Source organism: Indicator indicator, chromosome 17 (assembly GCF_027791375.1).
Source record: "Indicator indicator isolate 239-I01 chromosome 17, UM_Iind_1.1, whole genome shotgun sequence".
Lineage (NCBI taxonomy): Eukaryota > Metazoa > Chordata > Aves > Piciformes > Indicatoridae > Indicator > Indicator indicator.
Genome location: NC_072026.1, coordinates 5,100,071 through 5,221,966, shown reverse-complemented (window position 1 = coordinate 5,221,966; position 121,896 = coordinate 5,100,071). Strand labels below are relative to the sequence as shown.

General features: G+C 54.1%; 2 protein-coding genes across 2 annotated transcripts; one reads left to right on the top strand and one right to left on the bottom strand.

Moving 5' to 3' along the window:
• Positions 1-16,017: 16,017 nt before the first annotated feature.
• STARD8 (StAR related lipid transfer domain containing 8) lies at positions 16,018-61,148 on the top strand. The gene is made up of 14 exons (XM_054388678.1): positions 16,018-16,098; positions 45,262-45,333; positions 46,551-46,632; positions 49,507-49,570; positions 50,443-51,839; positions 53,608-53,781; positions 54,241-54,400; positions 54,914-55,112; positions 56,611-56,821; positions 57,064-57,178; positions 57,529-57,744; positions 58,145-58,362; positions 58,533-58,709; positions 59,274-61,148. Exons 4-14 carry the CDS (start codon positions 49,514-49,516, stop codon positions 59,389-59,391), a joined length of 3,042 nt encoding a protein of 1,013 aa, XP_054244653.1. The 5' UTR covers positions 16,018-16,098; positions 45,262-45,333; positions 46,551-46,632; positions 49,507-49,513; the 3' UTR covers positions 59,392-61,148.
• Positions 61,149-61,310: 162 nt separating this feature from the next.
• Positions 61,311-78,326, bottom strand: LOC128972729 (relaxin receptor 1-like). Its single transcript, XM_054388836.1, has 19 exons — positions 78,278-78,326; positions 77,297-77,317; positions 75,037-75,159; positions 73,799-73,888; positions 73,584-73,689; positions 73,014-73,085; positions 72,184-72,255; positions 71,787-71,858; positions 70,681-70,752; positions 68,893-68,967; positions 68,608-68,679; positions 66,583-66,654; positions 66,338-66,409; positions 65,998-66,069; positions 65,824-65,895; positions 64,046-64,275; positions 63,345-63,755; positions 62,291-62,506; positions 61,311-61,498 (listed from the first exon to the last, which is right to left on the bottom strand). Exons 1-19 carry the CDS (start codon positions 78,324-78,326, stop codon positions 61,311-61,313), a joined length of 2,157 nt encoding a protein of 718 aa, XP_054244811.1.
• Between the last annotated feature and the right edge of the window lie 43,570 nt (positions 78,327-121,896).

Here is a 121,896-nt window from a genome sequence, read left to right as displayed (position 1 = left end):
GATAGTTGGGCTTTGTGCTCAAACCCCATGGACTCTGCCTGAGAACAAGGCTGTGAGACCCTTGGCTCACCACCTGCAACTGCCTACCGTGGGGAGAAGGAAAATCTGTCTCAGAAGGTGTGAATGGCTCTCAGAGTGGGGAAGGGTGGGGACTGCCTGGATAGGAGCTTCTCCAGAGCTCAGAGCTGAGGACCAAAGCGATGTTTCTGCATTTTGTGCTTCCTCATTAGCTCAGCCCATGAGGCTCAGGTTGAATTTGGCATCAAAAAAAACCCTGAATGACGAGAAAGGGCTCCCTGCTAGGTGTTAGAGCTGCCTTCTTCCCAGCTCCAGGGGTGGTTGTGCTCTTTGCATAGTTCCCTAGCTTCCGGTTGCTCAACTTGTAGCAACACAAGGTTGTGGTGGATGCTTTGTTTCTCTTTTCTTTCACTGGCAGGCTGCCATTCCCCTATTTCCACAGCAGTCAGCCCCCACCAGCCAGCAAGACCTGGCTGATCCCCACCTGGATCTTGCACGTGCCAGACAAATCCCTGAGGAGCATGAGGCTTTGGGAGAGGGGCACTTGAGGAGCAGCTCTGCCTGGCTGAGGCCATATGGCTGGGTGGGCTTTGGGGGAAACCCAAGGAACAGAGGACATCACCCTCCTGGTTTCCCTGGGTGAGGTCTGGTAGCCTCACCTGGGACTGAGGCTTCTGCTTCAGCCTGGTTCCCCGTCTTCCTGCCTGTGCTGGTGTTGCTCAGTTACTCAGCATGAGCAGCAGAGGAGTTTGTTGAAGAGGGAGAATCGTGCAGGGATTAAAGCTGTCAAGGTTAAACAAGGTGAAGCTATGGCTGGTGGAAGGTTTCATGGGAAAAACAAGGTGTTAGGGACAGGACAGGATGGCAGGGGAGAAGAGGCTCCCCAGAGCTGCCTTAGCACACAAACCAACTTCCTCTGCCTTGCCTTGGAGAGCAGCCCCAGCTCAGCATCCACCAGACCTTGCCCCACTCTGAGGGCACCTACCAGGCGTGCTGGCTGCAGGGCTGGTGTGTGCAGAGCCTGTGATAACAGGCTGATAACAGGGGTCCCACTGATCACCCCCCTGTCCAAACACGTTTGACTCTGATGCTCTCCAGTTGCCCACACACTGCCTGAGGCATCTGTGCAGGCTCTCCCCCGGGAGGACAGAGCTGAGCATGCAGCAGGACCTGCAGCTCCCTGCCCTTCTCGCCGGTGGGAATGGATTCCACACTGGCAAGCGAGCAGGAGGAGCCTGGTGACCCCCCTGCTGCAATCGAGGGCTCACTGTGGGTCCCAGTGGTAACCCTGGCCCCGCTGCTGTGCAGCTCTCAGGGGAGAAGCCCGGCAGCAGGGAGATGGCTCAGCCCATCTCTGCAGGGTCATCCCCAGCCTCCCGGCCCGGCAGGAAGAGGGGTCCCTGGCGGCCCGTGGGAAAGGCCGGCTCAGCAGCATGCTGCATTCCTGCAGCCATCCCAGCGGCACCTCTGGCCCCTCTCAGAGAGCCTGCAGCTGCCCTGGAGCACCCAGAGCCTGTGGAGGGTCCTGGGTCCTATGCTCACCACAGCTCTTGGACAGTGCTAGGACCCTCCTGTTCCTCCACCCCCATGCAAACTGTCATTGTCTCCAGTGTCGTGGCAAGGCTTTGCCATCTGTAAACCCCATGTTGCCTGGCTTTGCTCTGCAGAAGCCCAGCCCCACCAAGGGGCAGCCTCTGTGCATGGTGCTGATGGTCCCTTCCCCACCCTGGGAGCTGTGCCCATGGAGAAGCTCAGGGAGAAGCTCATAGAATCACAGAGTTGTCAGGGTTGGAAGGGACCTCAAGGCTCATCCAGTTCCAACCCCCCTGCCATGGGCAGGGACACCTCACACTAGATCAGGCTGCCCAGAGCCACATCCAGCCTGGCCTTAAAAACCTCCAAGATGAGGCTTCCACCACCTCCCTGGACAACCTGTTCCAGTGTCTCCCCACCCTCATGGAGCAAGAGCCCAGCCTGCTTTTAGCTCTGCTTTGTTTTTTTCCTTTCTTTATTGTTGGCTTTCCGTGCATGCAGAGGCCATTGTACGCTCTGCTTCCAGAGCTGCCAGTGGCATGGAAATGTGGACATCTCCACAGCTATCTGGGCAGGTACTGAGGGACATGTCTGGGAGGACTCCAGCCTGCTGCAAGGGGCTACCCCATAGAGGTTTCCCCCAGAGCAAACCCCAGCCCCAGTTCCAGCTCCATCACGGTGTAGACCTGGGTGTGAGGGCAGTGTGTGAGTAGCTTGGATGTCACCTTGGAGGAAGGGACTGTGTCTTCCCAACCTCTATTCTGATCCCTTGATGTAGGTCTGACAGCCCTCATCTGCCTCCTGCCCCCTCTCTGAGTGTTTTGTGTCCTTTCCAAGCTGTCAGCAGAAAGGTCTCTTTCTCCAGCCTTCCCTCCCCATGGCTCCCTTGCCCACACACAGATGCAGAGCCCCTGGTCCTGACTGCTGCTTCTCTGATGGCTTCCATCAGGCAAGCAGCTATGGTTGTGGGCACACCAGGCACATTGTGTTTGCTCAGTGCTCTGGGCCCTACTTGTCACTGATGTCCTAAATCCAGTGGGGCTGATAGCCTTGGCACAAGCCTTTGCTCAAGCTCTGCTTATCCTCAGAGCTGGAGTACTGCTGGTCCCAGCTCTTCTCCTGGCAGGGAGGAGGCTTGGAGCTGGGTCTGAGCTCAAACATGAGTGGTAGGAGTCCACAAATGTGAAAACTAAAAAGCTAATTTAGTTATTTCTCTTCTTTTTTTTCCTCTTTCTTTTCACAGAGTTTCACATTGCTAGAAGATAAAAAAGATGCAGGTAAGCTGTGGCAATGCTTTTTGGGGCTGGAATGCTCCCACTGTGGGGTGGGCAGGAGCTGTGGGAGAAGAGGACCATCCCCTCTAGGTTCTTCTTCCACAGCATGATTTCCCCCAGCACTGTTGTTTTTCAAAGGGAGTAGCAAAGGCAGTGCAGGAGGGACCCCTGAGATGTCCTCAGCCCCTCCTTCACCCCATCCCTTCCCAACCCTGCCTGCACACTCAGCGTGGCTGCACATGCCAGAAATCATCAGTTAGCAGTGGGAAATCCCAGCTGCTGTGTGGAGCAGCCCCGTGGAGGGGCACGAGTCCCCTCGTGCTGTGCCAACACTGTGAGCTGGCCCAGCAGCAGCTCTGCTCCTCTCTGGCTCCTTTTCAGTTCCTCTCTCATTGTGATGAACAATGTCATGCCCTCCAGATAAGCTCATTAGGAGCTCCAGAGCTTGCAAGCACCGTGCTGGAGGAAGGAGGGTCTCCCCAGCTTGGACCCCCACCCCCCCAGCTGTGTGTGATTGAGATGTCTCACCAGTGACAGCCTGGCAGCAGGACATTGTGGAGCAGCTCTGGGCTGTTCTGTGGTTGTTGTACACCTCTCCATGAGGTGCTTCTGTCCAAACCAGCTCTCTGCAAAGGCTGGGGGGCAGGACTGCCTTCCTCTGGGGGGCTTGTGGGTGCTGGGGAGGCTGGAGGCTCACAGGTGATCTGCAGGAGGAGGAGTGGAGAAGGTTTGTGCCCATGGGGCTGGGGATGGAGAAAGGGCTTGTGGGCTGCTGGATTGGGCACAGACAGATGCTGGAGCCAAACTTGTCTGAAACAGCATTGTCAGTCCTGGCTGCTGCCCAGCTGAGTGTACAGAAATGCTCTGGATCTCAGAAGCCCAGCCTGGTGGGAATGGAAGGGACCTCTGGGAATTATCCAGTCCAACCTCTCTGCTAAAACAGGGTCACACACAGCAGGTTGCCCAGGATTGTGACCTGGTGGGTTTGGAATCTCTCCAGAGAATGAGACTTCTCAACCTCTCTGGGCAGCCCTCAGTCTGTCTTTGGCCTCCTGTTCCACCCCAGAGCAACAGCTCTGCTGCCCAGCTCATGGGCAAGATGGGTAGAGGTGCTGCATTTGGTAATTTCACAGGTTGCTCTTTACTCTGTGACATCTGTATACCTGGCCTGGTCCCACAGTCAGCTGGTAGCTTTCAGCAGCTCTGGGAGTGCAGAGACCCTGGAGCACTGTCTGCTTGGTGTCAGCTCCTTTGCTTTTAGCACAGAGCTTAGAACAGGTCCCTCAGATGAAAGCTTTCAGCCTCCAGCACTGGGAAATGGGAATTGCCACCTTGCCAGGAGCCCAAGGCATGTGCCTGTGGATCTCTGAGCAGCCCCTCTGACTGGAGGACAATGATCTGGCTTCTTGATTTTCACCCATGTATGGGTTGGGTGAGCTCTGAGCCCAGCTGGCACAAGAGCCAGGGAGCACAGGAAAGCCCTGGGTGACAAAAGTGCTTTGTGAATGGAGCTTCAGAGGTGGTCTCTGAAGAGAGACCTGGGTGGTCTCTCCTGTCCTTTTAGGGGAGAGGTTAACAACCTGAGTATCAAGAGCTTGTTAAAAAGGGTTAGAGCCTTGTGCAAGAGGAGAGGGGCAGGGAAGACTCCTACATCCCAGACCAATGGCTGGGATTTTTGGGGGAAGGATGTTTACAGGGTTCCCCCCCTTGTTTTAAAACTGCCTGTAAAATCCCAGTTATCCTGGGAAAGGCTCAGACACATTCACAACAATCCCAGCTCACATCTTCCTGGCCTCACATCCATGTCCCATCCTGGTGGGCTTCCCACTGCTGGAGGGATGCTTGGCCACTTTGGCATCACACCTGCGTGGGCTCTGCAAGCAGGAGGAGCAGGAGCCCTTGCTTAGGTGAACAGCTGCAGAGCTTTGCACCAAAGGGTTTGTCACCTGCCATCCAATGCATTGACTGCTCAAGCTTCTTGGTGTCACTGCAGTCTGCAGCAGCATGGTGCCAGTGGAGCAAGGTTGAAGATCTCTCTGTCATGTGAATTACTCTGGCCTTGGAATTGGAGCAAGCCCAAGGCCAGTCCAAACTCTCCACTGGGGTTTTTAAAGCTCTGAATAGAATTATAGGATCATAATTTCTTTGGCAGAGACCTTTAAGATCATCAAGTCCAGCTGTTAGCCCACACTGCCAGGTCACCACTAAACCATGTCCCTCAGCACCACATCTACACAGATTTGAACGCCCTCCAGGGGTGGTGACTCCACCACTGCCCTTGGAAGCCTGTTCCAGGGATTTACAACCCTTCTGGGGAAGAAATTGTCCCTTGTGTTCAACCTAAACCTTCTTTGGTGCAGCTTGAGGATATTCCCTCTTGTCCTATCTCTTTTTTCTTGGTAGAAGAGACAACACCCACTGGGCTCCAGCCTCCTTTCAGGGAGTTGTAGAGACCCAGGGCAGTCACTTGTTGTCCTCATAGCTGACTGTCCTCAGAAGATGCTCTGACAAACAGAGGTCACTTAAGGAAGCATTCACAGTGGTCTCAGGAGACACCATTCTGTCCCTGATGCTGTCTTTGGGCTCCAAGAGGACCTCAGCTCTCAAGACAGTGGTAGAAGGCAGGGTTGAGTTTGTTCTCTTTACCCCAGTAACTGTTGGGAATGTGTCTCTCCTGGGTCTCCCATCACTTCCCAGATCCTGCCCCTGATCCTCCCCTGCAGCAGTGCTGTTCACCCTGCATGTCCATCAAACTCCCTGAGCTGCTTCCTGAGGGGAACCAGACCTGTTCCCGACTCCCAGACCCCATCCCTGCCTGGGAGGATCTGGAATGGGGCTGCCACAGCCCCTTCCCTCCACAACAGCTGTGTGAAGACTCTGCTGATTCCCACCATGATTAAAACAGCTCAGCCCTGCTCAGCCCCTCAGCACTGATGGTGGAAAACACTTGGATCTCATCTGCCTTCCCAGAGCTCACATTTCAGCAGGAGCAGAGGGGACTCAGTCTCCCCTGCACACCCAGGCACCCCCAGGCCGTGTGGGACCCCTTGCCTGTTGACTGGCCCCGAGCCATCTTGCTGGAGCAGCCCCAGCTGGGTTTCCATGGATTTTCTAACCCTCTGCTTCCTCTTGGACCTTCATTTCCCATGCATTGTTCTGGACAAAGCAGAAAGGAAAAGGCTCCCACAGCAGCTGGGCACGCGAGAACTGTGTCCTGCCAGCAAACCCTGCCCACAGCAGCAGCAGGGGCAGGATGGGGAACATGCTCTGCAAATGTTGTCAAGCAGTGGCCTCCTCTGACTGCAGTGGGACAAGGAGAGGGCTGGTGGCTTCCTTCAGTGCAAGCAGGCAGTGGTGACAGCCCAGTGTTTCAGAAGTGGGTATCTGCGCCTGGGCGTGGGGAAACAACAGAGAGAAGCAGCACGAGGGACTCTGCTGAACTTTTGCCCCTGCACAAAATAATAAGGCTGCATTTACCCAGCATCTGGATCTCTGAGAATAACCTGCTAAATTTAGCTGTTGTTGATATGTTGTCACAGCTGAGCTATTCTTCTTCTCTCCTTACATGAAAATCCCTTCTGCTGGCTCGCTTGGGTTGGAGCTCAAGCCCAAGCCCTTCGTTCCTTGCCTGGCCTGTGCCCACATGTTCAATGCCCTGTTTTGGCAGGGGTGGGGGAAGAAGAAGGTGGGGATTTGGGTCTGCTTTTCTGTCATTGAATGGGCTGAAAGGGAGAAGGAGCCCAGGGGCTGGCAGGGTGGGTGTCTGCACTGAGATGGGTGTGCAGGGACTGTGCGTGCTCCAGCTGCAGCATCCATGCAAGGGAGGAGACCAGAGGACATCCCTGGCTTGAAAGCATGAAGTGGGGTGCTGGTTATGGTTGCAGGGACCTGCTTCTGCCCTCCTGGGCAATGGCTGGCTGCTGTCTGGTGGAAAATGTGGCCAGGGGTCTGGACCCGAGGGAAGGGGCAGGAAGGCAGAAGTGAATGTGATTAGCAGTGGTTGTGGTGTGACATGTATGGCTCCTTCCCCTGCAGGGCCACCTCTGGAGTCAGTCTCAGGCTTGGCTGGTTTAATCACACTGAAACACCAACCTTGGTGCCAAATTATTCCAGGTCCCTCTTGGGAGCCTGGGTGGGTGGGTGGCAGCCCCCAAGCTCCAGCCCTGTGGGTGCTGGCCAGGGAGCAGCAGCTGACCCACGCTCTGAGCAGCCCTGATGCTCTTCTGGTTATTTTCCATGAAGGGTGAGGATTGTTTCTCAAATACTTCTCAATTTTCCTCCTGTCACAGCCTCTGTGGCATTCTCCTGTCACTGGGAACTGATCCCCTGCCTGGCCTAGTGCAAAGCCCTCAGTGATTAGCTCTAAATAATCTAAATAGTGAAATAGCTCTAAATAATCTAAATAGTGAAATAGCTTTAAAAAACAAAGCAAAAAGGTAATTCCCAAACAAGAATTTGTACACTAAAAATCCCCCTGCCAGGGCAGCTCCTGAGCAAACAGCCAGTTTAGGTTTCTTTCCACCAGATGTTTTCTCAGGAGCTGGGGACAGCATCTCCTGAGGCTTGAGACACCATCTCCAGCATTTCCTTTGCAGCCTCCTCAGTCAAGCCCTGAGGTTATTTCTGACCCACTGAGCTCTCTGATACCTGTTTACCCATATTGATTTAATTTCCCCTAGAAGCTGAGCTGGTGCTAAAGCCTCTGGGCAGAGCCAAGGCTGCAAGCTCTGATGTTCCCTGCCTGTCTCCCATGGGATATTTATTGGCATTTAGAGGCTTTCTGGGCTGCTTCAATAAAACACAGGTCTGGATGCTGAGCTGGGCACTGCCTGTCCTGGTTGGTGCCTCCCCAGCACCCAGCCACCTTCTGGGAGCTGCTTTGTGCTGCTGCTCTTTGCAGCTCCATGGAGATGGATGGTGGCTCCCATATGAATCCATGGAGCAGTGTGTGTGTGTAATTACATCCTTGGTTAATTAACCCAGGCAGTGGTTAATCACTGTGGCAGTGCAAAGGACTCCTGTTAGTCTCTTGGCTGACAGCAGTTTTAAATGCTTTTGGGCTCTCTCCTGTCACCTCTTTCAGGCCAAACACAGCTCTCCTTCCCCACTGCTTCCTCCCCTCAGGGTGGGCTGCTCAGCTCCCCTGAGGAATGAGCTGAAAATGGGAAAGTAGAAACAACCCTTTAGAAGAAAACCAAAACCAGAGTGGCCACACTTCAGTTTTTCCAATAAATGATGGTGGGGAAAAGATTTGGCAGAAGGCAGAGGCTCCTCCACTCCTGAAATGAGGTCCTTCCTTGTCCTTTTTTTGTCTTCTGCCCATAAAAATTCTATGACTTTGAACCCAGAGATGGCTGCAGGAATTGATCCCCATCCCCCAGCTCATCCTCCATCCTTCTAGGGCTTTAATTTCAGGCTCTGGGAGTTTTTCTGTTTCCTGCAGCTAACAAAATGCAGATTCTGAACAGCAGGAGCCTGTCACGACTTGGGGGATTTTCTTTGAAGGCCAGAAAGGAAGAGCCTGGGTTAGGGGGGGGGGGAGGAGGGGGTTTGCCTCGTGTGGGCTGGGGAAGGGCAAAGAAGGAGCTGGGAAAAGCCTCCTGTGACCACTTTGTGCCCAGGATGTTGCCAGGTTTTGCCAGTGCCAACAAGGAGGGATTGAGGCAGCCTGGGAAGAAACTGCAGGCAAGAAAGTACATTTATATCCATGTCCTCTGGGTGGTTTGCATGGGACAAAAGGGTCAGGAGGGAAGTTTCAAGTGTGGTTACTTCCTTGAAACGAGAAAACACACTGAAAGGTCTGGCTGTGCAAGGGCTTTGCTTTGGGAAGGGCTCTGACGTGTGAGCTGCATTAAAATGCAAAGGAAGATGATGTTCCTGGGTCTGAAACTACCTCCCTGTGCTTTGGAGAGAGCAGCCTGGTGTAAGAGGAGGTGGATGGGGCTGAACACAGCCTTTGTGGGTGCCCTGCAGCGCTCCAGTGGTTTTGTCTTCAGGGCAGGTGGGGAAAAAAGGTGTGAGGTGTTCACAGTCTGGTCATGGTAATTCCTTCTCCTCTTAATGAAGAATTTCTGAATCCTGCCTGAAGCATCCACAGTGCTTTGAACACCAACCCACCCCCAGGAGGGTTCCCAGGTATGATGATGCTGTGTGGGACCAGACTGCTGATGTTTGAGGTGGATGCAGAAAGAATGTGAATAATCATCACACTGACTTTGGCACCTAGTGCTGGGCAGCCTTTGGTTCCTGATCCAAGCAGGAGCTGTGTTGGTTCATATCTGCTGGGAGCCAAGGATTCCTGGGGGATGAAAGCAGCTCCAGTGGCACCACAATCCTCTGTCTCTACTTCCTTGCTCTGAGCAGGAGGTACCAGCCTGGCAGTTTACTGGGAGGGTCAGCCTGGACTGGGGAGGGGAGCTGAGGAAATATCAGTGAATGCAGATAGTGATGGGAAGAATCAAAAGAGGCTGCCAGTGGAAGGGGGGCTTCTTGAGGGTCAGTGCAGCAGAGGTGCAGGAGGCAGAATACAGCCCCAAAACATGGGCTAGAGGGGTCCAGAGTTTGGCTTTCCTTTTGAAGTAAACCAGTGTGGATTTGGTGGTGTTTTGGCTCTGTGTCTTTGCTGCCTGCTGTGTCAGAGCAGGATGATGGAGGTGTTCTGGTATGGGCAGGTTGTGTCTGTGGGTGCCCCTGAGGAAAATTGCTGAGGTTTAATTTGGTTTATGATGGCTTGCAACAATCTGTGTAAGGCTGAGCTGTGAGCTTTGTTGCTTTAACCATGGCAGGTCCTCTGCTGGGCTGCTCTTCTGCCTGCCTGCTATGGCAGAGTCCAGGTGTGGTCTGGGAGACCTGGTTCTTCACTATCCCCTTGGTGGAACTGTTGGCACAGGGGGGGAGGATCAGCAGCAGCGACACCCTGGATGTAATGGGAGGAGGCTCTAGCATGGGTGGCTGAAGCAGAAGCAGTTGGGGTAACTGAGCTGGTTGCTGCTCCTCATTGCTCACCGTGTTTGCCTTCCAGAGCTGGAGGCCTTTTGCTCTGGTGCAGCAGTGGCCACATAATCCAGATTCCTCAGATAAATTCCTGCTGTTTCTCCAAGATCTGTGGCTGCTGTATTAATTGCTGAGCACTCTGGGAACACAGGACCCTTGTTGCACCAAGTCAGCTCCCATGAATGATGCTGTTGTGCCTGTGTCCCTGCCTTTCGCCTCTCCTCCCTCCTGCCCTCCTCCTGTGGAAGCTGGGGAATTTGGTGTCGGTGGGATCCTGCCCACTGTGCTCGTGCAGCTGACGGCGCCAGCTCCATCTGCCATTTTGTGGCTGCCAGTCACCTTCTTCCCCTGATTTTCCTCTTGTAAACAAGGATATTGAAACCATCCTCCTCCTCTTGCTGCAGCCATGCTCACTCTGTGCTGGCACTGACCCAGTGCCAAGGCTGGTGCTGGAGCACCCCCATGGCTCCAGAAGCCATCCTGTGAGCGGCCAGGGCTGGCACTGGGATGTTCCTCCTCCTCCTCTGGTTTGGTGTGCTGTGGTTGATGGGGTGCAGAGAGGGTGTAGGCAAGCTGGCATCAAGGTGGACATGGTGAAGATGGTTTCTAGGTTATCTGTCCTGCAGAGAGGTGGGCAGAAGCAGGCAGCTCCCCTCCCACTTGCTGTTATTAGAGCTGTGAGTAGGATGTCCAATACCAAATCAGATTTTTGTCCATTTAGGAATAGCTCCAAGATGGCTCTCACATAGAATCATAGAACCAGTCAGGGTTGGAAGGGACCACAAGGATCATCTAGTTCCAATCCCCCTGCCGTGGGCAGGGACACCTTGCACTAGAAGGGACACCTCACACATGCATCCATGTGCTCTGCATGGGGATGAAGTAAAACTCTGGCAGCACCCATGGCTCATGGGTGAGCCAGGGATGCTTTGTGGGGGCAGTACAGCAGGGGCTGCTCTCAGGAAGAGCAAACAAGCATCCTGCATTGGGTGGATGGATGGGGTGCACATCAGGAACCTTCAGATGGGAGAGTGTGACAAGATCAGGGTGACTAAGACAGGTTGGGCCCAGCTCTGCCACCGAGTTAGACCCAGGTGAAGCCTGTTCCTGTGACCATGTTGTGAGTTTCTCCTGCCCTCCACCTATGGCAGTGGGAAAATATGGACCATGGCTAATGCTTGAATAAACAGAACAGGAACCCCTGAGTGTGTGTGTGACTTTACCCCAGGACACCCATGCCTGGTGTGGGTAGATTCGATTTATACACCTGAAAGAAAATTGTAACTTTGCTTTTTTTTTCTGTTGATTTTGGTTGTAGGCTAACAAGAAGCAGGTCACAGCCACCCTAAGGTGTTCAGGCCGTGTGTGTGTGTGGGTTTGTCTGTTGTGATGAGTGGTCGGCTGGAGCAAAGCTGCCTTTCCCGGGGATTCGCTTTATTTTCCTTCTTTTGCTTGGTTTTGACTTTTTCGGGTCTTTTTCTCTCGGTGGGGATGAGCCCGAGGGGGGAAGGACCTGTGGCGGGTTGCGGCCAGCAGAGGGCGCACTTCGCGCCCCCTACGTGTCAGGCTGGACGAGGGGACCCGTCCCAAGCTGGGGGGGGGACACACAGCAGGGAATGCGTCACAGCGGTGGTCACTCGAGGGGAAGGGGCTCACGGGTCTGTGTGAGGTGACACTGGAGGGGATCACTCGTGGGCAGTGGTCACACACGTGTGTTTAAGGTGTCACCTATGGGGACAGGGGTGTCACGCGTGTGTCACGCGTGCGGGACATCACACGTGGAGATGCACTGCCCATGAAAATGGCTTACAAGCAGTGCTGGACCCACCTGTGCCCCCGACCCCTGGGCTGAGCCCCACAGGATCTGCAGGTCTGTGTGTGACCTGGCAGAACAGAGTGGAGCTCTGAGACCTTAGCCAGCCCATTTCAGCTGCCCTTGGATTCCTGATGGAGCCTGGGGAAGCCTCCTCTTGCTCCCCCCACAGCTGGATGGGATAAGCCATGTGTGTCCTGTACCCCTGTGCTCCTCACATCTGGAGGTGCTCTCTTCTCTGGCACTGGGGAGTGTGTGATCAGGGATCTGTGGAGCCAGACCAAATTAGAATCAAAGAATCGTGGAACGGTTTGGGTTGGAAGGAACTTTGAGGGTCACCCCCGTGCAGCAAGCATGGACATCATCAGCATTTTAGAGAAGCAGCTAAGGGCACTGGGCTGGGGTTATAATGGGTTGTTTCCAGCACTGGCATTGTCTGAGCACCCCAGCCTCAGCAGAGGTGACCAGTGTGCACCTCCCAGTGGGATCTGCTCCTTGGAACAAGCCTTCACCGGTAGCTGGCCCATGGTCCAGCCAGTATGCCTGCTGGACCTGGCCCAGAGCAGGGAAGGCTTTGAGAGGGCAGCACCAACAGCTCACCCAAAAATGTCCTGACCTCAGATCTCTGTCTCAGGCTGGGCTGTATCTTCATCTATAGACAGCTGTATCCGTGTTTCTCATTACAGCAGGATCAGGATTCAGCCTGGCTTTCCCTGGGTGCATGTGGCTGTGCTCTCTCAGCCCTGGCCATGTGCCAAGCTTGGGCTGTGGTGAGGTGAGTTCAGCTCCTCCAAGGTCCCATTTATGGTCCTCTCTAAGCACCAGGCCAAGGTTATTCTTTGGAGCCTGTTACTGGAGTTTCCCCAGGTTAAGGTCTGGGTGTCCTAACCAACAAGGTGGTCCCCACCCTCCCTGCTGGCATGAGGAGGAGGAGGAAGGTCCCCATCCTGTTCACCTTTCCTGACATTTTTTCCTGGTATCTAGCCAGCCTTAAAGAGCCTTTGTGGATTTTTTTCTACCTCTCCTCAGCGATGCCCTTCGCACCACTCCAACCAACCTCTCTCCCCTTGCTGGGGCTGGTTATTGAGGGGCCAGGCAGAGGTTCTCCAGCCCCCCAGCCATGCTCTGGCCGCAGCCTCAGGGTGCTTCAGGCTGTTCCCAATGGTGAGCTCCACCATTCCTCAGCAATTCGCTGGCAACTATTAATATCTGCGGGTGTGAATGCGGCCCATTGATGGGGGCAGTGTGTGGTATGCACGGTCCTGCTCCTCCCAGCATCCGCCCCGGCACTGGCGTGGCCTCAGCTTCTCCGGAGCGAGTGGGACGAGAGGGGAGGGTCCACGTGGAACCGGCTGCTTTGCTCCTGCCCTCTGTGTAGCTGAGCGTCTCCGGGACATTTCCTGCCTCTCTGCCCCCACGCCCTCTCCGTTCCTGCTTTGTGTGAGGAAATGAGTGGAAAATGCTTGAAATCCTCCTCTGAGCTTTTTCCACTGGCTGACACCCTGCTGCTGGCACCGGGCTCTGACCCACCGCAGTGCCAGGCAGAGTAAAGCATCGGGAGCTCTGCCCTTACCCACCATGCCCCCTGTGCTGGGCACAGTGCTGCATTTTTCTGCCCCTTTCCCACTTATGTGGCCAGAGGTAAATGTCCATCCATGTGCACTCCGAGCCCAGAACCACCTGTGTCCTGGACTGCATGCCCAGCAGTGTGGGCAGCAGGTCAAGGGAGGGGATTCTGCCCCTCTGCTGTGCTCTACTGAGACCCCAACTGCAGAGTTGGGTCCAGTTCTGGAGTCCTCAGCACAGGAGAGACATGGACCTGTTTGAACAGGGCCAGAGGAGGCCACAGAAATGATGTGAGGTCTGAAACCCCTCTGCTGTGAGGACACACTGAGAAAATTGGAGTTATTCAGCCTGGAGAAGGGTCCAGGGACACCTTGTGGCCTTTCAATACTTTAAGGGGCCTGTAAGAAAGCTGGGGACAGACTTTTTAGCAGGGCCTGTTGTGATAGGACAAGGGGTGATTGGTTTAGTCTAAAGGAAGGAGATTTAGACTAGGTAGAAGGAAGCAATTTTTTACACTGAGGGTGTTGAGACACTGGCCCAGAAAGGTAGTAGGTGCCCCAGCCCTGGAAACATTCTAGATCAGGTTGTTTGGGGCTCTGAGCAACCTGCTGGAGCTGCAGATATCCCTGCTGACTGTGGGGTAGTTGGACTAGATGACCTTTAAAGGTCCCTGCCAGCCCAAAATGTTCTCTGTTTCTTGCCTGAACTTCCACTGATCTCCACCACTGCAAGTCAGTAGCTGCTTCCTTTCCATGGCTGTCTGTGGGGGGGTGGCAATGGCCACTTGCCCTCCAGCAGCTTTAGCCCCTCCCTGCCCATCCCCTGGCCCCTGCCTGGTGAGAAGCTCCCAAATACAAAACTGTATGAAGATTTTCAAGTCAACAACAGCCTCATTGAGAAGCTGGTTGCTGGGAGCCACTTCCCTCTCGAGCTGAGGGCTGCAGAGGCAGAGGCAGTTGGGAGGGTGGTGGGAGGAGGGTCAAGAGCTTGGGGCTCGGGAAGGAAGGAAGGAGATGTGCATGAAAAGCCTCTCAGACTGTGAAAACAATGGAAAAAACTTCTGATTTTTTTCCTTGATCCTCCCATGTTAGGGTACTTTGGCAAGCCAGTAATTTCAAGAGAAGAGCTGGTTATAGCTTCCCTGCAATGTAGCTGGTCTCTCTCTTGCCTTTCTGGTCATCTCACACCAAACTGTTGCCTTTCTCCCCTAGCATTGCATCTGTGCTTTGTGTATTTGCTCCTCAAGCCTCTTGCCCATCACCTCCATCTGACACTGTCCTTCCTCTCTGCTGCTCCTTACACACTGAGTCTGGTGCTTGCTGACCTCCAGCCCTTTAATCTCCCCTTCCCCACTAACAAATGCCTCCATCAAGTCCACCTAAAATCTGCTTCCCCCCCCCCCACCTTAGCCCCTCTATCCCACACCTCCTCCCATATTTTCTGTTTCACCCTCTTGCATGTAGTCTGCAGCTGGTCCCATCACCCATGACATGGGTCTAGAATCCCTAAGCCAGGTTGTGAGGTGTGTGTGTGCTGTGGGGAGGATTTTTCTCAGCCTGTGCCGTTGGAGGACAAGGAAATCCCCTGCAGCATGAGGGGGATTTTAGGCAGACACATCCTGCAGGAGCAGCCTCTCTGCTCCTCTTGGTGCCTGGCTGTGGCTTGCATCCCTGTTTTCCCACCCGCGTGGCTTGATGGGCAGGGAGAGACAGGGACAGATGGGTGTCTGTGCAGAAAATTCCCTGGGACTTGTCTTTGTGGGGGAAGAGCCTGAGGGACCCTCATGGGTGTTCAGCCCAGTGAAGAGGTTGCAGCTGTTCAGTGTCCTTGTCCTAGGGCCCCCAGCCCACATGAAGCCAGGCCAGGCCCCACAGTTGCTGCTGCTGGTCTGGAAGTGGAGGGAGGGAGATGGCTGAATGTGGGGGGACAGGGGACTGAGAGGCTGAGGGCAGCACAGAGCAGCCTTGTGGGACTGGGACAGGGGCAGGGTCTGGGATCACACTGGGTTTCACACGTGTTGTGGCAGCCCCTTCCCAGGGCTGCATCTGATGTGGCTGCATGCTTTGACTTGTATATGTGTGCACAGAATCAGAGAATAATAGAATCATGGAATTATGGAATTCTTTTGGTTGGAAGAGACCCTTAGGATCACCAAATGCAATATTAGCCCAGAATAGCCAGGTCATCACTAAACTGTGTCCCTCAACACCACATCTCCACGGCTTTGAAATCCCTGCAGGGACAGGGACTCCACCGCTGCCCCAGGCAACCTGTTTCAGGACTTGACAGCTCTTCTGGGGAAGAAATTGTTCCTCAAGTCCAACCTAAACATCCCCTAGCACAACTTGAGGCCATTTCCTCTTGTTCTATCACTTGTTCCTTGGGAGAAGAGAATGACCTGCACCTGTCTCCAGCCTCCTTTGAGGGAGTTGTAGACGGTGAGAAGCTCTCCCCTCAGCCTCCTTTTCTCCAGGCTGAGCAACCCCAGCTCCTGCAGTTGCTACATGGAGCAGCCTCGGGACCTTCGGCCTCACACCCTGCGCTGGGCACCAGCACTCGGGTTTCTCCGGGCTCTGGAAGGTGCCCGGGGGATCCCGGCGGCGGTGGGGCAGGAATGGGGCAGGAATGGGGCGGGCACGGGGCGGGCACGTCCCGGGGGTTGGAGGCGGAGCCACCGGCCCCGCCCCGGCCCCGCCCCGCAGCCCCGCACCTGCCGCGGCCCCGCTCACACCGACAACGGCCGGAGCCGTGGCTGGTCCCGGCCCGAGCCCGCCCCCGCCCGCGGCGGGGCCGAGGGTCCTCCAGCCCCCTTCGCACCCCTCTTCCTCCTCCTTCTCTCCGGGTCCCAAGAGATCACCCCCGGGAAGCGACGTTTTGACGGGGGCACGGCACGGCCCGAAGGTAAAGCAGAGACCGGGGGTTCTCCGGAGTGTGCGTGGGGGTGTGGAGGGCTGTTCGTGGGGTCAGGACGGTGTTTGGGGAGCGCTGTTTGTGTGTAGGGAGGTGTGTGAAGGTGTTTGGGAGTTGGGTCTTGGGGGGTGTTTGTGTGCTGGGGGATGGTGTTTGAGAGCGTATGTGTGTGTTAGGGGACCCCCGTGTTTGTGTGTCCGTGGGGATGTGTTGGGGGTCTGATGGCAGAGGCAGGGCTGGAATTTGGGTGACGGCAGCCAGCACTGTGCTGTGCAGCTCCGGAGGACGCTGCTCCCGCCACGCTCCCCGCTGTGACCGCTGTCAGGTTCACGCCCGTTATCGGTGTTATCTGTATGTGCCGGCGGGCACGCTGCCGGGACAAGGTGGCTGTGGTTTAGCCGGGGAGGAGGAGAAGCCCGGAGGTCGTTTCCCGACATAGCCGAGCTGTTAGCAGGTCCCGGTCATCCCCGGGCTGAGTCACAGCAGGGCGTGGGGTGAGGATCCGCAGGCTGCGTCCATCCGAGTTGGTGGTTCGGTGTGGGAGGCTGCTGGGCTCCTTCCATGGCTGACCAGGTCACTGCTGCGGCCCCATCGCTCGGCACACAGGGGGATGCAGAAGGGCTGGATGTGAGTCCGGGGCTGCCCAGGTTTCCTCAGGGCTTCTCCTCATTCCACCTCTACCTGGGATTACCATGATTAAAACAGTGCCTGGAAAAGCACAGATTTGCCTTCTGATCCAGAGTTCATGGAAAAGCTGTGCTGACGTCCAGAGGCTTTGGATCAAGCCCTTCTGCTGTGCAGGGGGACTTGATGCTAAGGCTTTTGGCACGTGGGCACGTGCTTGCAGTTGGTCATCTCGTTTGGAGCCCTTTATCTTTGGTGGAAACAGATGGGTTCGCCACGCGTGCCTGACGTGTCACGTTATGAACAGGCAGTAGTGCTGCCAAGGTAGGGCAAGATGTCTTCTCAGGGGCTGTTGGATCATGGCAAGCTTAAACACCAGCTTGTGGGATTGGTGGGTTGTGTTTTGGAGTAGCCTCTTCTTTTGGAGACCCTTGCACGGTCCCAGGACATCAAAGCATGTGTCGTGATGTTGTTGGCAGAGCTCTGCATTCTTTTCCATGTGCATACTTGAATTCTTATCAATGAATGTGCTTTTTTTTTTTTTTTTTCTGTTTACACTTTAACTGAAATCTGGTTAAGAGAGGCAGCAGGCTGCTGAAGCAGGAACACCAGCCCCTCAGTGCTCTGCACCCTTGTGCAGGGCACTGCTCCTCACTAGTGCTGGGCAGGGGCACGGTTCAGCTCAAACCCCCTTCTTGCAGGGAAAAATCAGCTCCCACCTTTGTCCCAAAAACTTGCCTGGAAGTCCCTTCTGTGACTCAACATTGAGCCCCAGTGCAGAGTGGGTATCAAACATGAGGTGCTCACATTCACACCGTGTTCCTGTGCTTCCTCTGAGAAATATTTTTCTAATAAAAGCCCTGCTGAATGAACCCAGCCGTGCTCCTGCTGAGCATTCCTCCTCTGTATTGCCTCAGTGTCCCAACCCCAGCCTGTGCTTGGGACAGGTTGCCAGCCATTTAGTTTCGTAAGAGAACGACATATGGCGATGCCTGAGGGCACTGCAGTACTTCCCTTGGGTTTTTGTACTCATTTCAAATAGATTTGGAAGTTCTTAAAGCCAGTCACAGTTGAGCAGGGGAAGGGAAGGTTGTCCTTTCCCTGAGGGCTTAGCAGGGGTTGCTGTGTGACTTTGCAGTGGAGGAACAACCTGACACGCTGGCTGGCCCCGAGCCCTGCCAGCTTCCCTGGCCCGGCTCTGCTGTGGCAAGCAAGCATTGCAAAGCTTCTGGAGGCCAGGTGCTGCCTTGGCTTCGCTCTCCTGGGAACAGGGTAAATCGTTGCCAGCAGAGAGGAGAATCGAGGAGCCCAGGACAGCTGGCCCGTTGCAGGGCTTTGCAGACTGATGTTTCCACTCTCCATGCTTTTGGAAGGGCTTTTGCATTCAGATGTGATGGGGCTTGAATCCTCCAAAGCACAGGCAGCGTGTTGATGATGAGGCTGCAGGGCAGGAGATGTCTCCTAGCATAATGACGGTATGGGGAGCTAGGAATGGTCCTGAGGGACAGCAGGACCTCAACCCTGCTTCAGAGCTTATTGCATAGCATTGGTATCTCTTTCCATCTCCAACAGCCTGACGACAGAGACACTGCCCACCTCTGCCCACCAGGTTTGGTGAAACACGTTGCCAAGGCCCAGTGGTGACAGCTGAGCTGGTTTTGGGGTGAAGTCCTTCAGAGGCAGTGGATAGCCTTCATGCTGGGATGCTGCTGCTCATACCTGTCCCATGCTGTGATGGTGTCAGTCCTGAGCTGAGAGGACCTGCCAGGAGCAGCAGCACCTCAGATTTGGAGTGCTGCTGAGGTGGGAACTGAGGCAGGAACTGAGGCATGTGTGGTGGTGGTGGGGACGTCTGCATGCAACCTGGCTCTTGTTTCTCAGCTTCCCTTCATCCACACACTGTTTCAGCCCCACAGGGAAGTGTGAAGGAGGTGTTTGGTTGGATTTAGTGCTGGAAAGGGGGCCACGAAGGGAAGTGGCCAGAAGTTTGTTGGTGGCCAGGCCAGAGGAGCTGCCTGTGAAGCTTTGTGCCGAGCTCCCGCACGCTCCGCAGCAGACTGGCAGTGCATGGCTGCATTCCAGCAAGGCCGGGGGTCTCCCGCCCGGTTAATGATTGAGCCACAATAACCCTTCGTGTGGAGCCTTCCTGAAAGTCACCTCCGGATAATTGTATCAAGCTTCTCCAGGCAGCTGGGCTGGGTGCAGAAATTTAAAGGGATAGGGGCTGCTCCTACATTTCCAGCAAGAAATTCCCTTCTAGGTGCAGGAAGTGCTGGCTTGTGGGTTTTCACTGTCTGACTTCTGATTAATTTGGTGTCCAGCTCTGGAGCCCTCAACTCAGGAAGGACATGGACCTGATGGAGTGGGTCCAGAGGAGGGCCATGAAAATGATCAGGGGGCTGGAACACCTCTGCTATGAGGACAGGCTGAGGGAGCTGTGGTGGTTCAGCCGGCAGACGAGAAAGCTCCAGGGAGACCTCATAGCAGCCTGCCAGTACCTGGAGGGGGCTACAAGAAGGCTGCAGAGGGACTGTTTGCAAAGGCCTGCAGGGATAGGACAGGGGGCTATGGTTTGACATTAGAGGAGATTTAAATTGGATGTTAGAAATAAGTTCTGCACCATGAGGGTGGTGGAACACTGCAACAGGTTGCTGAGGGAGGTGGTTGAGGTCTCATCCCTGGAGCTGTTCAAGGCTCAACAAGGCTCTGAGCAACTTGCTCTAAAGGAGGGTGTCCCTGCTGAGTACAGGAGGGTGGGACTGGATGAGCTTCAGAGGTCCCTTCCAACCCAAACCATTCTATGATTATCTGCAGGGTTCCTCACAGGCACTGTTGGTGGTGTGGAGATGGCCTTACTCTGCCCTGCTCCATGCTCATCCCAGTGCCCCCTGGGGGGTGACCCTGGATGCTAACCCTGGCTACTGTGGGCTCTGAGAGCATCCAGCCCCCACCTCTGGTTGCTGAGCTGTGACACCCATGGGTGGCTGTCTCCTGCTCTTCTCTCTGCTGCACAGTTAATGATCAGCAGTGTCCCCATGCCACGTGAGCACGCTTGCCCAGTGCCCAGCAGCAGAGCTGTTTGTCAAGCTGCTTGCAGGATCCCTTATCAGAAAAGAGCATTTGTCAGCCAGTGCCAGTTACAGGCAGAGTAAACGTTAACGGCTGGGCTGGGAAGGGGCATGGACAAGTGCAGCAGCTTAGCCTTCCCCAGTCAGCTCAACCTTTCACATCCTGCTGCAAGGAGGTTCATGTCCAGCTTGAGTTCCTCATGCTGTCCTATGGCTGAGCTCAGCTCTATCCTGCTGTGGCTTCCCCAGTGTCCACCTCACAGGTCCCACTGAGATGCCAGGGGTTGTTGCAGCTGATCAGGGTGAGCTCAGGATTACCAAAACCTGCTGGCCAAGCAGGTTTGGTGTCACACCTCATGCAGGTGAGATGGCAGCTGCTGAGGAGCACACTGGCCATGAATTCAGCATGGTGGGAGTTTGAAGGGACCTCTGGATATGATCTAGTTCAACCCCCATGTTGCGCCAGGGTGAGGAAGAGGGGCTGCAGGGCTTTCCATCCTCTCACCTTCAGCCCCAGGGACCTGTGTCTGCAGAGTGGGGTGGCTGGCAGCTGGCAGCTCAGCTTGGGGCATGGGCAGAGAGGGCAAGCAAAAGAACATTTAGAGGGAAAAGGAATTTAAAAAGGACAGGGCTGAAGAGGAAAAGGCTGGACTTGGGGCTGCAGGTCGGTGTGGGGAGGGAGGTGGAGCAGTTTGTGGGGCTTCAGGGAAGGTTTGCTCGCAGGGAGCTGGGGGGGTGTGCTGGTGAGTGGCAGCTGGTAGCTCCTGGTGAAACTGGAAATGGCCACAGGCAGGGGTGTCACAAGGCTGTGGGCCAGTGACATTCAGTGGTGACTCAGAGTGCACTTGACCTCCTGTCATTAGTGTCATTGGGTAAGAGCAGGAGATCTGGGCAGGCAGGGCTGGTGTCTCAGCTTCATTTTCCCAGGCAGGTAATTGCCTCATGGACACTGTACCCTTTCCTGAGCAAACCCCCTTGGGTGGTTGTCCCCTGGCACAGCCACCAGCATGAGCCTCCAGGCATGGTCAGGCACCAGCTTCAATGTCCAGGGCTGGACCTGAGCTCTAGCTGTCTGATTTCTCCTGGAATGAAGTCCTGGGAGCTGTGGTGCTCTCAGGAGCAGCAAAAATTAGGAAGCAGTGCTTCTCCCTCAGCTAGAAATAATGGGCTGAAGGGAAAATACAGATTTGAAGCACTTGAGCACACTTGAGACTGTGTGTATGAGAGGATAGGTCATCAGGACCTGCTGGGTGCCCCATTGCCTTACCTGGGTTCCTCTGGCCCCCTCTCATCCCCTCCAGCCCTGCTGAGGGAAAACTGAACATTGATGTGATGGTCTCTGGGCTTCATTCAGCAACCTTGTGCCCATCTCCAAATCTTTTTTCGTCTACTGCAAATGTCTCTGAGTCTGACCTTCTGTTGTTACTTTGGAGCAGAGAATGTTTCCTTCATTGGTTTATGCCATGCATAAATGCCCTGCCTCCAGGCCAGCTCAACAGCAGCTGCTGGGAACCACAGAGGAAAGTACCTGTTTCCTCTTGGGGCCTCATCCTGCCAGCAGGATGGGTAAGGGCTTTGCTGTGAAGACTGTTAAAGCTTAGAGGTGTATTTAACGTCCCAGTAAAATACATAATGGGCACAGTGTAGTGGTGGGAGTGCTGGGGAGCTCCACTGGGTTGTCCAGCAGACTTCAGCTGCTGGAGATGTCCATCTCCAATGCCTGCTGTGTGATTTGCTCCTCATTAACACCTTCCATGTGGGCATCTCCAAAGGTTCTAGGTGTGAAAATGTTTCCTGGATCTCTGGGTTCCCTTGCACAGCTTGTCTCAGCAGAGCCAGAAGGCTCTCCTGGACCCATTGCAGAAGCATCCTTCTGCCGTGGAGCTCTCCAGAGCTCTTGCTACAGCTCTGCAGGATAGCTGCCAGCTCAGGCACCTCCAGGCCGTTCTCACTGGGCACTTCAATACAGGAGGCAAAAACCCCACGGACTGAGCAGAAATCATCTCCCTGCCCAGAGGCAGGTGTGATCTCCTGCTGAACCCCTGCCGTGTGCTTTCCAGCCCAGAGGCAGCTGACCCTGCTGCTTCCCTTTCCCACGCCCGGGGCCGGCACACACGCCCCTGCAGCACAGCTTTTCCAGCACTGCTGCCGTCTAAAAAAACCCCAAAGCAAGAAGTCTTTGGGGCCTTTTGCAGCAGCAGCTGACTCGTATCAAGCTGCTTGGTGCATCTGGGACTCAAAGCCCTGCGTGTACAGTTCTGAAGGGGCACGTTTAGGGAGGCGACGCGGGCTGGGGACAAGGGAAGTGTGTGTGTTGCTGCAGGGAGCTGGGCTCTGCTCTTGGCCTTGGCTCTGCCTCAGGAGAAGCTTTGCCTCAGTTTTCTCCTGTGCAGAAGAGAGATGATAAAATTTCTTCCTCTGGAGGCTGTGACCTGTGAATGCACAGTGGTGCTCACCTTCCCTCCCTCCCTCCCTCCCTCCCTCCTTCCCTCCTTCCCTCCTTCCCTCCCTCCCTCCCTCCCTCCTTCCCTCCTTCCCTCCTTCCCTCCTTCCCTCCCTCCTTCCTTCCCTCCCTCCTTCCTTCCCTCCCTCCTTCCCTCCCTCCCTCCTTCCCTCCCTCCCTCCTTCCCTCCCTCCCTCCTTCCCTCCCTCCCTCCTTCCCTCCCTCCCTCCTTCCTTCCCTCCCTCCTTCCTTCCCTCCCTCCTTCCTTCCCTCCCTCCTTCCCTCCCTCCCTCCTTCCCTCCCTCCCTCCTTCCCTCCCTCTCTGTTTTCTGGGTTTCTTTTCTTTTTCTTGTGTTCAGTGTAGGGACGTTGGGCCAAACCCATTGCTTGTACTTCCTATAGCTCCCTACCTTGCTCTGCTTCCTGCTCGGCTGGAGATACTGGGGCTGGGAGGTGGTGTTGCTGGGGGTCTGGATGACCTGGGATTAAAGCATCCCACAAAAGGGCTCTGGGAAGGGGAGGGGGTGCAGCCCACTCATCCCTGTCCTCCCCAGCAGTGTGGGGTGATGCAGGACCTCCAGCAATGCCAACAGCTGTGTGAGCTCCTCCTGTGCCTGGTGGCTCTGGGAATGGAGCCTGTGTTTATGCAAAGTTAAGAGTGGGTCTCAGACTGAGCCTGTTCTGAGGGTCTGGTGCTTTCTTTATCAGATATTTTGCCATTGGATTACGAATTTTGGACTATTTTGCTCAAGACTCAGTCATGGTACAAGGATCCAGGGACCTCTGGCAGGAGGCTCTTCTTGCCTCTCCAGTCTGGAGCACAGACCACTTGAAAGAGCCCCAGGGTTTTGAGGTGTGTGGGTGGCTGAGTTTGCAGCAGGGACTGAAAGGGTTAAAGCTGCTTTGCAGTCTGATTTAAGGGGGGGGGGGGAAAGCCATTTCCTTCGTGTCCAGAGACAGTTTATTTTCTGGGCATTCTTCAGGACTCAGGGAGGTGCCTTTTCTTTAAGGCATTTCCTGTAAGCAAGTTTATATTTGGACTGGGGAGGGTGGGGAGGAGGAGGTGGGTGCTGAGGAAGGGTCCAGTGGCCCGAGCTGAGTGACCTCAGCTTTTGGCTTCTTGTCCCAAATTGTTGGAGGTGGCAGCTGGGAGCAGTGTTTGCAGGACCAGCTGTTGTAGTCAGACAAGCAGCAGGGTCCTGAGCCCCAGCAGTGGGGCTGAGCCAGCATGTGTGGGGTGTTGGGACCCCAAACAGCCCTTTCAGAGCATCCAGCTCTGATTGACATCCAGCTGTTCAGAAACAGGGACAAAATTCCCACTGCCAAGCCCTGCCTTTGCAAACCCCCCTTGTTCTCGGGGCTGCTTGCCCCTTTGGTGTGTCTGGGGGCTGAGGGGTGCTCTGTGTCCTCTGCAATAAGGAGTTACAGTGTAGAGCCTGATGCCCTTGGCTGTCCTTGTGGGTGCTGTGCCATGCTGTGCTGTGCTGTGGTGGAACCATGGAGTGATTACCCAGCCCAGGTCTGCAAAAACCACCAGAGAGGAACCATAGGCTCTGGAAAATGGAGCTGCCCCTGGCCAGGGAGCTTGGTTTGGTGTGAGGATTTGAGTTGGCCTTGCTGCTGGTTATGCTGGCTCAGAGCCTGGAGCTGTTTGTCTTCCCTCTTGTTGCTTCTCCCTGCTAGATAGTGACCAGTAAGGCAGCATTAGGTCCTTCTCTGGGTCTGTTTTGAGGGGGTTTAGGTTAATATGAGGAATTTACGTCTTCAGCATAATTCAACATGGCTAGCAGCAGAAAACAGCTGGCTGGCTGTGCCCTGAAAGTGCTCAATGCCAAGAAAAGATGTCCTGTCGTCCCCTTCCACCCTTTAGGACCATCCCTTCCATCACTTTTAAGACAAGTCCTGCCGGACACGAAATTCCAAAGTTTATTGTTGACCACCTCTTAATTCTCTTCCCTCCTCCAGGACGCCTTTGATTCCCATTAACAACAAAGAAATCAAGGGAGCAAGCACAGTACCAGATGAGCTCATCAAAGCCTCCTCTGCTCTTGATGTGTCTGTGGTGCAGATTTAACTCTTCTCCCCTTGATGCTTGATCAGATTTATTCCTGTGCAGAGCGCTGGGAGCTCGCAGCTGGGTGAGCCCCGGTGGGCTGGGCTCGCCTGGGAGGCAGCAGTGGGGTCCCAGCAGCTCTCCCATTGTTCCCTGTGCCAAGTTCCTTCTCCCCCATTCTGTTTTCTTTTTATTACTGTGATTTCCTAACGTCGGAAGAGGCGAGTTATGAAACTGGAGTTATCCAAACAGGTCTTGTTTGAAGATAGCGTTTCATCCAGCAGATGCAGCTTCCTGCTCTCTAAATGCTTGCCATTGTTCCACCTTGGCTCCTGGCCCCAACCCTGCTGGGGCCACTGGTAGTGCTGCTTGGCTTTGGCAAGCTGAGGAGTGGTGGTCCCAGCCATGGGAATCACAGAATCAGTCAGCCAGGTTGGAAGAGACCTCTGAGATCACCAAGCCCAACTGATCACCCAGCCCTAACTAATCAGCCAGGCTATGGCACTAGTGCCTCATCCAGGCTTTTCTTAAACACCTCCAGGGACGTCGACCTCACCACCCCCCTGGGCAGCACATTCCAAGGGGCAATCTCTCTGTCTGTGAAGAACTTCTTTCTAAGATCAAGCCTAAAATGCTGCTGGCCATCAGGCCTCAGGAGAGCTTTGGGGGAAGGAGAGCTGCAAGCCCTGGTCTGGTTCACCTCCCTGGCTGCTGCCTGTGGCCTCAGGTGCAACTGAATCTTACAGAATCATAGAATGGTCTGGGTAGGAAGGGACCTATGAAGGTCATTCAGTCCAACCCTCTCTGCAGTCAGCAGGGACATCCTCAACTAGGTCAGGTTGTCCAGAGCCCTGTCAAGCCTCACCTCAAATACCTCCAAGGATGGGGCCCCAACCACCAGGGCAACCTGGTCTTGTTCTGCTGCTGCTCTCCTCTGGGTGCCTCACCACCATGTGTGACATGGAGCTCAAGCTGGGTGGTTACTAGAATGGCTTTGTGTCCACTGGGAAGCATGCTCCTGCTCTGGCATGGAGCTTCAAAGAGATGGGTGAGGTGCCCATGTCATTCACCATCCTCTCCTCTCTGGACAGTCCCCAGGCAGTAGGAGGAGTGCTTGTGGTGATGGCAGGACACACAGTGTGGGATTGAAGAACTGGTAAAGGAAGAGGAAGGACAGAGCTTGCTGGAGCCAAAGCTTTTGTGCCTCGTGCTCCATTTTGTGGGCACAGGGATTCTGTTAGCCATGACCTTGGACTTGAAAGAAGGTGATCCACAGCCTGCAGCTTGAACAGGCTGAAGGATTTTGGGCAGCAGGAAAGTCTGGGGCTGGGCTGGAGGTGCATTAGGGGTGGATTTGCCTATTTTGGGAGGAGCTGGGTGTGCCCCAGACCTCTTCCTCTGGCTTAGGAAGCCGTTTTGGGGGTGTGTGTTGGGGGGTCACACTGTCCCTGGAGCACCACATCAGGTGATGCCTACCTCTGCCTCTCCTGCTCCTGTTCCCCACAGCTTTCCTACCTGCCCGAGAAGCAGTGGGGTTTTTGCATGAATGGAGCCTGGGTTTGTGAATGTGGAGCTGCAGATGTTTGCTCATCAGTGAAGTTCTGCAGAACTGTTGGCGGAAGCAGCACCAAGCCCTTGGCAGAGCTCTGTGGTTTGACGTGGTTCCTTCCTGCCCCTGCTCAGCTCTGCAAGCCCTCAGCAAGGTCCTACCTCTGACCCTGTCTTTACCAGGGCTCTGTTTCGGGGTGGCACATCTCATTTTGAGGTGCAGCCTGAGGTCCCTCAGGGAGGTCCCGTGAAAGGTCGTGGGTTTCTCGCACAGGAGCTCCCTGAGTGACCTCAGGCTCTACCTCAAAACCAGAGGTTTCTTGGGCAGCAGCCATCAGAGGAAGCAGAAGATAATGAGGTTGGAAGTCTGTGATTGGTGCTTGATAAGGTTCACTGGCATTTTGTCTCCATGGCAAGGAGGAAAACATGGTCAGTTATGAACATGTGTCTTGGCAGGGCCAATCCTCCCGGGGTGCCTGGGATGGGTACATCCTTCTGGTACATGAAGCCTCTGAGATTCCTGCAAATGGAGATCTCTGGCATCCTCAGGCTTCACCTGGGGGGAAGGTCCTTGGTCTCTGGTGGTACATACTACCCCTTGAACAGGACCTGTGCTCCTAAACAGCTCCTGGCAGCATGAAGAGAGCAGCACAAGTCTGTCAGGTAGATTTTCCAGGCACTCTTGTTTCTTGGCCAGGTGCCTGAGCTCTTTGGGCTATTGGGTGATGCACTGGTGGCTTTGACACTGATTCCTCATTTTTCTGATGCCCATCTCCAGCTTTGCCTGGGACTGGCCATGGGGAGGGTTGTGCTAGCCACAGGCAGGAGGAGCCATGGGCTTCCAGTGAGCTCCTGGTTGCATGGCTACCACAGCTGCTCCCCTACCCAGCCAGGATGCTGGGTCACTGCCCTGGAGGACCTGTCATGGTGCAGAGCTGCCAGCAGCTGGTGAGAAATGTTTTGCCTGCCTTGGGGTGGCTGTGAAAGCCTCCTGGTCACTGCAGTGTTCTCTCTGGCCCAGCTGGTGGGCATGAGGAACATATCCAGAAATGGCTCCTTGTCTGGAGAGGAAAAGGTGAAACACTGGGACAGTGAGACACTGACTCAGGTTGCCCAGGGAGGTGGTAGATGCCCCAGCCCTGGAAACATTCCAGGTCAGGTCGGATGGGGCTTTGAACAGCCTGGTCTAGTTGAAGGTGTCCTTGCTAGTGTAGGAAAGTTGAACTAGATGACCTTTAAAGGTCACCTTCCAACCCTTTAAACCATTCTGTAACAGCAGACAGGGCTTGGAAAGAAGGACAGCAAATGTGCTGGTCCTCCCTCCTTGCTTTGGAATGGCAACTCCTGGCAGTGTGCTGGTGGCTACACTGGGAACTGGAGCAACTCCTTCTTCAGCAGAGCTGGAGGGTTGGCCAGTCTGAACCAGCACTTGGTACAGCTCAAGCCTTTCTCAGGGCAAAAATAGCAAGAAGGAAAAAGCTGCAGGTTGTGTGGAGGAAAGTGAAGGGACCACAAAGAGTTCTGCTCAGCTCCAGCCCTCTCCACCTCAGTGGGCACAGGAAGGAGGAATGCTGTGTGTTGCTTCCCAGGTGGGGACTGCAGAGGAAGCCCCATCCAGCCCTGCATCCCCCTCCAGTGCCAGCCTGCAAGTCCTGACATGGGGATGGACCCTGGGGTGTTTGCAGTGGAGGTGGAATATGGAGGTGGAAGGAGGTGTCACATCCCTCAGCTCTCCCTGGGAACACTCTGGAGCTCTGGGCAGAGCAAAGATCAGCTCCTCTGGTGCAGATGGGTGATCTGAGCCAGCAGGCACCTCGTGACCCTGGCTCGTTCTGCAGGCAGGAACGAAACGCTCTGTGAGCAGCTGGCAGGCAAGAGCAGCAAGTCCTCTGGCGTGGCCATCCCAGGCCAATGTCACCATGCACACCTGTGTCTGTGCAAGCCTGCCTGTGAGGCAGGGCTGGGAGGGTGCCCATTCGTGTGGCTGGAGCTCCCACAGCACGTCAGCAGCTGGCCACCCATGCACCCAGGCTCTGGAGTCACAGAATCATAGAATGTTAAGAGCTGGAAGGGACCTTGAAAGATCATCCAGTCCTGCCAGAGTAGGATCACTTCTTCCAGGTCACACAGGAATGCATCCAGGTGGGTTTTGAATATCTCCAGAGAGGGAGACTCAACAACCCCTCCCTGGGCAGCCTGTTCCAGTGCTCCATCACCCTCACAGTGAAAAAATTTTTCCTCATGTTTCCATGGAACTTGGATTGGTTCCTAAGGCTCATTTCATGTTTAAACCATGGAGGTGCTGTATTTTCAAAGACAGATTTTTGAGGCATTTGGGGCCTTAGCAGGTGAGGGTGTTCAAACAGAGAAGTTTTCCCCTTGCTTTGCTTTTCAGTGGCCTTTTTCCCAGTGAGCAGAGACACACTGGAACCCCAGGGAGGTTGTGGCTGTGCAGGTTGTGTTCAAGACCAGGTTGGATGAGGCCTTGAGCAGTGTGGTCTAGTGGGAGATGTCCTTGCATACGGCAGGGGGGTTGGAACTAGTTGATCTTTGAGGTCCCTTCCAACCCAAACCATTTTGTGATTCTGTGGTTTGGACAAAAGCAAAATCCAGACAGACTCAGACAGGACTGAGCAGCCTTGGGGCTGGTGGAGTGGTGATTCTCTCCCTCTGAAGATGCTGAGGGACTGCTGGCATGCTGGGCCAGCCCCTTCACAATGGGATAGAGAGAGAATCTTTCAAAGCAGCTGAGGACTCCATTCTTCTAAGCACTTGTAAAAGGCACTTGTTAATGAAGAGCTTTGAGTCCCTTCAGAGGGCACACAGGTGTGAGCCAAAAGCCAGTGACTCATAAGGATAGCCAGGATGGGATTTGGAAGGATGTGAGCTGATTGATTTACCACAAACGAGGCTGGGCTGCAGCCCGGGGGCAGAAGTTTTCTGAGGCAAAGGTTTCCTCAGAAACAGCCCCAGGAGAACTGCTGCATTCTAGTGAGATGGAAAAGTAAATTTTGCTTGAGGAGACACTCAAAGCATTGTTCTGAAGGAGGCTGGAGAAGTTTACTCGTGTAGAATGCTGCCACGGAAAGCACTCAAGTGGGGCACTGAGGTGGCCCCTCCAAGGGTGAGCGGTCCCACTGAGGTGTGGGGAGCAGGGATGGTGGCTGCTGAGGTGTCTTACCCTGCACCATGCCATGGTGCAAGCTTTCAGCCTTGCTGAGGGCTCTTCCTGGCAAGGAGACCTGAGTGAAGAGGGTGATACCCTTTGCTTTGGTCCTCCTGCCCTGCAGTGGGGGGGAGGCTTCCCTGCCCTGCGTGTTGCTGTGGCAGAGGTGTCACTGGAGAGGCTCCTCTGTGTGTGATGGCAGGTGGAGAGTCCAGTGTAACTGTCTTCAGGTCAGAGCTTTCACAGCCCCCAGAAAGCATGAGAGGAGGGCTGGAGCATCAGCCCTGTGCCTGAGCCTGTCCTCAGGAGGGGAACTTGCCTGCTTTTAGCAGCAGGCTCCTCCTGCCCCGCTCCGGCTGCCAGCACAAGCGAGGCCATTGTGCAGCCAGGCAAGAAAACCCCCAGCAGGTCTTGCAGTGACAAATCTCCTTCTGCTCACAGAGGGGCTTTCACAAGGGAGGCAAGCTGGGAGAAAACATGCCCATTCCTGCCAAAAGGCATTGCCTTGCCAGGAACTGCCCTCTGTTTTCTACTGTTGCTCCTGCAAATGGGCTGTGGGTTGGTTTAGGGCTTCCTGCTGCCTTCTAACACATGGCCTTCTCCTTGGCTTGACCCTGAGGAGCTCTTCCTCTGCTTCTGACCTTGCTGTCTGCAGCCACAGCACCAGCTCCGATGCCTTCGGCGTCACAACTTCCCTTGAGCAGCAGAAGCTATGCAGGGGTGTGAGCTCCTGTGCCTGTAAATCCCTTGGAAGGCTGGGAAGTACCTGGTTAATTAACACAGCTGAAGAAGAGTCATTTAACCATCTCTGGAAGCATTTCCTATTGCATACAGCAATGCTCTGGCATTTGGGACTGTCCTTCAACCATGGACCCACTCCAGTTCCCTCCATGCACCCTCAGCTCCTCCACTGCTGTTTCGTGGACAGGCTCTATGGCTGCTTCTGCCCCTCAGCAGATGTCATGTTCTACACTGAGGGCCATGGTTTAGGCTGTGCCTGGGCTGAGGAGAGGGTGCAGGACTGGATGGCAGAGGTGGCTGTGCCAGTTCTCTGAATTTGCCATTCCCATGGCTCTTGACTGTCAGGCCTGCATATGAGTCTATAATATTGCTTGGGGCCAGCTTCTGCATCCTGTTTTGTAATATTCCCTGACATTCCCCAAATTCCTGGCAAGGACACTTCTGTAGTTTCTTGAAATGTTCCTTTGTCTCTTTGCAAAACTGTGACAACCTTTAAAACTGCTCCTCAAAGTGTCTCTTGGCCCTCTCATAAGGAGGAGGAAGCTTGAGCTTTGACTCCAGCCCCAAAACCATCTTCTTCCAGTGGGGATAAAAAAAAAAAAAAAGAGATAAGGGCTGTGGACTCCTGTTTGACTCAGGTGACCTTTGTAAACCACAAGTCCGTGCTGTCTGGTTCCATCCACCCTTGTTGTAAGTTTTCACTCTGACCTCCATGTTTTTGTGATGATCTTGGGCTCAAGAAGCCATCAGATGAATCCGAAGTCCAACTGGGCAAGAACCAGGAGTTGACAAGGCAGGCTGCAGGTCCTCATGTCAGGTATTTTCCTGGTGCTGGGACACCCTTCCCTCACTTCTTTAGGTAGCAGCTCCCCGGGACATGAAGGGAACTTCTTGATGGGTGGGCTGTGCCAGCTCCTCCTTTCTCCCATGGGTGACAGGAACAGTGTCATTGGCACCTTCTCTGTGCCCCCAAAGGAGGTGTAGGTTCAGACACCATCTCAGCCTCCTCTCCTGGGCAGCATTTCAATGTGCTCTAGACAAGGGGGCACCTATCTGCCTGTCCTGTGGTGTTGGAGCCAGCAAAGGCTGTGTCCTGCCTTCTCCCCCACCTCCAGATGTTGGCTGACTGGAGGCAACTACAGCTCTTGCTGCAGCTGGAAATGACGGACTGGTTTCCTTCTGTGGCCCCACAGTAATGTTAATGACAGGAAGGTCTGGCCAGGAGAGCGGTGGAAGAGGATTTTCCTGAGGAGAACTGGACACAAATCCCGTTGGGGGGTGGGGGTGGGGGGTGTTGGGGGGAGGGTGTTGCAAGGGGCAGGATGTGTGCATGGCACCTGGTCTCAGTGCTGGTGTGAGGGTGGGTGGTGTGTCCCCTGTGGAGATTGGCCACCAGCTTCCTGCACCTCCAGTGCCAGCTGGGTTTGGTGTCTGTGTGCACAGAAAGGTCTTTCTCCCAGTGAAATAGCAGCAGCAGCAGCATTTGTTATCACTTGGCCCAGTCCTCTGCTGGCTTTCAGCAGCGCTCTCTTTGCAAGGGGAGGTCTTGCTTTCCATCCCAGGAGGACCAAGACCTCTGGGTTCAAGGATTTCATTAATGGGCTGTGTCAAAACATCTCTGGGGGGTCCTGGAGCAGCTTTGGTGGAGCACGTGTTGTGAGCTGGAGCAGGCAGCGGCCAAGGCACCCTCTGTTGCAGCAATGCCAAAGGGCAGCAGCGTGGTTGTCCTGGGGCCTGGTGCTTTCCAGCATTTCTGGGGTGTGAGATCATATTTGGAAGTGGCTTTTGACTCCCAGACTTGGTGGAAATTTTACACATGATCACTGGTGGCTTGGATGCTGCTGTGACACCTCCCCATCTGCGCAGGGGTTGCTGCTGTCAGCTGGACACCCTGGCTGTCATGTGTGCTGGGCTTTTCATCCCATTCCTTTCCAAGGTCTGCTCACAGATGGATTTACCAGCCTGCTGTGCTTTGGATCTGGGATCTCCCCTGCCAGGTCCTGCTCAACTCAGGGCATCACGTAGCTCATACTCTAAATTATTGATGGCCAAAGCTCTGACCTGGGGAAGTGCAGTTGCAGAGAACATGCTTTTCATGATGGAGACTGATTCCATTGTCACCCAGAGCTTCTTGCTTGGACAATAGTGCTTCCCTCAGCTTCACTCTGCCTGGAATGCTGGCAAGTCCTTCATAGAGGAAAGGAGCAGTCCCAGGGCAAGGTGAAGTACCAAGGGGTTGGGCACAGACCAGGAACATATAGGAACTTAGTCAGTTAAGTCTAGATATCTTGGATGGCAGGTCAGACCTTATTGTGGCCTTCCAGTATCTTAAGGGGTCCTACAAGAAAGCTGGTGAGGGACTTTTTAGGGTGTCAGGTAGTGATAGGGCTAGGGGGAATGGAAAAAAAAAAATCAAATGGGTAGATTCAGATTGGATGTTAGGAAGAAGTTTTTCAGTGGTGAGGCACTGGAACAGGTTGCCCAGGAAGGTGGTGGAAGCCTCATCCCTGGAGGTTTTTAAGGCCAGGCTGGATGTGGCTCTGAGCAATCTAGTGTGAGGTGTCCCTGCCCAGGGCAGGGGGTTGGAACTGGATGATCCTTGAGGTCCCTTCCAACCTTGACAATTCTATGATTCTCCTGTTCTCATCCATGAACCATCTTCTTCCAAAACTTTCAGTTCTCTTTGGTATCTTGAGGGAGTGGGAAGTGTATGACAGATCAGTCTTTGCTTTTAGTTTTTCCATCTGCACACAAGAAGGGTTGTGTTTGCACATTGCCCTGAAGCTGGCAGCTTCTGTGCTCTGCAGTTAACCCCAAGGAGCCCTTAGTCAGGGGTTGGATGAGTCAACATTTGATGGAATGGGAAATGAGGTTCTAGTGGTCTCCACTGCTCTCTTTCCTCCTGGCTCACTGAAGGGCAGTGCCACATGCTCCTGGTTGATCCCAGTTCCAGAGCCTGGTGTCTGCAAATTGCAGCTCCATGGGATGTTTCACACCTGAGCACCACTGGAGCATCTCTCTGAGGAACCTGGGGCTGTTTAGCCTGTGGAATAGCAGACTGAGAGGGGATATGATCAAAGCTGTCCAACAGCTAAAAGGCAGGGGGCAAGAGGATGGGGCTAGAATCTTTTCAGTGGTGCCCAGTGACAGGACAAGGGGCAACAGGCATGAACTGGAACCCAAGAGGTTCCATCTGAACAGGAGGAAAAACTTCTTTGTTGTGAGGGTGCGACAGCCCAGAGAGGTTGTGGAGTCTCCTTCTCTGGAGAGATTCCAAACCCACCTGGACACTGCAGTCCTGCTGAGAGTGACCCTGCTTTAGCAGGGGGGGTTGGACTGGATGATATCAAGAAGTCCCTTCCAACTTCCACTATGGAATTCTGGGATCATCTTGATCCCTAATTTTTCCAGTTGCAGCTGAAAGCTGTATGCTGCCCAGCTGAGATGGGCCAGCACAGGCCACCTCGATGTCCCTGCTCTGGGATGTTTAGGTGTTTAAGCAGCCTGTGGACCTGGCACTTAGGGACATGGTTTAGTGTTGACCCTTCAGCGCTGTGTCAAAGGTTGGACTGGATGATCTTGCAGGTCTCTTCCAACCGGATGTTTTCTGTGATGCTGTGATTCTGATGCTCGGAGGAACAGCCACAGGAATGACTGCTGTGGGGGCAGTGAGCCCGTCACACCGCTCGGGCAGGGCTCGGAGAGCTGGAAGCAGTCAAGCAGCGTGCGGCGAGCATGTGCGCTCCGCTAGGCGCCCGGGCGCGCTCCCGCTGCTCCCACCCCCGCGTTCCCGGCGGCTGAGCCTCGGCACGGCCGGGGATGTCCTCTTTGCTTCCAACCGGGAATGAGACGCTGCCCGGGCAGCAGGGTCCATGAGGGCACATCTGGTTAGCTCGGCGCGCATGGAAAAATTGGAATTCCCCAGCTGACCGCCAGCGAGAAGGGCTTGGCTGAGAGCGAGTTCTTGCCTCCGGCGGCTGATCCTGGGGTGGCTGAGGTGGGGGCTTGAGGAGGCTGGTGGTCATGCTGATATTCTTCTCTGCATTTCATCCACGGGTTCCAATGAACAAAGCCAGGATTAACAGCTTCTGCCATGGTGAGTCTGCTCGTGTCCCAGCTTTGTGTTGCCGTTGGGTGGTTTCAGCCAGCAAACGCACTTGCGGGGGGAGAGGGGAGAGTGTAAAACGGCTTTTTCTTGTCAGGGATTTCTTTGCTTTGGCTTTCGAGTGGCAGGGTGCGGGAAGGGTCAGAAGCTGTCGTTTGGCGTGGTTTTTTTTGTGGGTTTTTTTTTGTTTTGTTTTGTTTTTTTTTTTTTTCTTGTAGAACAAGGCAGATTTTCCTTTATTTATTTGGTTTTGCCTTGAAAGGATCCATAGGTTTTGCCCAACAGAAGAGGGGCTGCTCTTGAAGCACCTTGGGAGCCCCCTGAAATAAGGCAGAAGTGAGGGTGCGGCTGTGTGGGGTAGGAAGGAGGGGAAGTGGAAGCGACAGAGCAGGCAGATTCGAGTCGAGGCTGCGTGTGGCTGTGCTGCCAAACCCTCCGCTCCCTCCTTAAGCTGCTGCAGGCGGAACAGCTCTGCAGCCTTACAGCATTTGGGCTCTCGCGGAGTCGGCCAAGCTGGTGCCAGCGTGGTGGTCGCAGGGCATGCCAGCTCCTCTAACCTCGGGTTGTTTCCTGAGCCCAAGCCAAGATGCCTTTCCATGAGCCCGACCCCCTGCCCGGCAGCCGGCACTGTTGCTGGTGCCAGCTGTGCCGCGGGACGTGGCATCGCCTGCCGACGCCAGTTTGCTTGCAAGCAGTTCAAAGCAAGAGGAAAGGAAGGCGTTGGAGGGGCGGGGGGGGAGGGGAGAAGGGGAGAGGGCTTCAGGGCTGTGAGCTGTGGGGTGAGGAGGGAAATGCTACAGTGAGTAATACTGGGCCATGCTGTCGGACATTGGGTGCAGGCTCTCACTGAGCCCTGAACTCGGCAGATCAGAGAGGTCCCATGGGCAGCGTGAAGGTCCTGCCCCGGAGAACACAGACCTGCTCTTACATGAGAAGTGGTCTTTGGCTGCTTTGTGAAACTTGGATTTTGTTGGGGGTTTCTATGCTGGTTTTATGCTTTGATTTGTCATTTGTCCCAGAGGGGCTGCATGGAGATGGCCCCGTTGGGGAGGAGGCTGTGAGGGCCATGCTGCGGCTGGGAGGGCCACCTGCATTGTGCTGTTTGCAGGGCAAGGGCTGGTGTGTGGGCAGCTGCACATGCAGGACCTTGTGGGGTTCAAAGCCTGAGTTATGCAGAGGTCTCTCTGACGTGGGGTAGGATTTTCTCAGGTTGAACAATCAGTACATGCAGGCATCTGTGCTGAAGCACTGAGCACCTTCGCTTGCCAATCTCCAGTCCATGTTACCTGGTGGATGCAGGGATCAGGTGATAGAGCCTGGCCACAGCAAATCCCATGGGCTGCTGGCTGAGGGCATGTGGCAGGCAGGAGCAGGAATGGCTTTGGAGTAACTGTCAGAGTCAGCAGGAGGGGGTTGGTGAGGCTGATTATTGCACAGAGATGGGGAAATGTGTGATTCTGCCTTATCTTTGTGTTGCAGCCTTTAAGAAGGGAAGAAAATTGCATCAAGTTATGCCAGAGGAGGTTAGCTTAGACATTAGGAAAAACTTCTATCCCAAAAGGGTTCCCAAAGACTGGAATAGGCTGCCTGAAGAAGTGGTTGAATTACCACCAGTGGATGGATTTGGAAGCCATCTCGACATGGTGCTCAAGGCTGTGGTGTAGTAGTGGCCTTGACAGAGTTAGATAATGGTTGGACTTCACAGGATGTTAAGGGTTGGAAGGGACCTTTGGAGATCTTTGAGTCCAACCCCCTTGCCAGAGCAGGACCATAGAATACAGCACAGGTCACACAGGAATACATCCAGATGGGTCTTGAAGTCTCCAGAGAAGGAGACTCCACAACCTCTCTGGAGAGCTTGTTCCAGTGCTCTGTGACCCTCACAGAGAAGTTCTTCCTCATGTTGAGGTGGAACCTCCTGTGCTGTAGTTTCTATCCATTGCCCCTTGTCCAATCTCAGGGTGCTTGAAGGCCTTTTCCAACCACAGTGATTCTGTGAATCAGTGAAAAGAGCTCTAAAGCAACCTGTGTGCCTCTGGAGAGGACATGGTGCACATTTCTCCCTTGTGAAGCCTTGTTTCTGTACCAGGGCATGTGTGACAGCTCTGGCTTTATGCTTACTATCCCCAGGGGGTTTCAGGACTCCCACCACACTCTAGAAGAGCCTGTGTGCTCCTCAGCTGGGAACTGGGTGGGTTCATGATGCTGTGTGGCATGGAAAAAGCTGCAGAGCTCACAAGGGAGTGCTGCTGCGTGGGGTTCCTCTGGTAACGCATGCTGCTGTTTAGTCTAAATAGATGCATACAAGAAGGAGGAAATTCCCTCCTCTGTGAAATGAGGGATTGTTTTTTAATATGTGGATTTAGCAGAAGGAGCTGAGGGTGGCTCCTGAGCTTGTCATGCAGGAGAGAAACCTCAGCAGGTTGCACTGGCTGCAGGTGGGAATGCACATCAGTGCAGATGCTGTGCTGTGGAGTTGAGAGCTCTCTGCAGAGGTGAGAGCAGCTGATGGTTCTGGGTTGTTAGTCAAACTAGTCTTGTTTTCCTTTGCCTTGACCTTCCTTGCCTTTGGTGATGCTTGTGTTGGGTCTCAAACTGCACGTGGCAAAATCAGCACCAGGATGCAGCTCACTGGTCTTGAACCTTGGAGCATGCCAGAGGTGAGAATCAGCTACAAGTGCATCATTTTGCTGGTGCTGGGTCCAACACTCTTCCAAGCACCAGAAAAAACTGACCTCTGTTGTTGTCCATGTCAAGCCATGCATGATGCCACCCACCTTCATGAGGGAAGTGTGATCTTAGCCAGCATCCAACGGATACGGTGCCCTATGCTGTTGAAGCAGAGCTCTGGCACCACTGGCTGCCCTCGAAAGGCAAGGTTTTGCTTCTCCAAACAAAGTGTGTGTGAATCCCATGGGATGACCAACAGGAAGAGAGCAGTGCAGTTTTAGAAGGGGTAGGAGACAGGATGGGCAAGGCAGATTGATTTTCCTCAGCCTCTGAGTAGCTATTTTCATTCTGCTTCTCCTCTGGGTTTCCAGCAGCAGGAATGAGAGGGCCCAGCCACCATAGGCACCTGATCAGTCTATAGGTGTGTGCCAATGTACATCCCATGCTTCTTGTGTGCACAGGAACTGTGTTTGGACAGAGATGGCTGCCTGGTTGCAGGCACAGGGCTGTTGGAGCACGAGTGTGTGGAAGGGGGCGTGCAGATGGACTTGTGAAGCTCTGCCTCTTCATTCCACAGCTGGTACCACCTTTTCCATTCAGCTCTTTGGGGTTGTACTGGGGTGTCTTGGTGGCTTCACTCAGTAAAGGGCAGTAACCCCCAGACAGATCCCACTGCTGCAGTGTGGTCATCCCCACCAGCAACACTAGTTCCTGCTGGGAGCTCCAGCCACCCAGGCACCTTCTTTCTGACTCTTGAATTCACTGGGAGGCTTCTACCTGTCCCATGCACATAGAGGTACAGGCAGCTCAGCTGAGCCTGAAACCTGGGAAGGGTGTAATGTGTCTGGTGCCCATGAGAAGACAGGAACTTGACTCCAGAGATGAACCATTGACTGTGCTGGTGCTGATGGACATTCTCAGGGTGGTGCACATGGTGAGCTGGAGGCTCTCTCTCCCCTGAGCTTGCTTTGCCTTTGCTTTCTTCAGTCCTGGAAACTGAGGCTTCTGCTGGGGCCCCTGCTCCTGCCGAGGGGGACTTGCTGCTGTGGTCCCTGGGGTGCAGAGTGGGGATGGTTCCTGCCGTGCCTGTTGTTCCTCTGGAGTCAGAGCAGCTGTGAAAATGCAGGTGGGGGAGGCAAGGAGAATGGATCAGGGTCTTCACCTTCCTGGCCTTTGTTTCGGTGCCCTTTCCATCCCCTGGTTCTGACCAAACATCTGCTCTGCAGCTGCAGCACTCCAGCACAGGACTTTTAACCCCTGAGTGACTGCAGGACTCCTGCTCCAGTAAGCAGGCTGAAGCTGAGGGCCAGAAGAAGGTGCCCTGAGATGACCAAAGACTCTGAGGAGTGGAGATGCCCGTGGGGAGCATCTGTCCTGTGGGACACCTCTGTATCTGGCTTACACACAGGTCTGCCTTTGTTCTGTCTGCCATGTGGTGTGTGACCTAAAACCATGGAGAGGAGCAGCCACCAGCTCCAAGGGACTGGCCACATCCTCCTTCCTCTGACTTGCTTCGCAAGAGGCAGGACTAGTGCTAGGTTTCTCCCCTCCAGCAGCTGGTGCACCCCATGTCTCTTGAGCATGGGTGCTGGGTGTTCAACTGTTTGCTCTAAAATATCACCCCAGGGCAGGAAGCTTGCTTGTCAGAGAGGAGAGGAGGCCACAGCAAAGGCTGTAAGCATGAATTTAAATTGCTTGAACTGGTGGTGGTCCCTGTGGATGTGGTGGTGTTTCCTGAGCAGGCCAAATGCAGCTCCTGAGTTGGGTGCTGTTCTCCAAGGGGAGAAACTTCTTTTTGGCTGGTCATGGTTCAGAGCTGAACTCTGGCATTGCCTTGAATGGCTGAGGTCTGAGAATTGTGTTTCTGCTCTGCAGAGCACAAGGTTCTGCTTGCTTTGGGTGCACAGGGCTGTGTTTTAATTTTCTCTAGAGCAGAATAAAGCGGACACAAGACTCCTGTTTGGCTCATTTGCAGGAGAAGACACCAAATCTCTCACATCCAGTTGATAATGATGGTTGCATGCAACCCTGGCATGGAACCAAGGTATGAGCAGGGCAGAGATAAGGGCTGGGGGGTGATGCTTCTTGGGAGGCTCTTGCAGAGCTGCCCAGGGCAGGATCCAGGCACACCCTGCAGGGATCTGCCTCTGCTCCAGGTTAGGGGCATGAGTGGGGCTTGTGTTGTTACATAGGAACTTGGCTCTGACAACAAACTGAGCACTGTTTGTCCAGTGTCCTAGGGCCTTTCCTTCCTCTCCCCTGTCCTATACTGAGTAGCTGCTGCCCAGCTTTGCTGTTGTCCAGGGCACAGGACACTGGGCATGAGCACCTTCCAAAGCTGGATATGGCCCTGGGGAAGGAAGAGAGGGCACGTGGCCAGTGGCTAGAGGGCAGCTGGGAATTTGAAGGCATTTGGGGTGACTGACATGTGAGGGTGGTGCACGAGGTGATCCAGAAATCTGACAGCTTCAGCATCCCTGCCCCATGGGTGGCCAGATGGCTTCTTGCCTATGGTGTGCCAACTGGAGCTCAGGTACTGACACCCATGCAGACACTGGCCACCGAATTCCTGCTTTGCCTCTAGGATCATTTTTACCTTCAGACTTCCCTGGGGTTCACCTGCACCACGCAGCAGCTGTCTGGGTCATGACCAGGGTGACCGAGGGCCCTGGTAACCATGAGGGCTGGCAGTGCCCCTGCAGTGTCATCACCCTGTGGCAGGGTGCCATCCCCAGGAGAGATGCCCTTGGGAGCAGACAGGACATTCTGGGGCCGGAGGCAGTGCAGGCATTTGAACAATTCCTGGTTGGCTGTGGCAGCAAGGAGCAGTTCCCAAAACTCGTGAGCCCTATTTACCGCGTGAAGGTTAATTATGGAAAGCCGCCGCGGCTGGGAGAGCCTCCAGCCGCCTCTCATTCCTCTCTGTGTGCCCTCTCCGTGCTGGCAGCTTGGGAATCTCCCCGTTTTGCTGGATGGTGCTGGGAGCTGGAAGCAGATAACTGGTATTTAGGGGTGCTGAGTGCCAAACCACGCGTGGACAGGGGACGCCTGTGGCTGTGTAACACTCACCAGTGCCCCTCTGGCTCCAAGAGCCCAGCTTGGTGTGGGCAGCACAGCCTGGCAGAGTGGGGGAGGTGGCTGAGGGTGAATCACAGACTCACAGAATGTTAAGGGTTGGAAGGGACCTGGAGAAATCATCCAGTCCAACCCCCCTACCAAAGCAGGGTCACCTAGAGCAGGTCACACAGGAACTCACCCAGGCAGGTCTTGAATATCTCCAGAGAGAGAGATTCCACAGCCCCCCTGGGCAGCCTGTTCCAGTGTTCAGTCACCTTCACAGTGAAATAATTCTTCCTCCTGTTTCCTATGGCTCAGCTTCCACCCACTGCCCCTTGTCCTGGCATTGGACATCACTGAGCAGAGCCTGGCTCCATCCTCTTGGCGCTCACCCTTTACGTATTTATAACCACCAGTGAGGCCTCCCCTTAGTCTCCTCTTCTCCAAGCTGAAGAGCCCCAGCTCCCTCAGACCTCATAAGGAAGATGTTCCACTCCCTTAATCATTTTCATGGGGCAGAGGTGCCTACAGTTAGCGTGGAGGGGTCTGCTTTTGGCCCTTGGATGTGTTTGGGTGATGCCCCATTCAGGGAGGTGACACTGGTTGCTGGGAGCGCTGCACTGTGTGTTGCAGGCAGAGTGAATTCCTCCCTAAAAGGTAATGCCTCAGCCCCAGTGATTCCAACAGCAGCTGAGTAGGTGTTTCCCATGGGATGGTGATCTGTGTTTCAGACTCAAAAGTGATTGACTCATTTTCTCCAGTCCCCACGGACTCCTCACTTTTTTCAAGCAGTGAAGGTGCAGAGCCCTGGTTTGGGAGATGTGTGAGGATTTTGTGTCACTTCAGTTAAAATTAGGCCAGTATTTCTGCCCACGGGCTGGGAAGGGAAGCTGAGCTCCACTCCTGCATAGTCACTGGTGTAGGCAACAGCTTATTTTAAGGCGGAATGGAAAGAAAACACCAAAAAGAACAGAAAGGAGAAGTTTTCCCCCAGCAGCACTGGAGTGTGGCAGGCAGGGGCTCAGGGTTCTTGCCCACAGCTGCTTCCATGGCTTTCCATGAGGTAAGATGTGGGCAGTCCCAGGCTGTGGTTTGCTTTTCACACTCCAGTTGGCTGCTGGGGACTCTTTCATGGGGCGTTTGGAAAGCAGCTGTGGGAAGCTGGGATCTGGGGTGTGACTGCCCGGCTGTGATTTCTGGTTCCTAAAGTGAAAGTGCAGAGTCGGGGTTCTGGGAAGTGGCTTTCCTGCTTGTAATTGCCCTGGCCTCCTGTCTGCCAGCCAGCTCCTTTTAGAGCTTTTAGTGCACCTCTCAGGCTTTTCCCCCACCCATGCCCTCTCAGTGTCAGAGGTGTAGCCCCAAAAGCACTTGAGGGAGAAGTGTCAGGCTCCACACACCCCATGGCTCTGTTCCTGTCAGAAGCCACCATGGACCTGGCACAGGTCCTGCTGCCCTGCTGTTGGGTTAAATCCAGGGACATGCCACGGAGCAGTGGCAGTGCAGGAAGGTGGTGATTTTGTCCTCTTCCCCCCCCCCCCCCCCCCCCCCCACTTTCATGTTGGTTTTCATCCTCTGCTTCTACTTTCACTAGCAAAATCATTGCTTCTTTCTCTGTTTTGGCTTTCTTCCCCTTGCCCTGCTCTGTTGGGAGGTGCTGGGGCCTCCAGGTTCCCAGTCTGCAGCAGGGTACACACTGCCCTGCATCCCCAGGTCACTTTGCAGCAGCCAAGTTGGTGGAGCTGCCCCCACTGAACCTGCTCAGGGTGTTTCTGATGGACCACGGTGGCTTATCAACCACAGTGGCACTTGGGCCACAGTTTGTGCCCATCCTTGAGCACAGGAGATGAGGAGAGCAGCTGTGGATGCCTTTTCCTGGGGAAATACTCTCCAGCCTCAGCAGCTGCTGGAGAAAGGCAGAGTCTTTGCCTGGAAGGGATTCTCTGGTGGTTCTTAGGGGCTGTGCACCAGCAGGAGCTTTGTCCAGTGAGTGCATTGGTGCTGGGTCCCTTACCATGGGGATCTCCAGGGGCTTGCTGAGGGCTCATCTTACATGGAGAGCTTCCTTTGAAGTGGGAGACAAAACAGCCTCTCTCATCTACCTTGCCTGTCTGCATTCATGGAACTAGTTGGCAGCTTTGTGCGTCCTCGCTGCTCTGTCAGGGGTGGGTGAAGGTGGCTGGCAGGTTGTTGTGGGTGCTGACAGCTGGGTAATGCAGACAAGGATGGAGAAAAGGCTTGTGCAAGGCTTCCAGGAAGCCACCAGCTCCTCTACCCCTCTGTGAAGCCTGGGTGGGAGTGCTGCCATCTCTTTGTGTCCCACCTTCATCAGAATGAGGGTTCCTTGGTGAGCAGCTGTGTGGTGCCAGCTACTGGCATGTGGCTGGCACACAACTTGTGCCATTGTCCACCAACTCCACAGCAGCAGCTGCCCTTGCCTGGGGTGTGCTTGAGCTCCTTCAAGGCTGGGTTTGGTGGGAAGGGGGCTCTGTGGGATTTGTTACTTAGGGAAGTGCAGGCTCTGGGTGTGCTTTGCCGGTGTCTGCCTGCCTGCTCCTCCCGCAATACAATTCCAATGGGATCATTTCCGCCACATTTAAAGTGCAGATCTCAAAGATATTAAGTTGCTACAAGCTTGTGAGAATCATTTTACTGACCAGAAAAGGCAACAAGACTGTCTTCCTGGCCCTGCTGAGGGTCAGTGTGTGATGAGCCTTTATTAGGCATCAGAGAATCAACACCTCTGGAGACACAATCCCATGGGAAGCACATCTCCACCGCCGCTGCTGTTTGCCCAGTACAGTTCTGCTGGCTTGAGGCAGCAGAGGGTCTCCAAGCAGCCTCCCTGGGGCTTGGGATGGATTTCCAGCAGGAGCTACCAGGTGTCTGGTGTGGGATTTGGGTACCCCATCACCTTGTCTTGGCTGAGGAGGGTTGCAGACATGGCTGGCAATGGGTGACCCCATGCATATCATCTAGCTGTGGCCTTGGTGCTGCTGCCACAGCTGTGCACATCACCAGCTGTGGGTTCACTGCCCACCCATGTCCTACTGAATCACAAAATGGTTTGGGCTAAAGGAACCTTTAAAGGTCATCTAGTCCAACCCCCACCTTAGTGAGCAGCATCATCTTCAACTAGAGCAGGTTGCTAAGAGTCCCATCCAACCTGACCTGGAATGGTTCCAGAGATGGGGCATCTACCACCTCTCTGGGCAGCCTGGGCCAGGGTCTCACCACCTCTCAGTGTAAAAAATGTTTTCCTTCCATCTAGTCTGAATCTCCCCCATTTAGATGAAACCATCACCCCTTGTTCTGTCACAACAAGCCCTGCTAAAAGGTCTGTCCCCAGCTTTCTTACAGGCCCCTTTAAGCACGGAAGGGCACAATAAGGTCTCCCCGCAGCCTTCTCTTCTCCAGGCTGAACAAGCCCTGTGGTAACCTGCCCGTCCTTTCCTGCACATCCCTGGGAAAGCATGTCTGTGGGAAGGGCGGGCAGGAGGAGGAAGTTGGCCCTGGCTCCATCCGGGACAGGGACACTTGGAACCTTTTCTGTGCCAGCGCTTTGACATGGGGAGGGCTCCTGCTGGGGATGAGCAGAGCCCTTGGTGGGCTTGCTCCCACTATGCGGGGCTCGGGGGGATGCAGGACTCTGCAGTGCGCAAAGCCTGGGGCTTGGCTCCGAAAAGGGGTGAGGAGAGGACTGGTTCCCCTCGGGCCCCCGCCAGCCCCTGGCCGGGAGGAGGCGGTGGAAGGGAAGGAAATGTCGTGCTCTGACTCCTCGTTTCCACCCGGCGATGGGCAGCCAAGCTGGGAGCATCCTGCTGCAGACTGCGGCCCCGGCGCCCAGCTGCTGCCCGCGGTGAGGTGAATGCGGCCGCCCTGGGTGTCACCTGGCTCCTGCATGTCCCCCGGCCAGCCCAGGGGGGCTGGCTGGCGCCTCGGCCATGCTCTTCTACCGCTTCAGCCCCGCCGGCGTCAGGGGTAAGGTCGGCACGAGGCTCTGCTTCAGGCTGTCTTCGCTTTGCTGTTCTCTCTGAGAGGGACGCCAGAGCTGTCCCTCCCTGGGCACAGTGGGCAGCAGGGGGTCAGGATGTCGTGGGGCAGGTGGGAGGTTGGTGGTGCTGTTCCTGCCTGGGGGCACCCTGAGCTGCAGCCTCTGGTCACGCTGGCTTCGTGTTGTGGCTGTGTTGTGAGTGAAGGAAGAGTGGAGTGGAGCAGGACAGGGTCTGGCAGGTTCTGGGAAATGCCCATCCCTGGGCTCTCCAGAGCTGTTGTACCCAAAGCCCACTCCTGGACCACGAGTCTTGGAGCCCTCCCGGCTGGGCAGTCACAGCCACAGGGTACCTGCCCCTGCGGAGGTGCCAGGATGTGCAGAAGGGATACAGTGCTCCACAGGGACCAGGCTGACCTGGTCAGGCTCCAGAGTTGAGGTCTCCACTGGGATTACTGGTTTTGAGCCTGGCTGAGGGTGGGAGGGGTCAACCCCAGGATTCCAACTGGGCTCATGGCCCAGCTAAGGACAGCTTGCACTGTTTGGACCCAGATAGTGATGCTTCTTCCAGAACTTCTTCCCAAAACTTCTCAAGTATTTGGGTCCAGGGTTTTGGGTTGTTCCTGTCCTTAACTGAACTGCTTGTTCTGAGCTTTTATTTTTTTTTTTTTTTTGTCCCTTGCTGTATCTTTGTAATTGGAAATTCAGGCAGAGCTCTGGTCTGAGGCTGGTGATGAGTGGTGATGAAATTGGGGGTGTTTCATTGCAATCTGCTCTGTCCAGTCTGTGCTGGGTGGTGCCTCCCAGAAACTGCCATCACATTTTCTACCCCTGAGGTCAAATGTTTGTCACTCTCAGGAGTATTAACCACAGCAGACTGACAGCAGGCAGCAGCTTGCTTTTGGCTGCCTGAGCTTTGGGCTGTTTTCCTTCGAGTTGTGTAAATTTGAGAAGCTTCCCAGAAAACAGTGTGGGCTGCTGGATGGGCAAGAGCTGGACTGTGTGTGAAGGGTGGGAACCAACCAGGCAGGGGGTGTAGGAAATCATCAGGGTTTTGGTGCCTGCCAGCTTGAAGGAAGAGGTGGGGTGATGGGAAAGGGGAAGGAGGAGGGAGAAGAAAAGGTTTATTTGGCAGGCTTCTCTGGAGGATGTTTGCAAAAGTGACCAGCCTGAAGCTTTGATGAGCTTGGAACTAATTATTAAAAACAAAGATCTTCCTCCCTTGCCTGGCACAGTGCTGTGTTTGGTTTGGTGGGTTCAGAGACGAAATGTTGCATCAGGAGGTTAAAATCCTGTCTTGCAGCCCTGTCACTCCTACATTACCTCCCCCTCTTTGCCTTCTGCAAGCAGGGAGGCTTAAACCAAGTGGTTGCTGCTCCCTTGGGCTGAAACCTCCACTCTGTGCTCAGTATCACTGCCCACCAGCACAACCCAGCTCCTGTTTCTGAGCCTTGATTTTGTGCACATGAAACATGGGCTCAGGAGGTGGGGGGAAATGGGCTCTGGCTCTGGGGAGCATCACTGCTACCAGGTGGGATGCTCAGGAGCTGGAGGGGAGCAGATTGTGGCTCTGGGGAACATCACTGCTACCAGGTGGGATGCTCAGGAGCTGGCAGGGAGCGGGCTGCTATTCCAGGGAATGTTGCTGGTGCCAGGTGGGATTCTTAAGCCAGTTGTTTGCTTTCTTTCAGAAATCGAAGCCAAGAAAGCTTGTGCCTGGCTGCGAGCAGCAGGCTTCCCCCAGTATGCCCAGCTGTACGAAGGTGAGAGCTCCCTCCTCCTGCTGCCCCTGATGCCTGCACTGTATGTACCTGGGCTCCCATCCTGTGTCTCAACCTGGGGTGGCTGCAGAGAGAGCTGGCAAAGCTCTGGGGGGGAGAGAAGACAAAGAGGGTTGTTTACTAGTGATGTGATCATGTGTTAAAAGTTTAAGCCCTCAGCCTTGGACGTGGCCTGGAGAGCTGTCCATGCTGTCAACTTTTCTGCATTCCTGAACTTTTCCCCTTTGGGCAGGGCCGTGAGGGGTCCCCGGGGTGGCAGCTCCAGCCAGGGCTTTGGAGAGCATTCGGCTCCTTAGTAGCTGGATGAGTGTTTGTGGTGGGTGGGAGCACAGAGGCAGCCAAGGGTAGGTAACAGGGAGGGAGAATTTCTTTCCTCCTTCCCCACTGACACATCCAGCAGCTCCTGCCCTGCCCCGAGATGCTCTCTGGGAGCAATTCTGCACTTTCTGAGGACACAGCAAGCCATGCCTGGGGCAGATCATGTCCCTGGGGTGCAGGAGGTGGGCAGACCCCCTAACAGACCTGCTCCCACTGCCTCTGCCACACACCCACATGTGGTTGCAGGGAGGCTGGTGGTGGGTGTCACCTCCAGCTGCAACCCATGATGGGATGGCTGCTCTGTGCTGGGGAGCTGGTGCTGAGGAGCAATAGCTGCAGCTGGCTGGGACAATGGCGGGAAGCCAGGTCTCCAGTGGGGCACGGTGGTGGCCATTGTTCAGCCAGGCACTTCCACTGGCCCCCACCACACGTGCACAGGAGCCATGCTCTTACCCCCCAGTGATAGCTTTACAGGCTGCCTGTTTACCTCTGGTTTCTATTTTGGGGGGCAAACTCCTCACACAGCCACGTGCAAGGACCAGCAGGGTTCCTGCTGGGACACCTGGGCCCAGGTGCTGGCCCCCAGCAGTTCTTGCAGCCTGAGGGGTGAGGAGCGTGTGCTGGGTGCTGGTCTAAGAATAAACAGACCCTTTTCCAGCCTCTCTGTGCAAAACTTTCCACATCCTCCAAGTGTTTCGTTCTGTTTTTCTCTCTAGCTGCCAGGGCTTGGTGTCCCCTGTGCTCAAAAGCTTCATTAGCAGCTCTCCATCCTTGGTGTTCTTCCTCCTTTTGCTCCCCCCATACTCTCCACCATCCCTTGTGCTTGCTGAAGTGGCTGGCTTGGGGGCAACCACTGATTTTCCTCTCGCTTCCATCCCCAGACTCCTTGTTTCCTCTTGACATCAGTGCTGTGAAGAAGGATCACAGCTTCCTGGACCAGGACTCCCTCAAATCCCTGTGCAGGTAACTCACCCTCACACCCTTTCACTGCTGTGGGTGAGGGCTGCAGGGTGGCTGCCCATGGCTGGTGGGATGATGTTGGATGCTCACTGTGCATCCTGGCTGCAACTCAAAGCCTGCCTGGTGCTGTCACTCCCTCTGGAACAAGGAGTCTGGATGGTTTAGGCTTTTGGAATGGTAAAGTGTCGCTGGGTGCATTGGTCTTTCAAGTCAGACAGCATAATGGCTGTTGGGTGGTGCCAGGGAAATGACAGCAGTTTTGCTCTGAACACAGAGGTCCTGGAGAGCAGAAGCATTTCCCATTCTTCTCTTCATCTGACTTTCAGGCTGGGTTTTAATTTCATGCTTGGGTAATTAGCCCTTAAAGCTCCATTAGAAATTAATTGATCAGGGCTGAACTGTAAACAGCCAAGAGAGACCCAGTTTTGCTGGGTCCCAGTTCTGCTAGGTCTGACCCAGTTCTGCTGGGTCCCAGTGCTGCTGGGACCCATGGGGTACTTCTGGGACCCAGTACTGCTGGGATCTAGTTCTTCTGGGTCTGACCCGGATCTGCCCAAGGTTCCACCATCAGCTGCCCTAGGTTCCAGGGAGGAACCATGTCTGCCCAGGGTGCAGGTTATGTTGCTTGGTTGTGCAAGGATGCCTCATAATGTCTCTGAGAGCAAAGCAGAGTTTAGAAACCACATCTCTGAGTCAGTGAAAGGGCCTTGCTTGGCTGTTGGTGTAAGGCAGGTTCAGCTCAAAGTGCTCATGGATGAAATCATGTCCATGGGCTGAGTTTCATTCGGTCACCAGCCACATGCCACCTGTGAGAGAGAAAACACAGCAAGGGATTTGCTGAGCTGTGGTGCAGGGGGCTCTGTGAAAGTCTGAATGCTGCTAATTAGCACTTTGTGCAGGTGATTAGGAGCTGTGAGTGCTCACAGTGAGGCTTTGGGAGCTGTCAGCTCCCAGTGGGGTTCATTCTGTGCAGGTGAAGGCTCTGCCGGGGGGTCCTTCCCTGGGCTGGCTGTGCTGAGGCAGGATTCCTGCCTTCACAAGTGCTTGCTGGCTTCGTGTGACGTTGGTCGTGCTGGTGCCTGGCAACACAGCCCTCCTGAACATTTTCCACCAGGACATGTCTACCCCTGCAGCAGCAGGGCTCAAAATAGCTCCGGGAGATGCCGCCGGGCTGTGGGCAGGCAGCGTGTCTCTGGCGGGGGGAAACATCCCAGCGCTGCCAGCTGGAGCAACACCTAACACCCAAAGGAGGGACCCCCTAACCCTGGATGGGCTGTGTGTCCAGAAAGGCTGTCTGTCCAGATGGTCTGTCTGTCTGTCCGGGCTTTGTGTCAGGCTGGCACGCAGTGACTCAGCCTTGCCGTGGCTTTTGGGCCACACCGCTGCGCCTGTGCCCCCGCACTGACTCTGCGCCGAGGAACGAGCGCTGCCTCCCACACACTGCTCCCAGCAGAGCACAGCAGGCATGGAAAAGGGTCTGGGACTCATTATTTGTTTTTCCAGTGGTGAGGTTGCTGTGCTGGGCAGGAGGGGATCCCCTGCACTGCTTCCCAGTGAGCTCTTGGTTTTCCCTCCCAGCGGTCTCAGCAGGGCAAGAGTTGAAGAGAGCTCTTTGACCATCCTGCCCTGTCTGAGCTTTCAGGTCCTTTTGTCATCACCTGGATGGCCACTAGAACTTCTGAGGTTTTGCTCTAATAAGCTGGGGCAGGTCATCCCTGCCTGCTCTCAGGATGGCTTTGAGATGCCTGTGCTGGACCAGTGTGGCTCAGCAGGGATGTCCCAGTCCTCCCTGTGATGTCTTTGGGTCCCTGAGGTGTCCCCATGCAGCGTCTGGCTAACAGAAAGGTCTAAAAGAACACTGGAAAATTCTTCCAATTCTTCCAAAACACCAAAAGGCTCCCCTGGATGTGTTCTCTTCCCCACTAGCATGCTGTGCTCCCATCTTGCTCCCTCTGCTACGGGACTGTATTGAATCCTGCTGCAGGACGCACTGCAGGACCACACTGTTGGTTGGGGGACGTTTCAGAGGGATTGCAAGAGGAGCATTAGTCAAGTTTTTGTCCCTGAGATTTGCTGTTTGGCTGTGCATATTGGTATTTGCAGGCTGGAACAGAAGTGCCTGTCATAGTGTTCATGGGGGTGCTAATTAAAATGAACTAATTGGAGATTCATTTGCTTGCATAAAAAAAAGCAGCCAAGGCTTGAGCTGTAGGTGAGAGAAAAGTGAAGGGCTTGGAGAGGGCCAGCCCTGTCCCTTGGGAACAGCAGAATCACCCCGGCAGCCCTTGGAACTGGGCTGCTCCTCCGTGGGCAGTGGGGTGGAGGTCATGGCTGACTCCTCAGCAGTCTGTGGGGCCAGCTCATGGCCAAGGCAAACCCACAACATGTGGAAGGTTCCAGGATGCATGGCAAATGCCACTGGAGAGGTGGCCAGAACCCACGTGCTGCTGGAATGGTGGGAGATGGGCATCCTTTGGTGCTGTGGCTGTGGGAGAGCAAATATGGGGTGCTGGAGTGGCTGCTGGTGTTTGGGCACAGCTAGGATGTTCCAGTGCTTGTGTAGGGAGTGGCTGGGCTTGCAAAATCCCTGCTGGCACACAACCAAGAGCCTGTGCCACTTAAGCAGTTTCACCCTTTGGCTGCAAAGCCCAGGGTTCATGTGACTGGGTGCCTGGGTGGGTGGCAGCCAGGTGTGGGTTGCCTGCAGGACTCTTGGAGCTGTGCTGGGCTTCACATGTCCCCCTGATCCCTGGAGCTGCAGCTGCTGGGGGACAGGTGGTGTACAATAAGGGCTCTAAGACAGAAACATGAGAAAAAAGAGGAAAATCAGCACTGTGGGGACCAGGACTGGGGTAAAGCCTCTCTCATTTCTTGCAGGAGGCTGATGACCCTGAACACATGTGCCTCCATGAAGCTGGAAGTCCACTTTCAGCGTAAACAGGTAGGTCCTGGGTAATAAAGGGCAGGTGAGGGGCTGAGGGGTGTGGGGCAATGTGTGCACAGCAATCCTGTGGTCAGTAATAACCCCACTGTGCTCCAGGACTGTCCCTGGGCATGGAGCAAGTCAGGGATGTCCCCACTGCCTGTGGGATATCCAGAGGCAGCCTGGAAGCAGCAGCTTCCCTTCCCTGGTGCACCGCAGCCCTTGAGCATGGCAAAATAATTATATCAGTGATAGTATGGCCAGCAGGACCAGAACAAGGACTGTCCCCTTCAATTCAAGGAGGACACTGAGATGTTGGAACATGTCCAGAGAAGGGCGATGAAGCTGGTGAAGGGTCTAGAGGACAGTCTTGTGAGGAGCAGCTGAGGGAACTGGGGTTGGTTAGTCTGGTGAAAAGGAGACTGGATGGCAACAGCCTCAGGTTGCACCAGGGGAGTCTTAGGTTGGATGTGAGGAGCAATTTCTTCCCCAAAAGGCTTGTCAAAGCATGAGACAGGCTGCCTAGGGCAGTGGCAGAGGGGTTTAAAAGCCATGAAAGGGTTTAAAAGTTGTGTAGATGTGGTGCTGAGGGAGAGGGTTTAGTGATGACCTGGCAGTGCTGGGTTAACATGTGTACTCAATGACCTTAAAGGTCTTTTCCAACCAAAACGATCCCATGGTTCTGTGATTCCATAAAAATGATGCCTGGTGGCTCCTGGAGCCCTCCATTGCTGAAGACGACTAGGGCTTGATTGCAGGGCTGTACATGATGCTTTATTCTCCACTTGGGGCCATACTGGTGGCTGTGCCTTCTTCTGGGTGCCAGGACAGTGTGAGTAGGGGACACAGCTCCTACTGATTCCTTGTCCTTTGCTCCAAACTGCCCATAGAATGAAGACTCTGAGGAGGAAGACCTGTGTGCCATCAGCGACCGCTGGGCTTTTCAAAGGGACAGCAGGAGGTGGTCACGGGTGGGGTCGGTTGATGTCCTCTCCCAGGGCTCCGAGGTCCTGAGCTCCAGCATGCGGCCCGTGTCCAGCCGTGAGAGCATCCTCACAGACCTCAGCACCAACCCGGAGGCCGTGTCCCTGCACAGCGCTGGCAGCACGGGCAGCACGGGTGGCACGCTGGGCACCGGGGCAGCACCGCCTGGCCCCCCCTCCCCCATCCACACCACCGCCGCCGCCATCACCACCTCCAGCTGCAGCCTGAGCGAGCGGTCCTTGCCGGAGCAGCCCTCAAGCTGCGACAAGGGCTCCAAGGAGAAGCCAAAGAAGCGACGCTCTCGCAGCTTCCTGAAGAGGATCGAGTCCCTCCGAAGGAAGGACAAGGAGAAAGCCAGCCCGGACGAGAAGGTGGCCCCACACGGCAGCACTGCAGCTGCAGCAGGATGGGGTTCCCTCAAGACCAATGGGGACCTTGCAGCCACCAAGGCCAGCTCCTCAAAAAAAGGGATCTCTGCCTCTTTCCAAGGCAAAAAACGCTTCTTCTCGGTATCCTACAGGACTAACCGCTCGCTGGGCTCGGGTGGGAGCAAGGTGGGCTCAGACCCGAAGCGCAGCGGAGTCTACCTGGAGGACTATGACAGCGCCGTGGCGGCTGGCGGTGACTGGGCGGCGGGAGGCTGCCAGCCCCCGCAGGCGCACCGTGGCAACTGCCTGGTCTACATCCCCCGGGACCACAAGCCGGGCACCTTCCCCAAATCCCTCTCCATCGAGAGCTTGTGTCCCTTGGGCGGCAGCTCCCTGGCCCACTGGAAGTTGGGGAAGGGCTCTGCGGGGCTGGGTGCAGGTGGCAGCAGCAGCAGCGGCGAGGGCTTGTCCTCCCCTCGGGGCTTCTCCTGCCGGCAGCGGCACCGCCGGGGCTCCTGCAGCTCCCTGGGCAGCCGCCTCAGCCTCTACGACAACGTGCCCGAGTTCGGCAGCAGCGAGGAGTTCTGCAAGGAGGATGGGGAGGTGACCTACGAGAACCTGGATGACATCCTGCAGCACATGTGGGGGCTCCAGCAGAAGGTGGAGCTCTGGTATAAAGCCATCTCCCCTGACCTGGCTGGGGAGGAGGGGGGAGAGGAGGATGGGGAGGATGAGGAGGAGGAGGAGGAAGAAGAAGGGTCAGACTCGGGAGGGGAACCCTCCAACCTGCACTTTGAAGAGCGATCCATGTCAGATGTTGGCACCTCCACCAGTGACTTTGACAGCACAGGCAACTCCCTCAACGAGGCTGAGGAGATCGAGATGCGGGAGCGCCGCGACTCCGGGGTGGGAGCGTCGCTCACCAGGCCCTGCCGGTAAGCATGGGCTGCGGCCGGGGCTGGGGTTGGGGTTGGGGCTGGGGCTGTGTCCTCCCCTCCTCTGCTGCACCTGGGAAGGGCTCAGTCCTGGAGCTGGACCACCACAAGCCCTGTACTTGGCACTGGTGAAGTCACACCTCGAATGCTGGGCTCAGTTTTGTAGCCCTCACTCCATAAAGGACATTGAGGAGCTGGAGTGTGTCCAGAGGAGGGTAATGAAGCTGGTGAAGGTTTCAGAGCTCCAGGCTTGTGGGAAGCATCTGAGGGAAATGAGGTTGTTCAGCCTGGAGAAAAGGTGGCTCAGGAGAGATCTTTTCACTCTCTACAACTCTCTGAAGAAGGTTGGAGAGAGGTGAGAGTTGATCTCTTCTCCCAAGGAACAAGTGATAGGACAAGAGGAAATGGCCTCAGGTTGTGCCAGAGGGGGTTTAGATTGGACATGAGGAGAAATTTCTGCACTGAAATGGTTGTCAAAGCCCAGAGCAGGCTGCCCAGGGCAGTAGTGGAGTCCCCATCCCTGGAGGGGGGTTTAAAAGCCTTGCAGATGTGATGCTGAGAGATGTGGTAAAATGGTGACCTGAGGGTGCTGGGTTTACAGTTGGGCTTTATGATCTTAAAGGTCTCTTGCAACCAAAATGCTTCTATAAATCTATAAGCCCATCTGCCCTTTTGCAGCAGGGCTGCCCAACCTGTGTCCCATAGCTGATCAGCTGCTGGCCAGTGCCCTGCCAGCCCTGGCTGGCTGCTTGCCCTTTCTCTCACGGCAGAAGCGAGTGGAGGGAGGATGATGCTGGTGGACCAGCCCCATGGTGTGGTGGAGGCAGGGAAGCTCAGCACAGATGGCTGCTGCACTCTGCTGGTTGCTGCACTCTGCTGGTTGCTGCACTCTGCTGGTTGCTGCACTCTGCTGGTTGCTGCACTCTGCTGGTTGCTGCACTCTGCTGGTTGCTGCACTCTGCTGGTTGCTGCACTCTGCTGGTTGCTGCACTCTGCACTCTGCTGCCTGCTCCTGCTGTGTCTAAGCAGTGACCTCCCTCTCTGCCTGCACGGACCCTAATTAAATCTTTATTTATTTACTAATGAAAGGAGGCTCTTGCTCCCCTGGCTCCAGCGCTCCCTTGTACTTTCCCTGGGAAAACTCCAGCACTGCTGAACTCTCTGGATTTCCTAGATCTTGCTGGGCTGAAGCTGGAGGGTGATGTGCCAGTAGGCAGGCATGGGGGTTCTTTTGTCACCTAGGAATGTCCCTTGTGCCTTCTAGGCTTGGAGATGCCCTGGAAAAGCTGGGCAGGAGCCTTTCCAGAGCATCACAAGCTTGGGAAAGCTTTTAGCAAGCTCCAAAGAGAGTACTGCTTTCTTGGGGCATCTTTTCTTCTTGAGAAAACAGGTGTTGGAAATGTCCCCCTGATGTGGCATTGCCCTGCACGGTGGTCCTGCAGGCTTGTGTCACCCTGAGCAGCTGAATCCTCCTCAGGTCTCTTGGTGGGGCTGTAGCCCAGCCACCCAAGGGTGCTGAAGAGCAAGGGGAGGGGATGTTGGTTGTTTCAGGGTCTCCTGGGGGAGGGAGAGGACCTTTAAGGCAAGAGAACACATCTCTCATACTCTCCCTGGCACCCTTGCAGTGGGAAAGAAGCAGCACTGTTGGCACTGGGGTTGGCATTGAGATCCACGGGCTGGCACCTTCCCCCAAACCATTGAGTGCCATGGGGCAGGGAATAGCCCTTCCCTGGGGTCACCACCTCTCACCACCAGCCTTTCCCTGCAGAAAGCTGCGTTGGCACAGCTTCCAGAACTCACACCGGCCCAGCCTGACCTCTGCCTCCCTGGAGATCAACCGCCAGTCCTCTGCACAGCTCAACCTGCTCCAGAAGTGCTCCCTGCTCCGTCTCACAGCCATCATGGAGAAGTACTCTGTGCCCCACAAGCAAGCCTGGACATGGTGAGCTGGTGGGGAGGGCAACCAGGATGGTTCCTGCGTGGTGGGTGCTGTCTCTCAGCCCGTGTCCTGCATCCTGTAGCAGCATCTGTGTGGTGGTGGAGAGGGGAGTGGAAAAAGCTGGACCAAAAGCTGGCTTTGCTCTGTGTGGCTGTGGGCATCGTGCAGGTGTGAGCTGGGGGCTGACACCAGGGCTTCCAACATCACCTGCATCCTGGAGAGCTGTGGGGTGTTAGAAATGCTGCAGCAGTGTGAGAGAGCAGGGTAAAGAGTTCCATTTTAGCCAAGTTTTAGAGCATTTTGGTTGAATAAAAGGTGCAGAAGCTGCCTTGCTTGTGTACAAACCACAGCAGAAGTTGGGATCTGTGTGTGGTGCCTGGGTCCTGCTCCCCTCAGCGAGGTGGTGCTGAGGGAGCCATTGCACTGATGTCTGTCTGTGTGTCCGTCTGTCCCGTCTCTCAGGACTGTGCCCAAGTTCATGAAGCGAAGCAAAGTCCCAGACTACAGGGACAAGGCAGTTTTTGGGGTGCCTCCTGTTGTCAATGTGCAGCGGACGGGGCAGCCCCTGCCACAGAGCATCCAGCAGGCCATGCGCTACCTGCGCAGCCGGTGTCTGGACCAGGTGAGGCCATGGCCACTGGCAGCAATCTGGGGGGAAAAAAGTGGCTTTCAGGGTCCTTTTTGTGCTCCTCTTGGGGTCCTTTGTTGTTCTCCTCTTGTGGTGCTTGGCTGTGGTGAAGCGGGAGGGCAAGGTGTTGGAGATGTCCCCCTGATGTAGCACTGCCCTGCACGGTGGTCCTGCAGGCTTGTGTCACCCTGAGCATCTGAGTCCTCCTCAGGTCTCCTGGTGGGGCTGTAGCCTAGCCACCCAATGGTGCTGGTGCAGTGAGCCTGAAGTGCAAGGGGAGGGGATGTTGGTTGTTTCAGGGGCTCCCAGGGGAGGGAGAGGACCACTGATGGGTGTGGGGTTCCCACAGCCATCAGTGTCTCCTTAGCCACCTATCACTCAAGGTTCTTCTTTGGGATGCAGCACAGTGAGGTCTCTGGGGAAGGGGCTTCCTTGAGTGCCCAGCTGGACACCTCCTGGGTTGGCACCTGCTCTGGCCTCGAGCTCCAACCAGCTTTTCCCTGGCAGGTTGGCATCTTCCGTAAGTCAGGGGTGAAGTCACGGATCCAGGCGCTCCGGCACATGAACGAGACCAGCCCCGAGCACGTCAGCTACGAGGGGCAGTCTGCCTACGACGTGGCCGACCTGCTCAAGCAGTATTTCCGGGACCTGCCCGAGCCCATCTTCACCAGCAAGCTGACAGACACCTTCCTGCAGATCTACCAGTGTGAGTGTGGTGGGTCTGGGGGGACACGGTGGAGCCACTGCCACACAGGGGACAGGGCACCCCCAGGAAGGGGATGGGGGGGGAGCTGCAGGGCTACTCAGTGGGAGGCAGGAGATCCTGGTGGGGCTGCGAGACCATCTCCAGGTATGGTCACTCAAGGAAGGAACAAGGGGATACTGAGGGCTGTCATCCCCCCACCTCACCCCTTCCCTTAAGAAGGAAGGCACAGGAACAGGTCCCAAAAGAGAGCTGGTGAGGAAGGAGACCTCCATGGCTGAACAGAGAGCTTTGGCTGCAGCTCAGGAGCAAGAGGGCAGCTGGTGGCTTTTGGGGAGGCCACTCAGCTGGGATAGAAAGATGTGGAGGGAGAAACTCAGAAAGGCCAAAGCCCAGCTTGGACTTGGTCTGGGTACTGCTGTGAAAGGGAATAACAAATGCTTCCATAAAGAGGGAATAACAAAACTGACAGATCAGCTCAGTTGAAAGCAAATGAAGCTGTATTTACAAGCAAAACTACAATCTAGAAATATGAAGTGCAATGAATATATACAAAATACACAATATTTACATATATATACAATTTATAAACCACACAAGAACCCCCCCTGGACAAAACCAGGGGGTTACCAACAGCTTCCCCTTCCCTGCTCCCTTCCCTCCCCCTGTACACAGGGCAAGAGCAAAGAGGAGAAAAGCAGAGAGAGAGCTTATTAGTACTTTGCCACAACAAAGACGTGCAGCCAAGGTCAGCAAGCCAGCAGAAAGCAGAAGCTAGAATCTGCTAGAGCAAAGGAGTCAAAAAGAGAGAAAGTCATAGGATCATAGGATCACAGGATGTTAGGGGTTGGAAGGGACCTTTGATGATCATCCAGTTCAACCCCCCTGCCAGAGCAGGACCATAGAATCCAGCACAGGTCGCACAGGAACACATCCAGATGGGTCTTGAAAGTCTCTAGAGGAGACTCCATAACCCCTCTGGGCAGCCTGTTCCAGTGCTCTGTGACCCTCCCAGTGAAGAAGTTCCTCCTCATGTTGAGGTGGAACCTCCTGTGCTGTCGTTTCTATCCATTGCCCCTTGTCCTGTCACAGGGTGCATGTGAGCAGAGCCTGTCCCCTCCCTCTTGACCCCCAGCCATCAGATATTTCTAAACATTTATTAAATCCCCTCTCAGTCTTCTCTTCTCCAGACTAAAAAGCCCCAGGGCTCCCAGCCTCTCCTCATAGGGCACATGCTCCAGTCCCTTCATCATCCTGGTAGCCCTCCATTGGACTCTCTCCAGTAGATCCCTGTCCCTCTTGGACTTTGTTTGGATGACTTAGAGCTTATCATTATTTTCCCTTTTATATCCAATGGTAGTTTATTTACATTCTCTCACTTTCTGTTCAAGATAGCCTAAAACTACCGGTGTGAGTGCTGGGCTGGGGAGGAAAGCTGGGGTCTCTGAGGGAGGGGATGGGGCTGGAGCTGCTGACCTCCCGCCCGGCCCTGTGCCCGCAGTCGTCTCCAAGGAGCAGCGGCTGCAGGCGGTGCAGGCGGCTGTGATCCTGATGCCGGATGAGAACCGGGAGGTGCTGCAGACCCTGCTCTACTTCCTCAGCGACATCGCCTCTGCCGAGGAGAACCAGATGACTGCTGGCAACCTGGCCGTGTGCTTGGCCCCCTCCATCTTCCACCTCAACGTGTCCAAGAAGGAAAGCACGTCTCCGAGGTGAGGGCTGGACCAAGCTCTGGCCTCCCCTGCCTTCCTGCAGCCCCTGTCTGCCCATCACCCCTTCCCTCTCCATCCTGGGTGAGGTGTGGTGGGAACACATGCTCTCACATAGCTCCTCCTCTCTCTGCCCTATGACTGGGGGGAGGGCAGAGAGATGTGTCCTTTGCTCTGTGACACAAAGGATAGGGAGCTAGAGGTGGGCAGAATGCCCACTTGGTCCCATGCCTGCTTCTCCTCAGGGCAATACACAAGAGGGGCACCATGGGGAAGCCTGACCAGAAGGACCTCAATGAGAACATGGCTGCGACGCAGGGGCTCTCCCACATGATCACTGACTGCAAGAAGCTGTTCCAGGTAGGTGGCTGTGGCCTGTTCCAGCCCAGTATTGCCTGCCCTGTGTGCTGCCAGTGGGAGATGTGACCTCTCTGATCTTGCAGAGTCAGTGTGGGGTGAGATAAGAGCCAGCTGCCCCATCCCTTAGCAGCACAGGTGCCACTGTTTGGTCAGCTCCAGGAGTAAATCCCAGCTGCTTCTTGTGGTGGTGCAGGTCACAAGCTGCAGGACTCATGTCCAGGGAGGCTGTGCCCATCCTCCTTGCTTGGTGATTGAGGAGTTGTGGTTTTCTAGCTGCCCAGGATGACTCACAAAGTCCACATAGCATCTCTCTGGCTTTCTGAAGACCTGTATGATATCTTGACTTGTAGGTCTCCCATGACATCTTGCTCCAGCTGAGCAGCTCCTATATGGCAGCAGATGCTTATCCCCATCCCTTGACTGACTTCATGTGTCAAGGAGAAAGCAAGGATCTACACTCCTACTTCGAGCAGAGCATCCAGAACCTGCTCAAAGAGTCATCAGAGAAATTCAAGGGGTGGCTGAGCACCCCAGGGCCCCTGAACACAGAGCTCTCCTGCAAAAAGGTAAATGCTGCTGCGAGAAGGGAGGCTTGGAGTCATGTGGGAAAATGTGTATGGTCACTGGGAGCTGTGAGTTCTGTGGGCACCTTCTGACCTGCTTGCAACCCCTTGGTCCTTGTTCTCCTATTTGAGAAGGGATCAGCAACCCCTTCCCTAGCCAGAGGAGGGGCTGAGAGATGGACAGCTCTGGGATGGAGGCTCCTGGCAGAGAGCCCACTGTGCTGCTGTGAGCAGAGGAGCTGATTGCTTGCATCCAGCCCATCTCCAGCATCTCCCATCCCAAGCAAGCAGATGTGCTGGTGCTGCTCTGGGGCAGTGTAAGCCGTCCATGAAGCTGCCCAGGGGCTTCACGCTGTGGGGTTACCACCTGCCAGCTTGCCTGACCCTTCCCTCATCCCATCAGGTTGGGGACGGGCACCCTCTGCGCTTGTGGAAGGTCTCCACGGACATCGAGGCCCCTCCTGCCACAGTGCTGCACAGGGTGCTTCGGGAGCGCCACCTCTGGGATGAGGACCTGCTACAGAGCAAAGTGGTGGAGGCCCTGGACAAGAACATGGAGGTCTACCACTATGTCATGGACAGCATGGCCCCGCACCCGCGCAGGGACTGCGTGGTGCTCCGGTGAGGGCAGGGAGGGCTCCAGCGGGAGGGTTTGCTCTTGGTTTGGTGGATCCCAGCCCTGGGCTCTGCAGGGTCCCTGCCACCCTGCTCCGGCCCTGAGTTCTGGGCAGGGGCTGCCCACGGGTGGGCACGCAGGGCTGGGAGCTGAGCAGGGTTGCTCTGTCGCACAGGCGCTGGCACACGGACCTGCCCCGGGGAACCTGCCTGCTCGTCTCCATCTCGGTGGAGCACGACAAGATGCCAGTGGAGGGAGGTGTCAAAGCCATCATCCTGACCTCCCAGTACCTCATTGAGCCCAGCGCCATGGGCCGCTCCAGAGTGACCCACATCTGCAGAGCTGACCTCAGGTGAGGAGGCCCTGGGTGATGTTGTGTCACCCAGCAGGGAGGGCTTGCCAGCAGCAGGTGGTGGTGGCACCCAGGAGCTGCTCTCTCCTTGCTTGCCTGCAGCTCATGTGGCACGATGCTTGCCTGCCCCGAGGGAAGGGGGTGGGGGTCTGGGGCTAGGTTTTAGTTGCCAAGTTACTTGGAAAGGAGCCACCAGCTGAGGCATGCAGTGCTGGTGGTTCCTCCAGTGGCTCCAAGAGCAGCAGCAAGTCCCTTAAAGCTTCAGCAGAAAGCGTGGGGTTCACACATCCCTCTCAGGGGTGGGCAATGGTGGGCTGCAGTGGGGTAAGGATGGGCTGGTGCAAGGCTGTGGTTGTCCCTGTGGGCTGGTGCAAGCCCAGCTGGGTCACAGAGAAGTCCCTCATTTTCCCCAGTGTCTGCAGCAGGGAGTGAGGGAGACATGTTCCCTTTTCTGTCATAATGTGCTGGTCCATTACAGCTGGAGATATGCTGAGGGCCTGTCCCCAAGCTGCTCCATGGCCCTTGCTGCCTGCTCACTCTCCTTCTGCCTCTTCCCTTCTCTAGGGGCCGGTCTCCCGAGTGGTACAACAAGGTCTTTGGCCACCTCTGTGCCATGGAGCTGGCAAGGATCCGAGACTCCTTCCCAGTCCTGAGTCCCAATGGCCCTGAGACAAAGATCTGAGGCACGGGGAAGATGCTCTGACCTGTCTGACATGGACTTGCCGGTGGATCTGTGCTGGGGCTCTCAGCAGGGAGCACAGCCTGGGCAGCTGGCCATAGAGAGGGAGCCTGGTGTGCTCCCATCTTGCTGAGCATCCTTTTACCCTGGACTGGCCGTTCCCCATCCCACCATCCCAGTTGCTGCTTCAGCCACCCATTGTAGAGGTGAAGCCATGCAGCCTGTGGTCTCTGCAGGAAGGTTGGTGAGCAGAGGGAAGGAGAGTGGCTATGGGAGGACCCCAGGGAGCAGCCTGGGAAGCAGGGCTGGCCAGTGGCTGGCTCGGGTTGAGCTGGTCCTCCATGAGATGTGGGGGCAGAAGGCGCATGGAGCGAAGTGAGGAGGATGGTGCCATGTCCGTACGCTGGGTTGGGAAGTGAAGGGTGGGCAGTGAGGAGTGGATGGTGAATGCAGGGGCAGTCAGGAGTCATGGTGAGAAGCTGTCAGGTAGTGGAAGAGGCTGCTGGTCTGGGAGAAGAGGTCTACACATGGCTTTCTAGGTCAGCCTCGAGTGCCAGCCTGTGTGGAGCAGCAGAGGAACCTGGTGCACCTTTGGTGTTGAAGTTCAGAGAAGACAAAGCCCTCTCAGCCCATGCCTTGCCCAGACTCAGCAAAAGCCCTCTCCTGTGCACTGGGTTTCAGTGGGGGCTGGCTGGCTGATGCTCCAAGCCAAGTCTGCCCTTCTAAATCAGCTGACCTGTCACTTGGGGAGGGGGCAGGACATGCCTAGAGCCCCAGCGCAGCTGCCCTTGGATTTGGCTGCAAGCTGGAAAAAGGCAATGCTCCCCTGGAGCAGGTACAAGGAGGAAGAGACACAACTATCCTGGCAGCCCCCATGAAAGGTGATGTTACAGTGCCCAGGAGAGGGAAGGAGGTCAGAGTGGCACTGGCTGTAGCATGGCAGGATTCTGGGCTGGAAGCTCTGCCCAAGGCAGGATGAGTGCACTGAAGAGCTGTGATTGTCCCCACTAATGAGGGAATGATACAAGCAAAGCATGGTAACCCAAGCTGGGCCCAACCCCTGTCTTGTCCTCTGCAGTAAGGGGTGGTGGTGGGGTTGTCCTGGATTCACCCCTCTTTCAGCAGCTGCACATGACACAGACCATGCCCATCCTGGGGGCAGAGCTGCCTCCCTAATGCTACTCCTTTTCCATCCCTCCTTTCCTCTGTGGAGAAACCATCCACCACCCCTAACAGCCCCCAAAACCGACCTGGTTCCTCCCTTCAGGCAGGGACCCAAATCACTGGACGTCATTCCAACTGGAAGACCACAGCATCCACATGCCAGAGCCTTTCCTGGTGTTAGTTGTGCCATCACACCTCCTTTCTGTGTCTCTTGTGGTGGGGGGAAACAAACCACAACCAACAAAGAAAAAGCAACTTGGCCTCTCTTCTGTGTTTTTATATATATATATATATATTTTATATATATATAAAAATATAACTGATGGTTAGGGGAGTGATTTTTTTTTCCCCTCCTCCTATTTTTGTAGATGTTTCTTTCTCTTCTTTTTGTTGTTGTTGTTTTTTTCTATCTATAAATACTTGTACAGTTGGAATATTAATATATAACGCTGGTGGTGGGGCTCAGAGCCCAGCCATGCTCACTTCAGAGACTTGCATTTTGTATTTAAGGGACTCCTGGTTTGTATCACGTGCAACCAACAGCTTCTTCGACTTGGACTGGGGCTGCTCTTCCCCTCCGTGTAATTAATAAAGTACTAACGAAATCTGCTGGCTGATGAGGACACCTCCATGCTTAGCGATTCTCCTGCCACAGGAGCATCCCAGAGCTGAGCCATGCGCTTCCTCGTGGGGCTGTGGTGCTGAAGGTGGTGCCTGGAAGCTTCCCAGGGTAGCTCTGTGCCGCCCCTGGAAAAGGGTCAGGTGGTGCTGGCCTGCAGCGTCACCAGGGTGAAGCTCTTGCGGGATTCGTGCAGCTCCAGCTGCTTGGTCTGCAAACAGCCTTTCACTTTCTCCTGGAAGGAGGTGGTGGTGATGGTGTAGAGGATGGGATTTAAGGCACTGTTGATGGGCAGGATGAAGATGACCACCCAAGAGGTGACAGTGCCTGTACCAACAGGACATCACAGTATATCAGAGGTTGGAAGGGACCTCAAGAGATCATCAGATCCAACCCCCCTGCCAGAGCAGGATCACTGAGGGTAGGCTGCACAGGAACACATCCAGGTGGGTTTGGAAAGGCTCCAGAGAAGGAGACTCCACAACCCCCCTGGGCAGCCTGTTCCAGTGCTCTGTCACCCTCACTGTAAAGAAGTTTCTCCTCATGTTGAGGTGAAATCTTCTCTGTTCTAGTTTGAACCCATTGTTCCTTGGCTTATCACTGTGAACCACCCAAAAGAGCCTGGCCCCCTCCACTTGACACCCACCCCTCAGATTTTTATAGACATTGATCAGATCCCCTCTCAGTCTTCTCTTCTCCAGACTAAATGACACTGTAAGATTTAGATGGCCCAGCTTCCACCCAGCCCTTTTTTGTTTGTTTTTTTTTTTTTCTCCCCAAGAAAGGTTGGATCAGGTCCCTTCCAACCTGGTATTCCATGCTTCTATGAACATTAAGCAGACAAGGAGGGGCTGGCCCTACCCAGAGCCAACCCACCCACTCCCCCCAGTCACCAAAGCAGGGTGATGCCATTCATGAGCTCATGGCTGGAAGGTCAAGCCCCAGGGGGAGTCGTGACTGCTGCTCCCTGAGGAGAGGCAGGGGCCCAGGGAAACCAGTAATGCTATCTCCTCTTCCAGCTCATGTGTGGGTGAAGAGAGCTCCAAACTCAACAGCACTTCCACCAGGGGGCCTCAACTCAGGCTGGACAGCAGCCAGCAGTGGGGAGCAGGGGTTCACCTGGTATTTCCACCTGCAGCAGGGACAGTAGCTTGAGGAGGATGATGGGTATCCAGCAGAGAGCATCCGTGAAGACGATGAAGAAGAATCGCTTGGCAATGGTGACCTCCCGGGAGCAGATGCCTCTCTCTGCTATTTTGGATGCAGTGATGTGGATGGAGTAGAACATGCCAGAGTAGGCAAAGACAATGGTGATGAAGGCTGCAAGATTCAAGCCTGGAAAAGAGGAACTCTCACTCCGAGGATCGCCAAGGTGCAGAGCTGGGACAGGCGGCAGCAGGACTAATCCTGCTTCTAGCGCTAGAGGGGGCAGAGACATCTCAGCAGCATCTCGAATCCAGCTTCGGCCCAGGGAGGTCCAATTCTGGTGTGAGGCTGGACACAGCACCAGGCTTGAGTGGGGACCCCCCTAGCCCAGAATGGTAGGTGGCACCCCTACCACTTTACAGGGTCCCAGTGAGATGGCAGCACGCCATAAAGTCAGATGTCCCATGCATAGAATCATAGAATTGTTAGGACTGGAAGGAACCTCAAGGATCATCCAGTTCCAACCCCTCTGCCATGGGCAGGGACACCTCACACTAGGTCAAGGTTGCCCAGAGCCACATCCAGCCTGGCCTTGAAAATCTCCAGGGATGAAGCTTCTGTCATCTCCCTGGGCAACCTGTTCCAGTGTCTCACCACCCTCATGGTGAAAAACTTCTTCCTAACATCCAATCAGAATCTACCCATTTCTATTTTTTTCCATTTCCCTTAGTCCTATCACTACCTGACACCCTAAAAAGTCCCTCCCCAGCTTTCTTGTAGGCCCCCTTAAGATACTGGAACGCTACAATATGGTCTCCTCAGAGCCTTCTTTTCTCCAGACTGAGTAGCCCCAACTCTTTCAGTCTGTCCTCATAGGAGAGGTGCTCCAGCCCTCATGGAAGTGGTGTGGACTCTCATGGCACCTCGGAGGGGAGAGCTCAACTGAGCAGCCCCACTCCCACCAGGGACATCCATCCTGCCCTGCATCCTCCTCATCCCCAGGTCCCAAGTCCCGAGGTCACCTTACCCAGGTAGATGGCAGCAGAGTAGCCGCGGGCAGCAGGCCGCTCTCCCGGCTCAGACTGCAGCGGGAAGCACACCCCGTTCCTCCCGTAGTAGTTCCCAAAGGTCTCCTTACAGCACAGGGGGATGACACTGAGGGAGAAGCCCAGAAGCCAGATGGCCACTAGCACCCAGATGGTCTGCTTCTTGCTGGTCCTGTGGTGGCTGAATGGAAAAACTATGGAGAAGTACTTCTCCAGGGTCATGTAGGTCAGCAGCAAGACTGACACCTGTGAGGAGAGCATGGCCAGGCTGCCCACCAGCTGGCACTGCAGGCTGCCCATCCAGCCCTGGGCATGCTTGTTGTATTCACCCGAGTACTTGAGGTCAAAGGCGCCGATGATGAAGAGGTAGATGCCCATGAGGCCATCTGCACCTGGTGGGGAGACAAGGTATGGGGAGAAGGCAGCATCAGTGAGCAAACATAGCCTTTGGCATTAATGCCACAACCGTAAAGTCATCCAAGAGCTGTTGTGAAGCCCTGGGCAGGAGCTGAGATGCGCCAAGCACAGAGGGAGACCCAGAAACCTCTCTCCCATCAACACAGAGAGGTCCTGGCTGCACCGGGGAGGCATCAGCTGGATGTCCCCGCAGAGGAGCTCTGCTGGGGGGCAGCTCATCTGCCCCCATTCCCTCTGCCCCTCCCCAGGCGTGTGCCCAGCTCACAGCACAGGGACTTGATGGCCATGGTGTGCTGGCTGTTCTCGGTGCCGAGGAGGGAGCGCATGCAGACGACGAAGAGGTTGCCGAAGCAGGTGAGGCAGGCGATGGCCCAGACCGAGACGCGCAGCACGATGCTGGCCAGGAGGTGCTGGAGGGAGGAGATGCCATCGGTGTTGGGCTTGCAGCTGCGGACGTGGGGAGCGTAGCTGCAGTACTGGAACTTCTTGAAGTAGCTGTGGGGGACACACACATGACAGCAGAGGGGTTCCTGGCTGTAACCAGGACCAGAAGCAGGCACACTCTGGCATGAACCAGCTCCCTCCAGTTCCTTGGCCATAGTTTTCCCTGTCTAGGTGGAAGACATCCCACTGACTCACTGGCAGAGAGCCTGGGGGCTTCCACAGACTGGGGGAAGTGACATGAGGAGGTCAGGGGGAGAATGGAGACAGTGGCATTGCAGTGTAAAAGAGGGGAGAGGGTGATGTCAGCGCACAGCCCTCCTAGTGGCAGTGCTTGGGGCTGGGGTCTGGAAGGGACAGAGTGGAGTGAAACAAGGGGGAGGGGGTCTCTGTTTGTGCATCGCTGCAGCTGGGTTTGGACACTAAATAAACAACATCCTGGAGCCCTGCCAAAGCTGGCTGGAGGCCCCTTGGTGCTGTTTGGATCATGCCACAGTCACATTCTTAAATCTGCCACCATTCACTCTGTCAGCTGATACCTCCAGGACTGTTTTCCTCCAACTCCCCAAGCAGCATTTCAAAACCATTCCCTTGGCTGAGTCCTTCAAGTTCCATTAACAGGGATTCACATTTCCCTCCATTTCTGGTTAATCTTTTCAAGCCATATAAAACCCCAATCCATCCAGCCTGGAGGTTTTTAAGGCCAAGCTGGATGGGGCTCTGGGCAGCCTGGTCTGGTGTGGGGTGTCCCTGCCCATGGAAGGGGGATTGGAACTGAACGATCCTTGAGGGCCCTTCCAACCCTGACAAGTCTATGATTTCATATCAGACCTCAATCCCTATCAAACCCCAATCCCTATCAGCTCAGCAAAACGACCACACAAGTGCAGCATGAGACTCTTTGCTACTTAATTATAGATAAAAGGGGAGAAAAATGATCACTTATTAGCAAGTCAGGTAGGAAATGTACCATGTGGAGAGTGCAAACAGGCTAATTAGGGAGAGGAGGATGTGCAGTTGTCGTTCATTACAGCTCCTTTAAAATGTGCATCAGGAGAAATTTAATGATTGTTTTCTTCTTCCAAAGGGAAGCTGAAGCACTCAGCTTCTGGGGGAAAATGAGTGCCATTTCCTTCTTCCAAGGAGAAGCCAAAGTGCTCACAGCTGGCTCTGTGGTCCAGCATCCACCCTGCGTGTGATGCCAGTCCAGCCTGTCTGCACATCCCAGGGTCATTATCTCAGTCTGAGCAGAAGGATCTCCTTCTGTGGAGATTGACTGTGGCATTAACCACAGCCTGGCACCAGGGCACATCTACCTGACTAATGTCACCTATGTGACCTGCACCTTTCACTCTGTATGGCACACACCCCTGGATGGGACACCCAAACTGCCCCCTTCCCATGGGAGGGATGCTTCCCTTGCTCTAAAAAAGCCACAAGTGTTGAGACCCTCCTGCTCAGAGGGGATTTAAACAGAGTCACCATGCTCAGAGGGGCTCCCGGTGACCTGAAGGACTTGTTCCTGGCTGTAGGAGTAGGGAATCAGTTCCCCTTCCAGCACCCCCAGATATGGGTGCTAGAGCAGCAGCATCCTGCACTCACATGTGGGAGAGGTTGGTCAGCTTCTGGAAGGTCAGGTTGTGGATGTTGTGGATCTCCAACCCTTCCAAGCTCCTGTAAAAGAAAAAACAGTTCAAGGGACGCTGGAACAGCTCTGGGCTGGGTTTGGGGCGGCCACAGGCAGTGCTCTAAGGTCAGGGTCACTGAAGGACTCACAGAGAGCGTAGTCGGGGCAGGCTCTCAAACTGGCTGGGGAAGATCTCCTTCAAGGGGTTGTAGGAAATATTCCTGAAAAGACATGAGCTTTTGGTACTTTTCCCACCTGGAAGATACCAAAGAAGCTGGAAGTGAGAGCAGAAGCTGTCTATCTATGGCTTTTTCCCCCCAAGCTGTGTTCACAGCCCCAAAGCAGAAGGTGTGATGGCTCTGTGCTGTGGGTAGAATTGTGGGGAGGAACCCATCCTGCTGGGGCTGCTCTGGGCATCTAAACAGCACAATGTCAGGATGCAGGGGTCCTGCAGGGACACCCCTGGGGTGGGACAGCCCCAGTACTCACAGCTGCTGGAGCTCAGCCAGGCCATTGAACAGTGAGGATGGGAGCTGGTCCAGGCTGTTGGATGAGAGGTCACTGTGCAAAGGAGAGCAGGATTTGAGAAGTGCTTGAGGACACCAAGCCTTGCATCCAGGGATGCTGAGCAGCAAAGTGTCCTGGGCAGGGAGCAGAATCAGGTCCCAGGCAAGAGACCCTCACCCCAGCACTGCAGGAGAGGGCTTCAGGGCAGGCAATAGCTGGAAACTTACAGCTCCACCAGCCTGCTGAGCCTGGAAAATGTCCCCTCTTGGATCCACCTGAGCTTGTTTCTCCGTAGGATCCTGGAGGGGAAGGAAAGGGAGAGAGCAGGTTGGTACAGGATGGGCTCACAGACACCCTGGGAGCATTGTCCCACCTCTGGGCTGTTTAAAAGCAGCTGGAGGTGCTGGTACCACATCCCTCCTGGATGTACCAAGTCACAGCCATCATCTCCATCTGTCATGGGGAAGGTCCAAGCCAGAGCCCAGCTCACAGTTCTTACACAAGCCCAAAGCTCAGGAAAGAGCTCGTCAGAAGTGTGGGAGATGAGCAGAGCTGGTGAGAAGGCTCAGAAGTCAAACCCCAGAAACACAAAGGGTTTCAGAGCAGCAGGAGCAGAGCCTGTGCCTGAAGGAGAAGAGACCTGGAGAGGATGCTCCTTAGTGGAGGCTCATGTTGAGCATCTGGGCTCTGCTGAGCTCACCCTCTGACCAGGGCAAACTCCTCTAATGTGGTTCATGCACTGGGGGGAGATGGGGGAGTGTAGCCAGGATGGCTCATCCCACAGGCCCTGAACATCAGCCCTCATCTCATCCACCGCCTGTGCTCACCAGGCTGTCTCCTGGGCTGGTGTCACCACCAAGGAGTGTTTACACTGTCCACAGGACGTTTCCATGGCACTGCCACAACAGCCCCAGGAAACATGCTGCTGATCAAAGCCAGGGGCTGGGCTGTGGGAGAAGGATGGACTGTGGGGTGGCAGCTCACCCACCCAGCATGGGGGGCTGTGGGCAGCTCTTGCTGGAGGAAAAATGTAGTGATGAATGTTTTGGAGATGTAATGCCTGTTGGGACTTCTCCAAGACAGGCAAACCAGGGACTGGGGTCTTCAACTGGAAACAATCACAGAGCTTTCCACAGTGCTCATCTTCAGAGACACTGGGTGGGGACAGGGGCCAGAGGGAGGCCAAGATCAGTCCCCAGAGACCTGCAAAGGGGATCTTCAACCCATCCCCATCCCCACTTCCCCATGGGCCAGCTGTTCTTCACTGCCCAGACAGGGACCACAAGGTGGGCTTGGGCCCTGTAAAGCAGCCCAAGGTTCAAACACACTACTCAGCATCTCTGTCACCTGCTGGGACCTCCTTGGGAACTGCAGGAAGTTGAAGAGCCCTGGACTCTGCTCTGGCACTACTGGCACAGGCTTCAGGGATGCATTCCCAGGGCTCCAGATAACCACAACCACTGATCCCTAGGAGGACCATGGCTTGGCTCCCCACTCCACTCCTGCTCTCCTGCCATCACCCTGTGGCTGCTGGTAGCCTTGTGCTCATGGCTAACATCTGTGTGGTGCACAACCTATCTCTTTGTGAGATCATGGACCATCCAGCAGGTGCAGGAAAGCCAGACTCAAGGTGCATCACTGACACAAATCCTCTGCCTTTACCAGATCCAGAAGGGCAGCTGGATGAGAACTCAGCCTCAATACCAGGAAAGAATAGGGCAGGAGCTGGTTCCAGACAGGAGGAGAGGCCACAGACTCTGTTTGACATGTGGGAAGCTGGTTCACAAGTTTTATGGCCTTCCTCAGGGATATTTTTAGGGGATCTGGGTGCCAGCAGAAGGGTTGGGCTGGCTGCAAGCTCTGGTATTTGCACACCATAGGAAGCTTTTTCCATGCCGTGTCCTGCCACCATCTCCCACCTGAAAAACATCCCTATTCCATTTGGACAGCCCCCACAGGCTGGTGACAGAGCACTGGGCTGAGCTCATCATCTTCCCACGCCAGGGGAAGCCATCCTCCAGCACAGAGCCCCTTGAAAAGGCTCTGGGGCCCCACCGACCTCAGGAAGCTGACTGCACTGTTGATGTTGTGTACAAACACAGGCTGAAACCATTCCACATGAGACAGCAGCTCCTTATCTGGCCCACAGCAGAACAGAGCACCCAGCTGAGTGCTGGCTCTGCCCCCTCCCACGGTGGCACAGTGTCTGCACCAGCATGTGGGACCCACAGTCAGGACCCCAGGGTACTCACAGCACTGTGAAGTCTTGGCACTCCTGGAAGACAGCCCTATGCACCTCCTGGATCCTGTTTCCCTCCAGCTCCCTGCAGAAAGGCAATCGTGGCTGCCACCTCCTTGGGCTCTCCCTCCATCTCTTTCATGCTTGGAGGCTGCTTAGTGTGCTCCCCTACCTCCTGCTTGTCCTCATCACCACTGGGATACTCCCAGCCCTGCTGCTCCCCCTGCCCCAGGAGCCCGTGATGGGGGTTGGGAGCAGCCCCTGCCCACTCCTGGCTGCCCTCAGGCAGGGTACTCACAGCCAGCTCAGCTTTGGCATCTCTGTGCAGAGGGAGGCATTGGGGATCTGACTCACGGAGTTGTTCAGCATGTACCTGATCAGGAGGCAAGAAGGACAACCCAGGTCATGGCACCCATTTGTCCACCTGGGATACAACCCTCTGCATGGATATCGTCCTCCTGGATCACACAATGTTTCATGAGGTCCTCACCCAGGGGGACACCTGCACTGTGCAGATACCCAGGGGCAAGCTCCAGGCTGGTGGTGCAGCCAACCCAGAGCAGTGTGGTTGTGGCTTGCCCTGGCTCCTGAACACCCCAAAATTGCAGTCACAGACATGAAAAACCACCAGAGAGCAAGTTCCACCCCCTCCTCCCCCCCAAAAAAAGGCCCAGCACAGGGCAGTGTGGAGCTTCATTCACCTTCTTTGGCAAGGAAGTCAGGGGTAAGGTTTAGTGGCTGTGGGAGATGGTCTCCAGTGAGCTTCAAGAGGCACATCACCAGGAGAACAGGACATGAAAACAGCAGTCAATGACAGCCAGAAGAGGCTAATTTACAGCCTGAACCCCCAGTGGTGTTTCTCCCAGCACTTTTGCACACCCCAGTGCAGAGGGTTCCTCCTTTCTGACCACGGGGGGAGTTGATTTGGTGTGCTAAAATAAATAAATAAATGCATGCATGCAGAGGGATGAACAGTTCCCATCACCCAGCAGAGCAGGCTGCTGCCTGCACCACGAGCTCAGTCCCACCACAGCCTGCATGCCTCCTCCTCAGAGGACAGAGTGGGGACAGGGCTGGGGACTCCAAGTGCCACCCAGATGCTGCAGAGGAACAGAATTCCTGGGTCACAGCCTTGCTTCCTCAAGCCTGCTGCCAGCCTGGCTGCCCTCCATCCTCCTGTGCCAATAGCTCCCCAGTCACTGGGCACAGCCACAGCAGTTACCCAAGTCCTAAACACCCTAAACCCAACTTTTAGGCTTTTACAACCAGCTGCCCCAGTTCCATCCCCAGCAGAGATGGTGCAAGCCTGGAGCAGCAGCTGTGGCTCAAGCAGTCTCCTTTCTGGTGTATGCCCAGGCCAGGCAGATGCATGGCAGTGTGGAGGAGTACACAGGTGCCTGGGCACCCACACCCACGTAGGTTTCTCCCCACTGTAACAGCCAAACCTTCTGCCCTAAGGCTGACTCTAGGCTGCTGCCAGGGTTTCTGATCTGTGTTCTGCACTGTGGAGAAGGTGCTGCAGTCTTACAGTGGTTGCCAACCTGGTTTTACAGTGGGTTAAAGTAAATCCATTATCCATCAGGTCCATCTTGGATATTATGGGACCTTAAAAGCCCCTTGGCTGGAAGTGAGCTGTTGTGAGGACCCCCAGCAGAGGGGCAGGACTTTGGGGAAGCATTGGGCTCTGTTTGCAATCTCTGACTCAAGCCATGAGCATCCCAAACCGCAGGCACTGCTACCCATTGAGCTCATCAAGTGCTGAGGCTCTGCTCAGGCCAACCCTGTCACTGTCCCAGCCAAAAACAATTAACACTGGTTTTAATTAGAGCATGCTGAGAACACGAGAGGGCACAGGGAAGCAGCAGCCCTGAGGTGGTTCCCTGCCAACTCCTGGAAACAGGACCAAGACAGACATCTCCCTTGGACCATTATCCTAGGGATATCAAGGAGGCCACAGCACCATTGTCTTGCCCCCAAAAGTCTAGAAACTGCCTGTAGAAGGGGTGCAGGAGGTACCAGGCAGCATGTCCAGGGGAACATCTCCCCACAGCCTGCAGGGGGGCTGCACCCACCCATCCCTACTTACAGGAAATACAAAGACTTCAGCCCTGCAAACGTTGTGGGGACGATCTGAGCAATCTGGTTGTTATCCAGCATTCTGGAATGAGAAGGGGAGAAGTGTGTGTGGGGATACACTGGTGAGGAAGCAGAGGGACACCCCTGTAATTAACACAGCCCTGGGCATGTGGCTGGCCCCCTCCAAAGCTTGACCCCCTGACCCCCCACCCCCTTGAATCCTGCCCAGGCTGAAGCTCAGATGCAGCTTGCAGGGTCTGGATTTCTTCACATCAAGGTCTGTTGGATTTTAACTCTCTTCTGCTGTGAAATAAAGATAAATTAGAAACCATTTGGGGAATTCAGGGCTGTGCTTGGCTTCTCCAAAGTCCTCTGGCTTGTTTGCACCACAGACCACCCTCCGTGGGCTGCTCATCCTCCCTCTGCCATCTCTGATTTAAGGAATAAGTTCTCTGGTCCTACAGCAAGAGGAGGCAACCTGGAGGGTGCAGACCAGCAACAAACCATCTCCTGAAGGGGCCTTTAGGGTTTCTTTTCCGTACCAAAACCTTTATAAACCCCATGTGTGAAACCACACAGGGCAGAGACCCAGATGAAAGAGAGCCTCTGAGAATAACCAGAGGGAAGGTCAGGAGCTCTGCTTTCAGCTCAGGGTAATGGGAGCTGCAAATCTCCCTGTTTAACAGCACACTTAAAGCCTTTTGTACACAGACCTCCAGTGCTCCAGCCCAGGAGCTGAGAGCTGAGGCTGCATGGAGCTCCTCAGCGCTTCTGCTACCACCATGGCAGCTCCACGCTGGAGAGAGGAGCACTTGGCCTTTGCACAGCCAGTGTGTGTGCAAAACTTTGGTAACAGCAGGAAGAAACTCAAAGAGGAGCTTCATGAAGGGGCCACAGCAGAGGCAAAGGTCCCCAGGGTTGGCAGGGGAGGTTGGTGGGCACCTAGGTGGGCATCATGGCCATCGTCACTGTGGCCCCCAGCACAGGCGTGTTACCACAGACACCTCAAAACCATCAGGCCCACCATTCCCCTTCCACCTCAGGAAATGAAATTAAGGTCAATGTGAGGAAGAGTCAGGGTCAGGCTCATCTTCTGGGACTGGCAGAGGAACTCACAGCCACTCGAGGCGATGCAGGTCCTCAAAAACCCGAGGCTCCAGCTGCACGATCCTGTTGTGGCTGAGGAACCTGGAAGCAGAGCAGAGGAGGAGAGCACTGCTCAGCCCCTGCTGCTGCTTCAACCTGCTTTTGCTCAAGCTGTTCTTCCCCAGCTGCCCCTGGCATCATCTCCCTCAGGGGCTCAAAGGCTGGATCAGAGCTCAGGCTGGATAATGTGGAGCCTCTTCTCTGCCCCTGTTCACCACAAACCATGCAACTCCAGCTTGATAGTGGCTCTTGCAGGAGCAAGAGAAAAGGCTTGGAGCCTGACCTGGAGCCTGCTGTGCTGTAAGGACCGTGCCCACCCCAGGGCTCCCCTCCCCAGGGCCCCAGCACACACGACACCTTTACTCACAACATTTTGAGCTGAGATAGTCCAGAAAAGGCTCTGGGTGAGATCAACCAGATCCTGTTGCTTTGCAAAAACCTATTTAAAAACCAGAACAGAGACAGGAGAATTGCTTCTTGGGAGGTTCTCAGGGTCCATGGCATGTGTCCCTTATCTGCAGGACACCAGCCACAAGGCTCACAGGGCTGGCTGCTGCCTGCACAGCATTCACTGTCTCTGGTCATGCTTGGGAATGAGGTCCCTGCTGCAGGCTCCTTGTCTCAGGTAACTCTGTAGTTACCCTCCTGAGGCTGTTTTCCCTCTCTGCCTCATTTACTCCATGTAAAAGGAAGGAAGCTGGAAGTGCAGAAGCCCCAGGGCCAAAAGTGGCTGCTGTAGCTGCTTCACGTGTTCCTGCCATGCCTCCCACCAGAGCAGCCACCCCTCACCCTGCTCCTCTGGGTCCCTCTCTGAGCTCCCTGCTGCAGCAGCCTAGAAAGGTGATGTGCTGAGCAACCAAAGGCTCTCCAGAGCAGGACAGCTCAATCATGAGGCATCTCACACAGGGCAGCTGCTGGCCAAGATGGGCACAGCCCCACAGCCTGCTCACACAGAGCATCAGGAACCTGCAATGCCCATGGTAAGTGCCTGCTGACTTCATTGTGCACTATGGACCCCAGGAGCTGCCAAAAGCTGCTGTCTGGACAAAAGTAGTGCCCTGTTAGCTTGCCTTGTCCCAAGCAAAGCTGTCCCACCAAGTGTCACACTTGTTCCTTTATGTTGCTGCCCTGCCCATCCACTGCTCACCATGTCCCCCACAAACAAGCCAGCAGCAGGATGAAGGCAGTAATACTCACAGCTTCTCCAGCCTCCTGTACCTGCCAAACTGGTTGTCCAGCAGAGAATGGATCTTATTTTTCTTCAGGTCCCTGACAGGAAAGCAGAAGGAAAAAGATCCAACCCAGAGCCAGCAGACCAGGAGAGACCTTTATCAGAGGAGAGCACTGAAGACCAGGTTCTCTTCTTGTGCAACACAGACACAATGAAGCTGCTGCTCATCAATGCCACTTTGCTAATTGCCCTCCCAGTTTGTGAGCACCATTTGCTGCAGAGTTTTCTCCACTCTCCTGACTTCCCAGCCCTTGCCTTGGGCATGCAAAGGTGCCCCAGGACTCAACATCCATCCTCTCAGATGGAGGCTTGGCAGTGAAGCCAGCATCAGGGATGTGGTGGGAGGGATGTAATGAGCAGCTGAAGCTCAGCACAGGGAGGTCTGTCAGCATGGGAAGGGCTCTTTGGATTCAGAGACAAACAAAAGCCAGGGATGTAATTTCCTCCACTTTACTCTTGTTTTCCTGCAGGGTGGCAGCATGTGCCCCACTCATGCCTCTCCCAGGGAGTGGAGTGATGCACCCACTGCTACTCACAGCCTGGTGACGTTGGAGGAGACCAAGGGGACAGTAGTGAGGTCCTGTTCAGTGCAATCCACAGCCCTTCCCCAGCAGAGGCACTGCTCTGGGAAGAGCTCCAGCCCTGCAGGCAAGCAGAGGGGATGTGCTGAGTTGGAGAACAAGAGGTCCATGTTTGGCAGGGGTGACCCAAAGGGTTGAAAAGGGTACACAGCCCAGGCAGGACAGCTTACAGCAAGCATCATCCTCATCTTCCACCACCATCCTGCTGCTCCTTGCAGCCAGCATGTTGCTCAGAATCTGCAGCCAGCCACTGTCATCCACTGCAGGGCAGAGAGTGGGCACCACCATCAGCACTGGCTGCTGCTCCATGCCAGCCTGAGGTGTGGCTCCAGCCCTACAGCTCCACCAGGCCAGAAGAGAGGTTCAACCAGCCTTGTGGCATGTCTCCAAGCACAGCCACAATAACATTTTGTTCCTAGCATCCCATCCATCCCACGCTAAGAGAGACAAGGAACTACTGGAGAGAGTCCAGTGGAGATTACGAAGATGCTGAGGGGCCTGGAGCATCTCTGTGAGGAGGAAAGGCTGAGAGCCCTGGGGCTGTTTAGTCTGGAGAAGAGCAGAATGAGAGGGGATCTGCTCAATGCTGATCAGTACCTAAAGCCCAGGGGCAAGAAGATGAGGCCAGACTCCTCAGTGGTGCCCAGTGACAGGGCAAGGGGCAACAGGCACAAACTGGAACCCAGGAGCAAAAGCTTTTTCACTGTGAGGGTGCCAAAACCCTGAAGCAGGTTGTGGAATCTCCTTCTCTGTAGAGATTCCAAACCTGACATTGTGAGCCTGGGCAAGCTGCTGTAGGTGACCCTGCTTTAGCTGGGAGGTAGCACTAGGTGACCTCCAGCTGTCCCTTTTGCACCCTACCACACTGGGATCCTGTCACATCCTGAGCCAGATGCTGTTTCTGAGCCACTTAGTTAATCACCTCCCAAAAGCTACAAACTTGTCCAGTCCAGCTCATTTACAGTCTTGGGCTCAGCATCCATGAAGAGATAGTGGAGATGTTTGTTGAGTGGAAAAAAAGAACTCACGTTGTGCCTTTGCACCTCTAAAGCTGCACGTCCTGACTTGACACTGACCCTTCTGCTCCTTTGCCTTCCCACCACAGTCCAGAAATAACTGCCCCAGCCTGGTGGCAACAAAGATTTTCCTGCACCCCAGCCTGGAGAATCCCTGAGGGAAGAGCTGCTCCCTGGGGCACACATGGCCTGGGTGCCAGGGTGTGCAAACCCACGAGCTGAGGAACCAGCTGGAATCTGAGGCAGATCCAGGACTTCTGGTGCTGTTGCTGCTCCCCCAGGACGAGCAAGCTCTGCTCTACACACTCATGGGCCCAGATCTCGATGTGGCCAGGTCTGGGGGTTGCTCTGTGTGAGGACACGAGCCCTGCTGGCCGGGGCTGGCTGCTTACCGCAGTTCTCCTCGTCGGCCCCGTTGCCGCAGTCCTCCTCCCCGTTGCAGTGCAGGGCCTGGGGCAGGCAGACGGAGAGGTTGCCGCAGGGGAACTGCCCCAGGGGACACACCTGCTCATCCCACAGGGAATGGATCAGAGGAGGCTCTGCCAGAAGAAGAGGAGATGCTCTGCACTGGGGTAGCAACTCCTTTCCTTCCACCTCTCACAGATGCTCTTGGGGCCACACCCTGCTCTGTGCCCGGCTCCAGTGACTCTCAAGGCAGGGCTGGGTGGCCGAAGGGTGCTGGTGCTGCAGTCAAGGATCAGCATCACCACAGTGGTGCCCCACAAAGCTATGCTCTGACTGGACCAAGTGAGCTGATGAAGTGCCAGAGGCCATCGAGGAGGCACTGGCATGCCACAGGACCCAAATTTTTGCTTCTGGAGGACTTTCAGCTTCCAAAACACCACCCTGGAGCCAGGAGATCTGTGTTCTACTGAGGAACACATGGAAATGGATGGACCCAACACACCAAGCACCTTACCTTTCCTCCCCATCCCTTGTCTCCAGATCACTCCAGCCCCTGAGGCACAGCCCCATCCCTGGGTGCAAATAAATCTGCCTTGGCAGCTGCAGCTCTCCTTTTGCTGAGCCCCTTCCATCAGAGCCATCAAAGACAGCCAGCTCCAGGGCCCTGCTCATTAATTTCCTGAAATTATCCATGGCAAAGGCGTGTTTCAGATCCAGCTAAATACTTCCACAGCCCACTCTGATCAGTGCCCTGAGACATGGCACCCATCAGGCACCAGGGAATATGACTGGAGGGGGTGGAACCCAGCTCCTCGCTCAGGATTTTCTCCAACTGCCAGGCTATAAGTGGCTAATGGTGCATGCTGTAATTAAAAGCACTTTTTCCTCACTCACACACACCCCTCCCCATTAACATCCCATCAGCAGGCTTTGTGGTGTGGTGTGGGAATGTGTGAGGTTTAGGGATGACTGAGCAGGGACCCACAAAGCCCTGGCAGACAGCACTGTGTGGACATGCTCTCCTCTGGCCATGCAAACCCTGAGCTCCTTGTCCACACCAGTGGAGTTTTCCTGCAAATAGGTTGTGCCTGGACCAGAGGAAGCTTTCTGTGGGACTAGAAACATCCCCAATTTCTGCAGTAGCTGAGCTGGACACAAACAGCTCAGATCCCTGCCTGGACATGGCAACCAGCTGGAGTCCCCCATCCCTGCCCTGGGATTTACTGACAAGGACTCCAAACCTATTGCAAAACCTGATGGATTTACTCTACAGGATCCAAAGTGTTTTAAGATCTGGATCAGAGTCTGTCAGTGGCTCCATAAATCTCTCCTGAAGATTGGAGCCATGCCAAGCACCTCTGGAAGCGGTGCTGGAAGGGATATTTGTCCACTTGAAACTACAGAAACAGGCTCTTCACTATGAGGGTGGTGGAACACTGGAGCAGGTTGCCCGAGGGAGGTGGCTGAGGGGACTCCATCCCTGGAGATATTCCAAGTGAAGCGTGACAGGGCTCTGGGCAACCTGAGCTAGTTGAGGCTGTCTCTGCTTGATGTCCACCTTGAGTCAGGCAGGAGCCCAAGTGCCAGCCATGGGGCATGAAAGGGAACCCCATTTCTGGGTGATTGGGAAGGCTGAGCCATTGGAGTGCCTGGGGAGCAGGAGTGTGGGAGCTGGCAGGGTCCACTCTGCCTTCTTTCTGGCTGGGGCCGCCCTGTGCTGAGCTGGCTCTCCAGGATGCACCTGTGCAAGGGGCTCTGCACTCAGAAAGAGCTATGTCCCCTTTACCACAACTTGTCTAGCACATTTGGCTTCCAGAGACCTCTGCTTTGGGACTGCTGGCCTTTGGCTACTCCTTTGGCAAGCCAGAGGGGGGGTGATTTTAGGCTTTTATAAATACTTGTGGCTGGACTAGATGTGCCTAAACTCCCAGGGGTGTCACACATGCTGCTGCCAAACACTGAAGGGTAACAACTGTCAAAAAGCAAATCTGCTGCTAAATGTTGTGGAGCTTTATCACTGAGAACCTGTTTATGCAGGAGATTTTTGTTTCTTTAGCTGGGAGCAAGAATGTCTCCTTCCTTCTGGTACTGCACCAAACACCATGAGAGAGTGAAAAAATAATAAGTAGCTATAACCCCCAAACCAAGGCAGAGGAGAGGTGTCTCAGGCAAGGGAACTGCTGAGAACACAGCTGATATTTTGGATAACACAGCCTGTTAGCCAAACAGCCCTTCCCTGGCAGAGGTGGGATGGGGTAGGCACAGGCACTGTGCCATGGTGGGGACCTTCCTGCCCAGCTCTGCAGGTTCCCAGGAAGAAGCAGCAGCCCAAGGTACCTGGGGTTGACCTCAGGGCCTGCCTTCACTTTTTACAAGGGCCACCCAGGATTGCAAACAAAGCCCAGGCACTGCCTAGAAAACAGCCAAGTGCTCTGGAAACTGAGACTGAACAACTTCAGCCTGCACTGCCCCTGTCTGCAGAGAGCCTGGGTACCTTGTGCTGGCACAGCCCTTGAGCTGCAGGACAGGGGCAGGGGTAATGCATCACCCATCCTGTTTGCTTCTGCACTGCAGGGCATCTCCATCACCCCCCCCTCCCCATCCCCCATCCAGACTGGCAGCCCCCTTCTGCCAGCACAGCACAGCCCAGCACAGAGCTCTCTGCTCACAGGTCCCACACCCAGGGGGGCTGAGCTGCACCTAGGGCAAAGGGCTCTAAATGAGACATACACAGTTAACTGTTTGATTGGACAGAAAGGTTTAACCCCCTCAGTTTGTGCTGCCATCCACCAAAGCATCCCACAACAGATTGGACTCAGATGGAAGAGGTGCAGGGCTCCTGCCTTTGCACCACCTCCATTCCCAACTTCCAGCAAAGTGTTGCTTTTCAACTGGGACTTTGTCTGACCCTAACCTTGCCTGTGTCTGCTCCCCTCTACTCCTGCTCTGTCTTCTCTTGACTAAAAGGCAGAATCTCAGTTTGCAGCTACCTCAGGGTTTGCAGGTGCCACAGATGCCCAGGAAAGCGACCAGCAGCCGTGCAGGGAGCAGTGGTACCAGGCACACGAGCTCTGCTCCTGGGACAGCCTTTTCTCAGTGTCCCTGCACCATGTCCCAGCTTCTGTACCTAAATCCCACCATAAAATGATCTGCAATCCCCACCCCAGCACATCAGACAGCCTGATTTCCTCCCCACTTGGATGATGTGACCTGTGAAGAGCCACTTACTTGTAGCAGCGTAGAAAAGCGGTGGCAGGATGATCAGCAGCAGCCTCATGGCAGCAGCCACTGGCAGGGCAGTTCCTGGCCCTGAGAGGCTCTGAAACCCCCTGGGCTGCTGGGTGGAGGGAAGAGGAACGTGGAGATGCTGCAGGTCCTCTCCTGCTAACGTACACGAAGGCACTGCTGGCTCCCAGGAGCACACACACCGGCACTGGGGACGCTGCAGGTGGTCGCCGTCCTCTGCGTGGCCATCCCCGTCCCAGGGAAGGTGCTGGTGCAGCTGCAGTGCCTCCCAGCCTGCACAGGGCTCTGCACATCAAACCCAGTGAGGGGCTGTACGTGAGGAAGAAGTGGAGGAAACAAATCCAGTCCTTCAAGTGGGTGGGTGCAGCCCTTTGCCTGTGCTCCTCATGCCAGGGGCAGTTGGAGGCTGGGTTGTCCCACCTGCCCACTGAGCACCCTGGGGTGTTTGGCCCAGGAGAGCTCAGGGCCAGCCTGGGGAGGAGGAGAAGGAAAAAAAAAAAGAGGAGGGGAAAGAGGAGGAGAAGAAGAAAAAGGAGGAGGAGAGCTGTTTCCTCCCCAAGAGGTCCCTCTGCTGGGTTTGCAGTCAGTACCCACCCATGGCTGGCAGCCCAAAGGCCTAGAAGTGGCACCTGCAGGGATTCCTGCCCCATCCAAGTCCTGGGTGCTCTGGTCAGCCATCCTGGTGCAGAGACACAGCCCCAGAAGGGGCAAGGCAGAGACCAGCTCTGAGCCTCCATCTGAGGTCCTCAGCTTTGTGGGCTGGGTTCCAGGTGGACTGCACAGGGCTGCAAGCAGAGACCTTCCTCTCTCCCCAGTGATGCTGGAGTCCTCCTGCCTCCATCCCTGTGCTGTCTGGGACTCCCTCCCTGTCCCAGGAGCACCCCAGGGAGCGAGCAGAGAGAAGGATAGAGATGGGTGCTGTGCAACCCACCATGGGCACAGGTCCTCCTGCTCCAGGGGCTGTCACCAGGCAGCCTGACTGTGCCCACAGGTGGCTCTGAAGTGGTTAGGGATGGCAACTCATGCTGAATGGAAAGCCCCTTGACCAGGATGGTGGGAAGCACAGAGAGTCTCACAGACAGAGCAGCTTCTCTGCTCAAATTCCCCTGAGCCCTGAGGAAAAGGGAGAGAAATCAGTGTTTCCAGACTGGGGAGTGGGCAGAAGAGGGGTGGGCCCAGTCAGAGAGCAAACCCCAACCACCACAGCTTGGCCCTCCCTGCTCAGTTCCCACCTTATCTGCACAACAATTATAGGTCTCCTTGGAACCTCCTTTCCCAGCACTTCCAAAGGCTTGTTACAGAAAATATGTGAAAACTTAACCCCTCCTTTGCTGCAGGAAGGCAAATTGTCACTCAGGCCACAGGACCTACTGTGCCACCTCTCCCTGACCTGGAGATGCAAGTGTGTGGAACTCAGCGACCTGCAGATCCCCTCCTTGTATCTGCACCTTGTTGCTAATACATTGAAAACTTCTTCATAAACTTCAAATTCTTGTTGGTGCTTCTGAAACAACCCAACAACTATTTCCAACCATCACATCCAACATGGGTTCAACCCAGCAGCAGAACTTCTGTCCCTCAGGAAGCCCAGCAGCAGCAAGGGGCACCAGTCTCTTCTTAAATACACTCCCACATTTCACTGCTCTTCAGCCACCTTGCTGTTCTTGCTCCTCTCTGGAGCATCTCCATGGACTGTTCCTTGCTCTGCTCCTTGACCAACCTCTGGTGCTCTCAGAGCCTTTCAACTTTCAGTCCTCTGTCCCTGCAGGCTGTCAGCATCCTTACACCAAGTCTGTGTTTCTCAACACGAACTTTGCGAGCGGGCCAAAACCTTTCCACCCCTTGGCAGCAGTCTTCACCCAGCTCTTGGGGACGTGCCTCCCATCACCTACCCAGATGATGTATGGGCCTTGGACACTTCCCCACACACATTTCCAGGCGAGGAAGCACAGCAACACATCACAATACTGAGGAGCTTGGAGAGGGCTTGTGCAATCGCATGGCATGGATTCCTGTCCTGGGATTTCAAAGTGCAAACTTCACAGAGCTCCTCAGTCATCTGCTGGGCAGCCTGCACCCCCAGCACAGCCCACCCCAAGTCCTGCTTGCCTTCCCCCTGGATAATGGCACTTTGCAGCACATCAAGGCAGCTTTCCCTTTTAATTTGTTTTCCCACTAGAGCCAAATGCCTGAGTTCTTTCTCCAGTGCTTCTTCCCCACTCTGAGGTGAGTCTCTGCCTGTGTTGGAGGCCACGAGCCACACGCCATGGACCAGTTCCTCTCTCCCATGTGTGCTGAATGGATTGATGCCAGCTGCCTATGCACACCCAGCTCTGCTCCTGGCCAGGAACTGGCAGCCTCCACCTTTGGCAAGGCAGCTGATCTGGCTGCTGTGGGACTTGATGGCTCAGATGAAATTGTTAGTCTGGGGCCATTGCTGGGATGGTTCATTCATCTACCAGCAGTGACAGCCTGCTGCTGTGCTCCCAGCCTGGGAAGCAGGATGCTGAGCTCAGCAAAGCAGCCATGGTTCAGTGTTGCAATATCAAAACATGCTCATCAGCTCAAGAAATTACCCCTGGAGGAGTGGGATGAGGCAGAGGAGACAGATGTGAAGCTGAGCCATCTTTTTCTAAGTCAGCAGCCTCTTCCTACCCATCTGCCCACCCTCACCCTTCTGACAGAGGCCGGCAGGTTTCCCCTTCCCATCCCAGCCTGAGCACTTGAGGGCCCCCAGAATTGTGCCTGAATCACAGGTGATGCAGGAAAAGTCCTGAATCCTCAGAGCAGCCTTTGAAACATCTCTGGTCTGTGGATGTAGTCTTTGCTGATACCCAGCATTTCCTTCCCTCTCCTGCTAACACCCCAACAACTGGGCACAGGCACATCTTTGCAGGGGCAAAGGATGGACCCTCCACAACTGCATCCCATGCTGACAGCTATTCTGTACAACTGACTCCAGAGGAACCAAAAAACCTGGAGAAAGAAGGCAGTGCTAGTGGGACATGAAGGATTCATCAGACTAAGGCAATGTCCTTGCCCAGGTATGATGCTGGAAGGCTGCATTTCAACTCCTGATCAAATCCTCTGTGGTTCTCTGGGTGAAGCCTGTGCTGCTCACCCAGTGCAGCATCACAGAAGCAAGGAAGATGGTTTAAGCAACCCTATGGAACAGATGTCCTCTGGGTCAAGGACAAGAAGGAATTTCATGCATCTTTACTGCCTGACCCCAGTGGCAGGATTTTTTTTTTTTTTGTAAATGTATTCATTTATGTATTACAGAAAGTGCTGGAGGCAGAAGAAACCTGCACCCAGCCTTCCCTGAGGCATCACCTGCATTTATTCAGCCTACCCTGCACTTCCTGCACCCAGCCTGCAGCAGGGCTTGCCCCATGTCCTGTAGTGAGTGGTCCCAGCAAGCAGCAGGATTCCCAAGGGATCAGCCTGTTTAAAGCCACAAATGATTCATCTGCAGCTCCCAGCTGGGAAGCAGCTTGGCAGGGCTCTGCATCCCTCTTCTGTCCTTGAGTCTAACCCTCCAGGCAGAAAGGAAATGGAGGAGAGGGCAAATCAGAGAAAAGTACAACTTTAACTGGTGCTTTAAAAGGTAAAACTTGAGCAAAGTTCAATCCCATTATCATCCATATTAACAGCAGAGGGGAACAGAGAGGAGCTAGAGGCAGCAAACTCAAAAACACCTTCCTCTAAAATTTCATTTATTAGCTGGCAGAAGAGGACAGGGAGGAAGGAGGTCACAGATTTGGGAGCCTGCCAAGTCAGAAGCAAATGGGCAGGAGAAAGCTTTCCCTGCTGAAGGGTAAGAAAACATGGTAATAATTAACAGTGCACATATTTGTGCATGGCCTTCCCCCTGCACAGTGTCTGTACACCTCACTTTGTACTCCTCCAATATGGGGAGCATCAGAAGACAGCTTGGGGTGCAGCAGGACCAGTGGAAGCTGCTCTCCTCCACATGTGAATCCTTGAGGAGGTTTGGGTCTTTCTACACTTTTCCTGTGCATTATTGCTTTCTAGCATACTGGGGGGGTAAGAGCATGCATGGCTCTGACCAAGACCTGGAGCTAAGTGAAGTCAGGCAGGTCCCTGTTGGGAGGGAAGGGCCTGAAAAGTGCTTCGAAGAAGTAGGAGACCAAGTTTCTGTTTGGAGCAAGGGCATGTTAGTGCTCTGTTGCTTAATGAGATTCATTCTGGAGGTTTGGCTGACTCATGGTCTTTAATAAACTCCAAAGTTGATGATGCAAAGAGGTTAGCTGGGGTGTCAGCTCCAGCTGGGGGGGAAATGCTCTGTCTGCTTTTCTCCTCTGCAGTTCTTCCATCAGTGGTTTGTGTGCTTGCTCTAAACGTGCCTGGCTGCTGCTAATTCTGTTCTGTGGGCTGCAAAACCATCTGAGGTTGAAAACCTCCAACACTGATGGAAGTTTTAGCTGGTACTACTACGAAACGACCCAAAAGCCATCTCCTCACTACACAAAGGCTGCTGCTTTACACATGGTCTGTGAAACAGGACAAATGCTAGGGAGGTGGTGGAGGCCCCAGGCCTGGAGGTTTTTAGGGCTGGGCTCCATGGGGCTCTGGGCAACCTGCTCTAGTGTGAGGTGTCCCTGCCCATGGCAAGGGGGGTGGAACTGGATGATCCTTGAGGTCCCTTCCAACCCTGACAATTCTATGATTCTAGTGCATGGTAGTCTCCCACACCTCTGACTCCGTAGTGGTCACTTCAATACACCCTGTGCTGGGCAGAATCTGTTCAAGGGAGGGGATGATGCAGGGCTTGCCGGACTGTTCCATGCAGAGGCCACTGGTCAGAGTGGCAACCAGGCTGAGACCAGTCTCCACCTCTGTAAAATCACCTCTGCCACGGTGTATAACATCCCCTTAGCAGGACAGTCACGCAGCAGGGACTGCTAAGTTGACTTCTAGAATGGTTCTGTTGTCTAACTCCCCAAAGAAATAAGAATTCATGAAGGGAAACGCATGGCTGAAGCTAAACTTGAGCTTTAATGGACTTAGCATTTGCATTGCAAAGCAGCTGTGACCCCTGAGCCTCCAGGAGCTTTTACCAACATTCCTATACGCCATGCTCAGGCCAACAAGAGCTGGGGAGGAAGCCCACGAACCCATCACCACCCAGAGCAGCACTCACAGCTCCCAGAGCTGGGCAGAAAGATGTCTGCAGGCCTCAAAGCTGTAAATGGAAATAATTACCTGGCTTGTTTATGGTTTAAACTCCGAGAGAGGATCAGAACCAGTTTCACCAGACACCGAGCAGGGCAGAGGCAGAGCAGCCCAGAACCGTGCCAGGGTTGGGAAGGAGTGGAACGAACGACTAAAGCTGTGTCAGCTGGCACACTTGGCAGTTGCCAACGTATTCTGCAAGCTTACATGCTGCTTGCTTCTGCAGATTGCTGTAGAATAAGGCAGAGGAAAATACCTGGGCCTTTGCTTTCCAGCTGTCATGCTGCAATGGTGTGAAATTTGCCAGCCTCAAAGCAGACAGAATTTTGATCTCAACACCTTGCTCTGGTGTCAGGTTTCAACACAAACTCTGAGCTGTGCTGCTTTTTAGGGTTCATCAGACACAAACTCTGAGCTGTGCTGCTTTTTAGGGTTCATACCTTCCACTGCTTTAGCATCCTGAGAGCTGCAGCCTGCTAAGGGGGTTTGGGAGCTGCTGCAGCAGATTTTCAAGCTCAGGAGAGGAATTGGCTCTCTGAAGGCCATCAGATCTGGACAAGGACTAAGCCAGTTTTGGGGTTTACTGGGGAGCCAGCACAACTGTGCCCTTGCTGCTGGCTAGCCCTTTAGACACTCAAAAGCCATCCTTCCCACCCTGATAGCTTTTATCCTGCAGGGCTAGATTTGCTGTTGAAGCTATAGATTTATCTTAAAGTTCCTGGGCTCTTGCAGAGCATCCAGAGCATCACTCTGGCTTGTGGCTGGCTCCTACTGCAGACATGCTGGGGGGTAGGGGGTGAGGGGGATGAGGGCAGATATTCCCACTTTAAACAGTCCAAGGCTGTTTAATGCACATCCCAGAAATAGAGAGGAGAGATCCCTCCTTGCCTCTGCTCTCTAAGCACTCTGTTCCCTTCTGCTATCTACATTTCTTCCCAAAGAGGATTTTTGCTGTCTATCAATCATTAACCCCCTGTTTGTCACCCAGTGCAAGCTTGTCACATTATTTTGCCTGCAGAACCAGCAAGAAAAAACCCACAACAGTAACAGAAATTCTAGCTCTGGTGGTGATCTCTCTATAAAACCAAACTCCTGGATGCAAAAGCTGCTTCTGCTAGGAACCATCTCCAGCAATCACAGCCCTGGCTCCACATGCAGAAGCAGTGTTTGCAATAATAATCAAATGTTCAGCAAACATCATTAGAACTAACTTGCCAATGAGCAGAAGTAATCATCAGATAATTGCTTTATGGCCAGCCAAGGAGGGAAATTAGGAGTAGTATTTTCTCCATGTTAAACAGGGAAACACAAATAGGGAAACAGAAACAGCAAGGAGTAAAGGGAGCTGGTTAAGGCCACACAAAGGGAGTTCTGAGGAGAGAAATGCCTGGACTGACCTTACACCCACCTGCTGCTTGGCTGTCCTTGTGCTGGGGACTGAGCCCCCTTCCCAAGGTGATAGATCTGGGGTCTTGCTGACAAGCCATCCAACCTTATCAGTGCCTCTGCTCCTGCTACCCTGTCCACAGTGAGACCTGGCACCATGCTGCTCCTCAGACAAAGCTGCAGTGCCCAGCACTGGGCATCCCTGGAGAGCTTTGGAGCACTTGTTCTCAGCACTTCCCAGAAGAGGAACCACCCCGGTGCTAGTCCTTTAACTGCTTCCCCCAGGTGGTGGTGGTATTTTCACCACTTAATCCAGATAATTGGTATTTTCACCACCTCCCTCAGGTGTTGGTATTTTCACCACCTCGCTCAGATGTTGGCATTTCAGCCACTTCACTCAGACCCCACCTCGCTCAAAGCAAGCCAGGGTTGGTTTTCTCCCTCCCCACCTCTCCTCCTGTCCTCCCTGTCCCCGCCGCACCGTTCCCGGCTCCGCCGCACCGTGCCCGGCTCCGCCGCACCGCGCCCGGCCCCGCGAGTGTTCCGCGGGCTCGCAGTGCCACCTACGGGCAGCGGGACCTCGGCTCCTCGGAGGGGAAAAAAACATCCTGCTCCAAATAAACTAAAATAAACCGGGGGGGAAGTTTTGGGCGCTGCAGGGAGCGGATTATGCAGATGAGGCTCATCCGCTTTAATGGCTTTCCAAGATTTTTAGTCACATTTAATTACCTTCCTTCTTCCCCCTCTTTTCTCCGCCTGTCCCTGATCAAATTAAAACAAACAACCCCCAGCAGAGTGTTTGTGAGGGAAAATGGTGTTGGAGGCTAATTAAAACCTGCTGCTCGTCACCGAGCCGGGCCTGGCAGACATTGTGTGGGGTGGCAGGGGGACACACGGCGTGCTCAGAGCTGGATGCTCCCAACGCAGCTCATCAGCTGCAGGTCCTCCTGCCCAAGCTGGAGGAGAAACACGTGGGTCTCAATTAGCTTCAGCAATAACTTAATGGACTAATTAATAAAGCCAGCCAGCATCTCCTCTAGGATGTTGCTGAGCGTGGCAGGGCAAGGCCTGTGGTGGGGTCTGCCTTCTGCCTTTGAGGAGGAGGAGCTGAGGAGCAGACAGGCAGCTTGCCTGGGCATCCCCACTGTACAACTGTGAGCAAAGCTTGTCTGTCCCCTTCAGCACATAGCTCCTTAGGCTGACCCTGGGCAGCTCTCTCTGTGCCAGCACAGTGCAGGGTCCTCAGTCCTGCCCCAGCGTCAGCTCATGTCCAGGTTTGGCCTTAGTGAAGAACAACCTCAGCTGTCCCCTCCTGGGGTGATGCCATGCACCCTGCAGCAAAGCCTCAGCACCCTGGCTGAGCATCCCCAATAGTCCCCTGCTCCCCAGCACAGCCCTGCTGTGCACAGTTTCCCATGACAGTGACAGCTCAGCAGCTCCCATCCCCAGGTGCAAACCGCTGTGGGTCTGTGCACAGAGCTGCTCAGAGCAGATTTGGAGCCCTGGATCATGATGTCTCAGCAACCTGCCTGATGAGGAGCAGCCGGAGGGAGCTCTTAACATCTGCCTGTCATCACATTTGCTAATGGAGAATTAGGGCAGAAGAATCAGAGGAGGATTTCAGAAGGCTGCTTCTGAGCCTGTGCAGGTCAGGCATCTGCCAGCGAGGAAGTGCAGGGCCAGACCCCTCCCTACATCCATTTCCTCCTCCTGCCTGCTGGCTGGGCGTTCTCCTTTGGGGGATATCTTCATCCCTGGCATAGGAGAGCTCATACAAGTGCTGTGGGAGGAGAGAGCTTAGAGCTGGACCAGCTGAAGTCCCTGGGAGGACAGAGTTGCAGTTCTGGGCCAGCTAGCCTCCTTGCTTCCACCTCATCATCCCAGTGCCACCCCTGAGGCTGGGGCCACCCCACAGTTCCCCTTCTCTTGCTCCTGAGCACCTTCACACTGCTTTGTCTGCACACACACCTCAGTAGCTCCTTCCTGGCACATTCTGCTTTGCACAGTTCTGATGGTGAGCTGAAGTCTATCCTTCATACCTTTCCCCAAAACATTTTGGATGGACTGACCCCTCCTCCAGCACATCCGCCCTGGCTTCCAGCAATGCCTCTCTCCTTCTTCTGTGTAGTATCCCTGCCCTGCTTATTCCTCTGAACCCCTATTTATTGATCTGAGCAAAGGAATTAGCACCTCCTGACCAGCAGGAGAGTATTTTTTCCTTTGGAGGACAGCTGCTCTTCACTGATGTTTCCAGTACCCATGTGCCCTTGGTGTTCCAGCTCCTGTTCCCTCCAGCCCTGCAAGTCCAGCCAGCAAGGGGAGGGCAGACAGCCACTGCCACCAGAAACAGAGATGTTCACAGGTCTTGTGTGGCCAAGCAGTGATGGGGACCAGGTCATGTGTGAACCATTTGTGACCCAGCCCCAGGGCAGCCTTTCCCTGTTCTCGGGGATGTCCTTGTTACAGCATCAATGAAGTTACTGAATTGTTCCTCTTCCATATTGCTGCAAATCAATGGGTCCTGGAGCTGTCAGATACAGTATTTTAGTAGGGAGAGTCCTCAAGGGGAGCTGGGCTCATTAATTAAATGCATTTAATCAATCTGGCCTACAAGGGCACTGGTTATTTATTCATCAGAGGCTGCACAGTGCAAACTGGGTGATCTGAGAGGCAGTAAATAAACATGGAAATGAAAAGCTGAGGCAGCAGAGCTCACTCGTGCCTGGGAGATTTCAGAGCTGGGTCAGATAATATGGCATCATATGTTTAATTTAACAAAACCCAATAAAATCCTACCTGCACTGAACAGCTCCCCAGGGAAGCAGCTGAGAGCCCTAGATGAGGATGCTGTGGGAACAGACCCTCCAGGCTCTGAGGCAGGCAGGAGCCACAGGGCATGAATGTGCCTGACTCCTGCCTTCTCCCCACCAGTCCACCCATGTGCTGCTGAGAGAGGCCCCGCTCCATGCACACAGGGAGAGGGGAGCAGCAGCTTACCTCCATGCCAGGCCATGAGGATGGGAACAGCTAAAGGTTGGTCCTGGGTTCCTGCAGGTTTATGTGCTGAACTGCTCTGCTGTAGAGGAACTTGCATCTTGTTGTTGCTCACACATTCCAGTGAAGTTAATTACACTGGGAGTCTATCAGGAATTAAAGAGCAGGATTCCAGCTGATGGCAATGGAAACAAAGCAGGTGAATATGTGACTTTTCAGCTCATCCTTTGCAGGAGTTACTCTCTGCTTTTCAGAGAAACACCGTGGAAGCTAAGCCATGGGGAAGAAGATGAGCTCCTCCAGGTCTGCCTAAGCCCTGGTCTTACCATTGCTGGAAGGTGCAGTGATATCAGCATCCTCTGGAATGCAGAGACTTGCAAATTGGTGCTGAATAAAACATTGATGGTCCGAGTGGGGCACTTCTAAATCCTTGATCTAACAGGACTGCAGCCTCTCACACTTGGAAGATACAGTCCTTCTCCTGTCTCAGCTTTCACCCTCAACAAGAAGGATTAACCTCCACCGTTCTGGCACCACAAGGGAGTGTTTCTGAAGCAGAGAGAGGGGATTCCTGAGGCTTGAGGGCAGCAGGGCAATGCCTTTCCAGCAACTTTGTGAGCTTTAACCAGCCTCTGGGGATGCTTCTGGCTGCAGGCAGCTTCTGCTGTGTCTGGGCAGTGCCATGGGATTCAGGGCTGCCACTGATGGCACAGCTAAGTGGGACAACCTAAGGGAAAGTGTAGTCAGACCTCTACAGATATGTGGATAGAGGTGTGAAGTGAGGCAAGCAGATGAGATTTTAGAGCTTGTGGCAATGCTGGTACAGGGAGCAGAGCCACTAGGTAATGGGTGGTTCCTCACAGGGAGAACAGGAGGAGGATGAAGTGCCACCTTGCCTGGTGTACCCATGCAGACAGAAACACTCCTGCACATGTGCAGAGGCTGAAGAAGAGAGGTCTGGGGTGGTTGGATGAGGAAGATGAGGAGAAAGTAACCCAGAAAGCAAGCATGGGAAGAAGAACTGAGGAAGAACGTGGCAGGGACACAACTGTGTGGAGGCATAAAAAGCAACAAGCAGCTCAGGGTGGGTTGGCTGGATTTCAGGATGAGCTCCCCACAAAACACAGGGCTGTTTGGTGCTGGGGTTTTGCTCCCAGTCAATTTTGGCACCCCAGGGTGATGTGCAAAAGAGGGAGCTCCCCATGGGGCAGTTAGGGCAGGGGGTGAGGAGGAGTTGTTGGCAATACTGTTGGTGGTCTGAAGAGCAAGCAAAAAGGTAATTCAAAGTGCAGATGGGTACTGAGGTTGTCAGAGCACAGGGAGGGGGACTGGATTAGCCTGTTAATCATAATACATGAATATGCAAAGCTGAGGAGAAGGGTGTTTCCCACCACAGTTCCCTTTCTCTCTGAGAACTTGCCTGACTTGGGTGTCACCCTGGTGCTGAGCCATTTCCCCACAGTCCCCAGACACCTGTAACCTAGAAGACTTCTACAAATGGGTGTTAACCCCCCACTTTGTGAGTGCTCTGCTGGCTGCTTGCCCCTCAAAGGACAGAAAGCCTTTGGGAAGTGCTGCTGTAGTGACCAGACAGAATGGCAGAGCTCAGAGCTCACCTTTCCAGCTCAGCTCAGGTCCTCAGACACATCTGGAGACAGGTCCCTGCAGAGCTGAGGCAGGTCACTGACTCTGCTTGGAGAGCTTTACCTGGGAGGCTTTACCTGTCTGAGCCCCTCTGCCTCTGCATCCCTTTGGGCCAGGATGGTTTTTGTGGTACTTGGGGTCTCCCCTCCCACTTTTGTGGAAGCTTGGAATGGAAAACTAATGTGGGGGATATAAACTGTTAAATAGCAAGAAAAGAAAATAGAAAGGAAAGGAAAAGAAAAGAACAGAAAAGAAAAGAAAAGAAAAGAAAAGAAAAGAAAAGAAAAGAAAAGAAAAGAAAAGAAAAGAAAAGAAAAGAAAAGAAAAGAAAAGAAAAGAAAAGAAAAGAAAAGAAAAGAAAAGAAAAGAAAAGAAAAGAAAAGAAAAGAAAAGAAAAGAAAAGAAAAGAAAAGAAAAAGAAATCTTCAGCTCCAGGTTTTGACCTAATCCAGTATTTTTCCAAGCTGGTTCTACCCCCACATCCCAGGCTCCCAATGATTTGCAGCGACCTCATTACTTCTGAGTTAACACCACAAACTTGGCTGCTGGTTGATGGTTTATTAATACAGGGCTCATTCCTGTGAAGATGTGTCCTATGTAGAAAGAAAATACTTTTATCACATGTCCCAAGTTTCTGGCCAGCCCACTCATTCCCCAGACTTGCCTGGTGGAAGGGTGAGAGCAGAAGCAGCACTAAATACATTCTTTTACACCTCTGCCTCTGAGGATCTCAAAGCACAAACACAGCTCCCTGAAAGATACTCTGGGCTGGGGATGTGGAGGAATTGGCCCAGCTGCCTGTGACATGTAGTAGAGCACAGGCATAGCTGACACCTGCTACAACAGCCAAGTGCAGCAGCTACAGCCTGTTACAAAGAGGAACAAACCACATTCCCCTGGAGCAGAGCATTCCCAAAACACCTGAACAAAAAATCCATACACTGGGAAATGAAAGCATTTGTCCTTCTGCTGCCTTGGCTGTAAGCTGAAGGAGTGTGTGTCTTCTCCAGGGGCTGCAGGGGAGAAGAGAGATGGTGAGAGTAACTCCAGTTGTCAGTCCCCAGGGATGGGCAGAGGAATCAGTATTTGGCATCTGATTTAGCTCTCCTGCCTCCCGGAGTCACCCCTGTCCTGAGCACTGAAAGATGGATGGGCTTCTGGGATTGTTCAATTAGACCTTACTAAACAGGAAGGGATGCCATCTCCCCACTTCCCCCCCACCCCCAACAAGTGTCTCCTGGCAGCTCCTAATGAAGATCTAATGAGGCTGTGCTTGCTACCTTGAATTTGAATGTCTTCCTCCTTCCCCTCTGCCAGTCAGAATTAATGTGGCCTAGAAGAGAATAAGGGCTCTGAGACCCATGGGAGGACCCAGGCTGGCAGAGCTGGGGCCAGCAGGCAGGAGCAGGTATGGACAATCCTCTGGCTTCTGAAAAGGGGGGGTCTTTGGGGAGGACTCTCTTTCCAGCTGACTGGGCTGCTATGTCAAAGCAGAAATGACTGCAGTGGGTGCTTGCCCCAGTGAGGGCTGATTCACTGCTCATCTCCAGGTGTTTCCTCATCTCTTGTGTACCAAATTATCACATCTCAGAGCAAAAAATCTCTCTCATTTCATGCTTATGATGTCCCATGATTGAGGCTTGTCCTTGACTGTCACCTGGTGACTTCTTGCTATGGCCAGGGTGGTCCTTGGGGATTTGCCATCAGCAGAGCCCATGCTAGCTCAGGGACAAATGGTTACAAGAAGCTCCTGGGAGCTGATCACAAGCTAAGTGGAGCCTTGCTCATGGGACTACTGTAAGCTAGACAGGGCACACCTGAGGAGCAGGAGGGGAGGAGGAAGAGGCAGACATTCCAGGAGAAGCCACATCTGTAAGAGAAGGGAGTGAGGTCCAAGGCTGTAACACATCCCAGATGAGGCTGTGGAAAGGGCTCCAGCAGAGTGTGAGTCACTGTGAGTGGAGGGGAGAGCAAAGCAACTTCTGTGATAAGAGGCAAAGCAACCTCACTTGGCTCTTTAATCTCTGTTTGCTGGCTGTGTCAGCTGAGAGCCTTGCACAAGGGTCTCCTGGGCACCTCGGAATTCCAGCCTCTCCCTCCCTTGGCTGCTGGACCAGTCTTTGTGTCCTTCCAAGGCATGGGATAGTGGGGCTCTGGTGCCAACAGGCCACTCAGGGTGCGGGGCAGAGGGAGGTGACAGCTGCCTGCAGGCGCAGGTCTGTCTGAGACCAGATCTGGAGGCCTCCAGAAGGTGCTGTTCTCAGGGCAGGTAGGATCCAGGTCATCCGCGCTGGCAGGAGCGGCTGAAATTGATGGATGCCAGGGCTGCGGGGATGCTGCAGCGGTCAGCGGGCGGGCTCCGGGCGGGGTCTGGGCAGGGCTGGAACCGGGCAGGGTCCGTGAGTGGTCAGGGTATGGTCCGAGTGGGGTTCGGGAGGGGTCGAGGCGGAGGTCCAGGGATGAGTTCGGTCGCTTTGCTGCTGCTGCCGCGGGGGGGCAGCGGAGACCGCGGGAGGCACGGCCGGGCCCTGCTGTGCCAGACCGAGCCAAGCTGAGCCGTGCTGTGCTGCGCTGCAGGGCAATCTATTTTAGAGAGATTCGGGCTCTTCTCGGGATCTTTGCAGTTCAGCAGGAAAGGGTGGAGTGGAGAGACACCCGCGGGCTGCCCTGCGCAGCTTAACAGGAGGGTCTGGGGGCTCACCTGAGAGTGATGACCTCATTTGTAAAGGGGGTTCTGAAATCAAATCGATACAGAGTGCAAAGAGGGAAAAAACCCACTGGAGATGGACTCCAGGCTGTGGTTTTGAGGGGAATCAGCGCAGTACTAGACAGGGCAGAGGGAGGCACTGAGAGAGGACTGGTCCCAGCAAAGCAGGAGAGCAGGAGTGAGTGCAGAGATGAACCTGCACCAGGACCAGGTTGCCAAACTGCACCCAAACCCCCTCTCTCCAGAGCTGGGCTCTGCTTGGCTCCTTCCAGCTGAGCTGTGGGGACGTCCACGTCTGCAGGTTCACCACAGCTCAACTTCAGAAGTGCTGCCTGGGGTCAACGCCTGCTGCTGCCAAGAGTGTGCTCTTAGAAGACATTTGGCTCCCATCTCGTGTTCGTTTCCCCCTCTTTCCCTGTCTCCTGTCTGTGCCACTGGAGACCTTCCTGTGGACGTGGGATCTTTGTTTCGGGGAGCGGAGCCGGGCTCGCCCCACCTGCCGCCAGCACCCCCGCCTGGGACGCGCAGCGTTGCCGGGGTGATGGTTCTGATGGGATAAACAGAGGGAAACGGAGATGACGCAGCTGGGAAAGGGCAGAATGAATTTTATTTCACGTTTACTGAAGCACAAATTACCATAAGAAACGGTTTCCTTGTGTGCAAACAAGGGAAACTGAGACCCTTTGGGCTGCACGGGCTCTCTCCGGGCTCAGAAAACAGGCTCTCAGCAAACATCCCTGACCTGCTGCCTGAGCTGAGCCACGGGTTTTCCATGGAAATGTCTGTTTACATTTGGAGGCAGATATCGGGGTGTTTGGGAAGGCTCTTTTGGCAAGCACAGCGGGGAGATGGCCACGGCGGCATGCTCTGGCTTTGTAGCGGGCTGGCTCCCCCTCTAGGATCTAGGATGCTTGCTCTGAAGGCAGTGAGCCCGCAGTGGGACAGGAAAGGTCTGCCTCTGCTGACCAAACCAGGAGGAGGCTTCCCAGCAGAAGTTATGACCGATCTTACAGCAGATAAGGGAGAACAGATCCTAGATCTTGCAGCTAATGCTCCAAGCTCTGGTTGTTGCATTTTCATCTTTGACTCCCACCTTTCCGGGCAGCAGGGAAGACAGCTGGAGAAACAGAGGAGACTGTTCTGCTCCTGCTTGATGACTCATTGTCCACTTCACAGGAGCATCTGGCCTGGCTTCAGAGAAGCTGCTGGACCTGCTCAGCATGAGCTGACTGAGCATGAGCCTCTAACCCCAGTGCCAGTTCCTGGGATGGGGTCAGATGCAGGAGAGAGCAGCAGCCAGCTCTGAAGTGGACAGCCTGTGTTAGAAAGTGCCCAACAAAGAGCACACCAGGGTTGTGGCAGCTCCAGAGGGCCCTGGTCATGCACCCCAGGAGGAGCAGCTTGCTGGGATTTCCCTAAAGTGCTGTGTGCAGAGCTTGAGTGTTGTATGATGGACTGACATCAGCTCTGGACCATCTCCCAAAGTAGGATTTTAAATACATCTTAAATTTTTTACTAATGCCAAGGGACCTAAGTCCATGGCTGCTCCTCAAGGCGCAGAAAACAAAGGGCATGTGTTTTACAGCAGATCTTGGCTGGCTTCAGGATCCTCTCTCTGCCTTCCTATCCCAGCTGTGGCATCTGTCAGACCTCCTGCTTCAACCTGACATCATCCCTTCCCCTCCTCACCACTAGTGCCAGGCTGAGCGGGGGACGTGGTGGCTGCCCAGCCTGGGCTGCCTGGCTTTTGGGTGCTGTGTGACCATGCTTCCCTACAGCTCTGCTGTGGGGTGAAGAGCGGTTTGTAGGAACAGACTGGGATGAAATGCATGTGTGGAGGTTTTCTTCCCACCTCTTCTCTGTTTTGCTGCGAAGGCAAACCACAGCAGCCTGCTCCAGGTCCTTCGGAGGAGTTATGGGAAATGACTTTACCTCAGAGATGAATTTCCACCCGTTGCTGAAAGCACTCACCACGGGTTTGTTCTCTCAGTACGTTCTGAGGAAGCCCCAGAGGCAGGATGGACAGGCTCTGGCAGGAGCTTCAGCTCAGGAGTAGGGAAGATCTGACAGCAGTGACGTCAGGCTTGCCTGCAGATGGAATTGTGTTCACTGATCCTCACAACCAGGAGGGACCAGGAGGGAATTATCTAGTCTGATCTGCAGGGAGGGAGAGGCCAGTGGGAAGATTAGGCAAGAAATGCTTGATTAGTGCAAAGTTTTCCCATGTTCCCTGTTCTGCAGGGTTCCTACTGTTCTGCTTTCAGGTCATCTCACTGAGGGTGAAATGAAGAAGCCCTCAAGGAAATCTAAAGTGGCTGCAGGAAATACCTGAAACTTTCTGCAGCAGGAAATGAAAGCGGAGAAGGTCGAATGGTGGTGAGGGGCCAGGACACTCGCCCGGGAGCATCCTCAGTCTGCAGGGGCTGTGTAGCTGAGGAGGTGAAGGGAAGGTGATCATCCACAGAAGAAGGGGAAAAGATTTCCTTCTTAAGAAAGGGGGAGAGATTCTCTACACCCACTCACAAAATCCCTGTTCAGATAATTCCCTGACGAGAGGAGAAATTTGCTGCTGGCTGCTGCTGTGAATCACTGACAGAAGGAATTATCCGTCCTCTGGGTTTCCCTTGGCTGGGAGGGAGCAGACATCCCTCGAGAAACCGAGAGTTCATCAGACAGCACTATGCACTTTCTCCCCATGCTCCACTTTGCAAGTCATTTTCCTGGTATTCCCAACTCAGCTGCTCTCTCTTTCCCCCTTCTTCTGCCATCCTAAGGGATGGATGAGCTTGAAAGCAGCTCCAGCCTGCCCCAGGGCATACCCCAAAGGCACGCACCTCTGGAGGTATCTATCCCTTCTGACCCACCAGAGATCCTCTGGGGAGAAAGGATGGGGAATGTCCTGGCAGGTGCCTTGGGAGAAGGAGGAGGAAGAGGCAGAGGAGGAGGAAGGAGCTGATGGACTGGATGAGGACATGGTATCAGCTATCAGGAGCCTGCTGCGAGCTGAGCATCACCCACTTCCCCCTCTGGTGTCCTCATCAGCGCCAAACGCATGCACGAAGGGGCCAGGGCAATGAAATATATATATTTATAACAATCATAATTATTATTCTTTCACCAATTTTCTCTTCCGTAGATGGGGCCTGGCAGAGACTACAGAGCAGGCAAGACTGCTAGGCAGAAAGTAATGGTGCCCCCAGGACAAATAAAGGGCGGACTTCAAACCAGCAGATGCTGCTGAAAGCCTCGGCACAGGAAATATCTGCAGAATGAATCGGGAGGTTTATGGAGCTCAGCTTGCGGGTTCTGTAAGAAAGTTTCACCAGCACAAGAGGGGAAGAAAAGGGGCTGGCACCTCAGGGCTGACACCTTGGGGTGTGGGGCTGGTACCTCATGGCATGGTAGTGGTACCTCGAGGCATGGTACTGGTACCTTGTGGTGCAGGTGCCAGTTCAGAGCAGCATCCTCCAGTGATTTATACATCTGGCATGAGCCCTGGGAAGAAGAACAGATGACTCCCTGCTCACTGATCTCCAAAGCTTTCCTCAGGAAACCCCACAAAGAACTGAGAGCTGTGATGCTCCAAGGGGCTCTCAGTGAGTGCAGGGATGGTCAACCCCCAGGGAAGGAAGGAGAGAGCTCTGACAGGAGGAAGGATACCAGCTAAGGAACAATAAATGCAGTAAGCATCCTTGGTGAGAAATGGGGGTCACTGCCCCATGGCCCTCCTTACACCTCAAGACTCAGTCTTTACCCACACTCCAAACTCCACGTGTGCCTGTGGTGTGGGGAGTCCTGGATGGTGGTTCAGGACGATGGGACACCAAGAGGTTGTAAAGGACTGGTGGTACCATTGACTATACTATGACTATATATGCTGCCTGATGCCAGGAAAGAAAATAAACAAAGAAAACAAGGTTCCTGTCCCAAAAAGCCTTCAAAATATGCTGGGAAGAGCTGAGGCACTCCAGCAACAGCTGGAACAAAGGCATTCTTGCGTGTGCTGCTGAGGTTTGGCACGTGTCGTGCAGTTTCAGGCTTTTTTGTTTTTTACAGTACATCATAAAATAATGTTCTATATTCTATATATTTTTATGGCCAGCAGGAGAGCAGTAGAGGGCAGGGAACAGCAGAAAGCTGGCCAGCAGAAGGAATCTCCAGAGGAGCAGTCCCAGGTGGGCAGAGACTCTGGGACTGGGGTCTGGTCCAGTGTAGAGTGGGTCAGGAGTGGGACAGAGTGGGTTGAAGCACCCACGTGTCTGTGAAAGGGATGAGTTGGGATGCAGCATGCCAAAAACAGAGTAATGAGCAAGGAGAGGGGGCTGGAGTGGGGATACCACCCTGGTTAGCTTTGCCCAGGGGGAACATGCAAGACAAAACTTGTCCTGATGAGCCAAGTACAAGTGAGGTTCTTTTTGTCCACTTGCTGGATGTCACAGTGCTAAAAACAAGAACAGTGTGGAGTTTTGAAGCATTTTGACAGGTTGCCTCCAACCTGGCTGTCGTGTCCCCTCCGAGCTGCCTGCAGGTCCCACTGCTGCTGCAGGTGTGTAAGGGGCTGGCTGGGCTCTGCAGCAACCAGGTTGTGTGACTGAACAACTGAAAGAGCTTTTCAACAGGGACAAGACACTGTTTAGCTTGAAGGTGCAGGTGAATGTCCTTTGCCAGACATCTGCCCCTTCTTGCAGGGTGGGGGAACATAAGCTATTGATACAGAAGGCCTTGAGGGAGCAAAATGTTTCTGGGAGTTCTGGGGTTCTGCTGAAATAACCCAGAACATGAGGACCAGATATAAGGAAGAGATTAAATAAATGAAAGACATTTGTTGTGTTGAAGGTGATGAAACAGTGGCCCAGGTTGCCCAGAGAAGTGGTAGAAGTCCCATCCGTGGAAACATTCCAGGTCAGGTTGGACAGGGATCTGAGCAACCTGACCTAGTTGAAGACATCCCTGCTTCTGCGGGGGGGTTGGACTAGAGAGCACTTAGAGGTCTCTTCCCACCCAAACCATTCCATGATTCTATGACTTGGGTCACATCTTCCCCACCTTTCCCCAGGGGACCAAGAGGCTGTTACGGATGCATCAGAGAAGCTAAAGCCGTTTGCCGTTACGGGAAGGGCACGGTGTGGAGCCGGTGCCAAACTGGCACCGAGCCCCTTGGCTTCGGGATGGGGCTCATTAGGTGCTTTAATTTTTAAGATGTTCGCTAACTTTATGGATTCCTTTCTGGCCGAGCGTGGAAACTTGCCTGTGGTCTCTGCTGGCGTCGGTGGGCTGGGGCTGCCAGGGCGGGACCGGAGCGCAGCGTGTCGGGACCTGCTCCGCGGTGGGTGGGTGGCTGGCTGGGAGGGCTGGGCGGGAGCTGGGGGGTGCATGGACGGGAGCCTGCCCGCCCGCGCCGGGCGTGTTCCTGCAGCCCTTCCCGGGCCATCCCAGCGGGAGCCCAGGTGATGGTTCCTCTTTGGTGCCTGCCCCTGGAGCAGCTCCAAGCCTTTGATTCCAGAGGCTTGTCAGGACGCTGTAGCAGCCTCCAGAAGGTGTGTGTAAACACGGGGATTAAAAAAAAGATGGTTCCAGGGGCTGTGCTGAGGCTAAAAATGGCACTGAGGTAGCCCAGAGAGAGGGAGCGGTGCCACATCAGCAAATAGTTTTCTTTTTAATCCCGGGGAGCTGCCAGCAATGGGAAAGGGGTCAGGGTTTGGGAAGCAAGCAGGAGGTGGGGGAAGGCCAGGGGAGGACCTCACCCCAGAAGAAGGCAGGAGAGGAGAATGTGTGGCTGTAGGCTCAGTGGCAGATGCTTTGAGTGTTCAGCAGGGAAGGAAGGAGCAATTTCTAGATGGAACGATAGGACTGCCTAGACAACCACACTGTTTGTTAGTGGGAAAGCTGGGGAATGTTAGAGGGAAGGTGCTGTGAAGGTCATTTGTTGTGGCTCGGCAGAACAGCACCTTCAGCTCTCTGCAGCACACAGCTGCTGCTGGAGCAGGACCAGGGCTTGCTCCCTCTGATTCCCGGCGGGATGTCTTATGGCTCATGGATTTTTCTCCCAGTAAAATACAGCTGGGAAAGAAAGGTCACTCCTGCTTTCTCCTTGCTTTCCTGTTTCTCACCACCTTTTGTTTTGTAACATATTGTCAGGCTCTAAATTTGAGCCCCATGGCCCAGGGAGCTGGACAGGGGACATCAGAGACAGGGAAGCAAGTCTGAGCAGGGTCCAAACCCCTTCACTACCCACAGCAGCTGTCCGAAGGTGATACTGTTCACTCCTTGCTGGTCTTAGAACAGAGGGTCCCACCAAAGCTGCTCTGGTTAATGCACCCCTTGCTCCAGACTAGGGTTTATCAGATCTGTGGAAAGTGTGCCACTTCAGGCCCCACTTTGGCCCCTCCTCGGACCCACTGCTCTCCCTTTCTGGGCCTGTATTTGTCTTCCAGCCTTTGAGGAGGAGCAGGGAGTGGTGCTTCTTGGTTTGCCAAGCACACAGCAGTGGCATGAAGCCCTCTCAAAGCCGGCTGGAGGAGAAAGAGCTCTTTCTGTGAGCTCAGGGTATCCCTCTCTGCTCCCCCAACAGATAGGCTGTGGCCAGAAGTTAATATTCCTCTGGCGTGGTGCCCTGCCCGGGGAGGGTGGCAGGCTCTTGCGTTTAATAACTTATTTATCTTGCCTTATTGCAGGAATGATGACAGTTTTCATTATTAAGCTGCTAGGTAATAGTCTAGCCTTTGGTGGGAGCTGAATCATCATCCCCTCTTTGCTGACAATTTGATTCAATTACCCGGGAGAGGTGTGACAGGGAGGAGGATGAGCGGTGCCCGATGATGCTGCAGTGGCTGCCCTCAATGGGGCAGCAAAGCAGAGTGGCCACAGTGCTTGGTGCCAAGGTACAAGGATGGCTTGTGCTCTTCATTGATGGCCAGGTTGATAGCTATCCTGCTTTCTGCTGTCCCCAGTGATGCTGTCTGTTGTCCCCCAGAAATCATAGAATCACCCAGGATGGAAGGGACCTCAAAAGTTCATCTAGTCCAGCCCCACGCCCTGCAGTGAGCTCTCTACTGTCCACCTGTGCTCCCCTGTATTCCTGCATCAGGACAGACTCCCACCCCAAGGAGCTCACATGTCTGTTGCCTTGGGGCTTGCAGGAGGAGGGGACCATGTGGGACATCAAGCACGGGGTGATGGGGATCACGTGCAACAACCACCCAGAAAGCCACATCCCTGACCCTCTCCAGCACCCTGCTCAGTGCTCATTGGAGAGGGCTCTCCACCCTCTGCCTTGCCCTGAAGATGTATTTCTCCTCCACATCCCCAAGAAAGTCAGAAACCACCAACCCAGAGTGGTATTTTGTGTGTGCATAATGGTGCTGGAAGGAAACCACAAGTGGCCTGGTGAAGCTCTTCCCTCCCTGCTCTACCCGGATGCTCCCCAGGCAGTGGCTGCAGCAGCAGCAGCAGCAGGAGGCAGTGGGAGCCCTGAGAAGCAGGAAGCACTGGGCAGGTTATGGCCATTTCTTGCCAAAATGGGGAGAAAACGAAGAGAAACCGGGCAGGAGCTCTGAGGGTTGCTGTGTGGGGGAGCAGCTCTGTGACTGCTGGCGGCTGCAGTGAGGTGGCAGCAATGATATATGCAATCAATTAAATATGGCCAATCTTTAATTAGATGGATAAACACGCCTAGAGTTAAATGAGGGCTCTTTATGGAGAAAGAATGCAGAGTGGTGCCCTCTTAAATGAGAAACTCATGCACTTCCCAAATGGCAGCTTCCCACATTCGCTCATGGAGCTGCCTATGGCAGCCTGCCTCTCGCCTTCCATTTGGCTTCCAGCAGTCAGGGGTGTCTGGGCATGGGGATGGGGGCATGCAGTGGCATAGGCAGGGCTGGCAGTGGGGAGAGGGGCTGCATCCTGCTCCTCCAGGAGCCTTGAAGCAGCTGAGATGAGTCCTGGCATTTCCCAGCTTCCCACTCAGCCTATCACCCCCCTTCACAGTGTGCTCTGCAGCAGCTCTCAGTCTCGCTCTGTGCCAGCCTGGCAGCCAGACCCCACAGATGGGCATGCTCTGGGCTCGGGTGCGTCCCCTCCCCTCCCAGATGCACACCTTATTATAGTGCTGCTGTTACAGGGAAGAGAAACAGAACAGGGGGAAAAAAAACCACCAAAAAAAGTGAAGCAGTTTCTAATTATGCCTTGTTTGCTTTCATTTAGAGCTAATTCAGCCCACACAAAAGTCATTCTCCATGTTAAAAGAAATATATATTAAAAAAAAAAGAGAGAGAGAAAAAAAAAAAGACCCACAGATGCACAGCTTCATTAAAAAAAAAAAATCAGTGTAGAAACTAAGTAAGGTCTATTTCCACCTTTCCCCCTTCTGATTAAAAACTATTTGCATTTCAAAACAAACCATCATTAATTTGGACCAAATGTTACCGAGGCTCTTCTTTCTAGTCAGGATAATTAAGCATGTGGCATGGTGCTGAAGGACTCCATCTCCCCACAAAGGCTCAGATTAGCTTCTTCCTCTGGTGCCTCAGAGTGATGTGGAGCCGGGTGCTGGAGAAGCTCATTGCACCTTGTGGCCCCAAGACTGAAACTGGGGTGGTGCAAGTGTTGCAGCACCCTGCTGCTGTGGGGTACCCAGAGGAAACAACTCCTGCAGGTGAAACCTGTGCTGAGTGTGCACATCAAGAATTGAGGGCAAGAAATCCCCCAGGGAAGCTTTCAGCCCCAAAGCTGTGACGGTTCCTGCACAGGCTTGGTGATCTGGCTGACAGCAGTGGTATTTTCTGCAGGCACAGGGATCTGCCAGCACAAGCTGGAGGCCAAGGTAGTTTGAGATGAATAAAAAAAAGCCCCAGGAAACCCAGGGCTTATTAGCAGGAAAGCCAAAGACTTGGAAGGATGGAAAGTCACTGCTGAAGGTGAGCCTCTGCCTCCCTCTCTGCTCTGCTAAAGCTTCAGAGGATGGGAACTGGGGAGCACCAGCCACCTTCCTACCATCCCTTGGAGCCAAGCACAGCCCTGGCCCCAGCCTGGCTCATGCTCTTTCTCCCTATCACTCTGGTTTTGCTGTGCTAGATCAGGCAGCTGGCTCCAAGCATCCTGCATCCTGCAGTCCCCCAGGCCTGGGCCAGGGACATGGGTGGACCTATCTGAGAAGCAGCATGGTCTGTAGCTGGTCTTGCTAGTTGGAACTGAAAGAGGGAGACTTAGAGAAGACAGAAGGACAAGGACTGTTATGTTGCAGGTTGTGAGACACTGACCCAAGTCTTGCCCAGAGAGGTGGTAGATGCCCCATCACTGGAAACATTCCAGGTCAGGATAGGGCTCTGACCAACTGATGTAGCTGAAGATGTCCCTGCTCACTCCGAGGGAGTTGCACTGGAAGACCTTGAAACAGTACCTTCCAACCCAAACCAGTCTGATTTTATGCTTCTAAGAGTCAGCACAGCTGGAAAAGAAGAAGAGGAACTTGCAGGCTCACAAGCATTTCTATAGCCAGGGGTCTGTTTCTTTTCTGTCACCCAGTGTCCTGCACTGGAGGTGCTGGAGCTGGCGTTGCACTCTCCCACAAGCAGGTAAAGCAATTACAAACCCAGAATCCCTCTACCTTCCAACATAAAGCAGTCTATGATTCACTGACTCCTGAGGTTTTCTTCTCCTTCTCTAGCAGGGTTTAGTCCAGATGATGAAGATAGGTGGGAGGAAACCATGTCTATGGCCTTTGCTTTCTCCTAAATTCACATGCAGCCGGAATGAAAGTTTATTAATTACAGGGAAAAATACACTGGAAATTAAACACAGACAAGTCAGAGCCTTGCGTGAGGAGCTTTAAGCAAGACTGACAGGCTGGTCAGGACTGAGTGCCTGCCTCAACACCATCCACACTCTTTATATTTTCTTCCCAGGGTGATTTACCCTGCAAGGTGTCCGTGGGGGAAGGACATCTTGACTCAAATCAAGCTGGGCAGCCCAAGGGCTCTGACTGTAAGAACTTTTCAGTAAGAGGGCCCTCAGCCTCTGGGCTTCAAAGCCACAAGGGCTTCCTACAGGAGCAGTGAAACAGAGCCCTGAGAGCACAGGAGTTGATTTAAGACAGATGATGAAGCTCTTTATTTGAAGGCTGCCTGTGCTGATGAGGGCCAAGGATGAGGATGCCATGGCTGACCGTGGGTAGCTGCTCTACCATGCCACTGCCCACCTCTCTTGCCTGTGTTTTGGTTCCTGAAATGTCCTGTGGGCCCCTTGACATAGTAACTATGAAGGAACGTGCTTTACCAAGACTTTTCCTTCATTGCAGTTGCTCACTGTGTGTGTTTGCTACTGGTTTGAAGCCCTGGCTGGGACCTACAGGCACCCACCACCTCCAAGCACATGGGACTGCCCTGCTCCTGTCCCCCTCAGCTGTGTCTGTTTTCCAGGGGATATTGGCCAACATTCCTCTTGAATAACATTCCAGAGATATTTACAAGATATGTACAGAAAATAAATACCCAGAAAGAGAATTTATTAAAAACAATAAAGCAGAGGAGCTGAGGAACGCCTCCTCCTGCCCTGCTGACACCACGCAGCCGCCCACAGGAGCTGCCCATGGACCAGTGCCAGGATGGAGCCAGAGCAGTCCTGGGAGCAGAACAGAGCCATTTGCTTTTATCACTCCTCATGCACCAGCGTGGCTTTGGCATGGTCTCTCTGGAGCAAGGCATGGAGCTTGGGGAAGTTATCCTCCCTGGGGGTTCTATCAGGGGATCTCAGGGCAGCTTATGCCTGCCTGGACCACCCATCCCCAGCACCCACTGCTGCAGTAGTGCCTGTCAAAGATGCTGCGCTCAGAGCATGAAACAGCTCGGAAGTGCTGTGCTGGAGAGGAGAAAGAAAGCAGACTATTAATTAACAGCAAATGTACAGTTAATGGGCCCTTTTTCCCTTCCTAAACAATTCATCAAAATGATTTCACTGAAATTTAGCTGATGGGGCGCTAAATGCAGCTGCTGTGTCCTGCTCTGGGTTTGGTGGTTTTTTTGTTGTTTCTTTTTTTTTTTTTTTTTCCTGTCCTGGCTAGAACAGAAAGCTGAGACTGCAGCCTCAGAGCTGGGATTAACTGCACACTTTGGGGATGGAGATGGTGGGAGTGAATAAGTTAGTGCTGCCGTTCCCCCCTTTGCCAGAGTTTGGAAGATAGAGGGGCTGCAAGCAGAGGGCTTACAACACACAGACCTGACATAATCCTCACTCCTTTTCTGTATTCCTGCCCTTTTTACTGCCTGCAAGTTCATTTAAATACAGAGCAGAAATTCCTACTGGGCCAGTTTAGGGACTGCAATAAAGCCAGGCAAGAGAGAGAGGCCAAGCTGGTTACTAGGGATGCTGTGGCTGGATGTGTCACACTGTTACCAAGTGCATTTGACAACCCCCTGAAATGGCCTGGCTGTGCAAGAAAACTTCCCAAAAAAAAGATGGCTGTTAAATTTTTTAGTGTGCTTTAAGATTTCTCTTATACAGAAAGAGGGAAAACAGCTGTTTATGGTTTTAAAGGCTTGAGCTTTCCCTTAGAAGTCACATTGGGTTTGGAATTTAAAGGTACAGAGAAAGGCTCCATGTAACCCAGAAAGCTGCCTGGTGGTTAAAAGGCTCAGCTGCCCCTGTCTGGACAGACTTTGGTCCCTGGTGAGCAGCACCTCAGAGCAGATGCTTAATGGCCCTGTCAAAGCTGCATGCTGAAGATTTTCACCAAAGCAGAGCCAGGAGATGCTCCTCTATCTCTGCTCTGCTTTGGTGAAAATCTTCAGCATGCAGCTTTGACAGGGCCATTAAGCATCTGCTCTGAGGTGCTGCTCACCAGGGACCAAAGTCTGTCCAGACAGGGGCAGCTGAGCCTTTTAACCACCAGGCAGCTTTCTGGGTTACATGGAGCCTTTCTCTGTACCTTTAAATTCCAAACCCAATGTGACTTCTAAGGGAAAGCTCAAGCCTTTAAAACCATAAACAGCTGTTTTCCCTCTTTCTGTATAAGAGAAATCTTAAAGCACACTAAAAAATTTAACAGCCATCTTTTTTTTGGGAAGTTTTCTTGCACAGCCAGGCCATTTCAGGGGGTTGTCAAATGCACTTGGTAACAGTGTGACACATCCAGCCACAGCATCCCTAGTAACCAGCTTGGCCTCTCTCTCTTGCCTGGCTTTATTGCAGTCCCTAAACTGGCCCAGTAGGAATTTCTGCTCTGTATTTAAATGAACTTGCAGGCAGTAAAAAGGGCAGGAATACAGAAAAGGAGTGAGGATTATGTCAGGTCTGTGTGTTGTAAGCCCTCTGCTTGCAGCCCCTCTATCTTCCAAACTCTGGCAAAGGGGGGAACGGCAGCACTAACTTATTCACTCCCACCATCTCCATCCCCAAAGTGTGCAGTTAATCCCAGCTCTGAGGCTGCAGTCTCAGCTTTCTGTTCTAGCCAGGACAGGAAAAAAAAAAAAAAAAAGAAACAACAAAAAAACCACCAAACCCAGAGCAGGACACAGCAGCTGCATTTAGCGCCCCATCAGCTAAATTTCAGTGAAATCATTTTGATGAATTGTTTAGGAAGGGAAAAAGGGCCCATTAACTGTACATTTGCTGTTAATTAATAGTCTGCTTTCTTTCTCCTCTCCAGCACAGCACTTCCGAGCTGTTTCATGCTCTGAGCGCAGCATCTTTGACAGGCACTACTGCAGCAGTGGGTGCTGGGGATGGGTGGTCCAGGCAGGCATAAGCTGCCCTGAGATCCCCTGATAGAACCCCCAGGGAGGATAACTTCCCCAAGCTCCATGCCTTGCTCCAGAGAGACCATGCCAAAGCCACGCTGGTGCATGAGGAGTGATAAAAGCAAATGGCTCTGTTCTGCTCCCAGGACTGCTCTGGCTCCATCCTGGCACTGGTCCATGGGCAGCTCCTGTGGGCGGCTGCGTGGTGTCAGCAGGGCAGGAGGAGGCGTTCCTCAGCTCCTCTGCTTTATTGTTTTTAATAAATTCTCTTTCTGGGTATTTATTTTCTGTACATATCTTGTAAATATCTCTGGAATGTTATTCAAGAGGAATGTTGGCCAATATCCCCTGGAAAACAGACACAGCTGAGGGGGACAGGAGCAGGGCAGTCCCATGTGCTTGGAGGTGGTGGGTGCCTGTAGGTCCCAGCCAGGGCTTCAAACCAGTAGCAAACACACACAGTGAGCAACTGCAATGAAGGAAAAGTCTTGGTAAAGCACGTTCCTTCATAGTTACTATGTCAAGGGGCCCACAGGACATTTCAGGAACCAAAACACAGGCAAGAGAGGTGGGCAGTGGCATGGTAGAGCAGCTACCCACGGTCAGCCATGGCATCCTCATCCTTGGCCCTCATCAGCACAGGCAGCCTTCAAATAAAGAGCTTCATCATCTGTCTTAAATCAACTCCTGTGCTCTCAGGGCTCTGTTTCACTGCTCCTGTAGGAAGCCCTTGTGGCTTTGAAGCCCAGAGGCTGAGGGCCCTCTTACTGAAAAGTTCTTACAGTCAGAGCCCTTGGGCTGCCCAGCTTGATTTGAGTCAAGATGTCCTTCCCCCACGGACACCTTGCAGGGTAAATCACCCTGGGAAGAAAATATAAAGAGTGTGGATGGTGTTGAGGCAGGCACTCAGTCCTGACCAGCCTGTCAGTCTTGCTTAAAGCTCCTCACGCAAGGCTCTGACTTGTCTGTGTTTAATTTCCAGTGTATTTTTCCCTGTAATTAATAAACTTTCATTCCGGCTGCATGTGAATTTAGGAGAAAGCAAAGGCCATAGACATGGTTTCCTCCCACCTATCTTCATCATCTGGACTAAACCCTGCTAGAGAAGGAGAAGAAAACCTCAGGAGTCAGTGAATCATAGACTGCTTTATGTTGGAAGGTAGAGGGATTCTGGGTTTGTAATTGCTTTACCTGCTTGTGGGAGAGTGCAACGCCAGCTCCAGCACCTCCAGTGCAGGACACTGGGTGACAGAAAAGAAACAGACCCCTGGCTATAGAAATGCTTGTGAGCCTGCAAGTTCCTCTTCTTCTTTTCCAGCTGTGCTGACTCTTAGAAGCATAAAATCAGACTGGTTTGGGTTGGAAGGTACTGTTTCAAGGTCTTCCAGTGCAACTCCCTCGGAGTGAGCAGGGACATCTTCAGCTACATCAGTTGGTCAGAGCCCTATCCTGACCTGGAATGTTTCCAGTGATGGGGCATCTACCACCTCTCTGGGCAAGACTTGGGTCAGTGTCTCACAACCTGCAACATAACAGTCCTTGTCCTTCTGTCTTCTCTAAGTCTCCCTCTTTCAGTTCCAACTAGCAAGACCAGCTACAGACCATGCTGCTTCTCAGATAGGTCCACCCATGTCCCTGGCCCAGGCCTGGGGGACTGCAGGATGCAGGATGCTTGGAGCCAGCTGCCTGATCTAGCACAGCAAAACCAGAGTGATAGGGAGAAAGAGCATGAGCCAGGCTGGGGCCAGGGCTGTGCTTGGCTCCAAGGGATGGTAGGAAGGTGGCTGGTGCTCCCCAGTTCCCATCCTCTGAAGCTTTAGCAGAGCAGAGAGGGAGGCAGAGGCTCACCTTCAGCAGTGACTTTCCATCCTTCCAAGTCTTTGGCTTTCCTGCTAATAAGCCCTGGGTTTCCTGGGGCTTTTTTTTATTCATCTCAAACTACCTTGGCCTCCAGCTTGTGCTGGCAGATCCCTGTGCCTGCAGAAAATACCACTGCTGTCAGCCAGATCACCAAGCCTGTGCAGGAACCGTCACAGCTTTGGGGCTGAAAGCTTCCCTGGGGGATTTCTTGCCCTCAATTCTTGATGTGCACACTCAGCACAGGTTTCACCTGCAGGAGTTGTTTCCTCTGGGTACCCCACAGCAGCAGGGTGCTGCAACACTTGCACCACCCCAGTTTCAGTCTTGGGGCCACAAGGTGCAATGAGCTTCTCCAGCACCCGGCTCCACATCACTCTGAGGCACCAGAGGAAGAAGCTAATCTGAGCCTTTGTGGGGAGATGGAGTCCTTCAGCACCATGCCACATGCTTAATTATCCTGACTAGAAAGAAGAGCCTCGGTAACATTTGGTCCAAATTAATGATGGTTTGTTTTGAAATGCAAATAGTTTTTAATCAGAAGGGGGAAAGGTGGAAATAGACCTTACTTAGTTTCTACACTGATTTTTTTTTTAATGAAGCTGTGCATCTGTGGGTCTTTTTTTTTTCTCTCTCTCTTTTTTTTTTAATATATATTTCTTTTAACATGGAGAATGACTTTTGTGTGGGCTGAATTAGCTCTAAATGAAAGCAAACAAGGCATAATTAGAAACTGCTTCACTTTTTTTGGTGGTTTTTTTTCCCCCTGTTCTGTTTCTCTTCCCTGTAACAGCAGCACTATAATAAGGTGTGCATCTGGGAGGGGAGGGGACGCACCCGAGCCCAGAGCATGCCCATCTGTGGGGTCTGGCTGCCAGGCTGGCACAGAGCGAGACTGAGAGCTGCTGCAGAGCACACTGTGAAGGGGGGTGATAGGCTGAGTGGGAAGCTGGGAAATGCCAGGACTCATCTCAGCTGCTTCAAGGCTCCTGGAGGAGCAGGATGCAGCCCCTCTCCCCACTGCCAGCCCTGCCTATGCCACTGCATGCCCCCATCCCCATGCCCAGACACCCCTGACTGCTGGAAGCCAAATGGAAGGCGAGAGGCAGGCTGCCATAGGCAGCTCCATGAGCGAATGTGGGAAGCTGCCATTTGGGAAGTGCATGAGTTTCTCATTTAAGAGGGCACCACTCTGCATTCTTTCTCCATAAAGAGCCCTCATTTAACTCTAGGCGTGTTTATCCATCTAATTAAAGATTGGCCATATTTAATTGATTGCATATATCATTGCTGCCACCTCACTGCAGCCGCCAGCAGTCACAGAGCTGCTCCCCCACACAGCAACCCTCAGAGCTCCTGCCCGGTTTCTCTTCGTTTTCTCCCCATTTTGGCAAGAAATGGCCATAACCTGCCCAGTGCTTCCTGCTTCTCAGGGCTCCCACTGCCTCCTGCTGCTGCTGCTGCTGCAGCCACTGCCTGGGGAGCATCCGGGTAGAGCAGGGAGGGAAGAGCTTCACCAGGCCACTTGTGGTTTCCTTCCAGCACCATTATGCACACACAAAATACCACTCTGGGTTGGTGGTTTCTGACTTTCTTGGGGATGTGGAGGAGAAATACATCTTCAGGGCAAGGCAGAGGGTGGAGAGCCCTCTCCAATGAGCACTGAGCAGGGTGCTGGAGAGGGTCAGGGATGTGGCTTTCTGGGTGGTTGTTGCACGTGATCCCCATCACCCCGTGCTTGATGTCCCACATGGTCCCCTCCTCCTGCAAGCCCCAAGGCAACAGACATGTGAGCTCCTTGGGGTGGGAGTCTGTCCTGATGCAGGAATACAGGGGAGCACAGGTGGACAGTAGAGAGCTCACTGCAGGGCGTGGGGCTGGACTAGATGAACTTTTGAGGTCCCTTCCATCCTGGGTGATTCTATGATTTCTGGGGGACAACAGACAGCATCACTGGGGACAGCAGAAAGCAGGATAGCTATCAACCTGGCCATCAATGAAGAGCACAAGCCATCCTTGTACCTTGGCACCAAGCACTGTGGCCACTCTGCTTTGCTGCCCCATTGAGGGCAGCCACTGCAGCATCATCGGGCACCGCTCATCCTCCTCCCTGTCACACCTCTCCCGGGTAATTGAATCAAATTGTCAGCAAAGAGGGGATGATGATTCAGCTCCCACCAAAGGCTAGACTATTACCTAGCAGCTTAATAATGAAAACTGTCATCATTCCTGCAATAAGGCAAGATAAATAAGTTATTAAACGCAAGAGCCTGCCACCCTCCCCGGGCAGGGCACCACGCCAGAGGAATATTAACTTCTGGCCACAGCCTATCTGTTGGGGGAGCAGAGAGGGATACCCTGAGCTCACAGAAAGAGCTCTTTCTCCTCCAGCCGGCTTTGAGAGGGCTTCATGCCACTGCTGTGTGCTTGGCAAACCAAGAAGCACCACTCCCTGCTCCTCCTCAAAGGCTGGAAGACAAATACAGGCCCAGAAAGGGAGAGCAGTGGGTCCGAGGAGGGGCCAAAGTGGGGCCTGAAGTGGCACACTTTCCACAGATCTGATAAACCCTAGTCTGGAGCAAGGGGTGCATTAACCAGAGCAGCTTTGGTGGGACCCTCTGTTCTAAGACCAGCAAGGAGTGAACAGTATCACCTTCGGACAGCTGCTGTGGGTAGTGAAGGGGTTTGGACCCTGCTCAGACTTGCTTCCCTGTCTCTGATGTCCCCTGTCCAGCTCCCTGGGCCATGGGGCTCAAATTTAGAGCCTGACAATATGTTACAAAACAAAAGGTGGTGAGAAACAGGAAAGCAAGGAGAAAGCAGGAGTGACCTTTCTTTCCCAGCTGTATTTTACTGGGAGAAAAATCCATGAGCCATAAGACATCCCGCCGGGAATCAGAGGGAGCAAGCCCTGGTCCTGCTCCAGCAGCAGCTGTGTGCTGCAGAGAGCTGAAGGTGCTGTTCTGCCGAGCCACAACAAATGACCTTCACAGCACCTTCCCTCTAACATTCCCCAGCTTTCCCACTAACAAACAGTGTGGTTGTCTAGGCAGTCCTATCGTTCCATCTAGAAATTGCTCCTTCCTTCCCTGCTGAACACTCAAAGCATCTGCCACTGAGCCTACAGCCACACATTCTCCTCTCCTGCCTTCTTCTGGGGTGAGGTCCTCCCCTGGCCTTCCCCCACCTCCTGCTTGCTTCCCAAACCCTGACCCCTTTCCCATTGCTGGCAGCTCCCCGGGATTAAAAAGAAAACTATTTGCTGATGTGGCACCGCTCCCTCTCTCTGGGCTACCTCAGTGCCATTTTTAGCCTCAGCACAGCCCCTGGAACCATCTTTTTTTTAATCCCCGTGTTTACACACACCTTCTGGAGGCTGCTACAGCGTCCTGACAAGCCTCTGGAATCAAAGGCTTGGAGCTGCTCCAGGGGCAGGCACCAAAGAGGAACCATCACCTGGGCTCCCGCTGGGATGGCCCGGGAAGGGCTGCAGGAACACGCCCGGCGCGGGCGGGCAGGCTCCCGTCCATGCACCCCCCAGCTCCCGCCCAGCCCTCCCAGCCAGCCACCCACCCACCGCGGAGCAGGTCCCGACACGCTGCGCTCCGGTCCCGCCCTGGCAGCCCCAGCCCACCGACGCCAGCAGAGACCACAGGCAAGTTTCCACGCTCGGCCAGAAAGGAATCCATAAAGTTAGCGAACATCTTAAAAATTAAAGCACCTAATGAGCCCCATCCCGAAGCCAAGGGGCTCGGTGCCAGTTTGGCACCGGCTCCACACCGTGCCCTTCCCGTAACGGCAAACGGCTTTAGCTTCTCTGATGCATCCGTAACAGCCTCTTGGTCCCCTGGGGAAAGGTGGGGAAGATGTGACCCAAGTCATAGAATCATGGAATGGTTTGGGTGGGAAGAGACCTCTAAGTGCTCTCTAGTCCAACCCCCCCGCAGAAGCAGGGATGTCTTCAACTAGGTCAGGTTGCTCAGATCCCTGTCCAACCTGACCTGGAATGTTTCCACGGATGGGACTTCTACCACTTCTCTGGGCAACCTGGGCCACTGTTTCATCACCTTCAACACAACAAATGTCTTTCATTTATTTAATCTCTTCCTTATATCTGGTCCTCATGTTCTGGGTTATTTCAGCAGAACCCCAGAACTCCCAGAAACATTTTGCTCCCTCAAGGCCTTCTGTATCAATAGCTTATGTTCCCCCACCCTGCAAGAAGGGGCAGATGTCTGGCAAAGGACATTCACCTGCACCTTCAAGCTAAACAGTGTCTTGTCCCTGTTGAAAAGCTCTTTCAGTTGTTCAGTCACACAACCTGGTTGCTGCAGAGCCCAGCCAGCCCCTTACACACCTGCAGCAGCAGTGGGACCTGCAGGCAGCTCGGAGGGGACACGACAGCCAGGTTGGAGGCAACCTGTCAAAATGCTTCAAAACTCCACACTGTTCTTGTTTTTAGCACTGTGACATCCAGCAAGTGGACAAAAAGAACCTCACTTGTACTTGGCTCATCAGGACAAGTTTTGTCTTGCATGTTCCCCCTGGGCAAAGCTAACCAGGGTGGTATCCCCACTCCAGCCCCCTCTCCTTGCTCATTACTCTGTTTTTGGCATGCTGCATCCCAACTCATCCCTTTCACAGACACGTGGGTGCTTCAACCCACTCTGTCCCACTCCTGACCCACTCTACACTGGACCAGACCCCAGTCCCAGAGTCTCTGCCCACCTGGGACTGCTCCTCTGGAGATTCCTTCTGCTGGCCAGCTTTCTGCTGTTCCCTGCCCTCTACTGCTCTCCTGCTGGCCATAAAAATATATAGAATATAGAACATTATTTTATGATGTACTGTAAAAAACAAAAAAGCCTGAAACTGCACGACACGTGCCAAACCTCAGCAGCACACGCAAGAATGCCTTTGTTCCAGCTGTTGCTGGAGTGCCTCAGCTCTTCCCAGCATATTTTGAAGGCTTTTTGGGACAGGAACCTTGTTTTCTTTGTTTATTTTCTTTCCTGGCATCAGGCAGCATATATAGTCATAGTATAGTCAATGGTACCACCAGTCCTTTACAACCTCTTGGTGTCCCATCGTCCTGAACCACCATCCAGGACTCCCCACACCACAGGCACACGTGGAGTTTGGAGTGTGGGTAAAGACTGAGTCTTGAGGTGTAAGGAGGGCCATGGGGCAGTGACCCCCATTTCTCACCAAGGATGCTTACTGCATTTATTGTTCCTTAGCTGGTATCCTTCCTCCTGTCAGAGCTCTCTCCTTCCTTCCCTGGGGGTTGACCATCCCTGCACTCACTGAGAGCCCCTTGGAGCATCACAGCTCTCAGTTCTTTGTGGGGTTTCCTGAGGAAAGCTTTGGAGATCAGTGAGCAGGGAGTCATCTGTTCTTCTTCCCAGGGCTCATGCCAGATGTATAAATCACTGGAGGATGCTGCTCTGAACTGGCACCTGCACCACAAGGTACCAGTACCATGCCTCGAGGTACCACTACCATGCCATGAGGTACCAGCCCCACACCCCAAGGTGTCAGCCCTGAGGTGCCAGCCCCTTTTCTTCCCCTCTTGTGCTGGTGAAACTTTCTTACAGAACCCGCAAGCTGAGCTCCATAAACCTCCCGATTCATTCTGCAGATATTTCCTGTGCCGAGGCTTTCAGCAGCATCTGCTGGTTTGAAGTCCGCCCTTTATTTGTCCTGGGGGCACCATTACTTTCTGCCTAGCAGTCTTGCCTGCTCTGTAGTCTCTGCCAGGCCCCATCTACGGAAGAGAAAATTGGTGAAAGAATAATAATTATGATTGTTATAAATATATATATTTCATTGCCCTGGCCCCTTCGTGCATGCGTTTGGCGCTGATGAGGACACCAGAGGGGGAAGTGGGTGATGCTCAGCTCGCAGCAGGCTCCTGATAGCTGATACCATGTCCTCATCCAGTCCATCAGCTCCTTCCTCCTCCTCTGCCTCTTCCTCCTCCTTCTCCCAAGGCACCTGCCAGGACATTCCCCATCCTTTCTCCCCAGAGGATCTCTGGTGGGTCAGAAGGGATAGATACCTCCAGAGGTGCGTGCCTTTGGGGTATGCCCTGGGGCAGGCTGGAGCTGCTTTCAAGCTCATCCATCCCTTAGGATGGCAGAAGAAGGGGGAAAGAGAGAGCAGCTGAGTTGGGAATACCAGGAAAATGACTTGCAAAGTGGAGCATGGGGAGAAAGTGCATAGTGCTGTCTGATGAACTCTCGGTTTCTCGAGGGATGTCTGCTCCCTCCCAGCCAAGGGAAACCCAGAGGACGGATAATTCCTTCTGTCAGTGATTCACAGCAGCAGCCAGCAGCAAATTTCTCCTCTCGTCAGGGAATTATCTGAACAGGGATTTTGTGAGTGGGTGTAGAGAATCTCTCCCCCTTTCTTAAGAAGGAAATCTTTTCCCCTTCTTCTGTGGATGATCACCTTCCCTTCACCTCCTCAGCTACACAGCCCCTGCAGACTGAGGATGCTCCCGGGCGAGTGTCCTGGCCCCTCACCACCATTCGACCTTCTCCGCTTTCATTTCCTGCTGCAGAAAGTTTCAGGTATTTCCTGCAGCCACTTTAGATTTCCTTGAGGGCTTCTTCATTTCACCCTCAGTGAGATGACCTGAAAGCAGAACAGTAGGAACCCTGCAGAACAGGGAACATGGGAAAACTTTGCACTAATCAAGCATTTCTTGCCTAATCTTCCCACTGGCCTCTCCCTCCCTGCAGATCAGACTAGATAATTCCCTCCTGGTCCCTCCTGGTTGTGAGGATCAGTGAACACAATTCCATCTGCAGGCAAGCCTGACGTCACTGCTGTCAGATCTTCCCTACTCCTGAGCTGAAGCTCCTGCCAGAGCCTGTCCATCCTGCCTCTGGGGCTTCCTCAGAACGTACTGAGAGAACAAACCCGTGGTGAGTGCTTTCAGCAACGGGTGGAAATTCATCTCTGAGGTAAAGTCATTTCCCATAACTCCTCCGAAGGACCTGGAGCAGGCTGCTGTGGTTTGCCTTCGCAGCAAAACAGAGAAGAGGTGGGAAGAAAACCTCCACACATGCATTTCATCCCAGTCTGTTCCTACAAACCGCTCTTCACCCCACAGCAGAGCTGTAGGGAAGCATGGTCACACAGCACCCAAAAGCCAGGCAGCCCAGGCTGGGCAGCCACCACGTCCCCCGCTCAGCCTGGCACTAGTGGTGAGGAGGGGAAGGGATGATGTCAGGTTGAAGCAGGAGGTCTGACAGATGCCACAGCTGGGATAGGAAGGCAGAGAGAGGATCCTGAAGCCAGCCAAGATCTGCTGTAAAACACATGCCCTTTGTTTTCTGCGCCTTGAGGAGCAGCCATGGACTTAGGTCCCTTGGCATTAGTAAAAAATTTAAGATGTATTTAAAATCCTACTTTGGGAGATGGTCCAGAGCTGATGTCAGTCCATCATACAACACTCAAGCTCTGCACACAGCACTTTAGGGAAATCCCAGCAAGCTGCTCCTCCTGGGGTGCATGACCAGGGCCCTCTGGAGCTGCCACAACCCTGGTGTGCTCTTTGTTGGGCACTTTCTAACACAGGCTGTCCACTTCAGAGCTGGCTGCTGCTCTCTCCTGCATCTGACCCCATCCCAGGAACTGGCACTGGGGTTAGAGGCTCATGCTCAGTCAGCTCATGCTGAGCAGGTCCAGCAGCTTCTCTGAAGCCAGGCCAGATGCTCCTGTGAAGTGGACAATGAGTCATCAAGCAGGAGCAGAACAGTCTCCTCTGTTTCTCCAGCTGTCTTCCCTGCTGCCCGGAAAGGTGGGAGTCAAAGATGAAAATGCAACAACCAGAGCTTGGAGCATTAGCTGCAAGATCTAGGATCTGTTCTCCCTTATCTGCTGTAAGATCGGTCATAACTTCTGCTGGGAAGCCTCCTCCTGGTTTGGTCAGCAGAGGCAGACCTTTCCTGTCCCACTGCGGGCTCACTGCCTTCAGAGCAAGCATCCTAGATCCTAGAGGGGGAGCCAGCCCGCTACAAAGCCAGAGCATGCCGCCGTGGCCATCTCCCCGCTGTGCTTGCCAAAAGAGCCTTCCCAAACACCCCGATATCTGCCTCCAAATGTAAACAGACATTTCCATGGAAAACCCGTGGCTCAGCTCAGGCAGCAGGTCAGGGATGTTTGCTGAGAGCCTGTTTTCTGAGCCCGGAGAGAGCCCGTGCAGCCCAAAGGGTCTCAGTTTCCCTTGTTTGCACACAAGGAAACCGTTTCTTATGGTAATTTGTGCTTCAGTAAACGTGAAATAAAATTCATTCTGCCCTTTCCCAGCTGCGTCATCTCCGTTTCCCTCTGTTTATCCCATCAGAACCATCACCCCGGCAACGCTGCGCGTCCCAGGCGGGGGTGCTGGCGGCAGGTGGGGCGAGCCCGGCTCCGCTCCCCGAAACAAAGATCCCACGTCCACAGGAAGGTCTCCAGTGGCACAGACAGGAGACAGGGAAAGAGGGGGAAACGAACACGAGATGGGAGCCAAATGTCTTCTAAGAGCACACTCTTGGCAGCAGCAGGCGTTGACCCCAGGCAGCACTTCTGAAGTTGAGCTGTGGTGAACCTGCAGACGTGGACGTCCCCACAGCTCAGCTGGAAGGAGCCAAGCAGAGCCCAGCTCTGGAGAGAGGGGGTTTGGGTGCAGTTTGGCAACCTGGTCCTGGTGCAGGTTCATCTCTGCACTCACTCCTGCTCTCCTGCTTTGCTGGGACCAGTCCTCTCTCAGTGCCTCCCTCTGCCCTGTCTAGTACTGCGCTGATTCCCCTCAAAACCACAGCCTGGAGTCCATCTCCAGTGGGTTTTTTCCCTCTTTGCACTCTGTATCGATTTGATTTCAGAACCCCCTTTACAAATGAGGTCATCACTCTCAGGTGAGCCCCCAGACCCTCCTGTTAAGCTGCGCAGGGCAGCCCGCGGGTGTCTCTCCACTCCACCCTTTCCTGCTGAACTGCAAAGATCCCGAGAAGAGCCCGAATCTCTCTAAAATAGATTGCCCTGCAGCGCAGCACAGCACGGCTCAGCTTGGCTCGGTCTGGCACAGCAGGGCCCGGCCGTGCCTCCCGCGGTCTCCGCTGCCCCCCCGCGGCAGCAGCAGCAAAGCGACCGAACTCATCCCTGGACCTCCGCCTCGACCCCTCCCGAACCCCACTCGGACCATACCCTGACCACTCACGGACCCTGCCCGGTTCCAGCCCTGCCCAGACCCCGCCCGGAGCCCGCCCGCTGACCGCTGCAGCATCCCCGCAGCCCTGGCATCCATCAATTTCAGCCGCTCCTGCCAGCGCGGATGACCTGGATCCTACCTGCCCTGAGAACAGCACCTTCTGGAGGCCTCCAGATCTGGTCTCAGACAGACCTGCGCCTGCAGGCAGCTGTCACCTCCCTCTGCCCCGCACCCTGAGTGGCCTGTTGGCACCAGAGCCCCACTATCCCATGCCTTGGAAGGACACAAAGACTGGTCCAGCAGCCAAGGGAGGGAGAGGCTGGAATTCCGAGGTGCCCAGGAGACCCTTGTGCAAGGCTCTCAGCTGACACAGCCAGCAAACAGAGATTAAAGAGCCAAGTGAGGTTGCTTTGCCTCTTATCACAGAAGTTGCTTTGCTCTCCCCTCCACTCACAGTGACTCACACTCTGCTGGAGCCCTTTCCACAGCCTCATCTGGGATGTGTTACAGCCTTGGACCTCACTCCCTTCTCTTACAGATGTGGCTTCTCCTGGAATGTCTGCCTCTTCCTCCTCCCCTCCTGCTCCTCAGGTGTGCCCTGTCTAGCTTACAGTAGTCCCATGAGCAAGGCTCCACTTAGCTTGTGATCAGCTCCCAGGAGCTTCTTGTAACCATTTGTCCCTGAGCTAGCATGGGCTCTGCTGATGGCAAATCCCCAAGGACCACCCTGGCCATAGCAAGAAGTCACCAGGTGACAGTCAAGGACAAGCCTCAATCATGGGACATCATAAGCATGAAATGAGAGAGATTTTTTGCTCTGAGATGTGATAATTTGGTACACAAGAGATGAGGAAACACCTGGAGATGAGCAGTGAATCAGCCCTCACTGGGGCAAGCACCCACTGCAGTCATTTCTGCTTTGACATAGCAGCCCAGTCAGCTGGAAAGAGAGTCCTCCCCAAAGACCCCCCCTTTTCAGAAGCCAGAGGATTGTCCATACCTGCTCCTGCCTGCTGGCCCCAGCTCTGCCAGCCTGGGTCCTCCCATGGGTCTCAGAGCCCTTATTCTCTTCTAGGCCACATTAATTCTGACTGGCAGAGGGGAAGGAGGAAGACATTCAAATTCAAGGTAGCAAGCACAGCCTCATTAGATCTTCATTAGGAGCTGCCAGGAGACACTTGTTGGGGGTGGGGGGGAAGTGGGGAGATGGCATCCCTTCCTGTTTAGTAAGGTCTAATTGAACAATCCCAGAAGCCCATCCATCTTTCAGTGCTCAGGACAGGGGTGACTCCGGGAGGCAGGAGAGCTAAATCAGATGCCAAATACTGATTCCTCTGCCCATCCCTGGGGACTGACAACTGGAGTTACTCTCACCATCTCTCTTCTCCCCTGCAGCCCCTGGAGAAGACACACACTCCTTCAGCTTACAGCCAAGGCAGCAGAAGGACAAATGCTTTCATTTCCCAGTGTATGGATTTTTTGTTCAGGTGTTTTGGGAATGCTCTGCTCCAGGGGAATGTGGTTTGTTCCTCTTTGTAACAGGCTGTAGCTGCTGCACTTGGCTGTTGTAGCAGGTGTCAGCTATGCCTGTGCTCTACTACATGTCACAGGCAGCTGGGCCAATTCCTCCACATCCCCAGCCCAGAGTATCTTTCAGGGAGCTGTGTTTGTGCTTTGAGATCCTCAGAGGCAGAGGTGTAAAAGAATGTATTTAGTGCTGCTTCTGCTCTCACCCTTCCACCAGGCAAGTCTGGGGAATGAGTGGGCTGGCCAGAAACTTGGGACATGTGATAAAAGTATTTTCTTTCTACATAGGACACATCTTCACAGGAATGAGCCCTGTATTAATAAACCATCAACCAGCAGCCAAGTTTGTGGTGTTAACTCAGAAGTAATGAGGTCGCTGCAAATCATTGGGAGCCTGGGATGTGGGGGTAGAACCAGCTTGGAAAAATACTGGATTAGGTCAAAACCTGGAGCTGAAGATTTCTTTTTCTTTTCTTTTCTTTTCTTTTCTTTTCTTTTCTTTTCTTTTCTTTTCTTTTCTTTTCTTTTCTTTTCTTTTCTTTTCTTTTCTTTTCTTTTCTTTTCTTTTCTTTTCTTTTCTTTTCTTTTCTTTTCTTTTCTTTTCTTTTCTTTTCTTTTCTTTTCTTTTCTTTTCTGTTCTTTTCTTTTCCTTTCCTTTCTATTTTCTTTTCTTGCTATTTAACAGTTTATATCCCCCACATTAGTTTTCCATTCCAAGCTTCCACAAAAGTGGGAGGGGAGACCCCAAGTACCACAAAAACCATCCTGGCCCAAAGGGATGCAGAGGCAGAGGGGCTCAGACAGGTAAAGCCTCCCAGGTAAAGCTCTCCAAGCAGAGTCAGTGACCTGCCTCAGCTCTGCAGGGACCTGTCTCCAGATGTGTCTGAGGACCTGAGCTGAGCTGGAAAGGTGAGCTCTGAGCTCTGCCATTCTGTCTGGTCACTACAGCAGCACTTCCCAAAGGCTTTCTGTCCTTTGAGGGGCAAGCAGCCAGCAGAGCACTCACAAAGTGGGGGGTTAACACCCATTTGTAGAAGTCTTCTAGGTTACAGGTGTCTGGGGACTGTGGGGAAATGGCTCAGCACCAGGGTGACACCCAAGTCAGGCAAGTTCTCAGAGAGAAAGGGAACTGTGGTGGGAAACACCCTTCTCCTCAGCTTTGCATATTCATGTATTATGATTAACAGGCTAATCCAGTCCCCCTCCCTGTGCTCTGACAACCTCAGTACCCATCTGCACTTTGAATTACCTTTTTGCTTGCTCTTCAGACCACCAACAGTATTGCCAACAACTCCTCCTCACCCCCTGCCCTAACTGCCCCATGGGGAGCTCCCTCTTTTGCACATCACCCTGGGGTGCCAAAATTGACTGGGAGCAAAACCCCAGCACCAAACAGCCCTGTGTTTTGTGGGGAGCTCATCCTGAAATCCAGCCAACCCACCCTGAGCTGCTTGTTGCTTTTTATGCCTCCACACAGTTGTGTCCCTGCCACGTTCTTCCTCAGTTCTTCTTCCCATGCTTGCTTTCTGGGTTACTTTCTCCTCATCTTCCTCATCCAACCACCCCAGACCTCTCTTCTTCAGCCTCTGCACATGTGCAGGAGTGTTTCTGTCTGCATGGGTACACCAGGCAAGGTGGCACTTCATCCTCCTCCTGTTCTCCCTGTGAGGAACCACCCATTACCTAGTGGCTCTGCTCCCTGTACCAGCATTGCCACAAGCTCTAAAATCTCATCTGCTTGCCTCACTTCACACCTCTATCCACATATCTGTAGAGGTCTGACTACACTTTCCCTTAGGTTGTCCCACTTAGCTGTGCCATCAGTGGCAGCCCTGAATCCCATGGCACTGCCCAGACACAGCAGAAGCTGCCTGCAGCCAGAAGCATCCCCAGAGGCTGGTTAAAGCTCACAAAGTTGCTGGAAAGGCATTGCCCTGCTGCCCTCAAGCCTCAGGAATCCCCTCTCTCTGCTTCAGAAACACTCCCTTGTGGTGCCAGAACGGTGGAGGTTAATCCTTCTTGTTGAGGGTGAAAGCTGAGACAGGAGAAGGACTGTATCTTCCAAGTGTGAGAGGCTGCAGTCCTGTTAGATCAAGGATTTAGAAGTGCCCCACTCGGACCATCAATGTTTTATTCAGCACCAATTTGCAAGTCTCTGCATTCCAGAGGATGCTGATATCACTGCACCTTCCAGCAATGGTAAGACCAGGGCTTAGGCAGACCTGGAGGAGCTCATCTTCTTCCCCATGGCTTAGCTTCCACGGTGTTTCTCTGAAAAGCAGAGAGTAACTCCTGCAAAGGATGAGCTGAAAAGTCACATATTCACCTGCTTTGTTTCCATTGCCATCAGCTGGAATCCTGCTCTTTAATTCCTGATAGACTCCCAGTGTAATTAACTTCACTGGAATGTGTGAGCAACAACAAGATGCAAGTTCCTCTACAGCAGAGCAGTTCAGCACATAAACCTGCAGGAACCCAGGACCAACCTTTAGCTGTTCCCATCCTCATGGCCTGGCATGGAGGTAAGCTGCTGCTCCCCTCTCCCTGTGTGCATGGAGCGGGGCCTCTCTCAGCAGCACATGGGTGGACTGGTGGGGAGAAGGCAGGAGTCAGGCACATTCATGCCCTGTGGCTCCTGCCTGCCTCAGAGCCTGGAGGGTCTGTTCCCACAGCATCCTCATCTAGGGCTCTCAGCTGCTTCCCTGGGGAGCTGTTCAGTGCAGGTAGGATTTTATTGGGTTTTGTTAAATTAAACATATGATGCCATATTATCTGACCCAGCTCTGAAATCTCCCAGGCACGAGTGAGCTCTGCTGCCTCAGCTTTTCATTTCCATGTTTATTTACTGCCTCTCAGATCACCCAGTTTGCACTGTGCAGCCTCTGATGAATAAATAACCAGTGCCCTTGTAGGCCAGATTGATTAAATGCATTTAATTAATGAGCCCAGCTCCCCTTGAGGACTCTCCCTACTAAAATACTGTATCTGACAGCTCCAGGACCCATTGATTTGCAGCAATATGGAAGAGGAACAATTCAGTAACTTCATTGATGCTGTAACAAGGACATCCCCGAGAACAGGGAAAGGCTGCCCTGGGGCTGGGTCACAAATGGTTCACACATGACCTGGTCCCCATCACTGCTTGGCCACACAAGACCTGTGAACATCTCTGTTTCTGGTGGCAGTGGCTGTCTGCCCTCCCCTTGCTGGCTGGACTTGCAGGGCTGGAGGGAACAGGAGCTGGAACACCAAGGGCACATGGGTACTGGAAACATCAGTGAAGAGCAGCTGTCCTCCAAAGGAAAAAATACTCTCCTGCTGGTCAGGAGGTGCTAATTCCTTTGCTCAGATCAATAAATAGGGGTTCAGAGGAATAAGCAGGGCAGGGATACTACACAGAAGAAGGAGAGAGGCATTGCTGGAAGCCAGGGCGGATGTGCTGGAGGAGGGGTCAGTCCATCCAAAATGTTTTGGGGAAAGGTATGAAGGATAGACTTCAGCTCACCATCAGAACTGTGCAAAGCAGAATGTGCCAGGAAGGAGCTACTGAGGTGTGTGTGCAGACAAAGCAGTGTGAAGGTGCTCAGGAGCAAGAGAAGGGGAACTGTGGGGTGGCCCCAGCCTCAGGGGTGGCACTGGGATGATGAGGTGGAAGCAAGGAGGCTAGCTGGCCCAGAACTGCAACTCTGTCCTCCCAGGGACTTCAGCTGGTCCAGCTCTAAGCTCTCTCCTCCCACAGCACTTGTATGAGCTCTCCTATGCCAGGGATGAAGATATCCCCCAAAGGAGAACGCCCAGCCAGCAGGCAGGAGGAGGAAATGGATGTAGGGAGGGGTCTGGCCCTGCACTTCCTCGCTGGCAGATGCCTGACCTGCACAGGCTCAGAAGCAGCCTTCTGAAATCCTCCTCTGATTCTTCTGCCCTAATTCTCCATTAGCAAATGTGATGACAGGCAGATGTTAAGAGCTCCCTCCGGCTGCTCCTCATCAGGCAGGTTGCTGAGACATCATGATCCAGGGCTCCAAATCTGCTCTGAGCAGCTCTGTGCACAGACCCACAGCGGTTTGCACCTGGGGATGGGAGCTGCTGAGCTGTCACTGTCATGGGAAACTGTGCACAGCAGGGCTGTGCTGGGGAGCAGGGGACTATTGGGGATGCTCAGCCAGGGTGCTGAGGCTTTGCTGCAGGGTGCATGGCATCACCCCAGGAGGGGACAGCTGAGGTTGTTCTTCACTAAGGCCAAACCTGGACATGAGCTGACGCTGGGGCAGGACTGAGGACCCTGCACTGTGCTGGCACAGAGAGAGCTGCCCAGGGTCAGCCTAAGGAGCTATGTGCTGAAGGGGACAGACAAGCT

Bases quoted from the DNA above. Each gene is read 5' to 3' on its own strand.
- LOC128972729 (XM_054388836.1), bottom strand. From the start codon at position 78,326: ATGAGGCTGCTGCTGATCATCCTGCCACCGCTTTTCTACGCTGCTACA. The intron at 68,968-70,680 runs GTAAGTAGGGAT...CCTCCTGATCAG, and splicing joins CTGAAGTCTTTGTATTTCCT to GTACATGCTGAACAACTCCG. The intron at 63,756-64,045 runs GTGAGCTGGGCA...TCTCCCCACCAG, and splicing joins GGCCATCAAGTCCCTGTGCT to GTGCAGATGGCCTCATGGGC.
- STARD8 (XM_054388678.1), top strand. From the start codon at position 49,514: ATGACCCTGAACACATGTGCCTCCATGAAGCTGGAAGTCCACTTTCAG. The intron at 56,822-57,063 runs GTGAGGGCTGGA...GCTTCTCCTCAG, and splicing joins AAGGAAAGCACGTCTCCGAG to GGCAATACACAAGAGGGGCA. The intron at 57,179-57,528 runs GTAGGTGGCTGT...CTTGACTTGTAG, and splicing joins ACTGCAAGAAGCTGTTCCAG to GTCTCCCATGACATCTTGCT.